This window comes from Choloepus didactylus, chromosome 3 (assembly GCF_015220235.1).
Source record: "Choloepus didactylus isolate mChoDid1 chromosome 3, mChoDid1.pri, whole genome shotgun sequence".
Lineage (NCBI taxonomy): Eukaryota > Metazoa > Chordata > Mammalia > Pilosa > Megalonychidae > Choloepus > Choloepus didactylus.
The window spans coordinates 59,081,822-59,226,000 of NC_051309.1; the positions used below are offsets into that span (position 1 = coordinate 59,081,822).

The 144,179-nt window shown below is 40.9% G+C and overlaps 1 long non-coding RNA gene and 1 pseudogene across 1 annotated transcript; both read left to right on the forward strand.

Annotated features, from left to right (window-relative positions):
* Nucleotides 1-23,976: 23,976 nt before the first annotated feature.
* Nucleotides 23,977-50,931, forward strand: LOC119530181. Its single transcript, XR_005216049.1, has 3 exons — nucleotides 23,977-23,986; nucleotides 24,392-24,449; nucleotides 50,850-50,931. It is a non-coding gene; the product is annotated as an uncharacterized LOC119530181 (long non-coding RNA).
* A 291-nt stretch (nucleotides 50,932-51,222) lies between these two features.
* LOC119530263 lies at nucleotides 51,223-90,665 on the forward strand (annotated as a pseudogene).
* The last annotated feature ends 53,514 nt before the right edge of the window (nucleotides 90,666-144,179 follow it).

The following is a 144,179-nucleotide window of genomic DNA, read 5'->3' on the forward strand; positions in this document are numbered from 1 at the left end:
CTGCCATAAACACCAGTATGTAATGTCCACTTATGTCCCAGCTCTCAGTTCAACCCCATAATTAGCTTCCTGTGGAACTACCACATTGCCCTCCAGCTGGGCTGTGTCATTCTACCTCCCTACCAAAAGGGAATAGAGACATCCCTCTCCCCACATTTTCTCCAGCACTTGTATCCCTCTGTTTATTTTTTTAAACAGTTTTATTCACACACCATACAACCCACCCTAAGTAAACAGTCAATGATTCCCAATATAATCACATAATTATGCATTCACCACCACAATCTATATGATGACATTTCCACTTCTTCCCCAAAGAAAGAGGATAAGGAGGAAAAAAAAATGAATAAAAATACAAAATATAGAAGAAAAATAAAAATAAAATACAATGAAAAGGTCATACACCACCACCACCACCACCAAGAATCCAATATAACTCCCTTATATCCCCCTCTTGTAGACATTCAGCTTTGGTATATTGCTTTTGTTATGATTAGTGGAGGCACCTTATAATGTTACCATTAACTATAGACTCTAGTTTGGATTGATTGTATTTTTCCCCCATATCATCAATTTTCAACACCTTGCAATGTTTTCTCTCTCATTTAAAAGCGTTCTTGTATTTGTACATTTAATCACCTTCACTGACCATTTTTGGTTTCGCTAAGTTGTACAATCCTAGTTTTTATCTTCTATCTTTCCTTCTGGTGTCATACATGCTCGTAGCCTTCCTCTTTCAACCATATTCACACACATCTTTGTTCAGAGTACTTACAATATGGTGTTACCATCACCCAGTATTATGCTACCCATTTCCATTTCTGGATCTATACAACCAATCCTGTTGAAGCTTCTGTATTCCTTCAGCATCAAATGCCCGATCTCTAACCTCTTTCTACACCCTGATAACCTGTGTTCTCAACTCTCAAATCTCACTCATCAATGTTAGTCCATATTGGTGAGACCATACAGTATCCTTACTGATAGTCTTCATTTCTACACTCTTCTCCAAACCTTTCTCTCTTGTCTTTTCCTATCTTCCTATTGTGCTCCCTTTAGTATTTCTTATAGAGCAGGTATCTTGTTCACAAACTCTCTCAGTGTCTGTTTGTCTGAAAATATTTTAAACTCTCCCTCATTTTTGAAGGACAGTTTTGCCAGATATAGAATTTTTGTTTGGCAGTTTTTCTCTTTCAGTATCTTAAGAATATCATACCATTGCTGTCTTGCCTCCATGGTTTCTAATGAGAAATCCACACATAGTCTTATCAAGCTTCCTTTGTATATGATGGATTGCTTTTCTCTTGCTGCTTTCAGAATTCCTTCTTTGTCTTTGACAATTGATTATTAAGTGTCTTGGAGTTGGTCTATTTGGATCTGTTCTCTTTAGGGTATGTTGCAGTTCTTGGATCTATAGTTTTATGTCTTTCATAAGAGATGGGAAATTTTCAGTGACTATTTCCTCCATTATTCTTTCTGCCCATTTTCCCATCTCTTCTCCTTCTGGGACACCCAAGACATGTATATTCATGTGCTTCATGTTGTCATTCGATTCCCTGAGATCCTGCTCTTATTTTTCCATGCTTTTCCTTATCTGTTCTTATGTGTGTAGGATTTCAGATGTCCTGTCTACCAGTTCCTGAATTCTTTCTTCTGCCTCTTCAAATCTGCTATTGTATGTCTCCATTTGTTTTTCATCTCTTCTATTGTGACTTTCATTCCCATAAATTCTGCCAGTTGTTTCTTCAAGTTTTCAAGTTCTTCCTTATGTTTGTCCAATGTCTTTTTTTATATCCTTCATCTCTTTTGCCATATCTTCCCTCAACTCATTGATTTGATTTTTGAATTGATTTAGCATATTGATTTGAAGATCTTTAATTAGTTCTTTCAACTCCTGTATCTTATTTAAAATGTAAGTTTGTTCTTTTGACTGGGCCATATCTTTGTTTTTCCTAGTGTGATTCATAATTTTTTGTTGTTTAGGCAATGGTTTCCTTGATTACCCCAATCAGATTTTCCCAAGACACAGGCCCATGTCTCAGGAGGAGGCTGTATTCAGTATCAGGTTTCCCTGAGGGTGAGACCAAGCAGATTGTCAGATTTTCCTGTGAGGCCTCTAGACTCTGCCTTTCCTATCCTGCCCAGCAGGTGGTGCTTGTCAGTCTGCAGCTCCCCACTGGTGTAAAGAGGTGTGGTGCACTTAATTCTCAGTTGACCCTGTGTTGGCCAGGGACTGAGGGTGTCAGAAGCCAAATTTAAGCTGTTTCTGTTTTATCTGCCACCCCCCCCAGGCCTTGGGGTCTGTGTTCTCTGAGGGAAGGTTGCCACTTGAGCTGGACCCTAAACCCTCCCCCACGATTTTTAGGGAAGATAAGCCCTTTAGGGAATTATCTTCTACACCTGAGTTTTTCCTTTGACTCTCTATCTTAACTCCACCCTTGTCTGGGTCAGTGCTGACAACTGAAAATGCCTGAGGCTGTCTGTAATGAGCTACTTAGAATGAGAGAAAAAAAAAAAAAGGAAAAAAGAAGTCCCATTTTCAGAGCCAGTCCCCAGCCCTGCAGTTCACCAGGCAAGAACCAGAATTTGTACCCAATTCTTTGTGCCTATTTTTTTGGGGCACAGCCCTTTTCCAGTGTTCTGAGCTTGGTGGACTCCAAAAGCCTCTGTTTTAATTTATTTATGTATTTTTTTCCATCAGCCCCACCTCCTCTCTGTGAGGATAAACCTACGGGTTCCTTTCTTGCTCGCTCTGGGTTTATCTGTGCTCGTAGCGTGTCTGCAGTAGTCCAAATTTGTTAATTAAAATCAGAATTGGAGCTTCTTTGAGCCACATTCCCCTGCTCCCAGCAAAGACTGCTTCTTTTTCCCACGGTGAAGTGTTGCAACTCAGCCTGCTGTGCCTGTGGGGGAGGGGGCGCCAGCTCCACAGTTTGGGAGCTTTACTTATAGTTCCATGCTGCGATCTCAGCCATTCCACACATTCCAGACTGGTGTATGATGTGTGTTTGGTCACGGATGTCCCCCATCAGTTGCTCCAGAGTATTTTCTAGTTATTCCTGGTTATTTACTAGTTGCTTAGGGGACTTACTAAATTCTACACCTCCCTATGCTGCCATCTTGCCCCACTTCTGTAAAAACTGACCCTTTGTTTTTAAGTTTAGTTTATTTTTATTTTTTAACACTTTTACTTACACATCATACAATCCATCCAAAGTGTACAGTCAATGGCTTTTGCTATAAACACATAGTTATGCATTCATCATTATAATCAATTTGAGAACATTCTCATTGCTCTGAAAAAAATTCTCATACCCATTATACCCACACTTATAATTGACACTTAGCTTTGGTATAGTACCTTAGTTGCAATTGAAGAAAGAATATTTAATGTTATTGTTAACTATAATCTGGTTTATTTTAAGCCATTTAAACAACTTTTAAGTGTAAAATTCGATGGCATTAATTACATTTACAATGTTGTACTACCATCACCACTAGCACCCCCATCTTCATTATTCAAAACAGAAACTCTGTCCATTAAATGGTAATACCCCATTCCTGCTCCTCTGAGCCCGTGCTAACTTCTAATCTATTTTCTGTCTCTATGAATTACCTGTCCCTATGTATTTTCTGTCTATGAAATATTGTATGCCTCTGCTTTCATATAAATGGAGTTATATAATATTTGTCCTTTTGTGTCTGGCTTTTTTCACGTCACATAATGTTTTCAAGTTTCATCTATGTTGTAGCAGGTATCAGCACTTCATTCCTTTTTATGGCTGAATAATATTTCATTGCATGTATATAACACCTTTTGTTTATACATTCATCTGTAGATGGGCACCTGGGCTGTTTCCACTTTTTGCCTATTGTAAACATTGGTGTTCATAGCAAGGTATTCAAGAATCTATTTGAGTACTTGCTTTCAATTCTTTTGGGTAACTGTTGCTTCCTTAAATTCCTTGGATCCACATTTGAGTCAGGCTGATCATAAAAAGAAACTATATGCAGGTAGGGTTACAAGGAAGGACTTGCTTTACTTTGTAGCCCATATGCCTGTCTGACTAGCTCCTGGAATGAGGCCATGTGGCAGAACCCCTGATGCCTGAGAGACCACCTAAGCCTCCCTGTGGAAGTGCAGTTTCAGTAGAGGGTGAGAAATTTTTGTTCTGGAAGGCCTGCAGATCTTTCTCTTTCCCAGGTGATTGACCTTAGGAATGTTTGCTGCTTCAGGGGCAAACTCCCTTCTACCCACAGCAGTGCGGGCATGCCCCGGGGATGCTTGTTACAAGGCAGAATCTCAGGGCTCCCAGACTTACTGAAGGAGAATCTGCATTTTAAGAAAATCCCCAGGTGATTTGAGGTCCAATAAATCTTAAGAAGCATGGGTACAGTAGAGAGGGAGCCATTTTGCCCACATCATCTCTCTCTTCCAAGCGAAATAACTCCGTATGTAAGCCTGGCTCAGGAAAGAATGTCCAGTGATGTCCCCATCTCTTGGAGCCAAGTTGTCAACATGGGCTCTGTTTGCTTTTACTGAGTTATGGTGGAATGACTAGGGGCTCTTGAATTTCTGAGACTGTTTGAAGGGAGAAGGAATGTTTCAGAGTTTCTGCTCAAAGCAAGGGGACAATGAGACCAGATAATATATTGTACATCATTGCACAAGTTAATTTGCTTATTTTCATAATCCTGGTCAGGACTTCTGACATCATCCTACCAATAGTTGGCAGGCCCCATGCCAGGGAATAGACAGACACATGCTCAGCAGTCATCTCCCAGCCCTTGCTAAACCCCCAAACCCATCCCACCCTAACCTTCTATTGTGTGCAGATGTTTCAGTCCATTTCCATTCCACAGGAAGGGGGAGACATTCCACAGTGTGCTGGTTTGAATGTATTATGTCCCCCAGAAAAAGCCATATTCTTTGATGCAATCTTTTGGGAAGACATATTAGTGGGGATTAAGTTGGAACGTTTAGATTAGGTTGTTTGCATGGAAATGTGCCCCACCCAACTGTAGGTGATAACTCTGATGAGATATTTCCATGGAGGTGTGACCCCACCCATTCAGGGTGGGCCTTGATCAGTGGAGCCATATAAATGAGCTGAGGGGCAGAGGGAACTCAGTGCAGCTGTGAGTGATATTTTGGAGAGGAGCTACAGCCAAGAGGGACACTTTGAAGAAAGCACAGAAGCTGCAGATGAGAGACAGTTTGAAGATGGCCGTTGAAAGCAGACTCTTGCCTTGGAGAAGCTGAGAGAGGACAAATATCCCAAGTGCAACTAAGAGTGACATTTTTGAGGAACTGCAGCCTAGAGAGGAACATCCTGGGAGAAAGCAATTTTGAAACCAGAACTTTGGAGCAGATGCCAGCCATGTGCCTTTCCAGCTAACAGAGGTTTCCTGGACACCACTGGCCATCCTCCAGTGAAGGTACCTGATTGCTGATGTGTTACCTTGGACACTTTATGGCCTTAAGACTGTAACTGTGTAACCAAATAAACCCCCTTTTATAAAAGCCAATCCATCTCTGGTGTTTTGCATTCTGGCAGCCTTAGCAAACTAGAACACACAGCAAGGCCCAACCAGACCTTGAACTGGGAAACCAGGAACAAGCAGCCTCAGATGCTTATCAGGGCAGGAACTCTTGGTGGCTGGCTGACCAGGCTGTATAAATACTCAACTCTCAAACAGCACAGATTTTTCTCTTACGACACCAAGCGGGGTGTGTGGAGCTGGTGTGCAGACCCTGACAAGCAGATGACCTCCTTGGGAGACTGGCCTTGAGGGAATCTCTTCCTCTGTCCTTTTGGACCCTTTGTGGCTGTGTAAGTAATAAAGGGGTCATTTGCTGAATGTTTCTGTTGTGCTTGAGCCTGTGTTCTTATGACATGTAGCAACTCAGCGCTGCACTTCATACCCCTAGGGGAACTGGAGTGAGGTGGCACCCAGGTATCAGTCCCTTAGAGAAAACCAGCTCAAAGCACAGGTAAGGCCTCCCAGACTATGAACAGTAATTCAGAGCAATTACTTCTGTCAAAGGTCCATTCAAGGAAAATCCTAGCAGGTGTATGCTGCTTTGTCATTATAGTCTCCCCACTAGCAAATACTGTCTTAGGCATTGCAGGAGATCAGGTGCTTAGTCACAGAGGCAGCAGAGGTCCCTAAGCCCCCCACTTGCTAGCTCTGTGACCTGAGGTAGTTACTTCACTTCCCCAAGCCTTAGTTTCTCCACTTGAAAAATAATCATCAGAATGGTACCGACATCATGGGTGTGTTGTAAAAAAGTAAGCTTAATATTTGCTCTGTAAATGTTAAGTATTACTCAGACTTAAAGTCATCTTTTCAGGAGATAAAAATTATGTTTCATGAGTGAAAGGAATCTTAAAGTCACCTTATGGAAAGGGGATGAGGATGAAAAAAATTCAAAAATTAAAATAAAAGTCTTCTTTTTTCATTTTTGTCAGAGCCATTGATTCTATTTCTAGGTCTGTCCTTGAGTCACCATATGCCCCAACAAGTGTAATTTCCCAGGGCCTATAAGCAACTCTGCAAAATACCAGGTATGAGCTGAAGGACTATTGGAGGACATTTGGGGGTCACAAAGTTAGTTAATGGACAATGATGGATTAATATAGTAACTGTGCAAAATAATAGAAGAGCGGCAGCTTCAATAGCGTTGGGACATTATATGATGGTTGATTCTCGATTGTCAACATTGCTGGGAAGGGGAAACACACAGCCAAAGATCATGTGGTGGATTTGAAGTGTGGCCAGGGATACACACTCGGATGTGCACATACACATCCTAACCCACAGGCTTGGCTCTACCTCCGCATCCCACACCTGTAGGATTCCAGTGGGCAGGAGGTCCCAAGGGCCTGGCTCCAGCACAGAGAGGATTTTCAAGAGCCACTAATAAGCTTGTAAAGGATATGGACTTCCTAAGGAAGATGCATTCTTGTGTTGTGATTACTTGGGCTTAACTAGCACACTGATTTCCACCGAGACATGATTTTGGAGAGGGAGATTTTGGAACTTGTAAATTCTGCACATATATTTGAATTTTTTATTCTGGAATTAACTGCTGAAAGCAAAATTAAAAAAAAAAAATCTTCTGTTTTATCTCTGTAACAAGATATGGAGAGGGGTTTTAATTTGGCAGTGGTCTGGGTGCCTTCACATGGCCTGCTTTCCTTTTGAGTTGAGCTTACACTTTCCGGCTTGCCATTCCTTTGATCTTGTATTCTCTGTGTTCAGGTATCCCTTTGTGCCTATCTGACTCATGTGTAACAAATCATCTTAATTACTTCAGGCCTGGCTTCCTCCTCCGCTCCTCCAGTTCTCATTTTCTGAAATTCCTGCAACGGTTACCAAATAATCCTGTGTTGGGGCTCCAGCCCTTGGAAACAGCACGGAGGAACCAGAAGCTGCGAGAGGAATTTCAAAGTTAGTTAAAAGGCACAGGAAGAGTGAGGGAATTGAATGAGAACCTCTCCTGGTTTTCAGCCTGGAGATGTAATGCTGACTGTACTCCAATTCCATGCTCTTTGCAGGGCACAGCCCTCCTCACACCTTCCCTTGTAGAAGAGAGAATAATTAATGCTGTGACTCCTTGGCTTGGTACCCCAAGCCCTGCTTTCATCAGCGGTGCTCAAAATGCTGTAGGAACACTTAGAGTATCAGAAAACCCAGGGAGGCAGAGGAGGGGGAAGGATACGGTGTTACTCTCCTACCTGTTGAACTCACCAGCTTAGCCAGTAGGAGACCCCAAGCAAGGCAGTGAGTCCCGGGAAACTGGGCCCCTCCGGGACTTGCCACTAGTTAGAGCCGGCCTTACTTATAAGTGGCTGGGTTTTGAGCAAGTGGGTTGCATGGCTGCATTTTAAGCGGGCCACTCTGAGTGCAGAACCTCTGGCAGAGGTGCTGAGGCAGGCCAGGCTGTGATCCTGCACGCTGGGCAGTCCAATGGGAGGTAATTAGGAGCAACGAGCTGAAACGGCAGAAAAGAAAATGTAAGCCGCACAGCATAAAAACCTTCCTGACAGTGATGTCGATTAGCCGCTGGCACCCACTCCTAAGGGAAGTTGTGAAAGACCCATTACTTGAGGCGTTTAAATGGGCTCTGGCAACATCCGGGGTATAGGCTGCTGGGAATTGCGTCACTCCTTTTCGGGGCCAGGGACCATACAGAGTTGGCTTTGAAGACTAATTGCTCAGATCCCAGGCCCCTTCAGTGCAGTTGGCAGGGCCGCTTAACAAAAGTTCCTTCACTGGGATAATTCCACTGTGCGGAGTGATTTCTGCCTCTGCTAAGGGAAGATGCCATATTTGCAAGTCAATCAATAAATACAGCAGAGCATATCCTGCACACTGTCAGGTGCTGCCAAGGACTGTTGGGTCTTATAGGAGAAAATTTGAGAACACAATTTTCTATTGAGTGATGCTTTGCAAAATACTTCTGAGTGAGTCCAAATTGAGGCGCATAGATTTACTTTTCTAGCTCACTCAAGTTTTAAAACGGGAATGAAACTAGTTTGAGTCCAACAAGTAGAAGGTGTCACTCCTTCACCCCCTCACCCTGATGACTTTGGGGACCACCCAGGTGGCCAGAAGTGGCCTCTCCTGAGGTAATCCTGTAGAAACACTTCTCTCTCTTAGTTGGTTCCTTTCATAAAACATGGCCGGGACTTCTGCACCCTATAGAGACAAAGGTGAATTAGACTTGGTCCCGGATTCCCAGGGCTTTGCAGTTTATTCTCTTGTACTCCTCCTTCCCCTTCTTAGAAGGCCTCTGGTGGCTCCAGGTCAAGAAGTTATTTACAGTGCAAAGCGGGACCAAGTAAACAGCTTAAATGTTCAGCTGCTTTGGGCTCAGTCCGATTCCTGTAGACAAGTTTTCATAATATTGCTCATGTTCACCTTCTCCATCTCACATTAGAAGAGCATGGGCTCATTTCTGGATAATTGCCATTGCATGACCTCCCAATATTTATATTTGTCCCCTCCAACCCATCCTTCCCTCACAGCCAGATCCATCTCTGGAAACCACCTTTTTCATTATGGCTCTCACTTTTGCAAAATCTTGCAATGGCTCCCTAAGTCTTCCAGGGTAGAGTATTTGGCGCCTGATAGTTCCAGAGCTGGAAAGAACAACTTTTTCTACACATTATTTTGGTTTGGTAATGCTGCTGTTATGCAAAATACCAGAAATGGATTGGCTTTTATAAAGGGGATTTATTCTATTACGAATTTAAAGTTCTAAGGCCATAAAAGTGTACAAACTAAGGCATCAATAAGATGATACCTTCACAGTAGAATGCCGATGGTGTCCGGAAACACCTCTGTCAGCTGGAAAGGCACGTGGCCGGCATCTGCTAGTCCTTTGTTCCCTGGTTGTGTTTCAAAATGGCTTTCTCCAAAATGTCTCTGAGATTCTGTCTTTGCTCCTCTCTCTCACCTCCTGTGTGTCCTTGCTTCTTTCTCCCAGCATGTTTCTCTCTAAGCATCTGGGGGTCCTCTCTTAGCTTCTCAGGGGCAAACTCTGGATTATTTCTCTTAGCTTAGCATCTCCAAACGTCCTTCTGCTACATGTCCAAGCATCTCCAAGTGTCGGCAAGCATTTGGGTCTTTGTCTGCTCTTAACTTCTCTCTTAAACACTCCAGTGAACTAATCAAGACCCACCCTGAATGGGTGGGGCCACACCTCCATGGCAATAATCTAATCAAAAGTATCACCCACAGTTGAGTGAGTCACATCTCCATGGAAATATTCAATCAAAAGTTTACACCCTAATCAAAAGACTCATAAATCTGCCCCCATAGGATTGCATTAAAGAACATGGTTTTTTGGGGGACATAATATTTCCAAACCTTCGCACCTATAGAAATAGCTGCTTCTGGAACTATTTTTAGAGCGTTAGGCCTGTTCATTTCAGAAATTGCCTAGGAACTGACACTATTGATGGGCTTTTTCCACTTCAGGAGTTATGATTTAAAAATATATCTAAACTTTGATGTTGATAATCAGGTTACATTCTGACTCCTTTACCTTTTAAAGCTCATATTCTTCTGTAAGATGAAGGCGTTGTAGTAGATCAGGGGTTCTCACACAGGCTGCTCTGCATGCTGGAATCATTTGGGAGCTATTGCAAATTATGGATGCCTGGATCACAATTTTGGAAGTGGGGCGTGGATGTTAGAATGTTTAAAAAGCTCCCCAGGTGATTCAAATGTGCCATCATCATTGAGAATTATACATTACATTACTTCTAAGACACCTGTCATTTCAGATATTTTTTGGTGCTCTAATTCTTGAGCTCCTGTTGGTCAACTGGATATCCTAGACCAGCATGAAGTAGGATCCTTTTTAGTCAGGGTCAATTTATAATCTTAGGTCCAAATTGAACCTCCTCTTATGTGGCCATTATAAACCTGAACAAGATTTTTTTAAACTTTGATTCCAAAATCCCCTCCCCCAGCTCATCCATTCTACAAATATTTATTGAGCACCTACTGTATGCAAGAGATATCATTGTAGGCAGTGGGGAAAGATACAATGGTGGACAGGGCACACAAGGAGTCTGTCCTCATGGAGGTTATATTCTAGAATCAGATCCAGACGAACAAGAATCTTTTCTCTGTCTTGCTTGGATCTCTTTCCTAAGCTTTCAATGGTATTCTTTTTTTTTTTTTTTTTGTTAAACAGATAACTTTTATTGTAATCCAACACCACAATGTTAATACTGTACCTCTCCTCATCCATGTTTTTAAATGTTTTTTTTTTTCAGAAATTCAGTTTTATTGAGATATATTCACGTACCTTACAACCATCCACAGTGGTGTACAATCAGTTGTTCATAGTACCATCATATATATGCTTTCATCACCAAATCAACCTTTGAACATTTTCATTACTCCAAAAAAATAAAAAATAAAAACAAGAATATAAATACAAGCAAAGAATACCCAAACATCCATCCCTTCTATTATCCATTTAATTTTTATTCCTCAATGGTATTCTTTTGACCTCTCATTCCCACTTCATTCCAGGCCATCAACATAAATAAAATCCACTTTTATATTTGGTTACCTTTCATTTATATAAAAACATTAACAATTGTGAATACAGTATCTCAAGGTAGTAGCAGGTAGGATTGACATCCTTTTATAGCTAAAAAGGTTAAGGAATCTATCCATTTGGATGCACATGTACTGCTCTGTGTTTTTAAAAGCAAATCTCACTTTCTGTTTATAGTGGACAGTGGTTTTCACTATCATCATACTCTCCTGAAACATGCTGAGGGAGACATCTTTTTCCACGCCCCTCCATATTTTTGTGTGTAGGACTTCTTTGAGTAATGCCCCAAGGGAGAAAAAGTGAATTATCTAATGGGCAAGTTTGGGTGCAGTGACTGAGCATGTTCAATTTAGTCTCTTTCTCTCTAATTTCTCTTTGGCACTTACCAGTTTACAGAGTATTCTCTGCCTCTCCCTGCCACGAATCTTACAGGGGCAGTTCCCCATGGGAGATGCCATGTTTTTGACAGGGCAAGTCCATCTAATTCAGAATTAGAAAGCTCACTTGGTTAATAAACCTAAAGCCATGTAATAAAAATGACATTTTGCCTCTCCCTGCCTGTTTTTTTTTTTTATTGTCTATATCCTGCTTTTATTATGTTTGAATGCAAGGAATTTTTTCCTCTTAGCCCTATATTATGAACAATTTGTCATGTTAATATTCTTGTATGATGTCTTTTTTTTTAAATATTCATTTTATTGAGATATATTCACATACCACATAGTCATACAAAACAAATCGTACATTCGATTTGTTCACAGTACCATTACATAGTTGTACATTCATCACCCAAATCAATCCCTGACACCCTCATTACCACACACACAAAAATAACCAGAATAATAATTAAAGTGAAAAAGAGCAACTAAAGTAAAAAGAACACTGGGTGCCCTTGTCTGTTTGTTTGTTTGTTTCCTTCCCCCACCTTTCCACTCATCCATCCACAAACTAGACAAACGGGAGTGTGATCCCCATGGACCCCCAATCCCACTGTCCCCCCTCATAAGCCACATTTTTATACAATTGTCTTCAAGATTCATGGGTTCTGGGTTGTAGTTTGATAGTTTCAGGTATCCACCACCAGCTACCCCAATTCTTTAGAACCTAAAAAGGGTTGTCTAAAGTGTGCGTAAGAGTGCCCACCAGAGTGACCTCTCGGCTCCTTTTGGAATCTCTCTGCCACTGAAGCTTATTTCATTTCCTTTCACATCCACTTTTTGGTCAAGAAGATGTTCTCCATCCCACGATGCCGGGTCTACATTCCTCCCCGGGAGTCATATTCCACGTTCCCAGGGAGATTCACTCCCCTGGGTGTCTGATCCCACGTAGGGGGGAGGGCAGTGATTTCACCTTTCAAGTTCCCCTGCCTGGTTTTTAAGTCTTTCTCTCAACTGGTTCCAAACTTGGGTGGGGCATTGGGCCTTCTCAAATCCTAACAGATCCCATATCCCAATCCTGCTCTAGAGAATCATCCTTCTCCAATTCCTAGTTTGTGTGGATAGGTGAAATTGAGTCCACATATGAGGCTCACAATTAGTTCCTCCTGGTTATAATGATTAGTTGAAAGATGAATGTATGATTCAATCAGATCCAATTAGCCAAAATGAAGTTTTCTTCAAGGGAGTAGGGTTAGATCCATTACTTCTATCATTACAATATGAAGCCAAAAAATGGAGAGAAACTGAGTCCAGATGACATCGTTTGAGCTCAGAATTCAGCCCTAACTGAAGCTAATTATGCCTCTGGACTTTTCATCTTAAGCGAGGCAATAAATTCCCTTTTTGCTTAAGCTAGTTTGTGTTCAATTTTCTGTTACTTCGCAAGAGCAAATGAGTCACTCTTCACATAATTTTTACGTTTTTGTTTTAATTGATTTTAGAAGAACACAGATCACCTCTATAACTCACTGTATATCCCAGGAGTAAGAAATGACTTTGGAAAGTCTCCTCACTATGAGGAGGATAGTCATATTAAAATATTGAGATGTTAATTATTTTAGGCACCTGTTTTAGTTTCTTAGCTGTTAAAACAAATACTATACAATAGATTGGCTTAACAAAGGGAATTTATTGGCTCACAATTTCAGAGGTTAGAAGATTTACTTCCTCCTGGGGTTAGTATCTTCTGGTTGATTGGTATTCTTTGGGGTTTCTTGAGTTTTATATCACATGGCAATGCACATGGGGATGTCTTCTCCTTTCTCTTCTGAGTTCCATTGACTTCCAGCTTCTAGCTGCTTCCTATGGCTTCTCTTTCTGTGCCCAATTTTCTCTGTTTTTAAGGCCCACCCTCATTCAGTTTGGACATATCTTAACTAATAACATCTTCAAAGGTCCTATTTACAGATGGGTTTACACCCACAGAACCAGGGGCTGGGACTTGAACATGCCTTTTGTGGGGCACAGGGTTCAATCCCAACAGCTCCTTTCATTGCTTTGATTTCTTTTGTCTATTTGTCATTTTTGGAAACAAATAATCTGAATCCAGTAAGCCTCTGATCAAAACTTTTCAAAATTTGCATAGTTTATTTTTTTCCCTCTGAATAACTGGAGAAGAACAAATCCTGTTAAATTGGGTATTATAAAAATCCTAAACCTGTATTAGGGTTCTGCAGAGAAACAGAACCAATGGGATATGTGTGTGTGAGTGTGTGTATTTATATAAATTTAAATATTATGAGATTTACTGTAGGAATTGGCTCATGTGACTTTGGGGATTAGCAAGTCTGAATTCTGTTGGGCATGCTGCAAGCTTCCCCAAGAGTAGCTGGCTGACTGAAGCAGAGACGGAATTCTTCCTTCAGTTCTCCATTTAGGGCTTTCAACTCATTGGACGAGACTTCTCTCATTGCTGAAGACAATTTTCTCAGTTGGTGGCAGATATAATCAGCCATAGATGCAATCAATTTACTGATGATTTAAATCCAAGAAATATCCTCACAGTACAGGCCATTTGTTGCTTGACCAAACAACTGAACACCGTAATACCAAGTTGACACATGAACTTAACCATCAGACAACCCAAATGCCTACCAGCTAATCAAGGGAAGTGGGCTGAGTACAGGGAAGAAAACAGTTACTAAGCTATAACTGGTTGTCTAGAATGTGGGCCCAGATCTAAATATTTTTAAAGAGAACTGTACATTTTGATTTTTATGTCAAATCCTCTGGTCTGTAAATGCTGACTTACATTAAAAATAAAACCAAAACTTTGTGTGGGCCAAATATGCCTGAGGACTGAATTTGGCCCTTGGGCTGCCAGTTTCACAATTTTTGTCTGGAAGAACCAGGAACCATCCAGCCTGGTTTAATGTCTAGTCTTAGTCATTAGGAGGCAACGTAACTTTTACACAAATGATGAGCCTCAAAGGAGAAAGGAATCAGAGCTGTACAAAGTAGTTGCCAAGGTAACATCTTCCTGATCAGAAAGGGACCACAATCGGATTTATGCAGTCACAATGGGAGAATGAAACATAATTCTTCTCTGTCTTCTTTCTGTTTGAGATCAGTTTGGAAATGGATGTGGATGCAGTGCGGCTGCCTGAGAAGCAATTCTTTTCCCATTTGGAGAGACTCCAGTGAGACCTGATCACCAACTAGCACTTGAGGAAGTCACCACCATTAAATCTTCCAATTTGTTAGCAGCAAATCAATGAACTTTGATAGCTGCTGCCCCAGGCTAGCAGCCAGGGAACTGTGGACAAGCTATCCGATACCTGAATTTTTAGTGTAGGAAAGTTAAAGCTTTTTCTTATAGCAGGGAAGGGGGTGGAGGGGGAAAAAGGCTTGTATTAAACAATGAGAGAAGAGAGTTAAAGTTTTGTGGACAAGAGTAAGGCTGTTTTAATTTTATCTTTATATAATTTATTGTAGAAGTATTAGTAATTAGTGTTTTGGTGTATGTTAATGCCATTACACTAATGAAAAAGGATTTTTTTTTTTTTCATTTAATTGAAGCTTAACTTTATTTTCTATTGTGAAAATAAGACATAGTCCTAGGACTCGCCAAACTGTGGGATTGCCTCTTCTTTCCGGGCAAGATCGTATTTTGGTATGTTTTCAGTACAATGAGATGGACATTTTGGAACACCAAGAGACAGATACTTGTTTGAGGAGTTTCACTCTCCTTTTAATCCCTATAGAATATCCAATATTTCCTTTTACTGCCTTTGTCTGCTTCCCTGAATGGGGCTTCTAATACATGAAGGGCTCTGGGCCCTGGAGGTGGCCTTGCTTGCTTGCTTTGTCATGGGGGCAAATGACAAGGTTTTGACGATGATACAGTCAGCCTCTTATTGCATAACAAACTATCTTATGCAACTTTTCAGAAAGATTTACCTCATTCCTTTTGAGAGCTGTGTAGAACCTTCAACATTTGGAGGTCTCCAAATATCGATTGTCATTTATGGTGTATCCTCGTTTTCCTGTTACAAACAATATTGCAATAAATATCCCAGCAATATATTTTGCTTTCACTGTATTAATATTTTTGTAGGATAAATGCCAACATGTGAAATGGGAGAGTCAAAGGATATATGGATTTAAAATTTTAATAGAAGTTACCAATAGAATAATCCTACAGTGGGATTATAACAGTTTATACTTCCACCAACAGTTTATGAAACTGCTGGTTTTCCCTCAGCTTAAGTGTATATTATAAAATTTCTAGTCTTTACTACTCTGGTATGCAAAAAATAGTGTGTCACTGTTCTAATTTGTGTGTCTTTCATTATGAGAGTATTTGAACACCTTTTCATAAGGTTTTTTTCCTTTAATGCAATTTTGTTGAGATATATTCACACACCATACAATGCATTCAAATTACACAATCGATGGCTCAGAATATCATCACATAGTTGTGTGTTCATCATCACAATCAATTTTCAAACATTTTCATTATTCCAGGAAGCAAAAGAGGCGGGGGACACCAAAATATCCTATATCTCTTATCCACCCCCTTCACTGATCTCTAGAATTCGTGCAGTACACCATATGTTTTAAACCATTCATATTCTTTTTCAATGAAATGTATGTTCATATACTTTGCTTTCTCAAAAATTGTTGACATTTTAAAATTGACTGTAAAAGCTCTTTATGTTTTAAGAAGCTTAGCCTTTTGTATGTAAAGATTGTTCAAAAAATAAATAACAGGATCATGTTCTCAGTATTCATGGTCTCAGTCTAACACACACTGGGAAGGCCTGGCCAATAGCTACACACAGTGATTTACCCAGTGGAAGGTGCATGGCCTGGAAATAACTTCTCTGCATATACAAAGCTATAAAATTGGGCAGAGTCTTAAGACTACACATGAACAATTAATTGAGTGCAATGTCATGGGCACAGGTGATGGTGGTTGGAGGTAGCTGAGTGAATGTGTGGTGGATGGAGAGGTCTGGACTGTATTCAAGGATTAGTATTAGGGATGTGGATTTGGCATCTTAGGGCTAGGGCTCTCATGCTGGGAATAGGACCGAATTTATTTTCATTTATATTCAAGGATAGCCATTTGGTCTCACTGCTTCTTATATGCATGGAGAGTACTTGGTCTCCTTTTGCCACAAATGTCCTTCTGGGTTGGTGCTTTACTTGCACTCAGAGGGATGCTTGTTTTGGACAGTTCCAGACCTTCTTGGGGATAAGAGACAGATTTTCTTTTGAATTCCCTGTGTGGTCTCCACATGCACTGCCTCTAATTTTGGGCCCCATGTTGGCCTAAAGTTCTCTGTTAAGCCTAATGGTAACGCCATCATCAGAGTTAACCCAATTTTTCTCCTGTGGTCTTTATAAAAAAAGCAACAGTTTAAAACTTTGAAATTCACTTAACTAACAACAGAAACCATTGCTCTGTTAATTTCTTCCTGGAGATGATTCTTTCTTCTGAAATGGGCCACTTTTCAGACTGAAAATTACCCCAAATCCTCAAATAGCTTGATGATTTTCATGTGTGCTTCCAGCAAATTGTTGTTTGCACTACTTTTTGGTGGAGACTCACTTAAGAGCTTGATTTGTTACTGTATTTACTGACATTTTAACATTACATTTTGAAGTGCCTAAATAACTGTAATATTTACCAGAAAAAAGAAATCAAAGTAATGAAAGGTAACTGAAATTATTCATATCTCAGCATTACAAGACTGAATTTCCTGCCTGAAGCCTGGTGGATTACTCATTTTTAAAAAGTCATCTCTAGCTACCGGGATTCTGTGGTGATGTATATAGATGGTTTGTGGATTGAGAAAATCAATGAGTATAACAGATTGTCAAAATAGGAGGTGTGATGATCAAATAATGAGATCAAATAGAAAAATGGACCTCAGCATTCAAATTGTAAAAAGAAAATGAGGACTAGTGAGGGCAAGTAACTTGCACAAGGTCTTGTGGGGATCAAACAGTAGAACCAGGATCCAACCTCACATCCTCCTGGTTCTAGAGCATTTGCTTGGTTCTAGAGCTTGCTGGTTCTAGAGCTTGGCTACATATTGTTCCTCTCCATATCCCGTAGGTTTAGCTGGGCCAGAAGACGGCTTTACAGGAGTAGAAGACTGCAAACTGTGCTTTGGCTGATGGACTCTGGTTTTGCCTTGGCCATCTCCCACTGTGGGAGAAGGCCGGTGACAGGTGTTGTTGTTTTTGTTGGCTAAGCATTAAGGTTAGCAACCTATAGACAGAGTGGGCAGACTTTGCTATTTGTATAGAGAGCAAAAGGCTTACTTGATCAAAATATATTTTTTCTCCCTGGTAGAAACTGCCATCTATAGAGTCACTCCTTAAGTGCTGTTCTGGTTTGCAAATGCTGCCAGAATGCAAAACACCAGAAATGGATTGGCTTTTATAAAAGGGGGTTTATTTGGTTAGACAGTTACAGTCTTAAGTCCATAAAGTGTCCAAGGTAATGCATCAACAATCGGGTACCTTCACTGGAGGATAGCCAATGGTGTCCAGAAAACCTCTGTTAGCTGGGAAGGCATGTGGCTGGTGTCTGCTTGCTCCCAGGTTGCATTCCAAAATGGTGTTCTCCAAAATGTCTGCATCAGCTTCCAATGACTGTCTTCAAAATGTCTGTCTCAGCTCCAGCTCCTCTATCAGCTCCCATGCATCCTTCAAATTGTCCCTCTTGGCTGTAGCAAGCTCGCTCTTTCTGTCTGAGCTTTTATAGTGCTCCAGTGAACTAATCAAGGCCCATGCTGAATGGGCAGGGCCATGTCTCCATGGAAATTATCTAATCAGAGTTATCGCCTACATTTGGGTGGGTCACATCTTCATGGAAACAATCAAAGAATAACACTAACAGGTCTGCCCACATGAAATTGCATCAAAGATAGTGGCATTTAGGGTGACATAATACATTCAAACTGGCACAAGTGCTCATCAATAGAAGGATGAATTTATGTCATTATCATTAACAAGTGTTACACTCTTCCTCTCGTTACATCTAGTCACATGAACCAACATGCAATTTTATGCTTCTAAATCTTTGCTTAAATTACTCTTTTGATCTGGAAAGATCTTCTCAAACTGGAGAAATGTCCAAGGCTCAGATCAAATATCACTTATTTCTCCACTTCTCTTGATCTTTCCTCTCAATTAGAAATCGCTCCATATATACACCTGTATAATTCATTTGTAATTAATATAAATTTCCCCATTCTCTAGACATTTTAAGATACCTTACCAGCATACCTACACAAGTATAAAAGAAGATTTGGAGTTAAGGGAGGTTAAGCTACCACCTACGCTCTCACAGTTGCTAGAAGAGGGCTATACATTTGGTTCTAAGTTTCTGGCAGCTAAAGCAAAAATGGAAACCCAACGAATTATGAAATCTTGCTGTATCTGTAAGATAAAAACAAACAAGCCGTTCTGAGAAAGTTCTTCCTGAAACTGAGATCTGAGAGGAATGTCTCCATGCAGTCCTTAGAAAGTGAGCACTGTGGGACATTGAGGATAATACCCTAACATCTCCACATTCGGTCCATATTGAATTTTTTTAAATTCAGTTTTATTGAGATATAGTCACATACCATACAGTCATCCACAGTGTACAATCAGTTGCTCACAGTAGCATCATAAAGTTGTGAATTCATCACCAAAATCAATTTTTGAACATTTTCATTATCCCCTACCCCAAACAAACAAAAAAAAACAAAAAACAAAAGCAAGACTAAAAATACGTAAAGAACAACCAAAGCATCACATCACCCATATCCCTTATTATTCATTTACTTGTTGTTACCATTTTTCTACTTATCTGTCCATACACCAGATAAAAGGAATCTGAGCCACAAGGTTTTCACAATCACACAGTCACACCATGTGAGCTACATAGTTATACAATTGTCTTATAAAATCAAGGCTTCTGAGTTGCAGTTCAACAGTTTCAGTTATTTCCTTCTGGCAGTTCTAATACAATAAAAACTAAAATGGGATGTCTATGAAATGCATAAGAATAAGCTCCATAATGACCTCTTGACTCCATTTGAAATCTCTCAGCCACTGAAACTTTATTTTGTTTCATTTCTCTTCCTCCTTTTGGTCAAGAAGTCTTTCTCAATCCCACTATGCTGGGTCCAGATTCATCCCCAGAAGTCATGTCCCATGTTGCAAGGGAGATTTACACCCCTGGGAGTCATGTCCCACGTAGGTGGGAGGGCAATGGGTTTACCTGTGGAGTTAGTTGGCTTAGAGAGAGAGGCCACATTTCAGCAACAAGAGAGGGTCTCTGGGGGTGACTCTTAGGCACAATTATAAATAGATTTAGCCTCTCCTTTGCGGTAACAAACTTCATAAGGGCAAGCCCAAATTGAGGGCTTGGCCTTCTAAATTGGTAGTCCCCAATGCTTGTGAGAATATCAGGAATTCCCCAGGTGGGAGAGTTCAATATTTTCACATTTCCTTCAGTCTCTCAGAGGGTCTCTGCAAATACATTTTTATTGCCTGCCCAAATTACTTTGGAATGTATTGGGGTTCACACTAACTTGTACAAGCCAACCAGATCTCACTCCCTATTCAAAATTCCATGTATTTATGGTGTTTGAGTAAACTGACCATACAAGTTAAATTACCTGATGTGCTAAAGAAAATATAGATTTTGCACCAAATAAACATATCTTCCTTTGGTCTCAGACAAAATTTGAAGTTTTAAAACACAGTCAATACCGTCCTCTATAGTTTAGTATAACTTGCCTTAGTCCTAACCAGATCCACTTTTTTCGTATCTCTAATTGAAGTCTGAACTCTTTTGCAGCTTTTTAAACAGTTGCTGTATGGGATAATACTGACATTCATAGCTGCCAGACTCTAGCTCTGAGTCTCAGGTATCACACAGAAACTTGAAGTTCTAGGGACAGACCAGGTTATACACAGAGCTCAGCATCTCCAATTTAGAGATAACCAGTACAACTCAGGAATAGATGTGACTGCTGTAAGAGCTTACAATGTAAGGACCTTTGCAATAAGCCTTCTCCTGATAACCTGTGCTCTAAGATTCAATTCTCAGAGTTTACACATTATAGTTAGTCCATATTAGTGGGGCAATATATATTTGTCTTTTCATTTCTGGTGTATTTGACTCAAATGCTGTCCTCAAAATCCAGTCACCTAGTTGCGTGTCTCACAACTTCATTCCTTCTTGCAGCTGCTCAATGTTCTATTGTATGCTTATACCACAGGTCACCATTCCGTTTATCAGTCAATGTACCCTTAGGCCACCTCCATCCGTTACAAATTGTGACTACTGCCACCATAAATACCAGTGTGCAAATACCCTTTTGTATCCCTGCTCTCAGTGTTTTCAAGTATGAACCCAATAATGAGGTTGCAAGATCTTATGGCAATCCCATATTTAGCTTCTTGTGGGACCACCACACTGCCCTCCTCCATATTGAATTTAATTCCGTGGCTTTAAAAATGTTTCATGATATAGGCACATGATGAAACACCAAATAGAGTTGAGTAAATGCAATTCCTTGAAGTGTGAAAACAAAGCTGTGGATCATGTTGTTTTAGCTCTTCATAGAAATTTTTTTAAAAACTGAATTATGCTGCTGTGCACATGAAGAATGAGTTTTAGGATATCAGAAGAAATGGATGGGCTGTTTGTCTTTTAGGGAAGCTTTCATAAATTATTTATTGCAAGTAAATTCGGTAGGGATTGTGCAGCTGAAAGTTCAAGGTTGCATTTTTTTTTCCATCAAGAAGCACGAGTGCAGATAACCTGCAGCCAATTGAGGAGAGATCTGTATGGTTTGTCAATCAATCTGTCAGAATGTACCCATATTGTAGCTCTTATCACTGTATTATAGACATGTGTTTTTGTGTCAAGTGTCCCTGGCTTCACTGTCTACTCTTCAAGGGCAGGAACTCTTTCTTTTTCATCTTTGCATCCCTAGCACCTAGCATAATGTTTGAAACATGGCATCTACATAAAAAACTTTGTTGAATTGAATTAATTTAAAAGCCTCCCATTATTATCCAGTGCTGAGGTGAAAGGGGCAGAGAATGTAGGATAGCTAAGCTTTGGAGGAAGCTAAAGGCAACTAGGCAGAGAAAGGACTGGAACATGGAACACAGTCTGAGAAAACAAATCTGAGTGAGATATTCTAGGGAAGGGGTCTGTTACATGTAGAACAGACAACACTGGAGCATCAGCTTATTAATGTGAGAGGGAACTTAAGGTACCCTAAAAAGAGTCGTTTGTGTGGGGAGGTATGGAAATGACTGGAAACTACCCTTTCTAATTGTGCCAGCTGTTGTCTGTTGTTTGTCCTGCTCCCATCCTTATTTCCTCTCTGAATTGCAAGCTGTTAGAAACCTGGTAAGTGCATTTCTAGACTCCCTTGCTAATGAGACTCCAGTTAGGTGTGCCAGTTGGAGCACTTGTGGAGACTGTAAAGTGATAAGAAGGGAAGAACAGTCTTCTGGCTGTGATAGTGGCAGCAGTGGTGGTACCACGGGTGACTGGGGCTCCAACAGTGTTGGCAGTGGTTTCAGCATCATCAGTAGGAGCTTGGGCTCCTGGGTCCCTGCTCACCAGCTCTGGTGGTTAGCCTCCAAGATGGCTTCCTGGGATTTATGGCTTGTGTATTCCTCTTCCCATGTGAAACTTGCTTCTAGCCAATTGTTTCAGTTTGGTAAAGCTGCCATAGTGCAATATACCAGAAGTGCACTGGCTTTTAACAATGGAAACTTACTAGCTTACAAATTTGCAGTATTAAGGCCATGAATATGTCTCAATTAAGGCATCAAAAGGACAATACCTTCTCTGATAATCAGTTACCAGTGAGCTTGGTTTCCTCTGTCAGACAGCAATACACATGGTGATGTCTGTGGTCCTTCTCTCCTGGGTTTTGTGGCTTCAGCTTCTGACTTCTCTGTCTGTGGCTTTTTATCTACACTTCTCTGGATCTTTTTCTGTGAGCTTCTCTTAATTTCATCTCTCAGCATCTGTTTTATCCTCTTATAAAGGACTCCAGTAAGAAGATTAAGACCCACCTTAAATTAGGTGGGTCACATCTCAGTTGAAATAACCTAACCACAAAGTCCCACCAATAATAGGTCTGCACTCATAGGAATGGATTAAAAGAACATGGCCTTTTCTAGGGTACATAACAGCTTCAAACTACCGCACCTATAGACTATGATAATGTTGAGGAGATGTCATCTGTATGATTAAATTACAAAAGGATTGTAACTTTTGGCCTGCATGCTTTGATGATACAAGCTGTCTTTTTATGTGGCCATGTGGAAAGAAGCTGAGGAACCCAATTCTGCCAATAACCACTTGTGCTTGGAAGCAGATCCTTCCAAATTCAAGCCTTCGACTGATAATAGTCCAGCTGACATGTTGACTGCAGCCTGTGAGAAACCCTGAAGCAGAGGAAGGACACAGCTAAGCCATGCTCAGATGCCTGATCCATTGAAACAGTGAGATAATAGGTGTTAGCTGATTTGAGCCATGTTTTTTAAATTTTTATTTCTTTCAGTAGAAATTGACAGCTTTATTTTGATATGAATTTGTTGTAAAATTTTAAAAAATTAAAAGAATATTTTGTGTCAAGAAAGCATGACATGTCATGCAGATTATGACTTTGTTTTGACTATCAGAAACAATCAACAAAGATAATTAAAAATATATTATATAAATATTAGTTAAAATGCATGCCCATTCTTTAATAGTTAAAGAATGGCCCAGACAAGGAGATCATTTATATTGTCAGTTAGTTAGAAACAAGCTTGTTGGATTTTAATTCAGTGAACTTTGTTTTTTTTAACTGTAATTTTATTGAGATCTATTCACACACCGTATAATCCATCCAAGGTATACAATCAGTAGCTCACAGTAGCATCATATAGTTCTGCATTTATCACAACTATATATATATAGATATGACTGCTGTAAGAGCTTACAATCTAGGAACCTCTACAATAAGCCTTACTGAACATTCTGTACTCCTAAATTTTCAGTTGCCCAATCTTTGCCCCTGTATTTCCCTGGATAACCTATGCTCTCGAATTCAATTCTCAGCTTTTGTTCATTATCGTTAGTGAGGCCTTACATTAATTTTCCTCTCATTTTTGGCTTATTTCACTCAACATAATGTCCTCAAGGTTCATTCACCTAGTTGCACATCTCATGACTTCAGTCCTTCTTTGCAGCCGCTCTGTATTCTGTTATATGTGTACATCACAGTTCACTCCTCTGTTCATCCATCAATGTACCCTTAGGCCACCTGCATCCAGTGCAAATTGTGAATAATGCCACCATAAACATCAGTGTGCAAATGTCTATTTGTGTCCCTGCTTTCAGTTCTTCCAAGTATACACCACATAACGGAGCTGTAGGATCATATGGCAGCCCTACACCCGGCTTCCTGTGGAACCACCACGCTGTCCTCCAGAGGTGAGCCATTATGTTTTGAGGTAATTTGTCACACAGCATAGATAACTGATAAAATGGCAGAGCTTGCAGTTCTGATAGTGATGGCATAGTGTGTGCTCATGGGCTTTGTGTGTGCTCACATCCCTTTGCTCCTCCAGCCATAGGGGCAAAGGTAGCTTCCTGCACTTGTTGGTCTCTAAGTAACTTCCCCTTAGCCAGCCCTTTCAGCACCTTTGTTACTATTGTCTTATATTAAATCCTCCTTTGTCTAGAATATCTGAACATTGATCAATATGCCTACATATCAATTTTTCCTGAGAAGGAGGTAAAGGGGAGCATCACATTATTCTGAAAACGGTTATATTTTTTAAATGTGAAAAAAATGTGATGTAACTTCAAACAAATTTTTTTTTTTTTTTTTTACAGCAAACAGAGGTTTCCTTTTCTGCTGGTCTTGGTTTCTGGGAAGGGTCAGCTTCAAAAGGTAGAGTCATTCACATCTTTTTCCTGGATGTGGTTTGGTGTGTAACCTTCCCCACATGCAGACAGCAAAGGCACCATGTAAAGAACACCGAAGGACACACAGCTGCTGCTTCTCCATTTTCATGTAGGAGTCCATGCAATTGCTACATAATCTCTCTAACTAGAATAAAATATTAGGATGTGTGTAAGAGAGCAAATTCCTAACACAGCAGGTGAACAACGATATCTACTTCATTTCCCCCGGAGAACATGGAACTAGAAAGAAACCCACGCATCAGGCCAGAGGAGCCCTTGATGAGGCTCAAAAGAGAGGTGGCAAATCCACAACTACACAGCAAAAACCGTCAGAGGCAGCAAATGCTATAGCTTGAGAACAAAAAGGAGACTCAAAGAGAGTCAAAGAGGCCATATCTACCCACTTGCAGAAAACCCAGTGAAGAGAATGAGCTACACTTCTCCCACTGGAAGGCTTGGGGTTGGGGGGGTGGTTGGAGACATTCAGGAAAACCACAGGGGCAGAAAATTAGGTGGTTTGTCTGAAAAAGGAAAAATGAACCGAAGTGTGCTTTTGATACATGGTTGAAAGTGAGGACAAAGGCAAAACACTAATGTACCCTTGGCATTGGAAGAATGCCTTTTATCCAAAGATCTCAAAGCAGTTTGAGTCTATAAACTGACTTGTGAGACAGTTAAATTATTACTATTTTATTTTTTGCAGCAATTTATTCTAAAACTTCTAAACATTTTTTAACCCAGGTACATTGATTATTCCCTGAACAACCATTCCTGTTACAATATGTGTAGCAAGTGATCTCCAGAGAGGTTGGGTAACATATAGAGAAGCAGGGGAGTAAAGAAGTTCAGAAATGAATGTATAGGCACTGAATAAGGAATGGAGAACTCTGTGGAGTCTCTTCTATGGCTAGTTCTTCAAAGCACCCATGGTAAGCAGAACAGTGGCCCCTCAAAAGTGTCCAGGTTCTAAACCCTGGAATCTGTGAATATGTTATCTTGCATAGCAGAAAAGGATTTTGCAGATATAATTCAGTGAAGGATCTTGAGATGGGGAGATTATCCTGGATTATCTGGGTGAGCCCAACGTAATCACAAAGGACCATATCAGGGAGAGGGGGAGGCAGGAGAATCAGAAGAGAGGTGAAGATGGAAGCAGAGTTAGGGGTGATGTGGGGCAGTGAGCCAGGAAGTGCGGGCAGCTCCAGAAGCTGGAAAAGGTAAGGAAACGGATTCTGCCCTAGAGCCTCCAACCCATTTTAGACTTCTGACCTCCAGAACAGTAAATTAATCCATTTGTGCTGTTTTAAGCCACTAAATAAAATTTGGATAATTTGTTACAGTAGCCATGGGAAGCTAGTACTACATCTTTGCGGATTAGAGGAGACTGGATGATTCTCTGATGCTACAAACCTCACATTTCATCTCCTTAGTTATTTGGGTATCACAATTAAAGGAATTTTTTTTCTTGTAAGAAATATTTGGGTATTGCTCGTGACAAAAATGAATTTAATGCTTTGAAGGAAAAGAGTAATGACAGCAACAAGAAGAAGAGTAATGGGTACTAGTTACTGAGGGCTTAATATGTATCAAGTGCTGGTTCAGGCTCTTGATGTGCCTTCTCGCTTGCTTCTTTTAACAGCTCTATGAGGTAATAATTATCCTTGTTTTATAGAGGAGGAAACTGAGTGTGAGAAATTCATGCAGTGAGTGGTGGTGCTGGCATTTGCACTTACGCATATCTGACTGCTAATGACTCTTTGAGATGGACTCTCTAGAGACTTCCTAATTCATTGAAAGGAAAGAGAGCAAGTGTGAAGGCAGGGAGGTGAGCAGGTCTTCAGAGGCTGCTCTCTCTAACATTGAGGAGGTGATGACTCTGCCTCAGCCAAGAGGGACTAGAGGGAAAACTTCTCCTTTCCTTCTCTTCCACCCACTCTAGCCAAACATTTACCTGCTATCAGAGGACAACATTTCCCCCTCCTTCTTTTCTGCCAAGAGTGACACTTCTATATGAAAGCAAGCGAGCAACTTCACATTGCATAATACACGTCTTTCCCACCAGAAACAAGCCTAAGGAGCAGAAGGCAGTGGGGCTTCTTTAGCTTACATAAGTGGGTAGGTGTTGAGTGAGAGGATTAGGTGGATTTGAGAAGAGAGGATCAAAATCTTAAGGTGATGCTGCTGGAACCAGCAGAACCAAGTTTGATATCAGTTTGAAATGAAATAATTCAAAATATTATAGGCCATACTGTAAAATAGACATTTATAATAATATCTACTTCATGGAGTGGCTGTGAGAATTAATTGAGTTAATAAATGTAAAGTGCTTAAAATAGAGCTACAAAAGGGTTAGCTTCTACTCCACTGCAACTACCACCGCAATTACTCTGGCTGCTGCCACTGCTGCAAGTACAGCTACTGCCACTACAGAGATGACTACCACCACCCCGGTGCTGTTCCTACCACTATCACTGACTACCTCTGCTCCATCACTACTATTGTTTCAATGAGTACCATTACTACTACTATTACTACCCTGTTACCTGTACCATCCCTACCCCACTGGCAATATCCAGGGATGGCGACTGCTTCCATTACAATAAATATGCATCAAAAGCCTTCTTCCCGTGCCCTCAGAAAGAGGTGGCCACAGAAAATCCTCAAGTCACCCCTGGTTTCTCTGGCAATACTTCCCAGCCTGTGGCTTTTTTTTGGGCTCCTGCCATCCTTTTGCTGCTGCTCGGGCTTGGACAAAGTGGCTGTCATTGCCCCCCGAGATCTCTGAGGTAGGAACTCTGCTTGCTTCACTAATCCTTGTTGGTGACAAATGCTCCTCAAATTCATTCCCCGATGGTCCTTTGAAGTGGACAAACTCCACAGCCATGAAATATCATCGTTTAAATAGAAGGCACTGTGTCAAATGTCACTAGCAGCTCAGCCATGGAGCTACTGTTCTCAGACTAATTCAGATGGTTTGGGGATAATAATACGAACTAATCTTTATCGAGTGCTTATCAGGTACTTACCAGGTGCCGTTCTAAGTGCTTAATACAGATTCGCTTATTTAAACTTCCAAAAAATTCTATGAGGTGGTTACTACTATTAATCACATTTTACAAATAAGAACCTGAGGCACAAGAAGTTAAGACATTTGTTCTAGGTAACACAGTAAGTGAAAGAGCTGGGATTCAAACTCAGGCAGTTTAATCCCAAAGAAGATACTTCTTACTACCATGGACCAACACACTGATTTCGCTCTAGGTAGAGTTTTTGTCAAAAGAGATTAAGGCCTAGCAAAGTCTGTGGCACATAGTAGTTGCTCAATAAATGCAAGATCATTAAATGAATCATTGAATGAATGAGTGAAGAGTAACCTAACGTATCCTTTCTATGAGTCAAGAAATAGTAGACATGATGAGTATTCTAAACTGAAGGGGAAATTGGATTATTGGCAGGTACAAATTGGAAAGGGAGTAAAGGAGTTTGAGAAGAAACTGGTGACAAGGTATGTGTTGTGACCTAGTTTTATGGATATCTAGGGAATTTGTCATCATGTTTTTTTTGGATTTTTAAGAATTTTCTTGGGCTTTTTGAGCTTTCTGGTCCTGATGATGGCTTGGGAAGCAGAAGGCAGTTCATTGGTGGCAGGTAGGAGGCGGGAGGACTTTGACATGGTTTCACCTTTCCTTGGCCTAATGACCTGGTTCCGTCTTCTAAAACACGGCAGCATCCTTCTCTGATGCAGAGGGTAACTTGTTTGCTTCTCTTAGGCATTGCAAATTACATGCCATAGAATTTTACTGCTGGAAAATTCCTCAAGGGTCAATCCTCCCTATTTTACTAGCAAGGAAACTGAGCCTGAAAGGGGTCAAGTGACTTGACAAGGCCATAAAATCAGTGAGGGGCAGATTCCCCTGATTCCCCCAGCCTTAACTCACACCATTAATTATGGTTTATTCATTTGTTCTCCTTGATCTGGCGACAGTCTACTGAGCTGTCTTCAAAGCCTTGGTTTTTCAGATAAATAGTTTGGCTCGAGCCGGAGCTCCCCACACAATTGCCTTTCATAACTGTGGATACAACACAGATCTAATTAGCTAATTAATCTACACTGCATTCCCTTGATACAAGGCCATACAACTTTCATGTTTAGATGGACAAACTAAAGTAACTTGCATTTCCCTTCATTTAATATTTAAAACCTCTTTATAAGGGGAAGCGGCCCCAAAGAATTCTATTTGCACTCATATTAATATCACTTAATTAAGAACATTTTTCAGCATTTTAACAAATAGAAAGACTACCTTAGCTGTAATATATGTTCTTCTAGTAGCAAAATTTTGCCCTGTTTACATAGTTAACAAATGAGAGTATCATTAAGATTATAGTAAATTATTTAGAGGATATTTACTTTTTATTATTATTTTCTCAACAAATTCTAAAATTCAATACCAATGAAACTAAGATGACTTAGTTGCATACAAATGTTTCATGCTGGACTCATTTTGGCTTTCTGGAAGTGACTTCATTACTTTATTAAAAATTTCTTTTGCTTTTAATAGGGAGAAAGGAAGAGACCATTGTGTCATTTAATCACTCATGGTATTCTGCTTAGCATGTTAACTTCTCCATAATTGTACTTTCCCATAGTTCCTCCTGAATAGAAAATATCAAATCTCCTCTCCAAATCTTCACTCTAATTATTTCTCCCTTCTGACATAAAATAGGGATTAAAGTAACTAGTCTCTAGAGCCAATTTGATATATAACAATAAACACTTGTCAAATTCCAATTTGATCTGGGTGATACAACTACACACATTGATTTTCCCTATTCTGATAATATAACAACTTTTTTGTGGGCTTTCTGTAGCTCAAGAAGAAAAAGCATATTGTGTATAAGAGATCATTTGTTACAAGTCACATAGATTGTGCAGTGTTTTACCCAGGTGAGGAATCTAGTCCTAATACCTTTTGATTTGATTTTTTGCTGGCTCAATGGTCTACTCTTCAACCTGATCTCAAGATACTCCTTGTTTCCCTCCCCTCTTATATTTCTCACTCCCATTATCCCCTTATTAATTCTTATGGGATTTATATGAATTAGCACAGAGAATGGAACTCAAATATTTGGTTTTAAGCTCCTTTCTTTCTTTATAGAGCTCAAAGCAGAAGAAAAACATAGCTCCAGGAATCTCTTCCTTTTATTTGTGACCCCGCTGAGGAGCTGCTATTTCTTTTCCCCCCACTTTACAGATGGAGACATTAAGACAAAGCCAGGCTGGGGGACTTGGTCCAAGTCATATAGTGAATTAACATTGTAGTCGAGAGGAACCAAACATGGGAATATGTCAGTTAAACAAATAAATTCCTTGCCCAAACACAGCATAAGCTGAAAAATGCTAGTATAAATGAATCCAAGGGGGTTTTAAGTAAAGTTGTAGATGAATAGCCTCTTAATGGGAACTTAAGGACATATTAGGCGTTGCTTCTAAACTGGTGGGGCCATGATTATGAGGGAATTTGCAACTTTTCCTTGCAAGATGTCTCTGGGTACTGTTATCAGACAGTTGGTCTAAGCCAGTATGGCAATTCTTATTTTGTTATGTTTCCCCAAGCCTCTTTTGGTGTTTTATCTACTGGAGCATTCATTTGAGACAAACGGCTTATGTATTCTTTCTAGTCAAGCAGAAACCAGAATGAATGAGCAAAACACCTAAGAAAATCTGTCCTCCTGATTTCCCACAGGAAACTGGCTGCAGAGTCCCTGTTCCCCCGACAGGAGCCTGGTGCAGGCTCCCCCAATACTTGTCAATCACCTGCAGGCTGCTTTGGTGTCTTCAAAATAAAAACTGCAAATAAGTACATCAAAAAAGTGTGTCCACTCTAGTTTGTATTCCCAGCTGTTTTCCTGGTGGTGTTAGATTAGCAGTGTAAATGGAATCTTTCCTGAACCTCTCTGATGTTCAGACTTGCCTAGTTGGTGGCTTCATGTATTTATTTCTATTTACCAATATTCTTATTTATATATATTTTTTCTTATTTTATGAACATTTACTATATATCAGGCATTGTGAAAAAGTTTTACAGCAATATCTTATTTATCCTCAAAACAGCCCTACAAAGTAGGTATTATTACTCCCAGATGACAACATCAGGTTTAAGTGACTTGCTGAGGGACCCCCTGGCATACTCAGGTCTGACTGAGTCTTAATCAGGATGCTCTGTGCCTGTAAGTGGGGTCTTTATTAAGATGCACCAGCTTGAAGAGAGCCCTTACAGGTTTATACAATTCCTAGAGGTGGGTGGTGAGGACCTAGGTTTTTGTGAGCCTAATTTTCATGCCCCCAGTTTGGCTTGTGAGTATTGATCTGTCCCCAGACAGATTTGTGTGTGTCTATGTGTGTATTCCCTGGCTTGGTGAATGAGCAATCACTGATCATTTCCTTCCTAAAAAGACTTCTTAGTCTTCCTTTATTCAAAGTTCAAGTATTGCAATTCTCCCAGAGATCCTTTTCTCTTAACTCAGCAAAAATAAGTGGGAAATTCTAGAAGAAAACAAAGGGAAAAGAAATTAACACCAGTCTCCAAACACCCATATGAGTGCATACAAAGAAAATGTGCAGCATAGGTGGAGACGTATTTTCAGAGCACGCATTTCTTATCCGAAGCAAAGTAGGCTAATAGTTTCTCGCTGGCACTGCTGGGACTCACTTCTGAGTCTTTGATTCTGGATATGAGCCCCATGATAATACCCTTTGGCCCTGGTTAGGGCATCCTTCAGTTACACAGTTACTCTGGTTCCTGGGAAAGTCATTCCTAAATGAGGAAGGCACTTTCTTCTGCAGTTCCATGATGTCCTCCTGGATTATGGGCTATCTGGTGCTCTGATCTTGCCTTCCCTAATTTCCACACCCTCCATTTGTACTTTTAGTGAGACTTAGCTTTTTCATTCATTAGGCTAGGGCAGTAGCTGGGTTTGCTTTCTCTTAAGGTTCTGGGGCCTCAACAGTTGAAGGCTTCATTCTGGGAGCTTTTTCACCCTAGTTCAGCTTCCTGCCATTATAGGTAGAAGATTGCCTTTCTTCTAGTCTCAAAACTTTACATCCCTTATTGGATTTTTTCCTATGTTCCTCCTTCAGTCTTAAGGGTTGTCTCCTGGGCTCATCTGTAGGGCAGGGATTATTCAAAGAACTCTATCATCTTACCAAGCATTCTACTTCCCTAGTTACTTTACGGTGACTTACCCAACCAATGAACGGCTATAATAAACAATTACTTCACTCATAGAGAGGCAATAATAAACATAAAAGAGAAAGAGTATTAGTTTTCTGTGGACCTTTTTCATATTTTTTTAAGATATAAAATTGGAACTTTGAAGGATCATGAGTCTTTGGGTAGTGTTTTAGTTTCCTGGCTGCTAAAACAAACTCCATACAATGGGCTGGCTTAAACAGAGGGAATTTATTGGTTCATGGTTTTGAGGCAAGGGGAAGTCCAAAATCACAGTATTTACAAGGTGATACTTTCTCCCTGAAGACTTGAGCATTCTGGGACTGGCTGCTGCTGATCTGTGGTCCTTGGCTTTTCTGTTACGTGCAATGCACAGGGTGGTGTCTTCTCCTTTCTCTTCTGGGTTCCAATGCCTTCTAGCTTCTGGCTATTCCTATGGCTTCTCTCTGTGGCTTTCTCTATGAAGTCTCCAGTATTAGGATTATGACCCATCTTGATTCAGTTTGGGCACTTTAACTAAAACATGAAAGTCCTATTTACAAATGGGTTCACACCCACAGGACCAGGGATTGGGACCTGAATATGCCTTTGTGGGAGATGTGATTCAGTCCCTAATAGGGAGCTTATACTTTCTTTCCCCAGGATGGGCCTCAGTCTCACACTAAAGGAAATCTCATAAAAATGGATATCAATTAAAATTTTGGGGGTTGCGAGTAATAGAGATCAAGTCTAACTCTGAAGCAAAGAGAAGCCATATGAAAAGTATAATGGGGACACTAGAGTCAATAAGGGAGAGGGGCCTAGGGAATTATGTTTGGAAAAGAACATGAACTGAAGAGTCAAGAAGCAAGAGAATCCGGCCATGCCACTGTTTGGGTCTTGCTACTGCATGCATACATTTAGCCAGATCTCTGTCTTTGCTTCACTTGCTCAAAATTCAGGTAATGATAGCACCTGGCTGGCTGAGTCTTGGTCATGTGCCAGCATAGACTACCAAGGCATGGAAAGTGGAAGGATGGAGTGTCTTTCATTTCCATCATGGGAGCTTGTAGGAGCACATGGAACCCTGCAGGAGTATGGTCAAAGAGGTAGGTAGTCCTCAAAATTAGGTAGGGGGAACATTGGATGCTAGAGACTGCTACTGGGAAAAAAAAAAAAGACAAAGGACTACAACAGGAACAGCAACAACAAAAATCCTCTGGCCAGTTTTATGTCATTCCTCAGTACTGTTTAAAAAAACAAACAAACAAAACTTAATTAGTATTCTTAAGAATCATCTCAATTTCTATAGTCCTCCTTTTTGTTCTCTTAAATACACACTTTTTAGGTTATCCATCGCCTTACTGCCATTAACATTTTATACAGAGACCATTTAGTCACTGCTCAAGTGTATAGTTAGGATTGGATTCTGAAGATTGATGTGCTGTGCAGGCTGCAGACCATCTGATGACTGGATTTCCTGTGGGCAATGAAGCTGCCTCCTTTTTCTCCTCTTTCGACCGTCAAGCTTGCACCACAGTAATAATATTTAATAAGCGCAGCAGTAAAACTATGTCATTGCTTTTCTGATGGTCAGAGTGGAATGCGGCTCCAAATAAAACAGGAGTGATTGTCATACAGATAATACAGTTGTTTTAGTTCTTTCACCTTGAGAAAGGATGAGGTAGCTTGAATGTTGATTGATGCTTGTCCCTCACAGCCTCCGAGAATAATACATTAGGTGTTTGGATGAAATTGTGAGGAGCACTTGATAATGTATTAAACATTTGTGAGCTATCCGCTGCTGTACATTCTGACTGGATCTTGAAAAACAGCCTTGCTCGTTCAGGATAAAAGAAATAAAGCCTTTGTGCTTTTGGCCATTCCACCGAATCAGGTGACTTTTCTTCTGAGGATATCTGAGCACTTTGCCACATTAATCTGCCTTTTCTCATGCCATCCCAGAATAAGTGAAGATATATAATGCAGGAAAACGTCATCTAAAAGAAGCTTCTACATACAGAAATCTGAATTTATAAAACAAAAATTGTGGAGAGGTTATTTACATTAGGAAAAAAAATTTTTTTCTGGCTTTAAAAAGGACTTCACATTTGGATTTCTTTAAATAGCAAAGTCCCTCACTGGATTAAGAATATGACTGAAACTGTTTTAGAGATAAATCTACTATGTTTAATGTCGCCCAAATGTATAACTCGAAAACTGGGACAGATTCAGAAAGAAGTCACAGAAACTTTGTGTGTATCTAGAAAGAGACTCCAGGATACCTGATTCTTATTTCCTTACTCTCCTAGAAAGAGAATAGCTTCTGTGGAAATAAAAACTGAGACTCGGCATTAAGTCAAGCCATAATCATAAGACCATTTTACTATTTACATAACATTATGTTGTGAATAAGATATCTCATTGATGGTTTGAATTATTTGCTTTGGAAAAGGAGATTATAGAAAGTTTGATTTCTAAAAATAAAATAGATTCCAAGAAAATTCTATCTTTAGTTTCCCTAGTTTGTAATTTAGGGGAAGACATTTTACTTTAACCTTTCTGGGCTCTAGTTTCCTCACCTGCAAAATGAAGCTTTTGCACTAGTTAATCTCTGAGGCCTTTTATAGCTTCCAAATTCACTGCTTAGTTCTTTGTAAGAGTAGCATAAATCCTGAGATCCTGAGGATAAATCCTGTGATTCTATTCTCTTTTCTTTTCTTAATTTAAATCCTACATTAAATCACTAATTGATCTATTTTATGCTTTATAAATTTTATAAATGCACGTATTTAGTGTTTTTAAAGGCTCTGTCCAGATTTGCAGTCAGATAAGGGTCTGAAGAATAGTGCAAAAGAATGTTAGTTGTGCCTGAATACTGTTATTTTATTTTATTTATTTTTTGAGGAGGAACAAAATCTTAGATTGTTACACAGCAGAGGTACAAAAAAGAATGAAAGCGTAAAGGAGGAAAACTCAGTGAGTTGATGAGCAGAGATCTCCCCTGGTAAGGATTTTAAAGCAGTTGAGGTGGAACATCATTATTCTGAGTGGGCCCCGGGTCTGGTGGGTCAAAGTGAGATCCTCTGATTAAGTGGGAGAATGAAACACGGACATGTAAGCAATGGCTCTTGGAGAATTATTGTTCCACAAAAGCCATGTGATGGTCAGTTCTGAATCCTGAAAATGTTTCTTAGCTAAGTAGAGATGAAGGCAGGATTTTCCACATAGCTCTGTTTTTGGCTTTTGTTCTATTCTTATTCTTTGTAAGGAGTGCAACTGACAAGCTTCTAATTCTATCCATCTTTCTCTGGCAGGGACTTCAAGACTGAGTTGAGGTCATTAATTGGTTTAGAGACACTGAGTAACAGAATGGGTAACAGCCTGGGCTTGGGGCTCTGGCTGCTGCGGTTCACCTTACCTCCACCACTTACCAGCTTGATGGTGTTGGGCAAGTTGGTTAACCTCTCTAAGCTTCAATTTCCTTATGGGTAAAATGGCAGCATACCATAATGAAATAAGCTAATGTCTGTAATGTACTTATCATAGTGCCGGGTACATAGGAGAAACTCAGGTTTTGCCTTTATGATTGCTTTTGAATTTTAGAATAGCCATTGACTGTTATCAAGTGTTTATTTTTTATAGGTGCTTAGCCAGTGGTTTTATCAGATTTGTTAAATGAGAATCGTTCACAAAATCCAAATCCACAAAGCAGATAATATCTCTACAAAGCAGAGCTCCCCTAGTTGAAAGGGGTCAGGCTCATCTAGTCAACATTTTATTTCTATGGTGTTAAGGCACATTTGAAGAAGCCAGTTTGAAAGCTGATCTAGACCACTGCCAATCTGCCTCCCCCAGCATTCCCCAAAGCCAGGAGTTGTAGCAGAGTTAACAGAAGCACTTCTGTATGGTGTCAAAGTCAGGGCAAAGTTTGCTAATTTTAGTTTCTCCATGAGCAAAATGGGGATGATACAGCCAACTATGTTGTGACAGTGAATTAGATAATGTCTGTAAACTATTTCAAGCCTTTAGAGATCAGCTTTGGGGACAAAGGCCCTTGCTGTCTTTAATTTCTAGCTTACTTTTAAAATATGGTATTCTAAACACACCACTTAAAAATGGGTCAAGCCCTCACTCTGTGTAAACCTAGGATGAGATGGAAGCTATGATTTAACCATGAAGTAAAAAAAATGTACTCTGATTAATTGAGAAGGGAGATTTAAAAATTAGAGATATTCAGAAAGCCTGTCAAGGGAGCAGGAGGAGAGAGAAAGATGTGTGACAACATCTCCAGAAAACTGTCTGGGAAGCTGTGATATAACCTGGTCTTTCTGATCCTTCCTGTAATTAAATGTCCTTTGCTGAGGTCTGAGACAGACCCCTGCTATGAGCTCCCTGTTTCAGTAGGATGTGTTTCACAGCCAGGCTTACTGGGTCACTCTGCATTGCAGAGCCATAAGGGAGGGGAGAAGGCTTTATCCTAAATAGCATGAACTGGGAAGTTGGACTTGAGTTACTTTGTAATTTACTTGAAGAATGGGAATTTACTTGTAGAATGGAAAGAATACCTACCTCAAAGGATTGCTGGGACGATTTCATGAGATAATACGTGGAAAGCACATAGCACCATGACTGAAACGTAGTAAATGAGCTTCAGATGGCAGCTATCTGACATATCATCAGTGTTTATTATTATTAACTATAACTTTGCTATCATGGATGCTAAATATCTACCCACCTGTGTCTATGATCTTGATCTGATGTTCCAGAATCACCAAGGAGTTATAACTGGAGAGAAAATGTCCTTTCACATTTGGAAAACGTGCAGTTAAGAGAGGTTGTGATTTGCTCAAAGGTATTTTGGGAGTCTGTGTTATCTGAGGCTTCATTATCTGGGCTCTTCCAGTTAGGAGATTTCATGTGAGGAGCAGTGCTTACTATGCTTTCCCCAAACAAAGGTACTACTTAATAATATTAACCCCTACTTCATTATCCCCCTCTGGGTAATATTGGCATCGATCTCTACTCATCTCATCAATATCTTTTTTTTTGGCTAATCTCTTGATGACTGCCCCAAATTGTTAACTTCAGCCAATACAGTACAAAGACAATGAATACTGGTGACAATGAAATTCCATATATTGTAAAGGATGCAGGATTTCATGAACATGACTGGAGTGATATTGGAGAACTGTTAAGTCAGTCATTAATTTAACAAATCCTTATTGGGCACCTACTATGTACCGGGCACTCTTCAGGTGTTAGAGACCTGGTCCAGAATAAAACACACAAAAATCCCAACCTTCATGAACCTGACTTGCCAAATATACTCAGGACCACTGATAAATGGAGCTGGATCAGTTCATAATTAGAAGAGAAAAGTCAACAAGGAAGAAGGCATGTTAGATATTTTTGATGGTTTTAAAATAAGGCTGCAAATCCTTTAACCTTCTTCCTACAAAAGATGGGGTCTGATTTTCTTTTCCTTTGGGCCAGCTTTAGAGATTTGCGTCTAAGAAACAGAATGTGGCAGAAGCGATGCTGTGTTACAAGAAGTGATAGAGTTTCAGCCTTCTCTCTCAGGAACCCTGAGTTGCTATGTAAAAAATCTACCTACCCTAAAGCTGCCACCCAGGAAAGACCATTTGGTAAGACCAGAGAGAGGTAGAGAAAGAAGCCTGAAGAGCCCTTGCTGCTTCAGCCTCAGCTCTTCAAGTTTTCCTAGACTGGGAGCTTTTCCTAAACCAAGTTTTCTTAGACATGTGAGCAAGCCAGTTGACTGGTGATCCCAGCTCCAGCTGACAGGACTGGAACAGAGACAAACTATTCCCACTGTGCCTTGCTCAAATTGCAGATTTGTGAGCAAAATTGATGTTGTTATTTTAGGCCCTTAAGTTTTGGGGTAATTTGTTCCACAGCTTACTAACTGGAACAATGCCTCAAAAAAGAATAATACCATGGATGATAGTTAATAGTACAATTATAAAAATGTGTTTCCATCAATTACAACAAATATACCATACCAATGCAAAGTGTTAATAATAGGGTGGTATATAGGAATCCTGTATTTTATGCATGATTGCTCTGTAAATCCACAACTTCTCTAATAAAAATAAAAGAATGATATGGAGATCAAAGGGTTCATAAAGATCCGTGAGAAAACTGAGGAAACCTTTGAATATTTTTCCCCAAATAACCCTCTTTATGATGATGCTGTGAAAGTCAAACCATGGAAGTGAAGGATATTAAATTGGGGAAAATAAATGGAAAAAAAAAGCCCATATCAAAACTTGATGTTTAAAGATGCTTAGAATCTACACTTTAAAAATAATATAATATACATATTCTCTTAATTTATAATTGCATTTTTCTAAAATCCTAGTTAAACCCTTCCTGCCAACCATGATTTACTCCCCAAATTTTTTCCCTATGTTAAGTCACAGTAAACGGCCTTTTCCCATTTGCTGATTTCTCAGGACTTCTTATACCAGGGACAGGAAGGGGAGTGGGACTGATGAGGAATGTAAAGCAGAGTTCTGTTTATTATGATTCTTATGCAGTGACTTTCCTCTGATGAGCTCAGGAGAATGTATGGAGCAACTTCTATAATCAAGGCAAGGCATAAACAGTGAATCAGTCAGGAGGAGGAAGAAATATCTATCCTAGGGACATGAAAGATTGTTGTTGTATGTGGGTGTCACAGGGAGTTCACAGTCTTATCAGAGGGTGTAACAAGCCCAAGGAGTGCTTCCTGAATGTCCTGAAACAAAGTGCCTTCAACTGGAAGCATTTGCAAAGGCCTGGCCTTACATCAGACTCACAACCCAATCTGTGGTTCATTAGAACAAGCTTTCACTTTGGAAACCAAGATGCATGAGTATCTCAGAGAGGGCACCACACAGAGAATACAGGGTCAGCCATTTAAGTTTAGGAACTGAGCTGCTTAGAGTTTTTATTTTGCAATCCTGATCCCTTAGGATGAACCTGGCATTTTTGTATTGATTGCTTTCTGCGCTAATGTAGTTAGGAAGAAGAGAGAATTTTTGCAGAATGTGGAATTTAGCAGAAGGAGAATGTATTAGATTGGCTGCATTTCCTTGCCTCTGGGCATGGTTTGCTCCTTGAAGGTTAGAGCCAAGGGGATTCTTTATCTTCCAACATTTTCATTTAGGGCAATCGAACACCACAATTTGCAGTCTTCAGCTTTAGGGAGCTCAGACTTCAATAAGAGGATGGTATTTTATTATCTCCTTGGGTTGTTTTCGGAACTTTGAAAAAAATCACAAACACTTCTACTGACTGAACAACTATAACAGGGCAGAACAAACCACTCAAGTCTAGTTTCACTTAGGAAAGCAATTTTCATTGTTGTGGACACATGTAGCATCCTTACTTCGGTTTTGGATTTCTTAGAAACGTCTTCTTTAAGTAACTGGCACTTCTATTTTATTGAGGGCACAGAGAAGGGAAGTGGCAAAACAAAGGAATTGTTCATTGTGGATGAGTGGAGGGCTCCAGAACTTTGTTTTCCAAGACCTTACTGACCAGCACAAAAATGATCTACCCACTATGAGATTTTTCCCTTAAAAACAAATCTGTATTCGAAATCCTTTAGAGGTTATTATAGGAAGAGCTCCCTAACGCCTGAATGTGGAGTCAGAAGATTTCAGTCCCAGACTATTAGATGATCATGCTCAAGCCACTAAACCTGTTGAGTCTGTTTCTACATCCCTAAATTGGGGGTAATAATAATTACCTTGCAGGTTTACATGAGGTGGCTTGCGTGGCAGCCTCAGACAGACCCTGGCAGATGGTAGACCCTCCATGGGTGTTAATTAGCAACCCATGTACTCTTTTGAGTCTTACCTTTCTCATTTGCATCACTGGCGTGCTGTGGGGATCATATGTGTGTGACAGGGAAACTGATGCAAGAGACAAATAACAGGAATGTGACTATTCATTTCTACCTTGGGATTAAGAGGAGTATGAAGAGTTACCAAAGTGGGTGCCCTGGGGAAGTGGTCTTTGAGCGGATCTGTGCAATCACCAAGAGTTAGTAGCTGGAAGGATTATTGGTGATAAGGACCGATCTCTATCATTTTGGGGTCTGCTGCAGGTTGGTAGTCCTCCCCTCACCTGAGCACTGGTTGGAGCTTTTGAGCCTCCCCTCCCTGATTTATCTGGAGCAGTCCAGCATCAAGCCAGCTTCAAGAGGGCCCGTGTGTGTGCTTTGCGCGGGGACTGATGGCAGCAGTGAGGGTGAGGCACTGAGCAGGTGAATGCTCCAGAAGTCCTGGAATGGGAAAATCCTGAGTCACAAACGGTGCTAGGGTCAGGGGCTTGTGCAAACCGGAAGAGGCTTCTTCACTCGGCAATAAGGTTCTTCTAAATAGAGTTCTGCTTCCCCAGCCTGATCCACACTTCAGTGGTTAGTTGATGTGGGTAGAGTTGCATGGTGCAGTAGAGGGACAGCTAAGGAGGAGAAAATTAAATGCCAATCCGCTGGAGGCAGAAAGTGTTTCATTTATTAAAATTAAGTCTGTGTCTAATCTTGGAGGGAATTTGTTTGCTTCATCTAATGGAATATAGCTGAACCTTTGTCTTAGCTTTGGGCTTCTCTCTCTGACTTTGTCTGTGTCTTTAACCCTTTTTCTCTTTGTCTCTTTGATTCTCTTGGTCTCACTTTGCCTGTCTCTTTGCCTATGTTCTATCTCTCGGCTGCCTCTCTCTTTCTTTTGTTTCTCGGTTCCTCTTTGTCTTTGTGTCTTTCTTCTCTGTTTCTCTGTGGGTGTCTCTTTCTCAGAGGAAAGAGGTTTTCTTCCTTGCTCTTTCCTTTAGAGATTAAAAAAAAAAAATGAAGAAAAACAGTCTATCCTGATCACCGAAACAAGAATTGTTGGACCCTGAGAGCACCACCGTCTCACACAGGTGGAGCACTTCCTGATTTTTAAAGCACATGTGCATTGGCCTTAATTAGTCTTCACACCAACTGACCCTGGGAGTATGCGGGGCAGGAAGTATTATCCTTATGTTTTAAATGGGTGAGTCTTAGAGATGCTGGGGACTTGCCCAAGTCAGCCGGCCAGTGGCTGCGGCAGAGTCGAGGCTCACCTCCATAGAGATGTACTCTGGTCAGGATCTTCCAACTGAAGCCTGTGTAGTCTGATCTGGAATGTAAGATCTGAGTCTGGATTTAGGATCAGTACTCTACCATTTAGACAAAGTTAACTAAAAAGAACATCAAGGGAAAAATGAGGGCTGGAGTGAGGGGAGGAGGAAGGAATCACAAAATAGCAAAATGGAACTTGCAGCCTGGGGGAGTGTATGGAAGGGTGTGTTTAATTTCACGGAAGTTAAAATCAAATTGCCTAGTTTCAAATCCCAGCTCAGACCACTAACTAACTGTATGATGCTGGGAAAGTTATTCAACCCCTCTGGAACTTCATTTCCTCATCTTAAGATAAGGATAATTATATTACTTACATAATAGGGTTGTTTGTGAGTATCAAATGAGACAAACCATATAAAAATGTCTAGAACAGTAAGTATTCAATGATTCATGGATGAAAACAAACCCCAGTTTTTTGTTTTATTTTTACTGTTAGCTGGGGCTGGTGCTACCCCGATAGGCTGCCTCCCTGAGCCCTTGCTCAGAATCATCGGATATTCATTGAGGGCTTATATTAGCCAGGGACTGTGCCAAGTTTTTTGGACCAAAAATAAACAAAATCCATTTCCTGATCACAAAGATATCACATATATTTTTGCCATCGTATTTTCTGGCAATTTCAAGACAGTGTGATATGTGTTGAGATGGGGTGAATCCAGGGTGGTATGGGAGCCCAAAATGGGGCTTCTTATCAATGCTCCCCAAATCTGGGACCTGGTGCTGCTCCACTGGTTTGCCAGACCCCAGGCACACTCTACAAAACCAACACCTTGCCAGGTTTAGCAGACAGGAATCACCCAAGAGAACGGAACAATCTCAGAAGTATGGGTCCCCCCTTGGGTCAAAAGTCTTGCCTTGTGGGACAGACAAGGCACCCCTGCAGCACCTGGGCTATAGACCCAGCCCAGCTGGCCTTCCTGGAGTTGAAAACGTTAATAACAGTGGAGACAAATCCTTTCCAGCCATTTTGCTTGATCTTTTGTGACTGCCTCACCACCACACACTGCAGATGGGGATGTTTTAGCAGTGGGGAGAGCAAGCAACACTGACAGCTCAGAAGGGCCTCCCATCAGCGCAGTCAGCAGTGGCAGGCATATTCACATTTTGTGGATAGTTTCAAAAGGCGTTTTCAACAGGCCAGTGTCTCCCAGCTTCATCTCCTTATGTGTTTCTTCTCACAATAGCATTTACAGAAGAGAAACGGCAGGATATAGAAAAAGAAAATAAAATAATGGCCTGCTTTCCAAAGCTGAAATAAAACTGCAGCTCCAGTTCCTTGTGGGCGGCACCAGCAGTCGTGTCGGCTGCTAAACACCCAGTAAGCAGCAGAGGGCTTTGCTGCTGGGGACGGAAATGACAGGTGTTCTGGATGTAACATATCCTCGCCTCTGAATGTCTGAAGCACTGTGCTTCCATTCATATGTTTTCTCTTTGTTGGGAACAAGAACATTTTCTCCCAGATTAGATGGACAGTTTTTAAAAGAGATTATTGGCATTGAACCACAATGATAATGGGAGTATCCCTCTGTGATAACATGAGGCTTTAGAAGGAAATTCATTGCTATCGCTGATCTCTTTTTTTCACAATTATTGATCACACTGTTGTCCAACATAGATTCAAATGTCTGGACCATTGCCTGGACCCAAATCCTCTGCTTCTGCTACTCACGGTGTGACTCTGAGCCAGGTCCCTTGCTGCTTTGCTTCAGTTCCCCATCTGTAAAATGGGGATAATGTACTCCCTGTCTCGAGGGCTGTTGTGAGGATAAGTTAGCCATTTACAAAGCTGAAGACAGTTCCTGGCCCCTAGTGAGCTCTACATAGTGTTTACTACTACTATTATTATTAATACATGACCAAACTTCTCATGCTAAAAATATTTCACATTACAATCAGTCTGTTAGAAACAGCTCTGGAGTCAGTTGCATGGGTTTGAGCCCTGTCTCTAGCACTTACTAGATGTGTGACCTTGGGCCAAATTTTTCACCTCTCTGTGCTTTATTTTCTTATGTATGAAATGGAGTTGAAAAAAAAAAAAAAAGCAGGGTGGTGGGGATTAAATGAGATGATACATGAAAAATAAGTCATTTAACTTCTGTGCCTCAGATCTCTCTAATGTAAAATGGAGATAATAATGGAACCTACCTCATTTAATGTGATGATTAAATGAGGATTAAACATACATAATGTACTGAGAATGCTGCTTTGAACACAGTAAGCACACATGATATGCTTTTGTCACTATTTTTATTAGATGGTTCCCACTCCATCCCCAGCATCAGAGTAATATGACTATTACCATTTATTCAATGTGTGTTGTCTTTAAAATTCTGATATAGTGACCCATATAATCAACTTGTTTTACCCTGTATTTCCCCAGGTACTGGCAGTTTTGCATCACCCCCCTGATTTTGGCCTGTTTATCCACTCTGATTTTTTATTGACTCAATTACTACCTCCCTGGGTACCATCCACACACACCAAGTTAATGGCATGTTATTTGCTGAGTTAGGCTTTTCCCCCCATCTTGCTTTGGTTTGTGAGTGGTAGGTCTCTTGAGTGCCCTCCTGACATAAACAGCTTAGGTGTAATGCTATTAAAGCTCCCAGTGGATTCCTGGTGAGTCTTGGTTTTGAGACTATAACTGTTTTTAAGCAATTTCAGAATGTTATTAGCCTGAGGCCTTTGGTCAGGCAAGAAGAATTAGCATTAATTAATTAATACCCCCCAACTTGGGCAATTTGGAATCTTTATTTGTAGTTTTACCTTCCACAGTAGATGTCAGCACATATAAATGCTCGCTCAATTAGCTCCTCAGCCTCCTCAAATTGTTTTTGTAGAGTAGACAATAAAAAGTGAATAATAATAATAGCTTAAATCTTCCCTGCATCATTCCTTCATTCATTCATTCACTCTTTGAACCATTTATTGAGTGTCTACTATATGCTGGGCTCGCAGGAGGGAAATAGAGGTGTCAATGAGAAGAGAGCCTCCGGGAAGGGAAAGATATCATAGGAATGTCAACTCAGCCCCGTTTCTATAGTAAAAGAAAGAATAGAGAACTCTCTCTTCTCAAAACTCTTCTTGTACTTATTGTCAGGATACTCAGGTTCCTCACCCTTGTAATGTCCTATTTGAAATTTTGAAACCCTGAATATGACAACCATGTCCAGCAGGAGGCATAAAAGTTTTCCTCTGATTGTTCTGCATGTGGACATTCAGTCTGTCTCAAGAGCTAAAAGCTCTGTTTTAGCTTTTCATGAATGACCGTGTCCAATCCCTACAGAAGGACTTGGACAAAGGAGAAGAGAAGCAGTTGTCAACTAGGGGAACTAGGAGAACTAGAAGTTTAATGAAAATTTGACATAGTACCTTGTCTTTCTCTATGACCTTGGGTTTTTTTTTTTTTTTTTTTTTTTTTTTGGCAAATGCTTAGAGTTAAGCAGTGAATGGCTTTAACTTTATCATGGGTTGATGCAATTTACAATACCGTATTTGTTTTGCTTTTTTTTTTTAATGCAATAGAGATCTGCTAATGCAGTTCAGGCCATCATCCTCATTTACAGGTTAATGGCTCCTAATAATTGGGATATTGCAATAAATCAAAGTCTAGCACCCTGAGGAAAAAAAGAATGAATAAAAGAATAAAAACAATAACTAATCTTAATTCAGCTTTTAATATGTGCTATGCATACTTGACATTATTTGATCCTTAGAAAATTTCTATCATTATGTCCATTTTCCAGAAGTGGAAACTGAGGCTTAGGGAGACCAAGAATTTGCCCAAGAGCACATGATTACAAAGGGGGCAGAAACAGGATCTGAATTCAGGCTGGTTTAATTCAGAGCCCATGATCTTACACCCTACAATTTGTTGCCTCTCCAGTGGTCAGCCATGCCATCAGGGCCTCTAAGTCAACGATCTCTGTTCTCTCTAAGGGAAAATGAGATGCCAAGAGGTCATGCTGGTTCCTCTTTCCCCACAGTGGAACAAGTTAGGGCTGCCCCTCCTTTCACCTTCTTGCCAAGTGAGGCTTATATATAAAATATCCCCATCTGCTGCTTCTGCTGCTTGGGACTGATGCTTCCTGGCCCAACTACCCTAAATAAAATATAATGTTAATGATAAGAATAATAACAGCCAATAGTTATGTATCACCACCTATATTGTAGGTTCTTTTCTAAATATGAACTTATTTAATTGTTGCAACAACAAATGTCTTAGTTTGGGTCCCCCCAGGAGCCTCTCCTGAGTCAAGGATTTAGGACAAACAGATTATTTGGGAAGTGAGGAAATGCCTGTAGGGACCCTGGGAAGCAGGACAGGGAAGTGCAGGCAGCCAACTATGGGTGTTTAACTGGAGCTTAATGCAACTGGGGACCGCTGTAACCAGTGTGGACCAGGAGCCTCAGCATGAGGGAGCAAGGGGGCTGGGGGTTAATACACCAAGTCATGACAGCTACTGGTTGAGGGCCTCTTCCGGGAAGTGTCAGTTCTCTGGAACCTCAGGCCTGCCATGCCACAGGCGGAATGGCCCTGGCTGCCAGAGAAAGCCCACGGGCTGTTGAAGGTCTGCATCCTGGTGGCCCCACCCAGGGGGACGTGGGCCATGCACCAACAGCTCTGCTATAGTCCTTTTCTTAGCCCCAGTTTAAGATGAGGCACCTTGCCCCAGGTCACTTGGTTAGTAAATGGCCACGGTCACTTGCTGGTTGTTAAGATTTCCAGCTCCCATCCAAGAGTGCAATGAATTTGGTGCAGGGAGTGGTGGGAGGAAGAAGATGGAGAGCTTGTAGGCACTGCCAAAACATTGTGATGATACTTGTTTCTTCCTTCCTTGTCTCCTCCCACTTCTTCTCCCCCTTCTCTCCACCACCACAGATTTATTGAGAACATTCTATGGTCTAGGCAGTGTTCTCAGCTTTTTACATGCATTACTCCATCCAATCCCTACACAGCCTTAACTGTCAGGTATTATTGGTATCTCTGTTTTACAGATGAGGAGACTGTGGATTCAGAGAGGTTGGGTAACTTGCACAGGGTTGCAGAGTAGCTAAGTGGTGGAGCTAGGATACAGACCTGGCTGTCTGACTCCTGCTACACCACCTCCCCCATTGCAGCAGCCAGACTGACTCCTGTCCTCAGAACAGACACCTGCTTTAGAACCGTTTTAAGGCCCAACCAAATACTGCAGTGGAGACCTGATGTGCATGGATGGAAAGTGCTTCTCAAGGAGAAACACTCTGAGCCATGTAATGTTATACATCATCGGATCACAAAGCCCTCGATATATTATTTGACCATTATCTCCTATTTTGGGTACATAAAGGTATGCTCCTTTTCTATCTCTATAAGGAAATGTGCAGAGAAATAGACCTTTTGCTCCTATCCCAAAGATGTCCTATGAACACGTTTCAGTATTGAGTTAGAGTTACCATGAGGACACAGTTCTGCAGAACTGTACTTGTCCTCAGCCCCCTGCCTGCCACCGTCCCCCACACTGTCAATACTGCAGAGAATTTGGTTCTACTGCTTTGTCAATTTTTTCAGCCAGAAAAACATTCTGCCATGTGTCTTTTGTTCTTTTACTGAGGTGGCTGTGAAGTTATAATTTTTTTTTTATTAAATTCAGTTTTATTGAAATACATTCACACACCATACAATCATCCATGATATACAATCCACTGTCCACAGTATGATAACATAGTTATGCGTTCATCACCACAATCTATCTCTGAACATTTTCCTTACATCAGAAAGTACCAGAACAAGAATAAAAAATAAAAGTGAAAAAAGAACACCCAAATCATCCCCCCATCCCACCCCATTTGTCCTTTAGTTTTTATTCCCATTCCTCCACTCAGCCATACACTAGCTAAAGGGGGTGTGATCCACAAGGTTATGAAGTTATAATTTACTGGCATGCAGAGAAAAGTGGATTTTTCTCACTGCAATTCCATTTTCCTCCCTCCTTTGGGATTCTTGGGAAAACCTGATTAAAATGTCAGCCAGAAGGATGGCTGGTGATTCTTTAAAAGGATGGATTAAACTGGGATGACCCAAAGCACTAACAGGAGAAGAAAACCCTGTTGGGGACATGAGTATGTAACTCTGTACTTATTCAAGTAGAAAATAAGAAGGAAAGAAATAAGAAGCTTCGATAGAGAAGAGGGGTGATACTAAAATTATTATTATTTACCACGATGATAATAAGTACCACCTGAATAATTTCTGCCCCAGGTCCTGTACCAAACACCTTGTTGATACTATCTCTAATATCCATACGTTTCTAGGTAGCTAGTATTTTCCCCATTCTCCACATGCAGGAGGGTGAGTGCACCTGGGCTCCATCCACTAGAGCCTGGAGGTGGCACTCAAGGTGGGTGTGATGGCTTTAACAGGAGGAGCCTCTGTCCACGCCACTCCTAGGATGGGGCCCAGAGATGTGATTCCCTCAGCCTCGAATGCTAACTTCTTCCCTACTCCCCCTGGGTCCCACCTTTTTTGCCCTGAGCCCTTCCCTTCTTCCCAAATTTCTTATGTTTCCTGTTTAAAAATTCTCCCTTTGCAGAAAAGCTGATCACAAATATATACATAGAATCATCCATCTTTTTGGTAGAAAAGGGGGTGTGTAATTCAGTCGCAACATGTTAATTTTGTATTTTCTAAGAGTTGGGTTCTGAGTTTTGAACAACCCAATGTGGGAAAATCAAAGTCAGACCAAAACATTTGGCCCATCCAATTCCCTTGAGGTTATCTGTGGTGCCCACTGCACAGATGGTTACATCATACAGAGGAAGCCAACAGGAAGACAGAAGGGGTTGTCTGATTGACTTTCTTTTTTTTTTTTTTCCAAATTAAAGAAGTTGTGGGTTTACAGAAAAATCATGCATAAGATACAGGACTCCCATACACCATCTCATTATTAATACCTTGCATTGGTGTGGTACAGTTGTTATAATTGATCAAAACACATTTTTATAATAATACTGTTAACTAGAGTCATGATTTAACTTAGGTGTCTGACTGACATGTGGAGCTTATAAAGAGACTACCTTGCTATCTTCTCTTCTGTCATTTGAGGCGCAGTCCAGGTTACCCCACATATAATCTCATCTTCTGTGCTAAATGTGCTCAATGCTTTTATAGCATGCAGCATTGTATTATGTTAATCTTTACTAATTTTAATTTTGTAATGATGGTCTTCACCTCTGCATGGATCCCAATGCTGGGCACGTGGAAGGTGCTCTGAACCTACTGTTGACTGGCTATCGGGAATTTTTCCTTTAGGGTGCTCAATTTCTATAATATGCTCCTTGGAGTGAAGAACTACGTCATTACTGGGGAGGAGGTGGGGATGGGGGGTGAGAAAGAGAAAATGTCAGGAAGAGAAGCAGTGACCCAATAGGTCACTCATCAGCCCAATGTTAGGGAACCCCCTTAAAGGATCCCCTGGGATCTCCCTGCGCCAACAGGGAATGTGATGAGCAAATGGCAATTACTGGCATGGCTGGTCTTAGCTGTACAACTGTGGGCTCCTTTCAGAAACAGGCTACAGATTGGCAACAAGGAGGAGGAGAATGGGTAATACATGAAAAAAAACCCTCAAAAATCCTTCTTTGTTTAGAAGGGATGGATTTCTGTAAAAGTAGCAGGTGAAACCCGACCTCCTCACTGTCTTTAATGAAATAAATGGGGTTATGAGTGGATGTCCCCACGGGTCCCTAATCTCTGTCATAAACTGGGACAGAGTTCCTCCCCTGCTCTGAACAGCTTTGGGGCTGGCATCAGAAGGACCACTCTCTTCTCTGCCCATCACCCAGTTACCTGTAGGACTCCTGGACTGTCATGCAACCAAAAATTCCACCTTCAAGTGCAGAGGGCAGTAGTAGTGCAGGAAACATCTGGATCTTACTGTAGCTCAATTTTTTTTTTTAAATCTTCATTTTATTGAGATATATTCACATACCATGCAGTCATACAAAACAAATCGTACATTCAATTGTTCACAGTACCATTACATAGTTGTACATTCATCACCTAAATCAATCCCTGACACCTTCATTAGCACACACACAAAAATAACAAGAATAATAATTAAAGTGAAAAAGAGCAATTGAAGTAAAAAAGAACATTGGGTACCTTTGTCTGTTTGTTTGTTTGTTTGTTTCCTTCCCCTATTTTTCTACTCATCCATCCATAAACTAGACAAAGGGGAGTGTGGTCCTTATGGCTTTCCCAATCCCATTGTCACCCCTCATAAGCTACATTTTTATACAATTGTCTTCAAGATTCATGGGTTCTCGGTTGTAGTTTGATAGTTTCAGGTGTCTACCGCCAGCTACCCCAATTCTTTAGAACCTAAAAAGGGTTGTCTAAATTGTGCGTAAGAGTGCCCACTAGAGTGACCTCTCGGTTCCTTTTGGAATCTCTCTGCCACTGAAGCTTATTTCATTTCCTTTCACATCTCCCTTTTGGTCAAAAAGATGTTCTCCATCCCACAATGCTGGGTCTACATTCCTCCCCGGGAGTGATATTCCACGTTGCCAGGGAGATTCACTCCCCTGGGTGTCTGATCCCACGTAGGGGGGAGGGCAGTGATTTCACCTTTCAAGTTGGCTTAGCTAGAGAGAGAGGGCCACATCTGAGCAACAAAGAAGCATTCGGGAGGAGGCTCTTAGGCACAATTATAGGGAGGCCTAGCCTCTCCTTTGCAGCAACAGTCTTCCCAAGGGTAAATCCTGTGGTAGAGGGCTCAACCCATCAAACCATCAGTCCCCTATGTCTGTGGGTATGTTAGCAACTCTCGAGGTGGGGTAGGCCAATACCCCTGCATTCTCCACAGGCTCCTCAAGGGGGCTCTATACATTTTTTTCCTTGTTTTTTTTTTTTTAAATCAAAGACTTTGCTGATCTCAGCAGTTCAACGTGTTCATGAGTGTTGTATGAAGTATGCCCAAAGTCAAATTGCTCTGTGGTGTCCAGTCCACGCAGTTCCTGGCTTTCTACCTACTTTCCTGGAGGAGTAACTAAAACATACAGCTCACCAATCCGCCATCTTGCCCCCTCTATATCTCAAATTTAATAGAGTCTAAAGCATGGGTCTCTAATTCTTGGGTCCTGTAATGTTTTCCTAACTGTAAAAAAACATATACTCAAAGTCCCATCTTCTCTAGAGAGGGCTGACATCACTAGTTTGGAGGGTCCTAGAATTTACATTCTCTTCCTTTCAGTCTTTCCACACATGCTTTCAGCCTCCTTGTCACAGGTAAATCAAGAAACCCTACAGAGGAATTCACAACTATTGGTCATTCTCTGCCTCTTTATAATCCTCTTATGCTTTTATTTTTAAATTTACCCCAAAGGGAAAAATTGAAGTAACTTTAAGCAGACTTTTTAATGCAAAAATATACACAAGGGAGCAAAGGGCAAGAATTTAAATTACATGAGGTGATGAATTTTTTTTTTTCAGATAATACAGTTATTTGATAACACTAATGTGTCTTGAAATTTCTCATTTGCAATTAGATGTGTGCTTTTTTTTTTTTTAATTCAGGAGAAAGTATTACCAAATAGACTCATAGGTTTTAAAAGACTTACATTAAAAGTGACAAAAACAAAACAAAACAAAACAAAACTGGTGCTCAATTCACTATGCATAGGGGATTGGAAAATGACCCCAGTTTCTTAAGCATTTGCTTATCTCCCTATGACTAGTATAAGGTGTCTTAGCATCTTGGCCAAGCATTCTTTGTGGTGATTCACAGAACCATGACATTTCAGGATTGCCAGGGCCTTGGATTAATATCTAGGCCAATCAAATACCCAGTGTCTGATTCTCTCTTTAGTATCTCTACCATCTCTCAACACAACCTCTGCTTAAATACCTCCAGTGATGGGGAGCTCACTACCTGTCAATGTAGTGCAATACATCTATGGACAACTCTGTAGGAAGTTCTTTATGTCAAGCAAAAATCAGTTCATTCAAATGCCTACTTTGTTCCAGGTACTGTTTAAGTTATGAGGAAACAGCAGCGAACAAACTGGAAATCTCTATACTGTTGGAGCTTGCGCTCTTCAGGAGGCAGACTGAGAATAAAAGGCAGGTAAGATGAAGAGCATGGCAGGAGATAAGTAAGAATGGAAGATAGAAGGCAGAGAGGGCTGGGGTAAGGGTTTGCAATTTTAACTAGGGTAAGGCCTCATTGTCAAGTGACTTTCGAGAGGTGTCCTGAATGAGCTGTGTGAATATTTGGGGGAAGAACATTCCAGTCAACAGAAACAGCAGGTGCAAATGCACTGAGGCAGGGGTGTGCTCGATGTGTTCATGGAGCAGAAGGGAGGCCAGTGGGGTTGGAGTGGGAAATGCAAAGGGGAGCATGGTGGGATGTGAAGAAGGGAACGGGAGCCTGGTCCCATGGGGCCTTGTGGGCCAGTGTAAGGACATTGGGTTTTACTCTGAAAAAGATGGGGACTATCAGAGGATGCTGAGATGGGGAATAATATGATCTGACAGACAGAAGGGTGCAATCAGGGAAAGCAGTTAGGTAGGCTGTTGTGATAGTTCAGGCTGGAGAGGACGGTGTCTTGGACTAGGGTAGGTGTGTGAAGTAGTTGGGTTCTGGATATATTCTGAACGGTGTTTTTAAATTTCACCTGCTGATCCTAGTAGTATCTTCTGGGGCTTACTCAATACACCTAGTCTTCCTTCATATATTCAGACTCAAGTAAAAACAAGGCAAACACCTTCTTACTTCTTCCCTTTTATCTCCATTCCTCCCTCCTCATAGGCAACCATTCCAATGTATGATGTGCATCATCCTAATTGCATGAGCTCTTGGAAAACATGTATTGTTCTTTGTCATAGATTTTTAGTTTAAATAGATGGCATTGTGCCACAGATCGCATTCTATTTCTTCCTACATTTTAAAGATTTATCTGTGTTGCAGCATGTACAACAGTCTGCTGCTTCTGGCTGAAGCGCCTTCTTCAAATGAGATCACTGAACTGTGAAAAGAATATGCATGCACATGTTTCCCCTGAGGCTTCTCCTCTCCAGTTCAAACCTGCCCACTTCTAACTGTCCCCAGATAAAATGGCTTTGAGCCTTCTCCTGGTTTGGCCACTGTTCTCTGACCCTCCCATGGTCTATCTCTGCTCACAGACCTGGACTTCTGAGAGCAGTGTCTATGCCTGGAAACTCCTTGCCATTTTTCTGTCCTGGAAACGAGGTTCAGCAGCTGAGGAATGGGTGTAGGGACTCTGGGGCTAAGAAGATAAAAATTAGAGAAATTAGAAACCACAGGACAAAGTGAGCCCCTAGACTCCTAATATGCCAGGGCAGACCTTTGCCCCAATTTTCATGGGCAGTATAAAGGAGCCTTTAAGAACTTGGTTTCTTGGATCAAATAAATTTGTTTTTACCTTCTAGTTCTCCTTCTGGTCACATGCCTTTGGATAAATCACAGTCTCTCTGAATTGCATTTTCCCCGTCTATAAAATGATGACAAGATAGTACTTATTTCTTAAGGCTAGTGATATCATTAGATGCAATACTGTTCAGAAACCTTTTGTCATAGAGCTTGACACAGAGTGAGCCCTTGTTTCTGTGTTTTTAAATATAAGTTGCCTGTGATTTTTAATTATTATTTTTAAATGAGTTGGCTGTGATTTTTAAATATAAATTCGTACAAACCAGATCATCCAAAAAAAAAAAAAAAAAAAGGAAATGTGGAGTGTTCATTTGTATTGCAAAAGATATTAAAGGATTCCCTTTAATAGCAATTTCTGTAGTGCACCTAAGATAGCTTTAAATAACCAACAATAATTTTTCATATTTTTTTCAACAGCACAGATTGTATAAAGCTTGGTTTACCTGCATGATGACAGTGAGGAAGATGCACCACGTGATGGTGAGAAACATAATGAAAGCTTCCTGCTTTTATGTGGACACAATGATGTTACTGCACATGTGTGCTCTCTTAGGTGTGTGATTGTAGTTCCAACAATGGGCTATGGTTTTTTTAAAAATGTTGAGGATAACGCTATATTTTCAGAAGTGATGCACCTTACTTTTCAGTTGAAAACCTGTAATAATGAAGATATAGGAGTAGAGGACTTGAAGAAGCAGAAGAGTTTACTTGGAAAGGAACCCAGAGGTCATCAAGTACTCTCATCTCTTTCTGTAGATGAGGACACTGAGGCTTACAGAGGGGAGTGACTTGTCCAAGGTCACTAGCTTGTAAATGGCACAGCAGGGGCCCAAATTTCCTGTCCAGTAATCTTTTTTCTACTCATGGTTCCTAGTGGGAATTGGACTTAAGTTTTTATTTATTTTTTTAATCTGCTTCAGCATCTTGGCAAGACATGCTATAGGAGACACTCTAGATATTTTGTAGAGAATCATCATGGTGCAATGGAAAAAGCAAGAGTCAAACAGAAAAGAGTTCAAATCCATGGTTCTCCGCTTGTTAGTTTGCTAGAGCTGCCATAACAAAGTACCACACACTGGATGGCTTGAAACAACAGACATTTATTGTCTGACATTTCTGCAGGCTGGAAGTCTGAAGTCAAGGTGTTGGCAGGGCCATGCTTCCTCTGAAGTCTGTAGGGAAAGATTTGTTTCATCATCCCTCCTGGTTTTTGTAGGTGGCTTGCTGGCAATCCATGGTATTCTCTGCCTCAGTTGTCACATGGTGTTCTCCACTGTGTCACTCTGTCTGTGTCTGATTTTCCCTCTCTTATAAGGACACCAGTTATATTGGACCAGGGCCCACCCTAATCCAGGTCAGCTCATCTTAACTAATAACATCTTCAAAGACCCCATTTCCAAATAACATCACTTTCACAGAACCAAGGACTTGAATGTGACTTTTTTGGAGGGCACAATTCAACCCAATAACACTGGATGATGTTGGGCAATTTAATTAACTTTTCTGTTCCTTCATTTATAAAAATTGGAAGGACAGAGGCTACCATGAAAGGTTTATTATAAAGATTAAGTGTAGTAACATCCCTAAAACAGAGTTCCAGGCACATGGATGAGTTTTTGGATAAATGAATTGAGTGAATGGAGGTACCTGATTATTTTCCTTGTATTATCTAATTTACTCCTCCCAAAAACTTTGTGAGGTAGGAACTATTATAAGGCCATTTTGAGGATGAGGAAACAGAGGCTTAAAAAACAGAATCTAAGAACAATTTAAATAATTTGCCTAAAGTTGGAGCTGGAGCCAAGATGACACACAGATCAAAAGAACTGCTCTGAAGGAGCACCCACAATTTTCCTGAAGACAGTTTTGTTATATCTGATACTAATCATTTGGATGTGTGGGCAGTGACTTGATAAGGGAACATGAACTGAATCATTAAGCCTCTACTTTATTGTCTGCACTTTCTGGGTGACGAAACTGACTTAGGGTGAGAAAATTCCACCAAAAACTTCGATATGGAAAGAAGAAAAATAAAAAAGGGACAGATTCCTCTAAACAACTCTGCAAAGGTCAATAGTATTAATGTACCCTTTGAACATGGTTATTTTAACTGAAATACAGAAACAACATCGGAGAAACTCCACAGACTACTTGTGTAATAGAAATGTAATGTATTTGCCCTTTTTTTCTTCCTTTGCAGAGAAGGTGTGATTACAGGAACCATGTTGATAGACTAAATGGTTACACCAAGAACTTGTTTTCTGGAAATGGGTTGATTTTTCTCTAAATGTTATTTTGCACTCTCTGATTCATCAAAATCATCACCTCAAGGTGCCTGGAAAAGAATGAGTAGATAATGGGCAGCTAAAATTGATGGATTAGAAGCCTGGAGAAAATGTGTCCTTTTGGAGACATTTGCAATTGCCTCCCAAGTTCTGTGTAATTTAACAAACTACCTCTGACTCACTTTATAGGTCAAACTTAATTTTTAACCTCCTGTGAAATGAAAATTAACCTTGAAGTAAATTCATAGAATTTCCCAAGTAGAAATTAGAGTCCTGGAAGATATTTATGTGTTCCCAGAAAAAGCTTATGTGGTCAAAAACTTTTGAAGCCATTGGGTTCACCATAGTTTCATAGATTTCCCTAGTGCAGGACTTCTCAGAGCCTCTATCATGCTAATGAGGATTATGCATCTCATGGAGGGCAATGCAATATGCAAATAGCATAAAGTTATTTGACCATGTGAAAAACTCCAATGCTTTCATTTTTTTTCCCCTGAATACTTTTTAACATCTTATAGGACTAGTTCTACGGACCACAATTTGAGAAATATTTTTTACTTTCCTCATTTTATACTTTTGGAAACTGAGTTTCTATGTAACTTATATTCAAAATCTTATTTTTGTGTCCACCCAAGAGGTGTGATTGTAAAGTAACATGATTATAATTTATGAACATAGAAATATTGCTTGGAGATGAGTGTTATATTTCAAAATGGAACTCTTGAGCGGGTTTACATTGAGTGTTTTGCTGATGGTAACTTCATTCAAAACTCTTCTAGAGCTTCTCTTTTGGATGTTGCTTCACTCAGGTTACCAGAACTGCCACCCAAGACAATCAGTCTCAGGACTGCAGAAGAACAATTGACTAGTCTGTTGAAGTAGAAAGAGCACTGGATTAGGGCATCAAAGAAACTTTGGTTCTCTTAGTCTTGACTTGACCACTTACAAGGTAATTGACTTTATGTCTTCAACTTTCAGAGCTCCAGTTTCTTCATCTGTATGCTTGGTCAATAGAATAGCTGCCTCTTGGGGATTGCTTCTTTGGACTAAATCAGATAATGCTCACAGACATGATTTATAGGAAAGGAATTAACTGCATTGGCTCTGGAATTTAAGGGCTTGAGTTCAGTTCTCGGTTCTGCTGTTTAGTAGCTTTGTGAACTTAAGAAAATTATTTTACTCAGTTTCATCATTTGTAGAATGGGAATGTGACAGCATCAACCTTCTTGGGTTGTGTGGATTAATAAAATAATATATTAAAAATGCCTAACACAGTGCCTGGCATAGAGTAAGTGTCCTGTAAATGCTGGATGCTATTACTCTAACCTGTAAAGTGTTGGGCGGACGCTAAAATGGCTCCCTTTTAAGGGAATTCTTGATTTTGTTATGGGTGAATAGGTAGGAAAGCAAGGTGAGGAAAGAGAATTAGGAAGACAAGATTTAAGAATGATATCTTGTTTTGGGTAGAAATTATTATATATCATATTACATATTTTGTTGACTAAACCTGGCTCAGAATGACTAAAGGTTGTGTATTAACTAGTTCTGTGTAACAATATTGCTAGAAACTTAGAGGCTTAAAACAACATACATATCTCACAGTTTCTGTGGGTCAGGATTCTGGGCATGGCTTGCTTGGAAGATGTCAGTTGAGACTGGGGTCTCTTCTAAATGCTTTACTGGGGAAGGGTTTGCTTCTAATCTCATGCGGTTGTTGGCAACGTTCAGTTCCATTCAGGCTGTTGGACAGTTTCTTGCTGTCTGTTGGTTGGAGGGAGCCCTCAGCTCCTTGTCGCCCTTCTCAAAATAGCTATTTGGTTCCTTTATGCCAGCAAGGGAGAGGGAGCCAACTAGCAAGACAGGCTACAATTATGTAATATAATCTCACGCATGCAATCACGCATATCCTGTCACCTTTGCCATGTTGAATTGGCTAGAAGCAAATCAAAGGTTCTGCTCACACCTAGGGGAAGGATTACACAAGCACACAAACACCAGGAGGTGGAGGTCCTGGGAGCCACCCTGTTTCCAAAAGTCAAGCGCAACTTAAAAGAATAAAGAATTTAATGGAATGTGCCCCCAAAACCAATTTTAAAAGATGACCTTTTGGATTAAAAGCAGCATGATTAGAATATGTATAGTCTCCCAAGATGACCATTTTGAAGATACAAAATTCCTTTAAACCAGAATTAATGTCTTAGCTTGTTGTTAGAGCCCAGTGGGTTATTCTACGGTCAAATTTTATCTATTCCCAAAGCAAAAGAATGTTCCTTATACTCCCCATTCTTTCAAGGTACCCTCTTGGAGTTCTCTTTGTGTGGAATTTTCCCTAAAGTTCTCTCCAGGCTAATGAATAGATTGAATGAAGGTTGCTTTTATTAGGCAGTAAATCTTAGACATGGCCTCTCATTACCTAAATAGATCTGAAAAGGTAAACCTGCCTTTACCTAAATTTCCTTGATTTTGTATGTCCAGGGTTCTGAATTCACCACATATTAGCTCAAGTATTTGATTTTCTTGGCTATGTAGGCTTGTGGGAGTTTGTGCTAAGTAGCTCCGGTGGCCTTTTATTATAATTAAATATAATCACCAAGCATTTGGCATTGAGCCTCAGAACATGGAGGAAATGTTGTATAGGGCTGTGTCATGCTAGCCTACATCATAATCATCTTGAAGAGCATGACATGCACGGGCATCAAAGAGAAACTGAAGCTTGATAAATACCTCTCCAAAAACAGACTTTGGGTTTAAGGTCATATCAACTTTGGGATCTAAGGAAGGTATAAAATCAACCAATCATAGCCGTGAAAATCCCTTGATTTAGTCTGATGAAGACAGACTTTAGGTTAGGTTCAAATAAGAGAATACAAAGTTACAGCCAATCACATGAAAAATGGAAGTGAGTAGGAAGGGTCTTGTTTAGTTTCTGCTCCATAGAAATAGCAGTAAGGCAATAATAAATGCATTTGGATGCTGTGATAGCTCCCTGGAAGAAAATCTTCTGGGAAGATTTTTCAAAACTCTGATCTATTCCCCAGTCGGGTTATTGACTCATTATTTTCACTTCATTTGAAGCATTATTCATCTATGACTATGTTCGTGGTTGGCTTCTACTGAGAATAAAATCAGCCAAATTTTCCTGCTTGAACTTCAATTTTCTTTGGATGTTCTCTATACAATCAACAGAACCTGGGGCATTTTTGTCATAAAGCAAGTATAAACTTGTGCTGAAATCTGCGATATCCATCATTGAAACTTTGGGTCAGAGTAGAGCATGCTGGCTGTATAAATCAGCTCAAATTTTATTATAAATATTATTGTTTTGGCTGATTAATAGTCTTAGAATTTTACTTAAACAAATATCACATTACTGGAATGGATCAGCTCAAGACCCAAAAAGAGGAAAACTGTAACAACCAATTCTGAACAACAAAATATCTCATCCTAACCTAGATATTAGCCCTAGGCCTGCCATAACTTGATATTGACCTTGAACAGTTTACTTAACCCCAGCTTGGAATATTATTCAAAGGGCTTTTGAGATCTTGAATCTCATAACTCCAAGGGAGGTAGAGGGGTAGAAAACTTTTAAAAAAGAGTGTCAAATTTCTATGCTCTGACTTTCTGGCATTTTCAAGAAATAGCTGAAATCACTTTACACTGCCTTCAGGGAGCAGTGATGAGAGAGGAAATACAGGGATGATAAAAGGATAAATAGCGAGTCCCATACTGCCAAAGGGAAAGTATTATTGATAAACTCAGTCATATTTATTGAACATGTTCAAGTGCAAGGCACAATGCCAGGTACTTCAGAAAGTGCAAGGAAGATTAAGACATAGTCTCTGTTTTAAAAGGGTGTACAAGGTAGAGGAAAAAGAAGAGTCGATAAATAGATAAAATAACCTAAGACAAGGCAGAGTGTGATTATTGCTGTAAAGAAGATTCAGACCAGATGTTATTAGAATGTACATGGAATGATCATGTCTAGTTTGGAGAGTATGGGCCCAGGAAAGTTTTCATTAAAATATGACATTTGAAATGGACCTTAAAGGATGAAGAAATGTTTGATGAAAATGAAGGAAAGGGAGCTATGTTCTATGATCATGAAAGCATTCTGGCTATGCAGCAGGCTGGTTTTCTGAGACAAACTCATTTTCATCTTTATGTCAGTGGAATGTACTTAAAGGATTCAACTGTCATCCCAACAAATATCTTGTCTTTTGCACTGACCCAGTGTAGTCGCACAACCTTTACCTGTGTCATGTAATGCTTTCTAACAGTATCAGGGAAATGTCTAACATTTTCATTATTCAACAACATCAAGCACCATCCAACATTCGTTTTGTCAGAAGCATTACAAAACCTTCAAGACTTCTGTGTGGAGAAAATCACTGTTTGTTTTAGTGCATCCTCTTGAACATGAAAATGGTCTCGTTCTCAGAGTTTCCAAACTTGGCTAAAAAATGTAGGAATAAAATTTTTATCTCCTTGGTGTTTATCACCTTTTCATGGCTCTTGGGCTTAACTCTCCTTTAAATATTTGTCTTGCTTTTCTGGAACAACTTTTAAATTTTTAAAAATTATTATTATTATTTTTTTAATTTTAACTGAATTCCATGCAGCTGCCTGTGTTATCAAAGACCACATAATGACCCGTAAAGAATAAGTTGCTCTTGTGCAATTTGCCTTGTCCTTGTCAATTGCAGGCACAACTGTCATGAATTATTTAAACACCTATCTTTCTGGGGTGAGTCCAACAGTGCTTCAGGTATTCATAAGGAAGTCTCTCCAAGCTCCCCTTAAGGAATCATACACGCAGTGACGATAAATGAAGTGAGGTGGCAGTGGCAGTTGTAGGACCAAAATAAACGTTGGACCAAATTCCTGAGGCTCCTGGGAGATGTGGGCATTTTCATCACCTATGTCCACTGTTATCTAACATCAGTCTTCAAAGTGCTTTTTATACAAGAGGCTGGTCAACGAGGGAGCAAAGCAAAAGTATAAAGATAACACAAGATCACACACTTAAATGGTGGAGCTGAAATATGCAGCAGTCTTCTTCTGAGTGTATTATTTTTAAGTGCATTTCTAAGCATTTTTGTTAGAGCAGAATATTCAACTTTGTCCATACAGCTGGGGATGGCAAATGTCGAGTGAATTTCTGAGGAGAGATGTGTTCCCTGGTGTGGTGGCTGCTGGAGGATCCTGGCCAGATCCCAGTGCAGGCTGGAGACACCCATTATCCCAGCTCCTGGGAGTTTTGGCTGTTGCTGACTCTCAGCTGACCCCTCTGGGCATTGCCCTCAGCAGAAGAGAGCCACAAAGTCACACCCTCTCCTGAGGGCAGGCATGTGGGTCCAAGACTACATTTCTGAGAGCTGCTCTGATCAGAGGCTCTCAGCTGGGAGCGGCTGGCCATAGACATCAAAATCACGAGGGGGGTTGTTGCTTCTGCCTGTCCTTGTCTCCTCAAAATATGTAGAATTAAAAATATGTAATATCTGGCCCTGGAAAGGCATGGGCTGGCAGAAGGATGCTTGTTGGGACAATAGAGAAGTCCCCTGCTCTGCCAACATTAACCATTCAGTTGCTGGACCATGGGAAGACAGAGGAAGGGGCTGAAATGGTAAGGGACACTTCAGAGAGGTTGGGATGCCTGGAGACCTTGCTGTCTCCTTGCCTGGGAAAATGGTGCCACACACACATCTGCCACCCCCAGCAAACTGAGACACACCAGAATTGGTGGGAGAGGGGTATTTTGAAAAAGCTCATCAGATGTTTCTGGCAGGTGTCTTCCTAACCCCAGCAATGAGAACCCCTGTAATAGAGCAATAACACCTTATTTGAAGTGGGGAGGAGCCTTCCCCCACTCTGCAACAGGGTTTTTCTGGCTGTAGAATGTAGATATGATGGGGAATGGGGAGAACCATGGGGATGAGATGTGTGGAGCATCACGATTCTTAAGCCAAACAGGGGTTTTGATAAAAAATTCCCCATTTCCACCTGCCTCCTTGAGCTGTCTGGTAAGGTACCTTGAAAATATGTGTCTCAACCCAGGCCCTACTGACATTTTGGACCAGATTCTTTGTTGTATCTCCTGCATTGTAGGATGTTTAGCAGAATCCCCAGTGTTCCAGTTTGCTAATGCTGCCTTTTTTCAAAATACCAGAAATGGATTGGCTTTTATAAAGGAGGTTTATTTGGTTACAAAGTTGCAGTCTTAAGGCCATAAAGTTGTCCAAGGTAAGGCCTCAACAACAGGGTACCTTCACTGGAGGACGGCCATTGGTGTCTGGAAAACCTCTGTTAGCTGGGAAGGCACATGGCTGGCGTCTGCTTGCTCCTAGGTTGCATTTCAAAATGGTGTTCTCCAAAATGTTGCTCTTGGGGCGTTTTGTCTTCTCTTAGCTGCAGCTCTTCTTTAAAATTTCACTCTCAGTTGCTCTGAGGTCCTTCTGCCTGTGAATTCCTTTATACAACTCCAGTGATCCAGTTACTACCCACCCTGAATGGGTGGGGTAACACCTCCATGGAAATTATCCAAACACTTCACTCACAGTTGATTAAGTCACATCTCTGTAGAAACACTCAGTCAAAGGATTCCAATCTAACCAACACTAATACATCTGACCCCACAAGATTGCATCAAAGAACATGGAGTTTTGGGGGGACATAATACATCCAAACTGGCATACCTGGCCTCTACCAAAAAGATATCAATCGAATCCTACCACTTGTGACAATCAAAAATGTCTCCAGACATTGCCAAACAGTCCCTTGTTGAGGCCACTACTTTAGTTGCTTTTCTATATGCACATCATTTTATTTTATTTTTGTGAAGTTAAAACACGTCTGCTTTCAACATAAGCAATAATGTCGAGAAATTTAATAATGGTCCTATTTATTTTTGAATGTGTGTGTCACTAAATTTCTGGATACAGATTCTTGACATATTTTTACATTTATATATCAAGAAGTCTTAGGTGTTTCCAAGGTAAATGTTAATAGTGTGTGAGCAGCCACCTTCCGGATTTGGCCTAGTAGACAAGCTGCAGCCTGCCCTTGAGTTCCCCCCGCCCATCGAGTGGTGCCAAGATGGCGCCCACATCCTGCTTCCGGCTTCTGATGTATGTAACCACCCGCTGTATTCACCAATCATGCTTGTGTGCGTGGCGTTAGCCCATTGGATACACGCAAGGTTTATAAGAAAGTTCCCGGGCAAAGCTCGGGGAGACAGCCCACAAGGAGCCGTACCTGACGGCCGCATCGAGGTTGTTCTCCCCCGAGGTGTCTCGCCCCGGGTGGAACCTGTAAAGATGATGATTGCCTAGTCCCATTAAAGGTTTATCTGCTTTACCACCGCGAGTCCTGAGTGATCACAAGTGCTCCGGGTAAGACGTTGTCCGCACCCTCTCTCCCCTTATCTCTCTGGTCCCCATCGCCGGCCGACCGAGGACTCGAGGCGGGGCGGAGAAGCGCTGGACAATAGTGGAGTCCACAGTGAGCCATTTGCAGATATTAAATACAGACAATTTCATGTGGGCGTCAATGAAGGCACATTGTCAATTTGGTGTCAGCTTGCCTCACTCTTTGTCCTGTCTTTGGTCAGGTTTCTCTTACCTCTTCTCAAACAATATGTGCTGGGAAATGCAAAACACTTCAAACTAAACAAAACACAATGAAGAAAAGGGAAGAACTGAGAAAATAATAATAATCACACCACACATTCCAAAGCTTTTGGTTTCTCTGGTATTTTCAATAATCCCTGCTTTTTTTTCCAGCAGGGCAATTGAGAGCTGACTGGGGAGGGTGTTTTCTGGCCTTTTGAGAGGCACAGAGTTACTCAGAGAGAACAGAATGCCTTTTGTATCCAAGAAACAAACAGTAGTTAGCTTCTCAGCATTTAATAGCTGCTGCAAGGTGAAGGTTACCAGAAGAAGCTGAGGAAAATATTGTAGGGCTTGCCTGTGAAGCCTCAATTATCAAGGCTGTTTTGCTTACAGAGAAAGGAACTAATTGTTTTCTGAGCAGTATTACTTTTCTTTCTTGCATTGTTCCTTCTTCATTGTCTTTGATTTTTACCCATTTCGTGTTGCTCCTTCCCTCTATTGAACATGGACCTGCATGTGTGCACAGAAATGCACACAAAGCTCAAGTTTTTGCCAGACCTGCCCTTCCTTTTCTGAAAGCTATGAGAATGGGTGGGAGACTAGCTTTTATGTAACTTCTCTCTGCTTGGGATAAGGTCTACCACATCAAATATATTTTTGTCTGCATATTGTTCAATTTTAATATTTCCATTACAAAAGAGCAGAAATTTAAAAATGTATTTCAAAAAATTTTTTAAAAAGGTTTTCTAGAGGATTTGTTTGAGAGTATTACATATTTAATTTGGAAAAATTTGAATTTAAGCAAAACGTAGTGGAAAGGGGAAAAGAAAAAAGGGAGAGAGGAAGAGAATGAAGGAGACAGGGGCCCATGTATATTCTTACTATCCCAAATCAGCTTCTCTGATCAACATTATATAGTATCCAGTACAATGTTTTACAATCGATAGATTATAAACTCTATGTATTCCCAGCACTTAAAGCAGAGCCCAGCACAAAGTAGAACTTCAGAAATCTCTACTGAATGTTAAGTGTTTTTATTTTAATCTTATATGCTGATAAATGAAGAGTTGATTAGCAAAAAGTGGAAATGTGGGATTGTAGAATGCTGCAAACAGTAGTTTTGGCTAATCCCCTCATTTTCCAGAGGTGCTTTAGGAACTTGCCTATGGTCAGATAGTGGTAGATCCAGGAGACAATTAATAGCTCTTTGAATCCCAGTCCTGTATTTTATAATCAGTCCCTTATAATCTGAAATCCTTCTGATTGAGAGGTCTCAGACAAGTCCAACAATGTTAGTTTTTTAAAAATTGGTTTTCTCAGTTTAACCTTTCAGGGAGTTTGACTATGAAGGCAAAATTTATCTTTGAATTTCTCTTTATCATTGTTTTTAGCCCTGACAGTACTAGTCCAGGACCCCATCTGGATTTAGTGAATCACGATGTCCAGACCTGGATATTGATATTTCAAAAACTGCTTTACAGGGGGGATTGAGGGAAGATGGCGGAGTAGGGAGCTACAGGACTCAGTCCTTCCATTAGAACAGCTATTAAACAAGCAGTAACTGCCTGAAAACACTATTTTGAAACTTCAGAGGCCAGAAGTACACTGTATAGTATCCAGGGAAGGGCAGGAGGAGGACATTGATAAATTATAGCAAGGAACAGGAAATTGCTCTCTCTGTGAAGTGGCTTCTGGTGCCCACCCCGACTCTCGTGGCAGGCTGCCTTGGGGTCCAGTCGCTGGCTTGCTCACTGGTGACAGAGGGGACATAAAAATCCTCTTCCCCAAGAACAGGGTTGGGCATGACTGATCACTGATATTTGTTTTTGATTAGTGAGTTCCAGTCACTGGGGGCCTGGCTCTGATGGTAGCCATTGTTTCAACTCACCCTGGAGGGGGGCAGTGGTGGTGGGGAGTGAAAGATGCAGGGCTTCCTCAGGATGGTGGGGGACAGTTAGTTGAAGTGCTGCATTTGCTGGGAAGGCCAGGAAAGCTCAGCTTTGGGCAGCTGTCAGAAAAGCATTCAGTGCCCTTCCTGATCCCCTACCCAGGGCACTTTGGAGTCAGTCTGTGCCCCATTCATGGGTTCCTGGTTCTGTTTTGGCTGGGAAAGACTGACTTTTGAAAGTCCTTTCTGGTGTGCCCTCCACCCAGAACATGGCCTCCAGGCAAAAGCAGCTTAAGACAACAAAAGAGTGTAAAGAACTATAGAGGAAAACAGTCTGGGACAAAGAGCCTGCTGGCCTTAAACATCCATGAAAAAGAGGTCTGTTGTCTGGGGAACAGAAGGGCAACCAAACTCCTATAAACAGGGGAACTCGACACCAACTAACAAGTAAAAGCCCAGGACAAGGGATATTTCCAGGGAAGATGACAGATTAGGGAGCTCCAGGACTCACTCCTCCTCCGAAACAGTGGACAGGTAGGAACTGTCTGAAACAACTGTTCTGGGACTCTGGAGGAAGAGGCTGAGAAACTGCAGTAAGGAACTGTGAAGTAGCTTGTTCTGTAGTGGCTGCTGGTGCCCATTCCCCACTCACCAGGTGGGCTGTCTTGGTGTCTGGTCCCCAGCTGTCTGCTGCAGATGGAGAGGGACATGCAAATCCTCTTCCCCAAGAATGGTGAGAAGGAGGGCATGGCTGAGCACTGTTCATGGCTTTTGACCAGTAAATTTGGATCATTGCATTCTGGCTCTGGGCTGCTGTTTCAGCACGCCCCAGACAGGGATGGCCAGGACCATTGTTGCAACCTCACCCCCAATGGGGAATATGCCATGAAGGTTTAAAGACACAGTGTCTCCCTAGGGCTGTGTGAAATATTTTGTTGAAGGGCACCAGCTGCTGGGCAGGCAAGAAAAATGCAGCTTCAGGGACTCATGGAAAAGGTTTTTGGTGTTTTTCCTGTCCCTCTCCCCGGGGCTATTTGGAGCTGGTCTGCACCTCTTTGTGGGTCCCTTGCCCTGTTTTGGCTGGGAAATACTCACTTAGGAAATTTGTCTCCAGGGTGACCCTCCTCCCAGAATTTGCCCTAGAGGCAAAAGCAGTTAGAGGTACAAAAGGAGTGTAAAAAAACTATAGAGTCAAAACACAGAACAGAACAAGATTCCTGGAGAAGGAACAGAGGAAAGAACATTTTCTCCTGGGGGTGAAACAATTGCATAAATAGTGCAATCTTAAAAATTGTATCGCCCATCCAGGGCATGAACCAGATGAAGAAGAGTTGAAAAAGCAGATCAGTTAAACACAGACAATTCTAAAGGTCTAAAATAAGTTGAACCAAGTGTCAAAGAAGAACCTTAACACAAAGCCAATCAATGATAAAACCCTAGGCAAGAGGGAGAAACTGACATTCAGAGTAAATTCTCCAAGATAATCAAATGCCTAGACATTGACAAAAAATTACAAGTCATCCCAAGAAACAGGAAGATATGGCCCAGTCAAAGGAACAAATTAAAATGTTGGAGGAGACAGAATTGGAACAACTAATCAAAGATGTTCAAACAAATCTCCTAAATCAATTCAAGGAAATGAGGGAAAATATAGCTATAGAGATAAAGAATATTAAGAAGACACTAGGTGAGCATAAAGAAAAATTTGAAATTATAAAAAGAATATAATAGAAATTATGGGAATGACTAAGTTCTAATAGAACTACTTCATGGCACTAATCTGAATGTCAAATGCTTAAGATAAAGAGGGAATCCTGAAAGCAACAAAAGTGATTTGCCGTATATAAGGGACTTTTGGTCTTTTAATAAGACTAAAAGCTGATTTCTCATCTGAAACAATGGAGGCAAGAAAGCAGATGTATGATATATTTAAGGTACTGAAAGAGAGGACCTGTTAACCAAGAATTCTTTATCTGGCAAAGCTGTCATTCAAAAATGAGGGAGAGTTTAAAATATTCAATGATAAAGAGAAACTGAGAGAGTCTGTCAAAAAAAGACCTGCCCTACAAGAAATACTAAAGGGAGTTCTGCAGTCTGAAAGGAAAAAATATTAGAGAGAGCCTGGAGGAGAGTATAAAAATGAAGAATATCAATAAGGGTAGCTAAAAGGGTAAAAAGAGAGGTAAAAATAAGATATGGCATATAAAACAAAAGGATAGAAGGGTTGAAGTACTGCCTTTACAGTCATAACAATGAATGTTAATGGATTAAACTTCTCAATCAAAAGACACAGATTGGCAGAATGGCAAAAAAAAAGTATGATCCACTTATAAACTGTCTACAAGAGACTAATTGCAGACAGAAAGACACAAACAGGTTGAAAATTAAAAGTTGGAAAAAGATATTCCATGCAAACAGTAACCAAAAGAGATCTGGGATAGCTATACTGATATCAGACTAAATAGAATTTAAATGCAAAACTGTTGTGAGACAAAGATGGACCTTATATATTAATGAAAGGGACAATCCACCAAGAAGAAATACCAAACACATATATTTATGCAACTAGCCATGGTGCCCCCAAATAAATAGGCAAACACTGTCAAAATTGAAGAGAGAAATAGATGTCTTTACAATAATAGTTGGAGACTTCAATACACCACTGTCATCAATAGATAGAACATCTAGACAGAGGATCAATAAAGAAACAGAGAACTTGAATAAAATGACAAATGAACTAGACCTAACAGACACATACATAATGTTGCACCCCAAAAGAGCAGGAAATAAATTTTTCTCAAATGCTCATGGATCATTCACCAGGATCGACCACACGTTGGGTCAAAAAACAAGTTTCAATAAGTTTAAAAAGATTGAAATTATACAAAGCACTTTCTCTGATAATAATAAAATGGAGTTTGAAATTGATAGCAGATGGAAGACTGGAAAATTCACAAATTTATGGAGGTTAAACAACACACTTTAAACTATTGGTGGGTAAAAGAAGAAATTGCAAGACAAATCAGTAATTCATCTCAAGATGAATGAAAATGAGAACACAACATATACAAATTTATGGGATGCAGCAAAAACTTATGGTATGAGAAGGAAATTTATAGCCCTAAATGCCTATATTGAAAAGGAAGAAAGAAGTAAAATCAAAGACCTAGCTCTACACTTGGAGGAATTAGGAAAAGAACAGCAACTAATCCCCAAACAAGCAGAAGGAAAGAAAAAGATTAGAACAGAAATAAATGAATTTGAAAATAAAAAACAATAGAATTAACAAAACCAAAAGTTGGTTCTTTGAGAGGATCGATAAAATTGACACACCCTTAGCTAGACTGACAAAGAAAAAAAGAGAGAAGATGAAAACATATAAAATCAGTAATGAGAGGGGGGACATTACTACTGACCCCCCAGAAGATATTATGAAGAACAGTGTTCTAGTTTGCTAATGTTGCCAGAGTGTAAAACACCAGAGATGGATGGGCTTTTATAAAAAGGGGTTTATTTGGTTACACAGTTGCAGTCTTAAGGCCATAAAGTGTCCAAGGTAAACACATCAGCAATCTGGTACCTTCACTGGAAGATGGCCAATGGTGTCTGGAAAACCTCTGTTAACTGGGAAGGCATGTGGCTGGCATCTGCTCCAAAGTTCTGGGTTCAAAATGGCTTTCTCCCAGGATGTTCCTCTCTAGGCTTCAGCTCCTCAAAAATGACATTCTTAGTTGCTCTTGGGCTGTTTGTCCTCTCTTAGCTTCTCCGGAGCAAGAGTCTGCTTTCAACAGCTGTCTTCAAACTGTCTCTCATCTGCAGCTACTCTCTCAGCTTCTGTGCATTCTTCAAAGTGTCCCCCTTGGCTGTAACTCCTCTTCAAAATGTCACTCTCAGCTGCACTGCATTCCTTCTGTTTGTCAGCTCATTGGTATGGCTCCAGTGATTTAATTTAGACCCACCCTGAATGGGTGGGGTAATACCTCCATGGAAATTATCCAATCAGAGTCATCACCCACAGTTGGGTGGGGCGCATCTCCACGGAAACACTCAAAGGATTCCAATCTAATCAGCACTAAAACGTCTGCCCCACAAGATTGCATCAAAGAATATGGCTTTTTCTGGGGGACATAATACATTCAAACCAGCACAAACAGTATGCCAACAAATTAGACAACTGAGATGAAATGAACAAATTCTTAGAAACACATGAACAACTGACACTGACTCTAGAAGAAATAGAAGTCCTTAACAGACCAATTACAAGTAAAGAGATTGAATCAGTCATCAAAAACCTCTCAACAAAGAAAAGCCCAGGACCAGAAATCTTCATGGGTGAATGCTAACAATCATTCCAAGAAGAATTAATACCAATCCTGCACAAACTCTTCCAAAAAATTGAAGAGGAGGGAACACTACCTCACTCATTCTACGAAGTCAACATCACCCTCCCTAATACCAAAGTCAGATAAAGATAGTACAAGAAAAGAAAATTACAGAGCCATTTCTCTAATGAATATAGATGCAAAAACCCTCAAAAATACTTGCAAATCAAACCCAACAGCACATTAAAAGAAATATACAGGAAAAAAGAATTATACACCATGATCAAGTTGGTTTTAGTAGGCAAGGGTGTTTCAACACAAGAAAATCAATTAATCCAATGCACCATATATTAACAAACTGAAGAAGAAAAACCACATGAACATCTAGATTGATACATAAAAGGCATTTGGCAAAATTCAACCTCCTTTCTTGGTAAAGACACTTTGAAAGATAAGAATAAAAGGAGAGACTTCCTCAACACATTAAAAGGCATATATGAAAATCCCACAGCTAACATCATACTCAATGGAGAAAGACTGAAAACTTTCCCTCTAAGATCTGGACAAGATAGGGATGTCCACTGTCACCAGTGTTATTCAACATTGTGCTAGAAGTTCTAACTAGAGCAGTTAGGCAAGAAAAAGAAATAAAATACATCCAAATTGGAAAGGAATAAGTAAAACTTTCAATATTTGCAGATGACATGATCCTATACCTAGAAAGCTACTACAAAGTTACTGGGGCTAACAAACAAGTTCAGCAAAGTGTCAGGATACAAGATCAACATGCAAAAATCAGTAGTGTTTCTATACCACTAGTAACGAGTAATCTGAGGAGGAAATCAAGAAAAAAGTTCCATTTACAATGACAATACAAAGAATAAAATACCTAGGAATAAATTTAACCAAGAATTTAGAGGACTTGTACACAGAAAACTATAAAACATTGCTAAAAGAAATCAAAGGCCTACATAAATGGAAGGACATTCCATGTTCATGGATTAGAAGATTAAATATCATTAAGAAGTCAATTCAACCCAAATTGATTTACAGATTCAATGCAATCCCAATCAAAATTCCAACAGCCTACTTTTCAGAAATGGAAAAGCCAATTATCAAATTTATTTGGGAAGGAAATGGCCTTGAATAGTCAAAAACATTTTGAAAAAGAAGAACAGAATTGGAGGACTTTTAAGCATATTACAAAGCTATGGTGGTTAAAACAGCTTGGTATTGTCATAAAGATAAATATATTAACAAATTTAATTGAACTGAGTGTTTAGAAAAAGACCCTCACATGTATGGCCAATTGATATCTGACAAAGCCGCCAAGTCCTCTCGACTGGGACAGAATAGGTTCTTTAACAAATGGGGCTGGGAGAACTGGTTATCCATATGTAAAAGAATGAAAGAGTTCCCCCATCTCAACTTATACAAAAATTAATTCAAAATGGACCAAAGATCTAAATATAAGAACCAGAACCATAAAACTCTTAAGGAGAAAATGTATGGAAGTATCTTCAAGATCTTCTGATATGCAATGGTTTCTTAGACTCTACACCCAAAGCACAAGCTATGAAAGAAAAAAATAATAAAAAGGGACCTCTTCAAAATTAAAGCCTTTTGTGCTTCAAAAGACTTTGTCAAAAAGTGAAAAGGCAGTCTACTCAATAGGAGAAAATATTTGGAAACCACATATCTGAAAAAGGTTTAATATCCAGAATATATAAAGAAATCTTATAACTCAGTAATAAAAAGACAAACAACCCAATTAAAAAATGGGCAAAATATGTGAATAGATGTTTTTCCAAAGAGGAAATATAAATGGCTAAAAAGCACATGAAAAGATGCTCAGTATCACATGCTAGTCGGAAAATGCAAATCAAAATCACAATGTAGTACCATTTCACACCTACTAGAATGATCACTAGTACAAAGACTGGTAACTACAAGTGTTGGAGAGGATGTGGAGAAATCAGAACACTCATTCACTGCTGGTCGAGTTGTAAAATGGTGCAGCCACTGTGGAAGACAGTTTGGCAGCAACTCAGGAAGCTAAATATAGAATTGCCATATGATCTGGCAATCCTGCTAGTAGGTATATGCCAGAAGAACTGAAAGCAGGCACTTGAACAGACATTTGCACACCAATGTTCATAGCGACATTACTCACAATTGCCAAAAGATGGACACAACCCAAGGGTCCATCAACTGATGGGATTTACAAAATGTGGTATATACATACAATGGAATATTATTCAGCTGTAAAAAGGAATGAAGTCTTGATACATGTGACAACATGGATGATGCTTGAGGACATTATGTTGAGTGAAATAAGCCAGACACAAAAGGACACATATTGTATGATCTCACTGATTTAAAACAATTAAAATAAGCAAACTTATTGAGTCAGAATCTAGAATATAGGTTACCAGGAGACAGGGTGGGGATAGGGAATTTGAAGTTAAGGCTTAAAATGTACAGAGTTCCTATCTGCAATGGATGGGGGTGATGGTAGTAAAACATTGTGAATGCAATTAATAGCACTGAAATATATATCTGAATGTGATTGATACAGGAAATGCTAGATTGTATATATGGTGATAGAATAAAAATTTAAAAAAATCCATGGAACTACATTACACAATGAACCCTAAATGCAGCTGTGGACTTTAATCAATAGTACAATTATAAAAATGTACTATCATCAATTTTAACTGACGTTCCACCTCAGTACAACGTTTTGGTGGTGGGATGGTTTATGGGAATCATGTATTTTATGCATGATTGTTCTGTAAACCCATAACTTCTATAATAATAATAAAAAAGAAAGAATTCAAAAAACACTTTACAGGTGATACTGACATTCTGTGATGTCAGGAACCATTGCTCTGGATGGTATACTTTTCTTCCTTGACAGGATTTCAAGGGTCCACTTCCCAATGAACTGAATTTGAGGTTCTTATGTTTTGTGAAGGTGTCATATCAGTATAAACATTTCCATGATTTTCCACCAGGCTGGTAAATTTTTAGGTATTTCAGTTTATAAATGAGAACTTACATTGCCTTTTTTTTGAAGTAAAAAAACGTTGACTTCCAATATCTATTCTCCTTTCTTTCATCATAATAGAATTTTCTGCTGCTTCATATGGATGCTCAGCAAAAAGCCACGTTTCCCAACCTCCTTTGTTGCTACGTTTGGCCATATGACTTGGTTCTGGCAAGTGGAATGTGAGTGGGAATAATATATGTAAATCTGATTGTGTCTGTGAAAGAAAGGGAGCTTTTCCTACATTTCCTTCCTCCCATTCCTGTGGGAGAGTCATCATGCCAACTCTGATCTAGTCAGTTATACGAGAGAGAAAGTAACTTCTGTCTTGTTAAGTCCCCATAATTTTGTCCTTTGTTATATCAGTTCTGGAGCACACAGCTGGATTGTATTTCCTGGTCTTCTGTGCAGTTACATGTCACCATATAGCTATGTGTTTGATTAATTTCTTTAGATTAGTATGCCTTCAAGTCTCCTAACTCTCCTTCACATTGTTTGCCATTTTAACTTCTATTTCTGTTTTCCATTTCCCTGCTCAGACTAGCTTTTCTTGGAGCCTACCAAAATTTGTGTTCTCAAAGCCTACTTCATGCCTCCTCTGTATTGAGAAACCATTCCCTTGCACTGCTTCCTCTCACCCTATCACAAATTCCAACGTGTCTGACATTCATCTTGCATATTGCATTTAGTGAGAAACTGTTAGCTCATAAAAGTAAGGTCACACTAATGTGCTTGCTTTCTGCTTCAAACTAATTTTTTTTCATTGTTCCTTTCTGCAGTATTGTTTTTATATGCTTATTTCCAGTTTGTCTTGGGCTGCATGCCATATTTTTGGCCTTGGGAAAGTAGGCCTAAAGAGGATAGAAATATCTTTTATAACGTTCTGTTTTTGCTGACAGCATAATACCAGCTGCAATTTTTGTTTGTCTGTTTGTTCCTCAGTTGTCCTTAGAGTAGGTGAATTTGTGTATTTCTAACTTGGGTGTCCTCTTCCATTGTCAGATGCCGATCATACCATGTGTTGGTGGAACCCAAACTAAAACACATAGCAAATCAATGACTGCTCATTAATAGAATGGCAAGTGCAAAATTTGCAGCATGAGCATCATTTCTTAAGGCTCATTTCTTTTCAAAATAAAAGAGCAACTGTTTCCCATGGATCCACATTAATTCCAGAAGTAGAGTTTTGAATGTCAAAAGTGCATAAAGGTGGCCTTCCAAACACACTTTAGCTATATACAGTTTAATTTTGTCAGAGTGTAGATCCATTTGATGCTATCAGAAGAAATCTCAACCCTTTAATTGGCCCACCTCAATCTGGCCACCACTTACGTTTCCAGTTGACTCCCACTCTATTTTCTGCAGGCTTCTCTAGTCACCTTTGCTGAGTATACTACTTGTCTTAGGGTAACGCTTGCCTCTGTAGCCAGTGGACCCCAAACTGCATCAATTCAAACACAGTAAGAGTTTATTTATTTCTCACTCACTTAACAGTCCGAGGTGGATTCTCCTGGTGGACAGGAGAGTGCTCCCCCATACGATCATTCAGAGAACTGAACTGATGATAGAGCTACCATTTTCATCGCAGAGGTTCCAGACTTGCCCTGTCTAGATTCCAGCCAGCTGGAAGGTTCAAAGGGGTTGGAGATACCCATGAGAGAGGTGTCTATGGGACAGGCCCTGTCAGGGGCACTCATCACCCTCCCTCAAATTCTGTTAGCTAGAATTTCCCATGACATGGCTATGCTAACCTAGTCAAGTGGACTTTTGTGAACAGCTGGTAGTTTCTGCAATAAGCCTTTTTGTGATGCTTCCCTTTTGCTCACATAGCTTCTTTAGCCTATCAAAATCTTATTTAGTTTCAAAGATCCAGGTCAAAAGTGACCCCCTTTTTCCAGGGCCTTCATTGCCATGACCTGTTCCTTCTGCTGCCTTCCACTTTGAGCTTCTATCACAGCCCCCATTTACTTCTACCTGTGTTCAAGTTAGTTTTTTGTACATTAACCTCGCTTACCTGATTATAAGCTTCTTTAGCAAACTACCATAGTGTGGTGGGAAATGCATGGACTTGGGGGTCAGAGCAGTTTGCTACTCTGTAGCTGTGAGATCCTTGATCAGGTCACTTTTTCTCTTCTCATTTTCTTCATCTTAAAAACTGTGGTAATACTATGTAATGTTGTAGTAAGAGTTAACTGAGATAAGATACTTGAAATTTCCCAGCAGGACCTTGTATATAATAGATGCTCAATAAACTTTAACATTGCTGCTTTTTGTTTCTTCCACAGTGATTTGCCCTTAGTTGACGTTAAAAAAAAAATGAAGTGCAATTGGACTGTAAGTCCTGTGACTTTGCAGCATTACAGTAGAAGTTCAAGGGAGTGCAAACTCCTGGTATATACAACATGGACAGCAGAGACCAAGATAGAAGGAAGCCACTTGAAATAACATCAATATGTTGGTGATGCCAGTGTTCACTCAGCTCTACAAGTCTCAGTTGCCTGCTTAACGAATTATGTTAACTCCAGCCAAGCTGGCAGCTAGCTTAGATGGCCTCTGAGAATCGCTTCATGCTAAGAAAGGGCTGCTTGATCACAGATAAAGCCAGAGGCAGCAGGTGGGACTCGAGCCAGGACTGCCCCCAGGAGACCTGTTAAGCCACCCCAAGGGCTGTTGGGGGCACTGGAGCGAAAACATAGGGGCCAAGGGGAAATTAGGTATCGACACAATGGCCTAAATTATGCTGCTGATTATTCTAATCAGTATAGATTTATTCTGGTAACTACACCTGTTCAGGGGCTTTGGGAAGTACGAGTTTAGCCTTGGCATTTGCCTGGATAAGTTGGAGAGAAGGAGGCCAAGGGATGTGCAGGTTTTCACTTGACTCTTGCTGTTCTTGCCTCTTCACTCCTCCCCTGGCAGAAGTATTATCACTGATGAATAGAGTGGGGGGGTCATGTAGCACAGTGGTTAAAAACAGGGTCTTGGAGCCTGACTCCCTGGTTTGAAGAGCAACCCAGCATTTGCTTGTGCAACCTCAAGTAGCTAAATCACTCTGTACCTCAGCTTCCTTATGCATAATGTGGGCCCGACTACCTCATAGGCTATTTTAGGATTGCATGAGTTAATATTTATAAAAGACTTAGAAGAGTGCCAATGGTAATTGTGGTGTCAGGGTTTGTTAAATGAATGTTCAGATATAGGTGGAACTGAAAATATCTTTCCCTCTCTTTCTCGCCATGCTCCACAGCAGTGTCTTTTGTACTCACTGAAGATGATGAGCCTCCAAACTCTTCAGCAGTTTTTACGACTGGGTTCAGAAACTTTTGGTAGGTTAGATGTGTTTAGGTGTATGTAAACCAAAGCCAAATTTCAAGAAGGGTTTTGTGGGGATGGGGTAGAAAGTCAAGAGAGAATTTACCACCAGGGAAGCTGGAATCTGGACTGACCAGGAAAATGTATTTCTGAAGTTTGGAGAGAAGGAGATTCCAGGTACAAGATGGTGGCTGTCAGGTGAACTTATCTTGCCTTGCTATTGTGGCAGTGGCTTCTGGCCTTGGGGAGAAAACAAACTGTGTTTGTGAATTGAAGGATATGTTAGGGCCCAAGAAGTCCTACTGTGGTATCCCCTTAATGGTGCTGTTCTGGTTTGCTAAAGCTGCCAGAATGCAGATAGCAGAAAGGGACTGGTTTTTATTAAATGGATTTATTAGGTTACAAATTTACAGTTCTAAGGTCATAAAAGTGTCCAAAATAAGATATCAACAAGGAGATACCTTCATTAAGGAAAGGCCAATGGCATCTGAGGTTCCTCTGTCACTTGGGAAGGCACATGGCTGGAGTTGGCTGGGCCTCTCCTGGGGTTAGCTTCTGGTTTCCATTGCTTTCTCCAAAATGTCTCTGGGCTTCTGTCTTAGCTTCTCTCTTTCAGCTCCTTTGCATCCTTGCTTGTTTCTCCCAGAGTTTTTCTCTCTAAGCATCTGGAAGTCTTCTCTTAGCTTCTCTGGGGCCAGCTTTGGATTTCATCCCTTAACTTCTTTCCTGGTTCTGGTTTTTATGGCTGTCTCCAAAATATCTATGTGTGTTTTCTCTCTACGTGTCTCTCTTAGCTTAGCATCTCCAAATGCCTTTCTGTCCTCGTCTCCAAGCATCTGGATCTGTTGGCTCTGAGCTCTCTCTCTCTTCCTGAGCTCTCTTAAGGACTCCAGTAAACTAACTGAGACCCACCTTGAGTGGGTGGGGTCACATCTCCATGGAAATAATCTAATCAAAATGTCCCACCCACAATGGGTCTGCCTCTACAGGATTAGATTAAAAGAACATGGCATTTTATGGGGTACATAAGAGATCCAAACCAGCACAGAGCATAATACAGAGGAAGGGAGGACTTTCAATATTATAGGGGACTGCAGAGTGGTCTCAGGGCACTGAGCCTGAGGGCCTGGGTTTCCTCCATGACCAGCAGAGTCAGGGTTCTCAGCTGGGGTGGAGGAAGAGGATCACGACAAGCACTTGAGACTCCCTGACTCAGATCAGCTGCTAGTGGCAGCCATGGTGAATGCATGAAATCATTGTGTTCTCTGAAGGCAGATGCTAAGATTGAGTTTGCTCTATAGGATGTTAATTAGGATTCAACACCTGTGGGAAAAAGGGGGCAGATGCAGGATTGGGCAGAAGGAAGTCCAACTGTGATACGGGCTCCCCATAGCCTTGGTCACTGGTGTTGGGAACTCTGGATTGCACATGGCCCATCAGAGTTGTCCCTCGTGGGCTGTAGTGGAGAGGTCCTTACATCCGCGTCTCTCCATCATTGGGTGTGGGCTGCCTGGGAGGGTTTGCTTTGGGTCAGTGCAGTTCTCTGCAGCAGAGGTAGACCCTGAAGTTGCTGACAGCTGGCACAAGTCCTCCCTGCAAGGGGGATCTGGGCAGCTCATCACTTTGTCCTTCACAGTTCATGCAGCCACAGAAGGGGAATCCCAGAGATAACTGAGGAGGATGGGAGCTCTGCAAAGGACAGACGTTTCTATTTTAGCAAGTAGGGCTTTGGATCTGGTGAAATGTGTGCAATTGATGTTAATGGGACCTCGTTTATGCCCATGACTAGGTGAGGTTTGGGGACATTGGAGTTACTTGAGTTGATTGTATAGTTTTACGATAAAATAATAGGGATAAAGAAAAAAAATCACTTATAATTCTGTCACCCTCTCTAATCATATGTTCCTTTTTTGGTCTTTCCCCAGATACATCTGTGACTTTTATAGAGTCTAAGTTTATCTTGTTTTTATGCTAATTCAAGTAGTTAGACCTGAAAGTCTAAACACTGTGTGGAAAAAGTGGTCCTTGTGGTAATGAAGGGGCGTATCAAGGACAGGGTGGGTGGGATGTTCAGCCCAGGCATTAAGCAAAGAATCAGCAGGAGAAAATAAAATACTCTCATAGTGCTGACTACAAGCTTCCCCCAGCCTCACCCTTTTAAGATAAATTACTCTTCATGATTAAATGGTGGTGTTGAAATCATGGGTGTGCCGGTTTGAATGTATTGTGTCCCCCAAATGCCATTATCTTTGTGGTCCTGTGGGGCAGACCGTTTTGGTGCTGGTTGGATTTGCTTGGAATGTGCCCCACCCAGCTGTGGGAGATGATTCTGATGAGATGTTCCCATGGAGGCGTGGCCCCGCCCATTTGGGGTGGGCCTTGATCAGTGGTACTATATAAATGAGCTGATTCAGAGAGAGGGAACTCAGTGAGTGCAGCTGTGAGTGATGTTTTGAGGAGGAGCAAGCTTGCTAGAGAGGAACGTCTTGGGAGAAAGCCGTTTTGAGGCCAGAGCTTTGGAGCAGATGCAAGCTGCCTTCCTAGCTGGCAGAGGTTTTCCGGATGCCATTGGCCATCCTCCGGTGAAGGTACCTGATTGCTGATGTGTTACTTTGGATGCTTTGTGGCCTTAAGACTGTAACTGTGTAGTGAAATAACCCCCCGTTTTATAAAAACCTATCCATCTCTGGTGTTTTGCATTCTGCAGCATTAGCAAACTAGAACAATGGGCAATGTTCTTAATATCTTACACCAACCTGTTTCATCTGAGTCTTCGGTGCAATTTCCCTGAGCTTGTTAAGTTTTTGCATGTTGGCTTCATAACAGTCGTCTGCATTTTGGGTTGATTATTTGCATTTTAAAAAATAGGGTGCTCACACTGCATTAAATTTTTATAGCTACTGTGTTCATTGATTAGATCACTCTGTTTAGGAGTTACTATTCCGGTTACATATTTTAATTACACTTGAACAATCAGCCTTTCTTAGTCCTTGACTAATTTGTTGAGTTTAATTTGTCCCTTTGTCTAATTCCGGCTTAAATTATTTCATTTGTGTTGGCAGTCCTGTATTACAAACCCTTCCTGTCTTTTTTAATCAATTTCTTGGGGCTTTAATTATGTAGAACAGTCAATAAAAAGTTGATGCCAACAAAAGAACTGTCAAGGCAAATGATCACAAAGAATCTATGCCCACGAGATATATTTTATTAATTAACACCCTTAACATTTATGTCAAAACATTAACTAATTAATTCATGCCACACCCCTTGACAATGGTCAGCAATTTTATTCTTCATTTAGTTAATGACAAACTGTGACACAGAGAAACTGCAAATTATTGAAAGAAAGCCACACAGAAAGACAGAGGAAAATGAAGAGGTATTTCTGGATCACAGAAACAAAAATAAGTACTTTATCTGAAGAATAATCATAATATATTTAGACTCTGATCAAAACTTTGCTGATAACCTTTAGTGTTTTTTTTTTCATATTTAAGGAAGCAAGGGGTCTAAACATCTAGTTCAGAGGTTTTAAAATGTCTGGATTGGAGTTTGTTCCTGTTTGCTAAAGCTGCTGGAATGCAAATTCCAGAAATGGATTGGCTATTATAATAGGGGTTTATTAATTCACAAATTTACCATTCTAAGGCCATCAAAATGTCCTAGTTAGGGTATCAATAGGTTGATACCCTCTTTGAAAAAAGGCCGATGGCATCTGAGGTTCCTCTGTCACTTGGGAAGGCATGTGGCCAGAGTCTGCTGGGCCTCTTCCAGGGTTGGCTTCTGGTTTCTGCTACTTTCACCAAAATGTCTCTGGACTTCTGTCTTAGCTTCTCTCTCTCAGCTCCTGTGCATCCTTTCTTGTTTCTCCTAGGGCAGTTCTCTCAAAGCGTCTTGGGGTTCTCTCTTAGTTTCTCTGGGGCAAACTCTGAATTTCATCTCTTAGCTTTTCTCCCAGTTTCAATGGCTTTCTCCAAAAAGTCTCTGGGCATTTTCTCTCTAAGCATCTCTGAGCTCTCTCCAAAATGTCTCTGCCTTTTATCCTCTCATAGAGGATGCTGGTAAAGATGATTAAGACTCACCTTGAATGTCAGGGTCACATCTCCATGTAAACAATCTTATCAAAAGTCCCCACCCATAATAGGTCTGCTCCCATAAGAGTGGAATAAAAGAACATAGTCTTTTATGGGATACATAACAGATTCAAACCAGCACAGAGTGACATTTGACTCAGATCTGTCATCCTGGATCCACATAATTTTATTTTTTAAATGTAAATTTGAATACCATTTAAAGGGACATGAGCTCTCCAGTTCTCCACCTTGGCTTCTTGTCTTATATTTGACCTTCCTACACGTATTTAAGTTACTCCCTGAATTGATGAGGTATTTGAGTTTGTTGTAGCTAATTCTAATTCAATGCCCTCACTTTCTTTTTTTTTTTAATACAGTTTTATTGAGATATAGTCACATACCCTACAATCATCCACAGTGTGCAATCAATTGTACCATCATATAGTTGTGCATTCATCACCGCAATTTTTGAACATTTTTCTTACTCCAAAAAAATAAAAATAAAAGTAAAAAAGAACACTTAAAACATTCCATCCCCTCCATCCCACCCTATTTTTCATTTAATTTTTGTCCCCGTTTTTCTACTCATCTGTCCATACACTGGGAAAAGGGAGTGTGAGTCACAAGGTTTTCACAATCACACAGTCACAGCATGTAAGCTACATAGTTATACAATCGTCTTCATGAATAAAGGCTACTGGGTTGCAGTTCTGCAGTTTCAGGTATTTCTCTCTAGCCATTCCAACACACTAAAACTAAAAAGGGATAGCTATATAGCGCATAAGAATGCTCTCCAGAGAGACCTCTCGACTCTATTTGAAATCTCTTAGCCACTGAAACTTTATTTTGTTTCATTTCTCTTCCCCCTTTGGTCAAGAAGATTTTCTCAATCCCATGATGCTGGGTCCAGGCTCATCCCTGGGAGTCACATCCCGCGTTGCCAGGGAGATTTACACCCCTGGAAGTCATGTCCCACTTAGTGGGGAGGTCAGTGAATTCACCTGCCAAGTGGCAATGCCCTCATTTTCAGCTAGGAAACTGAGATCCAGAGGGCTGAATTCCAAAGGTACCCAGAAAGTTACTTTAGACTCAGCCTAGGACCCTAGTTTAGTGGTTCTATTTAGCAGTATTGTTTCCACCACACCAAAAGGCTTCTATAAATTTCCTTCAGAGAATTAAAGGAAGACAAGTGTTTCATTACATCTCTTTGGATTATGGAAATAAGGCCTTAAAGCTATAATATAGATACATAGAGCACATCCCAGGATTCCTAATGCTTTGGTGTGGCATGGAGAATGTTAGCGCCAAATCAGAAGATGCAGTTCCAGTCTCAGCTGTGCCAATAACTAGAGGCTGTTTGACTCCATGGGCTTCAGTTTTCTGAGGATGAAGTCCTAGGAGAGCTCCTTCCAGCCCTAGGATCCTCTGAGTCTTTAATGAACGCCAATAAAAACTATACAGGAGGCAGAAAAACATAAGCTATTCAATTAAAATGCCACTGTTCCAGGCAACCAATTGTCTTCAGGAAGCACTTTTGAAACTGAGCTCTAACATCCTCACCCACCTTTAAAGTTGGATAGGAAACTCAGAGCTATATTGTCTAGGGAAGTGGTTATAAGCAAATATATACATTAAAACTCTTCTTTGGAAGAAATTAAGTGCATAGTTCAGATGTCTTCTGACTTTCCGATTCCTTTTAAGAGGGTATTACTAAGCCACTGACTGTCATGTCAGCTACACCATAAGCTCCTTAGGGACATGTTTTCTGGATGACTAGTACATTGTCTAGTACATAGTAGGTGCTCAATAATCATTGAATGAGTTTCAGCATTCAGAGGAGAACCATGGAATCTTGGGAGAGATCTCAGAAATCAAATCCAGCCTCTCTACCAATGAATGCAGAGATCCTCTCTCCAAAGCCTAGGAGGTTGTTTACCAGGCTGTACTACTTCACCCAGTCATTCATTCCATGAATATTTATTTATTAGCATGTACCAGGAACTATTCTAGGATACAGTGGTGAATCTGATAGGTATGGTTCCTGTACCTAGAAAGCCTGCCTTTCTGTTTGAACATTACTATATTTGACAGCTCCCCGTTCCGCCAGAGGGGCCAACTCTCAGTTCTAACAATTTCTGTCTGGAAAATGAAACCCCCTCTCAGGTGATGTCAGCATAAGTTATCTCTGAAACTTTCTCCGTGTGCCCTGGCAGATTGTTCCAGTATTTCTGAGCCTACATCGCTATTTATGAGAAGTTTTGCCTCTTTTCTGTCACCCAGCCTTCACCTTTAGTTCTGATTTAGCCATCATTTAACATCTCTTAAACCACCAACATGTGGCAAAGGCCACCCTCCCCTTCAGGGAAACAGGCTCATGCTTGGTTTTGGGAATGGGGACTGGATATGATACTCTTCATACTTTTTCTGGTTTTGTAGAAAAAGCGCAGTGACCTGTCATGATTGGAAAGACTGTCTGTGGTCTGGTCTCCTGGGGAGTTTTCTTGCCCGATCGACTGAGGCAGTTCAATCCTTTCTCCAAAGACTCAGTGTGTCCCTGGTGGAAAACTTATTTTTTGAAAAAGGAATTAAGAAAAATCTGAGTGCACACTGATGAGAAGCAATACTGTGCATTGAAGGGCAGCTGGGCCTGAACACAAAATCATGACACATGATCCATTTCGGGCACACACTGTCCAAAATCTTCCATCTCCACCTGCATCCACCACAATTACTTGTTTAATAAAACCCAAGCTCCTGAGCACGGCATCTCTGGCTGTCAAGGGTTTGCTCATAACCTGACTTTCTAACTTCACCCTCCAGTAGTTGCCTTCAAATTTATTTTTTTTTTTTTTTTTTTTTTTTTTTTTAAAGTATAAACCAACAAGAAGAATTATTTAATAATAGTGACCTTTCAGTGACTATCTACTACATTCAAGACCTTATGCTGGGCACTTTACATACATTACCTCATTTAATTCTCACAATAATTGCATGATTACTGCATCCAAGGTCAAATGATCTGGGAGGACAGCCCAGTCTGGTTCTCAAATCTATGTCCTATTGTCACCAGACCATTTTCATACCAACTAGCAAGTATTTGTCAATTCCTGGAGAAACGCAGTGTTCCACAGGTCCATTTGTCTGTTCCTTCTCCAGTACCACCAAATGGTTTTAATTATAATAATACTATGGTTGAAAGTCCGCTGTTAATAGCCAGTAGGGCTGGTCCCACCTCATTACTCTTTATTTTTAGTATTTTAGTATTTTTAGTATATTTTGTATTTTTCTATCTCTTCTTTCATGTTTACTTTTTCAAATAAACCTTAGTATAGTTTTGGTAAGTTCCCCCAAAATCCTGTTGGCATTTTTTTTTTTTTTTTTTTTTTTAAATCATCATTTTATTGAGATATATTCACATACCACGCAGTCATACAAAACAAATTGTACTTTCGATTGTTTACAGTACCATTACATAGTTGTACATTCATCACCTAAATCAATCCCTGACACCTTCATTAGCACACACACAAAAATAACAAGAACAACAACTAGAGTGAAAAAGAGCAATTGAAGCAAAAAAGAACACTGGGTACCTTTGTCTGTCCGTTTCCCTCCCCTACTTTTCTACACATCCATCCATAAACTAGACAAAGTGGTGTTTGGTCCTTATGGCTTTCCCAATCCCATTGTCACCCCTCATAAGCTACATTTTTATACAACTGTCTTCGAGATTCATGGGTTCTGGGTTGTAGTTTGATAGTTTCAGGTATCCACCACCAGCTACCCCAATTCTTTAGAACCTAAAAAGGGTTGTCTAAAGTGTGCATAAGAGTGCCCACCAGAGTGACCTCTCGGCTCCTTTTGGAATCTCTCTGCCACTGAAGCTTATTTCATTTCCTTTCACATCCCCCTTTTGGTCAAGAAGATGTTCTCCGTCCCACGGTGCCAGGTCTACATTCCTCCCTGGGAGTCATATTCCACGTTGCCAGGGAGATTCACTTCCCTGGGTGTCTGATCCCACGTAGGGGGGAGGGCAGTGATTTCACCTTTCAAGTTGGCTTAGCCAGAGAGAGAGGGCCACATCTGAGCAACAAAGAGGCATTCAGGAGGAGACTCTTAGGCACAAATACAGGGAGGCCTAGCCTCTCCTTTGTAGCAACCGTCTTCCCAAGGGTAAAACTTATGGTAGAGGGCTCAACCCATTAAACCACCAGTCCCCTATGTCTGTGGTCATGTTAGCAACCATGGAGGTGGGGTAGGCGAATACCCCTGCATTCTCCACAGGCTCCTCAAGGGGGCACTACATCTTTTTTTTTTTTTTTTTTTCCTTGTTTTTTTTTTTTTTTTTTTTTTTTTTTTTTTTTTTTTTTTTAACTTTCCCTTCTTTTTTCAAATCACCTGTATGAAAAAAAAAGTTAAAAAGAAAACAAACATACAATAAAAGAGCATTTCAAAGAGACCATAGCAAGGGAGTAAGAAAAAGACAAGTAACCTAAGATAACTGCTTAACTTCCAACATGTTCCTACTTTACCCCAAGAAAGTTACATAATATAGCAACATTTCAGTGAACTTGTTCCTACTACAACCATCAGAAATTAACAGACCATAGTCATTTCTGGGCATCCCCAGAACGTTAAATAGCTTATCTGTTCTTCCTGGATTATTGTTCCCCCTTCCTTAATTGCTCTCTACTGCTAGTTCCCCTACATTCTACATTATAAACCATTTGTTTTACATTTTTCAAAGTTCACATTAGTGGTAGCATATAATATTTCTCTTTTTGTGCCTGGCTTATTTCGCTCAGCATTATGTCTTCAAGGTTCATCCATGTTGTCATATGTTTCACCAGATCGTTCCTTCTTACTGCCGCGTAGTATTCCATCGTGTGTATATACCACATTTTATTTATCCACTCATCTGTTGAAGGACATTTGGGTTGTTTCCATCTCTTGGCAATTGTGAATAATGCTGCTATGAACATTGGCGTGCAGATATCTGTTCGTGTCACTGCTTTCCGATCTTCCGGGTATATACCGAGGAGTGCAATCGCTGGATCGAATGGTAGCTCTATATCTAGTTTTCTAAGGAACTGCCAGACTGACTTCCAGAGTGGCTGAACCATTATACAGTCCCACCAACAATGAATAAGAGTTCCAATTTCTCCACATCCCCTCCAGCATTTGTAGTTTCCTGTTTGTTTAATGGCAGCCATTCTAACCGGTGTTAGATGGTATCTCATTGTGGTCTTAATTTGCATCTCTCTAATAGCTAGTGAAGCTGAACATTTTTTCATGTGTTTCTTGGTCATTTGTATTTCCTCTTCAGAGAACTGTCTTTTCATATCTTTTGCCCATTTTATAATTGGGCTGTCTGTACTATTGTCATTGAGTTGTAGGATTTCTTTGTATATGCAAGATATCAGTCTTTTGTCAGATACATGGTTTCCAAAAATTTTTTCCCATTGAGTTGGCTGCCTCTTTACCTTTTTGAGAAATTCCTTTGAGGTGCAGAAACTTCTAAGCTTGAGGAGTTCCCATTTATCTATTTTCTCTTTTGTTGCTTGTGCTTTGGGTGTAAAGTCTAGGAAGTGGCCTCCTAATACAAGGTCTTGAAGATGTTTTCCTACATTATCTTCTAGGAGTTTTATGGTACTTTCTTTTATATTGAGATATTTGGTCCATTTTGAGTTAATTTTTGTGTAGGGGGTGAGGTAGGGGTCCTCTTTCATTCTTTTGGATATGGATATCCAACTCTCCCAGCCCCATTTGTTGAAAAGACCATTATGGCTCAGTTCGGTGACTTTGGGGGCCTTATCAAAGATCAGTCGGCCATAGATCTGAGGGTCTATCTCTGAATTCTCAATTCGATTCCATTGATCTATATGTCTATCTTTGTGCCAGTACCATGCTGTCTTGGCAACTGTGGCTTTATAATAAGCTTCAAAGTCAGGGAGTGTAAGTCCTCCCACTTCGTTTTTCTTTTTTAGAGTGTCTTTAGCAATTCGAGGCATCTTCCCTTTCCAAATAAATTTGATAACTAGCTTTTCCAAGTCTGCAAAGTAGGTTGTTGGAATTTTGATTGGGATTGCATTGAATCTGTAGATGAGTTTGGGTAGAATTGACATCTTAATGACATTTAGCCTTCCTATCCATGAACATGGAATATTTTTCCATCTTTTAAGGTCCCCTTCTATTTCTTTTAGTAGAGTTATGTAGTTTTCTTTGTATAGGTCTTTTACATCTTTGGTTAAGTTGATTCCTAGGTACTTGATTTTTTTAGTTGCTATTGAAAATGGTATCTTTTTCTTGAGTGTCTCTTCAGTTTGTTCATTTCTAGCATATAGAAACATTACTGACTTATGTGCATTAATCTTGTATCCCGCTACTTTGCTAAATTTGTTTATTAGCTCTAGTAGGTGTATCGTTGATTTCTCAGGGTTTTCTAGATATAAGATCATATCATCTGCAAACAATGACAGTTTTACTTCTTCTTTTCCAATTTGGATGCCTTTTATTTCTTTGTCTTGCCGGATTGCCCTGGCTAGCACTTCCAGCACAATGTTGAATAACAGTGGTGACAGCGGGCATCCTTGTCTTGTTCCTGATCTTAGAGGGAAGGCTTTCAGTCTCTCACCATTGAGTACTATGCTGGCTGTGGGTTTTTCATATATGCTCTTTATCATGTTGAGGAAGTTTCCTTCAATTCCTACCTTTTGAAGTGTTTTTATCAAAAAGGGATGTTGGATTTTGTCAAATGCTTTTTCAGCATCTATTGAGATGATCAATTGATTTTTCCCTTTCGAGTTTTTAATGTGTTGTAATACATTGATTGTTTTTCTGATGTTGAACCATCCTTGCATGCCTGGAATGAACCCCACTTGGTCATGGTGTATGATTTTTTTAATGTGTCTTTGGATTCGATTTGCAAGTATTTTGTTGAGGATTTTTGCATCTATATTCATTAGGGAGATTGGCCGGTAGTTTTCCTTTTTTGTAGCATCTTTGCCTGGTTTTGGTATTAGATTGATGTTAGCTTCATAAAATGAGTTAGGTAGTGTTCCATTTTTTTCAATGTTTTGAAAGAGTTTGAGTAAGATTGGTGTCAGTTCTTTCTGGAAAGTTTGGTAGAATTCCCCTGTGAAGCCATCTGGCCCTGGGCATTTATTTGTGGGAAGATTTTTGATGACTGATTGGATCTCTTTGCTTGTGATGGGTTGGTTGAGGTCTTCTATTTCTTCTCTGGTCAGTCTAGGTTGTTCATATGTTTCCAGGAAATTGTCCATTTCTTCTACATTATCCAATTTGTTGCCATACAGTTGTTCATAATATCCTCTTATAATTTTTTTAATTTCTTCAGGATCTGCAGTTATGTCACCTTTTTCATTCATTATTTTGTTTATATGGGTCTTCTCTCTTTTTGATTTTGTCAGTCTAGCTAGGGGCTTGTCAATCTTGTTGATCTTCTCAAAGAACCAACTTTTGGTGATATTTATCCTTTCTATTGTTTTTTTGTTCTCTATGTCATTTATTTCTGCTTTAATCCTTGTTATTTCTTTTCTTGTACTTGGTTTAGGATTGGTTTGCTGTTCATTTTCTAGCTTCTTCAGTTGATCCATTAGTTCTTTGATTTTGGCTCTTTCTTCCTTTTTAATATATGTGTTTAGTGCTATAAATTTCCCCCTTAGCACTGCTTTTGCTGCATCCCATAGGTTTTGGTATGTTGTGTTCTCATTTTCATTCGTCTCTATATATTTAGCAATTTCTCTTGCTATTTCTTCTTTAACCCACTGATTGTTTAGGAGTGTGTTGTTTAACCTCCAGGTATTTGTGAATTTTCTAAGTCTCTGATGGTTATTGACTTCTAATTGTATTCCATTGTGGTCAGAGAATGTGCTTTGAATGATTTCAATCTTTTTAAATTTATTGAGGCTTGTTTTATGTCCCAGCATATGATCTATTCTGGAGAAAGTTCCGTGAGCACTAGAAAAGTATGTGTATCCTGGTGATTTGGGATGTAATGTCCTGTAGATGTCTGTTAAATCTAATTCATTTATCAGATTGTTTAGGTTTTCAATTTCCTTATTGGTCTTCTGTCTGGTTGATCTATCTATAGGAGAGAGTGATGTGTTGAAGTCTCCCACAATTATTGTGGAAACATCAATTGCTTCCTTTAGTTTTGCCAATGTTTCTCTCATGTATTTTGTGGCACCTTGATTGGGTGCATAGACATTTACGATTGTTATTTCTTCTTGCTGAATTGCCCCTTTTATTAGTATGTAGTGGCCTTCTTTGTCTCTCAAAACATCCCTGCATTTGAAGTCTATTTTATCTGAGATTAATATTGCTACACCTGCTTTCTTTTGGCTGTAGCTTGCATGAAATATTTTTTTCCATCCTTTCACTTTCAGTTTCTTTGTGTCCCTGTGTCTAAGATGAGTCTCTTGTATGCAACATATTGATGGTTCATTTTTTTTGATCCATTCTGCGAATCTATATCTTTTAATTGGGGAGTTTAATCCATTTACATTCAACGTTAAAACCGTGAAGGCATTTCTTGAATCGGCCATCTTATCCTTTGGATTATGTTTGCCATATTTTTCCCTCTCTCTATTAATATCCTTTATTGTACCCATACCGAATCTCTTTAGTACTGAACCTTTCTCCAAGTCTCTCTGTCCTGTCTTTGTTTCTCTGTCTGTAGGGCTCCCTTTAGTATCTCCAGTAGGGCAGGTCTCTTGTTAGCAAATTCTCTCAGCATTTCTTTGTCTGTGAAAAATTTAAGCTCTCCCTCAAATTTGAAGGAGAGCTTTGCTGGATAAAGTATTCTTGGCTGGAAATTCCTCTCTCTCAGAATTTTAAATATATCGTGCCATTGCCTTCTCGCCTCCATGGTGGCTGCTGAGTAGTCACTACTTAGTCTTATGCTGTTTCCTTTGTATGTGGTGAATTGCTTTTCTCTTGCTGCTTTCAGAACTTGCTCCTTCTCTTCTATGTTTGACAGTGTGATCAGTATATGTCTCGGAGTGGGTTTTTTTGGATTTATTCTATTTGGAGTTCGCTGAGCATTTATGATTTGTGTATTTATGTTGTTTAGAAGATTTGGGAAGTTTTCCCCAACAATTTCTTTGAATACTCTTCCTAGACCTTTACCCTTTTCTTCCCCTTCTGGGACACCAATGAGTCTTATATTCGGACGCTTCATATTATCTATCATATCCCTGAGGTCCATTTCGAGTTTTTCAATTTTTTTCCCCATTCTTTCTTTTATGCTTTCATTTTCCATTCTGTCATCTTCCAGGTCACTGATTCGTTGTTCAACTTCCTCTAGTCTTGTACTATGAGTGTCCAGAATCTTTTTAATTTGGTCAACAGTTTCTTTAATTTCCATAAGATCATCCATTTTTTTATTTAGTCTTGCAATGTCTTCTTTATGCTCTTCTAGGGTCTTCTTGATTTCCTTCATGTCCCGTACTAGGGTCTCATTGTTCATCTTTAGTTCTTTGAGTAGCTGCTCTAGGTGTGTCTCTTCTGGTCTTTTGATTTGGGTGCTTGGGCTTGGGTTATCCATATCGTCTGGTTTTTTCATATGCTTTATAATTTTCTGTTGTTTTTGGCCTCGTGGCATTTGCTGTCCTTGATAGGGTTCTTTTAGGGTTTGTAGACCAGTTGAAGTCCTTATCTCTAATTTATCAGATCTACAGCTTCGTGGAGTACACTTTCTCTAACTAACCAGCAGGTGGCGTCCACGAGCCACCTGTTCTCCACAAGCCAGATCTCCCCTGCTTAGCCTTTTTGGTGAGTGGGGGAGTGAGTCTTGTGGGGCCCAATTGGTGTCCCAAGCTTGCGTGTGTAGTTGGTGTTGCCTGCCCTGTATGTGGGGCGTGTTTCTGGGCAGTCGGGGAGGGGGGGTGGCCCTAACAATCAAATCTCCCTGATGATCCTAGAGTTTTAAAGCTACTGCAATAGTCTAATCCTTCAGTTCAGTCCTGCCACAGTTTGTCTCTGCCACTGACCCACAAGTCTTTGGTATTGGCGTATGGCTCCTGAGACTTGCAAGTGGGCCCCTCTTCCAGGCTGTGCACCCCGGGTCCTCTGTTGAGGGATGACTGTGCTATGTCACAGGTGAGTGCCGTCCCCCCAGGGCAGTTCTGGGCTGCTGGGCTGTGTTGGGAGGCTCCCAGTCTGCTCAAATGATGGCTGAATGGGGCTCTGTTAATTCACACTGCTCCCCCTTCCCAGCTCTGGGACATTCAGCTGAGGTTGCAGGGAAGGCTAATGTCCACGCCCAGTTTTGTGGTGTGTGCCTGTTATTTGAAGCACTTCCGTCACACTGGGTTGTGTGGGGCAGCTCTGGGCTATGGGGCTGGCGATGGGCAGGAGTGTTTCCTGTCCACCAGGATGGTGGCTGTGAGTGGACACCCCCCTTTTCTTGGGAAGTTGTGGTGTTTAGTGAATTTTCTCAGCCACTGGATTATTGTCTTTTGTCTCAGAGCTCTCTTAGTTCTGCTCTTGACTTGACGTGTCCAAATTTCAATTCTTTGAGGCTTTCTGTATTGAGCTTCTTAGAGTAATTGTTTTAGAAAAAGCAAAAAGGATTTAAAAAAAAAAAAAAAAAAAAAAAAAAAAAAAAAAAAAAAAAAACGGCCCTCCTCAGAGATCTAATGGGTTATTGAAATGCTAATAGACAAAGCAACCAGGGCCATTAAGGAAAGGTGCCCTGGGCAGAGAGATCAGCCTTGCTTCAGGATTTGCATATGCGCCTCAAGGCCTGATCTCCGCCCTTCCCCTTTCTGTGTTCACCAGAACTCCAAAAATCCTCTGCTTTTACTTTGGAGCTTCTCGTGTTGTTTTCCTTCTATGCCCGTCTCCTCTCTGCTGGGCTGGCTGCTCTCAGAGTCTCTGGTGTCTGGCCTCAGTCTATCTATGGTTGGAGTTTGAATCAGTAGAATGAGTTTCCGATGAGAGCAGCCACTGCAATTCTCCCTTCTCCTTCCTGGAGCTGACAGCCCCTCCTCCCCCGGGACTGAGCCTGGCAGGGAGGGGCGCGGGTCCCCTGGCCGCAAAAACTTACAGATTTCGGTGATCTCAGCAGTTCCACGTTTTCATGAGTGTTGTATGAAGTATGCCCAAAGACAGATTGCTCTGTGGTGTCCAGTCCACGCAGTTCCTGGCTTTTTACCTACTTTCCTGGAGGAGTAACTAAAACATACAGCTCACCAGTCTGCCATCTTGCCCCGCCCCTCCAAAGTTATTTTGATCTGGAGACTGACAAACAATATAGACAGGACGGCTAAAGGTGACCCCAAGAAACCAAAGGGCAAGATGTCTACTTATGTCTTCTTTGTGCAGACGTGCAGAGAGGAACATAAGAAAAACCCTGAGGTCCCTGCCAATTTTGTGCAATTTTCCAAGAAGTGCTCTGCGAGGTGGAAGACAATGTCTGGGAAGGAGAAATCTAAATTTGATGAAATGGCAAAGGTGGACAAAGTATATTATGATCGGGAAATGAAGGATTATGGGCCAGTGAATATTCAGAGGCAAGAAGAAGGATGCTAATGCTCCTAAACAACCACCATCTGGATTATTCCTGTTCTGTTCAGAATCCAGCCTCAAGATCTAATCCACAAACCCTGGCATCTCTTTTGGAGATGTGGCCAAAAAACTGGGTGAGATGTGGGACAACCTGAGTGACAATGAAAAGCTGAAGGAGAAGTATGAGAGGGATGTCGCTGACTACAAGTCTAAAGGGAAGTGTGATGGCACGAAGGGTCCTGCTAAAGTTGCCCGGAAAAAGGTGGAAGAGGAAGATGAAGAGGAGGAGGAGGAAGAAGAGGAGGAGGAGGAGAAATAAAAAACTTGTGCTCTGTCTCCTTGTGAATGCCTTAGAGTAGGCGAGGGCCATATTGGACACATATCTTACTTGAGACGTGTCTTGCCCTCATTAGGTTTAATTACAAAATTGGATCATTGTCATATTGTAGTTCTCTCAAAGTGCTCTAGAAATAGTCAGTGATTTACATAAGTGGCCATGGGTGTCAGGAGCACCTGAAAATGTATCAAAGTTGTACATATTTCCAAACATTTTCAAAATGAAAAGGCACCCTGGTGTTCTCCTCACTCTGAGCACTTTGATGTTGGTGTGACAGGGCACTGAGAGATGTTTCTGGCATTTTTTTGCTCTTTAATTTGCAGGTGGTTGTTAACTATGGTTTTTGGCTAGAAATCCTGTTGTCAACTGTATATATCTATAGTTTGTAAAAATGAATGAAAAGAGGGAAATTCTTGGGTGGTCTGTGCTCAGCATTGAGGCCGTGGTGGGTTTGCCTTCTGGCAGGGCTGCAGCTCAGGGAGTACACTGGGAAGCTGGACCTGTTGGCACCGCCCTGGGCATACATTTAGCTTCAGGTCTTCTTGTTTTTGTATATAGCGACATAGCTTTCTGCTGCCATTCGTAGCTGTGGAAAAGAGGGGGTGGCGCTGGCATGAGAAGTGTTTGGATTTTTTTTAGTCAAGTGCGGTAGTTTTAAAACTGTTTTTAAACAAACTATAGAACTTTTCATTGTCAGCTTAAGTGAAGAGCCACTGCATCAAAGTTCAAGTAAGAAAAACATAATCTGCAGTGTTCTGTTATTTTTTTGTATGTTTAGAATGCTGAAATGCTTTTGATGTTAAACAAACAGTATTACTTTTTTTGAAAAAAGATATTTTGATCTGGTTAAACAGAATCATTCTCCCTCTCTCTCTCTCTTAAGCATCCTCTACATCTCTTCCTCCTAGTCTTTGCTTAGGCTTTTCTTTCATTTGAAATCCCTTACCTCTACTTAGAAGACCCTTCCCTTCCGTCTCTACACACCCAAAGCCCACCCACCAGTTAAGCCTCATCGAGTGTTTTGTAAGTTTTGCTGGTTCTCCCTCTCCCTCAGCTTCTTCCTCAGCTGGAAGCATTCTCTCCTTACTTTGAGCTTCTTTGGATTGATCTGTGTTTCTCTTATGGTGAGTGTCTTCTTCAAAATAAAATATAATTATAATAGCTATTAAATGGTAATTATACTAGGTTAGGCTCCTTGGGAGCGGGGTCCATGTCTGATGTCTTTGAGTGTTTTACAGGCCGGGTTGAGTCTTTTGCACTCAACAAATACTGAATAACTTGAACAAATTACTCTCAGAAGATGCCAAACAGATGTGAATATCTAAACATAACCATACAAAATAGAGTCACCATAGAGGCCAGTCGCAATTCTTTATCACATTGAAAAAAAAGACACCTGTCTAGAAATCTTAAAATATTTGAAAAAAGGAATTTTAATCTTTAATGCAACCTCTCAAAAACAAAAACAAGCAAACAAAAACACTAAAAGGAAAAAGGATTTACATTCACAGAGTATAGCATAACTTCTTAAAATTGACTTTCCCCACCTTCCTCTCTAAAAGTGTCTCAGAGGCCTTCTCAGTCCCTATCCCTAGCACAGACATTCTCCCAACCTCAGTCTTGGCAGACAAGCTCAGCCTAGCTCCTTTTCTCTGTGCTTGCCCATATAAATCCAATTGGTTCCCCTGTGTTTTCCACATCTCCCCTCATCAATACCCATGTTGGGGGTCACAAAACACAAGAGTTGATGGAGCTGGGCGAGATGGGATTTCTCTGGGTGGATGTGCTTAGGGGGACCCTCACTTACGGAAGCTGTTAGGGGGCATTTAAATTCACTGTCAAGACAGCTCAAAATGGACATTTTATCAAGGATTCCTGAGACAGGGAGTTGCCACCACTTCCTAACTGAAAAAGAACACGTGGGCTCTTACTTGGCAGTTAATCCTGACAGCCTCTCTCCGAGTTAGAACTTTGGACCAAACTACCTCAAGTTCATGTGGGTGCAGAGGCAGTCAGGTGAAATCCAGTCTTGCTGCTGGTTGCAGACATCAGTCCCCAAGCTACATGCGGAAAGTGAAAGAGCCCGAGCCCCTTAAAGCCATTTGCTACTGATGATGGCAGGAGGCTTCCCCTCCTTGTGAGAGACGACAGTAAGCATTTTTCAGCTTGTGCTTTCAGAATGTAACTAGTGTAGTATTTTTTATTCCAGTGCTGCTTGGCTTGCTTCATTTGCTTTTATGACAGTGCTTGGGTATGATCAAATGACAAATTAATGTGCATAATAACTCATTTAAAGTTTTAGTGAGGGCTTGAATGAAGGTGATGGGGTATGAGCACATTTTCAAGCAAGCTGTACAGTTTAAACCTAAGCCAGGGGACAACTTAGAAAGATTTCTGATCTTGCAGAGAATGGCTCTGCTTTTCACATTTCTTCCCCTTTTCCTGACTTTTTTTTTTTTTTTTTTTTAAATTGTATTATTTAGTTCCTCATCTCAATTGCACAAGAAGGAACACCAGGGACTCTGGGCTTAATCCCCATCTCATATACTTTCACTTCTTGGGACTCATAAGACATCTTCACATTATCTGTGGTGGCTGAAACTCCTCTTAGCCCGAGGCCCTATGGATCAAGAGCAGTTTTGGGGGTTCTGGAAGTTTAGGACACAAGACAGGGTCTCTGGCTTCTTTTCTGTTCCTACACAAACAAAAGGAGAATATAATTTATCATTTACTTGCCTCACATGTGTCTTCTGGGGATTGTAAGATGATATGTAGTGACTTATTTTGCCCCCAATCAATAAGTAGCTGTTGGAGGAGAGGGGAAGGATGGGAGAGTGAGTTCTCCATACTTTGCAGGAGATTCTGGGCTGAATCCAGGGATTTGGCAGAGCGAAACAGGCACTATGACCACAAAGCCGTTGGTTCATTCCTTGTGGGTTGTGGCCCAGGAGTAGTGAAGGGTAAGTGGAAGACTGACCCATGGGATATTTCTAGATTTAAATGGTTCCCTGCAAATGATAGTGGGTTGCTTTGGATTGCTAAAAGCTGCTGGAATGCAATATACCAGAAATGGGCTTTTACAATGGGGATTTATTAACTTACAATTTATAGTTCTTAGGCCATGAAAATGTCCAACTCACGGCATCAGCAGGATGATTCCTGGACTCTGAAGACAGGTGGCTGGCATCTGGGACAGCTCTGTCACATGGGAAGGCACATGGCCGGTGTCTGCTGACCCTTCTCTACCGGGTTTCATTGCTTTCAGCTTCTGGTTTCAGTGGCTTCCTTTCTGAACTTCTGTGGGTCCTCTCAGCTTCTCTGGGCCTTTTCTCTATGAGCTTCTTTGGGCTTTTTCTGTCTTTTATCCTCACGTAAAGGACCCCCCAAAAAGGATTAAGACCAACCTTGAATAGGGTGGGTCACATCTCAGTTGAAATAACCTAACTAAAAGGTCCCACCCACAGCAGGTCTGAATCCACAGGAATGGATTAAAAGAACATGATCTTTTCTGGGGTACATAACAGCTTCGAGCTGGCCCATGGGCTAAGTGGTTAGTGGGCAGATTTTCCTGAGGGCTTGAGCTTTTGAATCTTAAACTCTTAACAAGCTGATAATAACCAGGTATTGGTTTGGAATTAAAGTTTTTTTTTCTTTACCAAATTTTGAAATGGCAGCACACATAGTAAACTGCTATCTGTTTATAAATAGCTACTGGTAGATCTCCCTGAAGCCAGATCTCAGCTTGCTAAGGACTGGGAGCTGGAAGGGAGAACTGCCTGGTCTTCAGCACAGGTTAATGCAAATCAGAAGAAATTTCAGTCACTGCTTTTCAATCTGGATGTTCTCTAGATTCCAGGAAACCTGAGTTGTCTTCTTCTAGGAGACATTTTAGATTCCTTATCTTCTCTCAGCTGCTTTGTACTGGAGGGGGTCTGAGCTGTACCAGGTTGGCATGGATAGAAGTGAACCAGTTCCTAGAAACATGGCTCATCATAGTATTTTTTTATAAATTTAAATTATTATATATTCAAGTAGTTTTTAAAAATTCTTATGTTAGTTCTGGCTTTGTGGTCATAGTGCCTGGTTTCCTCTGCCAAATCTCTGGATTCAGCCCAGAATCTCCTGCAAAGTATGAAGAACTCACTCTCCCATCCTCCCCCTCTCCTCCACCAGCTACTTATTGATTGGGGGCAAAATAAGTCACTACACATTTGGTGTGTGATTTAATAGAAAAACACTTTTTTTTTATTTTTTAACTTTTATAACTATCTCTTGGTTCCAGACAAATTAATAACTCCAATTTAATTTAATTATTTTAGCTTTGCCAACAGTGTGCCTTACTTCCAATTGGAAAATTCTTGCAAAAGGTGGAGGAAGTCAGGTTTCAGCAGCTCATTTCTTTTTCCTTTGAGAGGTGTCTGACAAGTGTCTCAGCACAGCTGACCTCGAAGGGTGCTGTTCAGAGAACTCCTGAGTGGAGTGTGAGTGAGAAAAGACAATGAGGCTGAGAGTCTCTTTTGGTGAAAACCTTTCCAATTGAACTGGAAACTGGCATCTTAATTCCATATGCTTTTTCTCCCCCTATATGAAGAGGCAGTTAATTTCCACAAAGCACAACCACCACGTTTTGGAATGCCAAGTTTCAAAGTCATTTTGTTTGCATCTCAATAGCCACTTTCAAAATAGGGACAAGGAGGGTGGTTTGAACATTCTGAGAACAACAGGATAGCCAGAGCAACAGTGGGGATGCCACTTTATAGGGCAATCAGAAGGAGAGCTGAAATCACAACCTCTCATTTATCCACTGGTAATAATGCTGAGTGAATTACAGGGTGTTTTTCTGACAGGAGCATTTGTTTCTATAGGACTAGCTTTAAAAATGCATTTTGGGTTAGCAACCCCATTTCTTCTCACTGAGAGATAAGGGGTTTGAATACCACTTTTGTGCACACTGGCTAATTGTGTGTGTGTGTGTGTCTATGTGTGTATGTGTGAGCCTGCTAGGGGGGAAGGATGGAAGAGAGTTATGCAGAAGAAATGTGAAAAATGAGTAGGAATGTAAATGTTCTCCCAGTCCTCTAGCTTTTGTTCCTGTTTCTTTTCTTTGGTGCCACATCCAAGTAACAGGAGCTAGGAAAGGGACATGGGTACATGGCAGTGGAAGAATGATGAAAAAGATGGGTGATGGGCTGGATGCCATCTGTTCTCTGTCTTGATCACCAGTGTCTAATATTCAGGTCTGCAGGCTAAATTTCAATTCTTTAAAATAATATTCAACTTAATTTTAACTCTTATCTTAGATGACTCACCCGAAGGGTGAACATTTAATCTAATCAAGAGTATGCTCAGCACTGCTTTTGGTTCTTGCTGAGAGCTCTGTTGAGTCATTTATTAACTCAGTGACTTCAGTGGAATTCACAGGACAGCCACAAGTCTAAGAGAGAAAGGAGGCTAGTCCCAGGCAAAAGAGGGGAAGAGAGTTGGCTTATTTCATCGCAGGCATAGAATGCCTTGGACAATGTTCCAATGGCCTCTTCAGGGATGTTTATTATGAGAAAGGTAGACAAACAGTTCACGGAGAAGCAGTGGTGTAAAGCCTTGTGTTGGTCAGAGAGCTTGCCACTTTGGGGAATGCATCCCTTTTCACCAATAGAGGCCTTGGAAGAGAAAGTGTCTCCTGACTTGCTCCAGTAGCAATACATTGTCCGCTCACTGATGACTGGCCTAATGTCCAACTGAATCTTTCATACCCACTGAATAGGGAGGTTTATCCTAGGAAACTTATTCCAGTTTGCCTCAGACATAAAAGTAATATAGGGGAGTAAAAAGCACCATTATTGGCATGTGATGAGAAGATCTCTGCTCCATATCAGGATGGTTACTTCGAGTTACATTTTCAGGTCTTATTTTCCTGATAACTCTATTTTTTTATCCTTTTTAATGTAATTTTATTGAGATATATTCACATAACAGATTACCATCCAAAGTTTACAATCAATGGTTCACAGTATCATAATATAGTTGTGCATTCATCACCAGAATCAATTTTCCTGATAACTCTATTCTGAGCCCATTATTGGGGTATGGAGCCAATCTGTGCATCACACTGTCCCTTTTCTACTTCCAGTATCTTCCTTTATTTTTGGCACTCTTCACAGTGCAGGAGGAACAATAGTAAATGATAGGTTTATGGACATATTGCTATATTGTCTATGTGATAGGTCTATGGACATATTGCTATCAACATTCTCCTTCAAGATGCAGCCACAATGGCTTGTCTGAACCACAGGATGAGATGTGATAAACTGGACTTGGTGGTTACCGGATCACCCAATCAAATGCTCTGGTCCATGAACGTATTTGGTTATGGTAGCTAAAATCTCACCATCTCTTTTATGCGCATGTGCCCAGAAACAGGATCTGAGTACTGGATATTTACACATTAGTTTGCAGCAGCAAACACATTTCAGCGTGGATGGATGCCCAGGCTTAAATCAATGCCCTGAATATTATTCCTTAGTTTGATCTGATCAATCCCTCTTTTAGCAAAGTTGTCTGGGAACATTGTTTTCATTTTTGGCATGAAATGTGGAATTCACAAACCAGTCCTTAAGCTCAACAAGGCTCTTAGGTAGGTTTTAGTGAGAAGACTCTGGGTGAAAAGTGGCAGGTGCCATTCTCCTCTGTGCTTGAGGTCAGAGCCACCACAGTACGGCTGGGTGAGGATGATGGGGCCTGGAATCGTGCCTGTGCTTCAAGATGGTGTCAAACATGAGGAAGGGGAGCCCCCCCCCCTTTTTTAATTTGCAAAAAGACGTTTACTGTCTGTCAAACTCTACACCCCCAGAAGGGTGACTTTTTCATTTATGCACAAAGATCCGATACTTAAGACACCATTCCTTCCTGCATCCAGTGTGCCATGAGTGTCCTGTTGTACAGCCAGCACAAGGTCTAAAGGAAAATTTAATGAGAATCCATTTGGTCAAGTGATTACATTAATACCAAAGCATTGGGCACATTCAGATTATGAAGGAACTTGGTGGAAGCAGGACAATTGGAGACAGGAGGAAGGACTTCCTGTTATCCCCTCCCCCACCCTTTCTTTTGTATGCAGCTCTCACTTTTGTCCAGTAAAGGGAGGGAAGCAAAGAAAAGCAGAGTAAATTTTGGAGAATTGATAGACTCTTACAAAAAGAAATGCAATGTAATGTGTTCCACAAATGTAAATGCAAAGCGTAGAGTTTGTCTTTGGGCTGCAAGAAACGTGCTTAAATCCAATTGGCTATGGCTACGAGAGACTCTCCTGATCAGCAGGACTTCTGTTCCACAGGGGCTAAAGCTGTTTTGTTTTCAAAGGGGAAAACGTATCTGTGTTTGCCCTCCTTTGCTATGTAAAATTGAATTGCACAGAACTCATGAATAATAGAAAGAACACTAAGCACTGTGAAATTAACACTGGCACAAAACAGAATTTCTAAAAGGGGAAACTCTCCTAGAGGAAGGCTCACTTCAATCTCTCCTGGAATAGGGGTTTGGAAACTGGGGCATCTTAAGCATCGAGGGTGGAATAAATTCTTAAGAGGTCCATTTCAGTTTCTGCTTTCAGGAGGGTAGATGTTACTTGTTTCATGAAGATCTTCAAGGTTGGAAACTATAGTGGTTTATGTCTCCATTGATCAGCCTAGGTCAAATTGTAACAATTATCCATGGAAGCCATCACCTAACTCTTTTTTTTTTTTTAAATCTTCATTTTATTGAGATATATTCACATACCACGCAGTCATACAAAACAAATCGTACATTCGATTGCTCACAGTACCATTACATAGTTGTACATTCATCACCTAAATCAATCCCTGACACCTTCATTAGCACACACACAAAAATAACAAGAATAATAATTAAAGTGAAAAAGAGCAATTGAAGTAAAAAAGAACACTGGGTACCTTTGTCTGTTTGTTTGTTTCCTTCCCCTATTTTTCTACTCATCCATCCATAAACTAGACAAAGTGGAGTGTGGTCCTTATGGCTTTCCCAATCCCATTGTCACCCCTCATAAGCTACATTTTTATACACTTGTCTTCAAGATTCATGGGTTCTGGGTTGTAGTTTGATAGTTTCAGGTATCCACCACCAGCTACCCCAATTCTTTAGAACCTAAAAAGGGTTGTCTAAAGTGTGCGTAAGAGTGCCCACCAGAGTGACCGCTCGGCTCCTTTTGGAATCTCTCTGCCACTGAAGCTTATTTCATTTCCTTTCACATCCCCCTTTTGGTCAAGAAGACGTTCTCTGTCCCACGATGCCAGGTCTACATTCCTCCCTGGAAGTCATATTCCACGTTGCCAGGGAGATTCACTCCCCTGGGTGTCTGATCCCACGTAGGGGGGAGGGCAGTGATTTCACCTTTCAAGTTGGCTTAGGTAGAGAGAGAGGGCCACATCTGAGCAACAAAGAAGCATTCAGGAGGAGGCTCTTAGGCACAATTATAGGGAGGTCTAGCCTCTCCTTTGCAGCAACTGTCTTCCCAAGGGTAAAACCTATGGTACAGGGCTCAACCCATCAAACCACCAGTCCCCTATGTCTGTGGTCATGTTAGCAACCATGGAGGTGGGGTAGGCGAATACCCCTGCATTCTCCACAGGCTCCTCAAGGGGGCACTACATCTTTTTTTTTTCCTTGTTTTTTTTAAATTTTTTTTTCTTTTTTAAATGAACTGTATGGAAAAAAAAATTAGAAAAAAAAAAAAAACATACAATAAAAGAACATTTCAAAGAGACCATAACAAGGGAGTAAGAAAAAGACAACTAACCTAAGATAACTGCTTTACTTCCAACCTGTTCCTACTTTACTCCAAGAAAGTTACCTAATATAGCAACATTTCTGTGAACTTGTTCCTACTATATCCATCAGAAATTAACAGACTATAGTCATTTCTGGGCATCCCCAGAACGTTAAAAAGCTTATCTGTTCTTCTTGGATTATTGTTCCCCCTTCCTTAATTGCTCTCTATTGCTAGTTCCCCTACATTCTACATTATAAACCATTTGTTTTACATTTTTCAAAGTTCACATTATTGGTAGCATATAATATTTCTCTTTTTGTGCCTGGCTTATTTCACTCAGCATTATGTCTTCAAGGTTCATCCATGTTGTCATATGTTTCACGAGATCGTTCCTTCTTACTGCTGCGTAGTATTCCACCGTGTGTATATACTACATTTTATTTATCCACTCATATGTTGAAGGACATTTGGGTTGTTTCCATCTCTTGGCAATTGTGAATAATGCTGCTATGAACATTGGCGTGCAGATATCTGTTCGTGTCACTGCTTTCCGATCTTCTGGGTATATACTGAGAAGTGCAATCGCTGGATTGAATGGTAACTCTATATCTAGTTTTCTAAGGAACTGCCAGACTGACTTCCAGAGTGGCTGAACCATTATACAGTCCCACCAACAATGAATAAGAGTTCCAATTTCTCCACATCCCCTCCAGCATTTGTAGTTTCCTGTTTGTTTAATGGCAGCCATTCTAACCGGTGTTAGATGGTATCTCATTGTGGTCTTAATTTGCATCTCTCTAATAGCTAGTGAAGCTGAACATTTTTTCATGTTTCTTGGCCATTTGTATTTCCTCTTCAGAGAACTGTCTTTTCATATCTTTTGCCCATTTTAAAATTGGGCTGTCTGTACTATTGTCATTGAGTTGTAGGATTTCTTTATATATGCAGGATATCAGTCTTTTGTCAGATACATGGTTTCCAAAAATTTTTTCCCATTGAGTTGGCTGCCTCTTTACCTTTTTGAGAAATTCCTTTGAGGTGCAGAAACTTCTAAGCTTGAGGAGTCATCACCTAACTCTTTAACAACGAAGTCAGCTAGCTTTTACTGAACACTCGCTGCATGCCAGGCACTGTGCTTTACCCTCATTTTCTCATATAGTCTCATCATTAACTAGTGAGGTAGGTACAATTATTACCCCATTTTACACATGAAGAAACTGAAATTTAGAAAGGTTAGATTACATATCTAGTAAGAGATGGGATCTAGTAAGAGACTTGAACCCAAGCCCGAATGACTCCAGAGTCCACCATTCTAACCACCACGGAATCCCTTCATTTTTAGGTGTCCTCTTAGTCCTCTGTCTGCAAAGCCCCAAATGATGGCCTAGTGACCCTTCCCCTTCTTTCTTCTCTCCCTACAGGGGAACACCCTGCAATGTGCATTCCTGATCTTCCAGATTCTTTCCAGCTTATCTTGGGTCTTGGAGAAAAAGCTAGGGGAAGAGGAGGCATTTTATAACTGAGTACTTCATCAGGACAAATACTGCTATGGCCAGTTTCTACCTGGAGTCTGACAGCATACGAGAAACTGCTCAAAAAAACTACAAGGCACTATGTAAGTGCACATGGAATCAGATCTGAGTTTTATCCACTCATTCATTCATTTGTTCACTCATTTGTGGATTGTTTATTGAACACCTACTATTATGTACTGATTGCACTAAATGGTGAGTTTGAATTCCAGATTCATGACTTATAGCTATGGATCTTGGGAGATTTAATAAAGCTCTTTAATAAGAATAATAATAGCTTCCTCTTTGTTGTTCTAAAATTAGGAGCTGGCACATAGTAAGAGCTCAGTAAATGGTATTATTAATAAAAGGATAAAACATCCTGTTGTTGGACCAATGCTCACTTATATTACTTTCTCTCAGGGCCCTGTTGTCAAAGTTCCAGCTAACTAGTTTCTATCACCAGGGACTGGGAAGCTAATGTGACAAACTAAGCCGTCAACCTTTGTAAAGGCATTTTAGAGAGATAATGCCTTAGTTCAAAGAAAACCTTATTCTTGGTAAAATGATGACTCAAATGGGGGTCATTTCAGCCAGAGACATGTGCATCAAACCATCAAATATTTGCCTGTTTTTAAATCTCTAGTAACAGCCTTCTCCTGACAGATAGGAAGTTTTTCTCTGCCCCCACCCTGATCAAGATGGCAGAGTAAGACACTTCAGGCTCTGTCCCCTTGTAGAAGCTTTGAACAACCAGCAAGAACTGGCAGAAATATCTTTCTCGAAGCTCCAGAAAACAGGTAAAGGCTTGCAATAACAGGATGTCACAGCCCAAGGAGGCTGTGCCAGTCAAAAGACCAAGGAAGATGCTGTGCATTTTCTGAAAACATGAACTTTATTTGGGGCTTACTCACAGGGAGGCAGAAATCAATCGCCTTTTTCTTGCTGGGTTGGGTACCGCTTTCACAGGGAAGTTGGCTGTGCGATTGAAAGAGGACAGCAAGCCAGTTTTAAGGGCTTAAGACAAAGACATTCCTAAGGGTGGGAGAGCATCCTGTGACACGGAGGTGGATGCAGGAAGGAAAGAATTATAGGACGGGGCTTTGTAAATAACCACAAGAGTGATAACACTTGGGGGCCAGGAAGCAGGTAGACTAGATTCTCACCTCCTGTTTACTTCCTGTTTAAAGCTACAATTTACCCTTTTCTTTTTACTAGCTTACAAAGATGATAGGTTAAACATTAGCTGCCTAGGTCACACAGACTGCTGTGTGCCAAGGTCTGTAGGCCTGTTGTGTTCAGGCAAGGGGCTGCCACACAGGTCAAGCAATAACAGAAAAAGGCCAATTAAAAGCCGTAAGGTCTTGTGGTGCCCTGGCTAGCCTCTTCTTTATCCCATGACTGGCTCATCATGGAGTCAGCCCACACTCCTAGTGTGGATCCCTGGTCCTGGTTCTGGAGGGAGCACAGTAACCATCGTGCATATGCTGGGAGCATGTATGTCTGGTTCAGTTTGTCTGATGATGGCCTCAGGGACTTGCTGTCCTAGAACTTGCCCTGCATGTAAAAGGTGGTTCACAGAGTTCTCTTACAGAATGCTGTGGAGGAGAAGTCAAGTCGTTCTCTCTGGGGGAACAGATTGCTGGCTGTGGGACATAGAAGGCATGAGGAAACTCTTCCCTAGGCAAAAGAGGACATCCAGAACTGTTAAAAGGGAGAATTCCTAGGGCCACATGTGCATTTCCAACACAAGAGACATGTGCAAAAAGACCAGGGAGGACCTTATATTTTGAACTGGAGTTATTCTCCAAAATCATTATGTGGCTAAACCCTGAAGGAGAGCTCTTACATAGGTTAATCTTCAAAGACTGAGAAAAGTGTTTACCTTTTCCATTTATTTATTTATTTATGTTAGCTTTCGGCATTCAAGGAAACCTCTGTCATCTAGCTGAATACAAGTTTAAGGAGCAGAAGCTTCAGGGTCTAAATTCCAGCAACAACACACTAAAATATCAGGATGTCCAGTTTTCAATAAAAGATTACAAAACATACAAAGAAATAGGGAGTGATGGCCCAGGCAAAGAAGAAGATTAACACATTATAAACCAACAGTGAGGAGGATAAGACCTGGGACATTCTAGACAAAGACTTTAAAAAATGGTCTTAAATATGCTCAAAGAGCTTAGGGAAAACATGAACAAAGAATCAAAGGAAATGAGGAAAATGATAGGTGAACACAAAGAGAATATCAATAGAAGGATGAAAATTATGAAAAGGAACCAAACAGAGCTAAAGACCACAGTGATAGAAATTAAAAACTCCCTAGCGGGGCTTAATAACTAATTGGAACAGACAGAAGAAAGAATCAACTAACTTGAAGCTAAGACAATTGAAATCATCAAGTCTGAGGAGAGAAAGAGGAAAGAGTGAAGAAAAGTGGACAGAGCCCAGGGAACCCGTGGGACGCTATCAAGCATACCAATATATGCATTGTGAGAAACCCAAAAGGAGAAGAAAGAGAGATGGGGGCAGAGAGAATATTCAAAGAAATAATGACTGAAAACTTCCAAAATTTAATGAAAGACAAGAATATACTCATACAAGACATTCCACAAAACCCAAACAGGATAAACCCAAGTAGATCCACATGGTATGAGGTCAAATTGCGAAATGTCATAGATAAAAGAGAGAATTCTGAAAGCTATAAGAGAGAGGGAATGTATCACATACAAGGGATTCTCAGAAAGATTAGTTGCCTATTTCTTGTCAGGAACCATGGAGGCAAGAAGGCAGTGGCAAGGCATATTTAAGGCAATGAAAGCAAAAAATTGCCACCCAAGAATTCTGTATTCAGCAAAACTATCTTTCAAAAAGTGAGGGAGGCAGGGGTGTAAATCTCCCTGGCAATGCAGGATATGACTTCCCAGGGATGACTCTGGACCGAGCATCGTGGGACTGAGAATATCTTCTTGACCAAAAGGGGGATGAAAAATTGAGATGAAATAGTTTCAGTGGCTGAGAGATTATAAATGGAGTTGAGAGGTCACTCTGGTGGACATTCTTATGCGCTATATAGATAACACCTCATAGGTTTTAATGTATTGTAATAGCTAGAAGTAAATACCTGAAACTACCAAACCCCAACCCAATAGTCTGGACTCCTGAAGATGATTATATAATAATGTAGATTACAAGGGGTGACAGTGTGATTGTGAAAACCTTGTGGATCACACCCCCTTTATCTAGTGTATGCATGGATGAGTAGAAAAATGGGGATAAAAACTAAATGACAAATAGGGTGGGATGGGGGCATGGTTTGGGGGTTCTTTTTTCACTTTTATTTTTTATTCTTATTCTGAGTCTTTCTGGTGTAAGGAAAATGTTCAGAAATAGATTGTGGTGATGAATGCATAACTATATGATCGTACTGTGAACAGCTGATTGTACACCATGGATGATTGTATGGTATGTGAATATATTTCAATGAAAATGAATTAAAAAAAAAAAAGTGAGGGAGGTATTAAGACAATCCCAGATAAACACAAGCTGAGGAACTTTGTCCCCACTAGACTGGCCCTGCCAGAAATGCTAAAGGGAGTTCTGCAGGTTGAAAGGAAAGAATGCTAGGCAATTTACTGAAGCCACATGAAGAAATAAAGACCTCTGGTAAAGACAATGACATGGGTAAATGCAAATACCAGTACTATTGTATTTTTTATTTGTGACTACAATTTTTAATTCTTACAGGCTCTCAAAGGCAACTTCATAAAATGTAATGATAAATCAATGGTTTTAGACTCATAATTTATAAATTGATGTCATTTGTGACAAGAACTACATAAAGGTGGGGGATGGAGGGGTAGAGGAACATAGTTTATATATGCTACAGAAGTTGTTAAATTGGTTTCAAAGCAAATGAAATTGTTATAGATTTAAGAAGTTAAATTTAAGGCCTATGGTAGCCACAAAGAAAATATTCAAGAATATGTAAATTCATAGAGGCAAAAAGTAAAGTATAGGTTACCAGGGTTGGGAGCAGGGGCAATGGGGAGTCAATGCAAAATGAGTGTAGGATTTCTGTTTGGATTGAAGGAAATGTTATAGTAATGGATGGTGGTGAGGGAACTGCAACATTGTGAATGTGATTAATTTCACTGAGTGGTGTGCTTGGGATGTATTGGGATTGTAAGACTGATGTTGTATATATGTTTCTGAAATTGAAAAAAAAGAAAAAAGAAATTAAAGAGGTAATGAGAATTTAATGCAATACATGATACTGGGTGGAATCCAAGAATGGAGGAGAAAAGGCTCAAAAGGACATTATTGAGATATAAGAAAACATTGGAATATAGAATATAAATTTTATTAAATGTATTGTGCCTGATAACTGCAGGTGATTACAGAAGTGAATATCTTGTTTGTAGGAAATGTACATGGAAGTATTATGTGTTCAAGGAGTATGATGTATGCAACCTGCTCTCAAATGTTCAGAAAATGATAGCTAGTTAGCTAGAACGATATGGTAAAAGTGTCAGAATGTTAAAATTGGGGGATATGGGTATCTGGGGGGCTGGGGATATGTTGGAGTTCTCTGCATGGGGTTTGCATTATTTTTGCTACTGTCCTATACATTTGAAATTATTTCAAATTAAAAAGGTAAAAAAGAGAAGGTTTGCAAGTGTATTTTCAAAGGAATAGGTGGTTGGTTAGGAAATACGGATAAATTTATTCTAAATAATGAGAAGATTTCCATTTGTCCTTCTAGTGTTAGTATCTCACCTTTATTTAATGTATAGTCCTCTGACGTTAGCACTTGAGGTTTTTCGGATGCCCTCAATAACACTACTTGGCTAATCTAATGAGATTCAGCTAATGGGTTTTCTATCGGCGTTTATGGACCATCTCATCCATTCCCTCTTCTGCCAAAGAGAAGTATGTATATGCAGTAGGCTTGAGATACCCTCTTTTCCAAAGCAGCTAAATCTGTCTGAAGATTAATGGGTGGAATTTGGGCTTCCATGCTGTGTTCTCTGAAACAGAATGGAAGGCAATTTTCCTCTTTTCTAAAAATTCATAAAAGAGTAAAGAATGAATATTGAAACAGTCCTGTTTTAGGGTTAGACTTTTTTTTAATCCACAAAGCCTTAAGGTTATTGACAATAACTATCTGAGGATGATTTACATTATTAGTAGGAAATAAAGAAGGATCAGAATAGTTGCATTAAGCTTAGACTTGATTCAAGAGTTCCATTTTTAATCTTTTATTTTGAAATAATTATAGACTCACAAGAAGTTGAAAAATAGTGTAGAGAGGGTCCCTGTACTCATGACCCAACTTCTCCCAATGGTGACATCTTACATTAATTATAGCAGTGTGCCATTTTAAAGACTCGGATGAATATTCTATAAGGCCTGCTGCTTCGAGGGGTCAGGCTGGAGGTGGGTGGGTTTCTTATCAGCCACCATTTGGGTTAATTTAGACACCTCCTTAGAGGTTCTAGTTTCCTGGGCTGCTCAAGCAAATGCCATGCAATGGTTCAGCTTAAACAATGGGAAATTATTTGCTCACAATTTTGAAGCTAAGAGAATGTCCAAATCAAGGCATCATCAAGGTGATGCTTTCTCCCTGAGGCTGTGCCAATCTGGGGCTGGCTGTTAGTGACTCTTGGTCCTTAGTTTGTCATACAGTGATGAGGCAAGGCACATGGTGGTGTCTCCTGGCTTCTCCCTTTTCTTCCAGATTCCACTGATGTTCAGTTCTGGCTGCTCCCTCTTGCTTTCTTTCTCTCTGCCTGAATTTCATTCTACTTATAAAGGAATCCAGTAATAGGACTTCAACCCATCCTGATTGAGATGGGCCCCACCTTAACTGAAGTAACCTCATCAAGAGGTCATGCTTTCAATGGGCTCATACCCACAAGAATGGATTAAGTTTAAGGTTATGACTTTCTGGGGCACTTACAGCTTCAAACTACCAATTTACTCAATTCTCAGAACAGTTGTCAGAGTGTTCCCTCACTCCTCTGCTCAGCAGCCTCCAGGGGCTTCCATCTCACTCTGAGTTCCAGCCAGCCAGAGCCCTGACAATAGTTGCAAGGCCCAATCCTATCTGGCCCCTTGTTCTCTCTGATTCCATTTCTTACCAGCCTCCCCTCACTCACTTTGGTCCAGCCACACTGGCAGAGGGTCACTTCCTTCAGGTCTCTGCTTACATTTTACGGTGTAAGGCCTGAAATTAAGACTTGATATTAGGTGCTGCCTCAATATCTGGTAAAATCAAGAGACGCTCAAATGCTTAACCTCAAATTCCCCTCCCCATTGTGCTCCTGTGGTTAAGAGCACCTAGCCAGACAGCACTCATTATCAAACAGACCAAATGTGGTTTCTGCTTATCCCTGACTAGTGGCTTTCAGTTCCCTGCCAGCCCATGAAATTTTTTAAACAAGTCAATCATATCTTCCTGTGAGAACCAGCAAGCACCTCATCCAATTGTAAATTCAAAGCCTGCCTCCCACATGGATCCCTGGTTGTTCACTTTTTCCCCAGGTGTAACCCCTGTGTGGTCCTGCATGGCATGAAGTCTCCTCCTCACCCAAACTGAGTATATGTGACTAATAAACTGTTCAGGTCTCATCTGCCCAGTATTGGGTGCTGCATGTTCAGCCATTCCAAGAACCCTAGGAAGGGAGTAGGTGGTTATAGCACCCATCTTCTATCAGTGATGCCTCCCCTACTTTCCTACTCTATCTGCTCCTTTTGGCATTCCTTAACTCCTTTTCCTGCTTTTTATTTCTTTGTAGCTCTCATATCCATTTCACATGCCACCTAATTTCAATGTAAGCTCCTTAAATACAGGAATTTTTCTTTGTCTTGTTCACTGCTGATCCCCAGGATCTAGTTAAGTACCTGGCACATGGTAGGTACTCAACAGATACATATTGTATTCAAGTTTGATTATGGGCAGATTATTTACTTTTAAGTTTGTTAACTTCCACTCTTGCTAACTCCCTCAGCTTTTGTTTATCTGGAAATGTCTTCATCTCACTCTCATTTTTGAAAGAAAGTCTCACTGGATACAAAATTCTTGGTTGGCAATTGCTTTCTTTTAGCACCTTAAGTATTTCAACCCATTACATTCTTGTGTCCATGGTTTCTGATGATAAATTGGCACTTCATCTAATTGGGGCTCTCCTGTACATAAAATTATTCTTTTCTATTGCAGCTTTTAGAACTCTCCTAGTCCTTTGCATTTGACAGCTTGATCAGTATGTGATGGAGCACATTTTTCTTCACCTTCATCCTGTTTGGTGTTTTCTGGGCCTTGTGGATGTGCATATGTACATCTTTTGCTAAGTTTGGGAAATTTTCTGTCATTATTTCTTTGGATATTCCTTCTTCCTCTTTCTTTCTTTCTTTTCATTTTTTTGGCCCCCATAATGCATATATTGGTATGCTTGATGGTGTTCCAGAGGTCTCTTAGGCTATTTTCACTTTTATCTTTCTATTTGCTTTCTGCTCCTCAGCCTGATACATTTCATTTGTTTTGCTTTCATGTTTACTAATTCTTTTTTCTGCCAGCTCCAATCTGCTGTTGAAACCCATCTGGGAACTTTCATCTCGTTTATTGTAGTCTTTAACTCCAGTAGCTCTTTTCGGTTCCTCTTAAAAATTTCTATCTCTTTGCTGATACTCTCATATTGTTCATTTACTGTTTCCCTGATATACTTTACTTCTTTCTCGGTTTTTCTTTCATCTCCTTGGCATACTGAAGATTATTTTTTAATAGTCTTTACAAAGTATGTCCACAGTTTGGTCTTCTTCATTGACGTTCTCAAGATTTTTATCCTCTTCCTTTGGCTGGGCTATTTCCTGTTTCTTTGTCTTGTAATCCACTGTACATTTTAATATTTTAAAATATTAATTCTGGCATTTGTTCACAGAGATGTCTGTTTCTTCAGTCTGTAATCTGCTAGCAATATGACAGATATTTTCTTGAATATCAGCTCTCCTGGCAGGTGTGCCCCAAGCAAATGCAAAATGCAGGGCCCTCCTTGTTTTCTCTGGGCCTGTGTCTTGTCCTTGGCTCGTGTTTGCTAGGTATTGGGGGTTTGGCTGTTACAGGAGTTTGAAGCCCCTTCTACCTCCCAGGAGATAGACCGTTACCCTCTTCCAGGTGTTCCACTGTGGGACTTAAAGCAGGTAAGCATTTGCCACAGCCTCCCCCACTGTCCGCAATCATTTCTTATGCTGCTTTTGCTGTCTCAAACTGCTTTTGCCTAGAGGGCAAATTCTGAAGGTGGGGGGAACACCAAAGAGGAATTTCCCCAAGTCAGTCTTTCCCATGGAACCAGGCCAGGGAATCACAAACGGAGCAACAGCCAGCTCCAAAGTGCCCTCTGGAGGGGAAGATGGAGGGGCCAGGAAGGGTTCCAGGAACTTCGATGGCTCCCCAGAGCTGTGCTTTCTTTACTTGCCCAGCAAATGCTGCCCTTCAGCTGTCCTCCACAGCTCCGAGGGAGTGGACCTCCCCACCTTTGTCTGGGGTAAGTTGGGACAGTGGCTGCCCCCAGAGCCATCTGAAGCTGTGACCAGCGATCAGCCTGTGCCTGCCCCTGATCTCAGGGAAGTGGGTCTTCATGTCCCTTTTTGGCACCAGCTAGTTATGCCTGGGTCTGGTTCCCACTGCTGCTTGCTGCGAGAGTGGGGATTGGATGACAGTAGCTGCCATGTGGGAGAGCAATTTACAGGCATTTACTGTAATTTACAGCCTCTTCCTCCCACTGTTCCCTGGATGCTGTGCAGTATCCTACTGGACTCTAGAGTTTAGAAATACTTGATTTGGACAGTTCCTTCCTGTTTAAGAGTTGTTCTAGAGGAGGGACTGATTCCAGGAGCTTCTTACTCCATCTTCTGAACACATCAGCTCTTTTGGAACTGTTGTTATTGTTGATACTAATGCAGTAAAGTTGAGCCCTTTTATGGGATCCCCTATAGCCATTGCTTTCTTTTGGTAAATATTCATGGATCTGCTACCATTGAAATTAAATAGAAGGCCTCAAAATTACTTTTGGGGCACAAGGAAGGCCCTGAAGCATAAACTGGGAGGATGCATTTCATTTTCAGACTTGGAATGAAGAAAGTGTTCTTTTTGTCAATGGATAAAATGCTCTGCCCTGGAGAAGAGTTCCAAGGCACCGAGCTGATCGTTTTCAGACATCATTTGCACATTTGGGGAGAGCAGGTTCTTTCCGCATCAGAGAAGGGTACCTCAGAGGGGGCTGGTGGCAAACTCTTAGGAGTTCTAATCACTTAAAAGGCAATTTTGGCACTGACTGCATTTTGGATTACAAGTTCTTAAAACTTCTTCATGCCTTCTCACCCCACTTGGGGGGTCTGAGTATTTCTTCAGGCCAGTACTCATTTGCTGAATGCCTCCCGAGGCATGCCACAGGTGTAACCATCACAAGGAAGGCCGGGCCCCATCTATAAAGAGCTGAGAAATGAGACTGCCCCTGGAGTCAAACTGTGAGGGCCCATTTAACTATAGTGTTGAATCATTGCATTTCCCAACCCCCTCCCTTCTCCCTTCATTATCTCCATGTGGTCAAATGTAGGCTCTGGTGTCAAGGGCAGAATGATTCAGTGACTCTGTTGAATTGTCGAGGGTGGTGTATTTAATCAGAGGCTGTATCCAGAGAGAGACTTCTGTTCTTTGGAATCATTTAAGGAGAACTATAATCTAGGAAATTAAAAGCATCAGCAATATTTGCAGTTGTGGAATGTGAAGGTCAGGAGGAAAAAAAAAAAAAAGCCTGAGATGGTACTCTTGTCACTGATTTCAGAGGAGCTAATTCTTAGGGTTATTAGCTGCCTCAATTTACAACGCTATATACTCTTGAACAGCAAATGCTCATTATCAAAAATTAAAGAAGCATGGAGCTGAGATTTGAATTATATTTTAGATAATAGATTTTGGAACATGCTTCATATTGTTAAGATTGACCTGACCTTACAACTAATAAAGGTTCTAGTGGCCATGGAATCTCAGCCATAATATCTTGTTTTCATGAGTATGATGAAAACCAGGAAAAGCTCCTTTGTTTTTATTTCTATACTGGTGACTGGTAGCAGGCAAAATTGTTAGATAGGTAAATCTTGGCTTTGGAGTCTGTAGCCTCCACTCTCCTTGTGCTGTCTGTGTCCTCAAAGTCTTAATGATCCACAGTATTTTATTCTTCCCTTAGGAAGAAAGCATAGGCATTTTCAGTTTTAAAGTTGGGCAATAGCTTAGTGGGTTAACAGGAAGTCAGGGAAAAATGTTCTGGCATATTTTCAGGCTCTGACTATCTCTATAGGGGTGGAGGTGGGTAGTGACCATGCTGTAGAAGGTGGCCACTTACGGAGCTTAAGGTAAGGCTGGCTGGTTCCAGGGACTCTCTAATGGTCTCCCTGTCCCTGCTCTTTTCTTATTCCAAGCCAACCTACCCATAGGTGCTAGAAAATGTCTTCATTAAATATGGTTTTTGTCACAATTCTCTAATCAAGAGCGACTGTGCATTATATATCATCCATCACAGACACATCATTCTGGCTTCCATAGGCCATCACTGACTCTTGAATTCTCTTTCTCTGTTAACAACCTTCCTTGTCCATTTATAATTCTAACAAACATGTTTCTTATGACTCCCTGGACTTTCTTCTTCAGCCAAACAAATTGTTGTCATGTCTTGGTTGTTTATCATGACTTCTGTGTCTGGGTCTTTGACATTTCACCTCCAAATTGCTTTTTGTGCCCCTTCCCAACAGGCCAGATATCTTTGCTCAACAAAACTTTTCTAAAATATCACTTCTCAGTCTAGCACATTCTAATTATGTCTCTGGAGAAAGACACTCACAGATCATTCTTAATAATTCTTTTATGTTATTTCTGATCAGGAATTTTTCTTTATGTGTAAACTGAAGACTTTATGTTTCAAATCCATTTGCTTTTTTTCTTCTTTTATCTTCTGAGGATATGAGAAAAAAACCTCTTCCATTTAAGAGTTCTTCCTAAATTTAAAGTCTGTTATAAAATTGTCTTTTAACCTGTTCTCCCAGCTAAGTACCCTTGGTTTTTTATTCTTTTTATATTGTATGTATTTTCTAAACTCTTAATTAGTATCTGTAATTTTCTCTGTATATCAAATCCAGACTGAAATATCATATTTCATTAACTCTAAGATGCACATTTTTCTCACTTTTTAGCATCTTACATTATAACATTTAATAGGATTCATCTTACAACTGATGATATCTTACAATTATAAATGGCAATGCTAATTTTTTTCTTAGTGATAACGAAAATGAAGGGTATCTTCAATGACTAAAGAAAGGCCGGGAGAAGTATTCCAGATTAAAGGAGAAATAAATGAAAATATAAGTATGGGTTCTTATAATTGAGGGTATTTTAGATTTGATTGATAGTTTGTAAGTCTTGTTAAAAAAGTTTTGTAAGATGTGCTGATGATCTTGTATTTGCTTGATTTGGTTACCAGACTCATGAGCAAGACAATCATCGAGGGTCTACCAAATCCAGATATTATATCTGGAATAAGTTTGTGTCCTTGAGCAAATAGCTACATGTTCTGTAATAAAGTGGGGGCAATAATAGTACAAACTTCATAGACTTATTGTGAAAATGCAATGAGAAAATGTAAGTCAAGTATTTTGGAGAGAGCTCTGTCCGGCGCTGCCCCGCTCGGTCCCCGGTTCCCGGCCGGCGAGGGGAAACAGGGAAGGAGAGAGAGAGATGCAGACTGCGCGAACTAACCTGGTCATGAATCACGACTCGAACCACACGGCAGTTGTGAAAGCAAGCCCTTTACTACAGCTAGATGAACATTCTGTGTTACTGGTTCCCACACGGGGCACGGCGCCTCGTGGGAGAGCAGCCTCGATGTGGCCGTCAGGCACGGCTCCTTGTGGGCTGTCTCTCCCTACCCCGTCCGGGTAAGACCTTTTATACACAATTAACAACCAATAAGCTTCTAGGCTAGTATCGCGTATACAGGATTTCGATTGGTAGGAGCGGGTGGCGGATACATGCGTCACTATGCGGAAACAGGATGCAGGCGCCATCTTGGCTCACTCGATGGGCGGGGGTAACTCTAGAGCAGGCTGCAGCGCATACGCTAGGCCCGATTCGGGAGGCGGCTTTCCACATCTCCCCCTTTCTTATTTATTTTTGACCCAGTGTCTCCAGTGATGAGCGTGCTCCCGTGAACCCAAATGGTTCACAACCTCTTTGGTGCTTTGGGGAGTCTGGACTAGGCCTCAGCCATCCAGCGGCGGAGCCTCTAGCACCAACCAGAATGCTCACGTCATATGGAGACCGGAGAGTCCGTAAGCTGGAAGCAACGTGACTCTCCCTGCAGTGCTTTGCCTGGCAACTGGGGAACAACGACGGGGGCAGGAACAGCAGTAACCAGAGTCGGGGGTGTCACTAGGTGTCTCTGTGCAATGGCTAGGGTCCAGTCTGGCCACAACTAGGACTCTGCCCTAGAGACCCACCTGAGACAAAATTATGACTACTGGTGTCGCCTTTTACACCCGAGAAACAGCCATGCGATTCGCTACAAATTTTGCTCCAAAGCGCCCCACCTGAGGCGACCAGGAAGGGGTATGGTTAATAAATCGGTCACTATCGGGGGTAACAGAGGTGGGAGTCATAGCCATCATAGTGGTAACACGCAATTGCTGCTGCGCTTGAAACAGGCGTTCTAGCAAACATTTAACAACGACTAATCCCACCAATAATCCCACTGCAATGAGGATCCAATTAGTTAAATTGGGCCAAGAGAACCAGGAAGAAACACTGTGCAATAGTTTCTGTAGAACCTCGCCTAACCCGGAGAGATCGACTTTAACGGGTTTTAACTTGATCCCCCCAATTGTGTCTAAACTAGATTCCACCTGTTGGGAGAGATTAACAAATTCAGGAAAATATGACCTTTTCAGCCAATCAGAGACTCTGGAAATGCTTCCGGTCACGTTGGCCCTGACAGGAGTGACACAGAGTTTAACCGTAAGCCACCGGGTGTCACATGTTTGCTGAAGCACTCTCCAGAGTCCATCTATTTCCAGTCCAAGTTCATCTATCTCCGCTTGGAGTTTCTGAATGGCCTGGAAATTTAAGTTCAGCATCTGATTGTGGCGGCGTAGCACGTCTCGGGTAAGGTTGACCAAGCCATTTACCGTTTCCATCGTTATGGCGAGCTGCCGATCTGTCCATGCTTGTAGCACAGCCTGCCCGATCGTTGGGACAAACAAAGAGGAAGCTACACTGGCAGCATTCGATAGCCATTCTTTTATGCCTCTTGGACGCCTAGACTTAGAGAAGGGGATATTGTTAAGTGAAACAACTTGAGAAACAGGGCCAACCCAGTCGGTTGCCTTGACGGGGAGCCAGACATAACTTGGGCGATACACTAGGATAGCGGGGCGGCGAGGCATCCGGGTCTTTGGAACGGTTGCAGACTGTAGGAGCAAGCCCTGGAAGGAAAAGGCACCTTTGAGTCTCCTTTTTACTCAAGATCCCTTCACAAGACTGGCGGCTCTTCCCTGTAACGTTAAGAAATTCAAGCAAGACTCCCTTACTTAACTCGCCATTACCAGTTTCACAAGTAGCATTCGCCGCAACTGTGGTGTTGACAACCTTGACAGAGAGGTTAGCAAAAGAGAGGATCAGTGTGTCATTGGTGAGGGGGAAGGACTCGTTGAAGCCACTAAAAAGAAAAAGGCAGATTAGAAGGATTGCTATAGGAGAGCAAAGAACAGAGTTACCGATCCTCTTTTTGGGCAACCGCGGGGTGGTCAGTCCTACTATTATCGTCTTGTCGGTCGTCGCCATCATCAGCAGGGTCGGAGGCTTGGTCTAATGGTTCAGGTTGTATATTCGTTGGCGTTTCTGACAGCTGTTCCTTGGCTTCTTCAGGTGATGTCACGGTTCTCACCAGTCTTTCCGGAACCCACACTGGTTGACGTCCTGGTTCCTGGGGAAAAACACAAACAGAGCCTCTGGCCCAGCTGAGCACCGGGTCAGGGCCTTTCCACTGCCCCGACAGGACATCCTTCCAACGGACTAGACCTCTATGCGGAGGACTCGGGGTGGTGTGTTGCAGGGCAGGTGTCATTCCTTGTGAATTTTCGTTTTAAAAAATTATATGTGAGCAAGGCTACAGACAGTCGAGCTTTTGGGGACAGGCCGTGGCCTATACCCTCTTTCTGTTTTTTAAGCAAGTCTTTGAGAGATCTGTGCGCTCTTTCAATGATTCCTTGCCCCTGAGGGTTATAGGGGATGCCATGTTTTAATTGGACATCCATGTTGTCACAAAATTTTTGGAAGGATTTACTAGTGTAGGCAGGCCCGTTATCCGTCTTTAACGTCTTTGGCTTACCCCAAGCTGCCCATGCAGCAAGGCAGTGTGCAATGACGTGGGAGACTCTTTCTCCTGGTTCAGCAGAGGCAAATAAAACTTGGGAGCATGTGTCCACCGACACATGTAAGTACTTGATCTTACCATACTCTGAATGATGAGTGACATCCATCTGCCAAGTATCCCCTGGGGTGAGACCCCTAGGGTTGACCCCAACCGAGGGGACTGCTCTCTGCTCTGCACAATTGTTGCAGGCTCGGACAATATCTCGAGCAGCTGCACGTGGTATGCTGAACCGCTTAGCTAGGGTACCTGCATTGATGTGAAACTTGGCATGGAATTCTCGGGCTTGTTGATACGGTACCAGCGTCGGAAAGATGTGCAGCTGTCGAGTGGCTACATCTGCGCTATGGTTCCCCTGGGCCATAGGGCCAGGCAAACCTGTGTGGGCTCTAATATGGGTTATGTAAAAAGGGTGTTGCCTGGTCCATATAACCTCCTGTAGTTTGGCAAAGAACGTCCTTACTGTAGAGGAATGTTTAACAATGCCCACCGTTTCTAAAATTTGTACAGAGTTCACAACATAAGCAGAATCCGAGACGACATTTAAGGGCTCGGAAAGGCTTTCCAGGACTGCAATGATAACCTGCAGTTCTACCCATTGAGGCTTTTGTGGTTGGAAGAGCACTGTTTTAGGAGTGTCCCCCTCCACACAATACGCCCCTGTTCCAGAGCTGGAGCCGTCCGTGTATACGGTGGGGGCGCCTGCTAGTGGCCTAGGAGAGGTTACTTTGGGAAAAATCACTGGGTGCCGGGTGACAAACTGCAAGAGAGGAGCCTTAGGGAACTGATTGTTAATGGGACCAAGAAGTGTACACCGGAGAATGGCCCATTGATCTATGCATCCGGTGAGTATCTCAAGCTGCTGGGAAGAATAAGGCACCCTGAGATTTTTGGGCTGCTGACCGAAATGCTGCACAGCCCTTTTAATGCATTCTAGGGCCAAGTCTGCAACCGCTGTAGGATAGTGCTCTAGGACTTTTTTGGGGGAAACTCCAGGGTGGACCCAGAGCAGCGGCCCCCGCTGCCACAGTACCGCAGTGGGCTGTAATTCTGTCGGCAGCACGCAGGCTTCAAAAGGCTCATCAGGGTCTATTCTCTTCAATGCAGCGCCACTGAGCGCCTGTTCCACCTGGCATAGTGCTCGCCTTGCCTCTGGAGTGAAGCTTCGAGGTGAGTTTATATTAGAATCCCCCTTCAACAGGTCGAACAAAGGTGTTAGTTTGACATTGGGTATTTTTAGGTATGGACGGATCCAATTGATATCCCCCATGAGTTTTTGTAGATCATTGAGAGTGTGTATATTGTCTAGCCTGAGAGACACCTTTTGGGGGGAAACATGAGTGGGTGCGACTTTCGCCCCCAGGAAAGTGGTAATGTCAGTCATTTGGATTTTTTCAGGGGCAATCTCTAGGTTAGCTTCTCTAAGACTAAGGACTAAATGTGACAAAACTGTTTTAAGAAGATCTGTGTCTCTATGGGCTAAGAGAATGTCATCCATATAATGGATGATTTTCACTTGAGGGAACTGCTGCCGAGTGCTAGCTAGCTTCGCAGCGACATACAGCTGGCACATGGTAGGACTATTAGCCATGCCTTGGGGCAGGACTGTCCATTCAAAGCGTTGACAGGGCTCCTCTTGATTACTAGAGGGCACAGTAAAGGCAAACTTAGGGGTGTCTTCAGGGTGGAGCGGAATAGAAAAGAAGCAATCTTTCAGATCTATGATGAAAATCGACCAGTGCTCCGGTAATGCCGAGAGGAGGGGCAGTCCCATCTGAACGGGCCCTAAAGGCTCCATGCAATCGTTAATAGCTCTTAGATCATGTAGCAGTCTCCATTTACCAGATTTCTTTTTTATTACGAATATAGGGGTGTTCCACGGTGACGTGGAAGGGGCGATATGGCCCTTTTCTAGTTGTTCTGATACTAGGGCGTGCAACGCTGCAAGTTTTTCCTGTGGCAAGGGCCACTGAGGCACCCACACCGGAGCCTCGGTTTTCCATTTTAGTTTTATAGGTGTGGGTGGGAATCTCTCCTCAGTGGCCCCTATGAAAAACCCAAGCCTCGTCTGTCAGACTTGGGGGCAGCTTGTATAGGCTCCGCACGTCCGTGCAGTGAAGCTCCTAAACCCTTGCCGGGGGTATACCCCATTTCTTTTAGCAGTCGCTTAGAGGTTGGGGAGTAGCCGCTAATTAAAGTAACGTCCATTTGGGTCAGAATGTCTCTTCCCCACAAAGACACAGGCAGGGCTAATACATAAGGCTGGAAACTGCCTTGGTGTCCTTCTTCATCGGCCCAATGAAGGGCAGCTGCACTGAGCATGGGCGCTGAAATTTGGCCTATTCCTCTAATGGGCTCTTCCGCCCTGCTCGTTGGCCAGGTGGGGGGCCATTCTTGTTGTCTTATGATAGACCGATCGGCCCCTGTATCGAGCAGGCCCAAGAAAGATCTGCCTTGCACCTTAATGGTTAGCATAGGTCGAGACTCCAGGGACATATGGAGTCCCTCAAAAATCGCTCCACTGGATCCGAACCCTTTTTCCCCTCTCTGTCTGATTCTGCTTGGAAAGACTGCATGTAAGCTGGGTAAGAGCAGGAGCTGCGCCAGCTTATCACCTTCTGCAATGACTAAGGTGCCCCGCTGAGATTGAACCATAACTTGGGCACGGCCTGTGAAATCTGAATCTACAAGTCCTGGTATAACTGTTAATCCTTTCAGGGCCGTGGATGCTCTTCCCAATATGAGCCCTACAGTACCAGCCGGTAAGGGCCCCTTGAAGGAGGTCCCTACTAACTGGACACCCATGGAGGGGGTTAGTACGAGTCTGGAGGTGGCACAGAGGTCCAGTCCTGCTGAGCCGGGGGACGCACGAATTTGATCGGATCCTGTGTTGTCGAATGGCATGCAAGGGGGTCCGTCGAAAGGGCGGACCCCCTCTTCCCGTTTTTTGGAATCTGCTCGGGGCGGCCAGAGAGGCGTCTACCCTGCGCATCGAAAACCGATTTACAGTCTTCTGCGCGGTGGGGGCCTTTGTGGCAACGGCCACACGGCCTGGTTGCTGCACCTGGTTCGCCAAACCGTTGAGTGGCAGGGGGTTGACGTCTATTGGGACAATCTCTCTTAAAGTGCCCTGATTGGCCACAGCCATAGCACCCGTTAGACTTTGCCCCTAAGGTTCTCGGGCTTTTTGTAGCCACCTGTAGGGAGCTGGCTAGCATGGCAGCTAGACCTGCATTAGTTAAAGGGCTGCCAGCATCTCTACAGAGCCTGACCCACTCTGTCAAATTTTTTGCTCTGTTTTGTGCCAGGATAACTTTGCACTCCTTGTTGCACTGCTCAAAAATCATTTGCTTAACCACAGTCTCTGCTACTCCTGGATCTGAGAAGATTCTCTCAGCTGCGGTTTGCATCCTGGCTACAAAATCCGCAAATGGTTCTGTGGGGCCTTGGTGTATATTGCTGAGTGAGGCCTGAGCCTCTCCCTCACCTGTTAGCTTTTTCCAGGCACCCACAAAACAGCGGAAGATCTGGGCATAGACCTCTTGTGGGAAACCCGTTTGGTTCTGGGCATGGGCGCCTCTCCCCAACAGCATGTCAGCATTCCACCCGCCACGTCTCCCCGCCGCATTCCTTGCAGCCTGCTCTTCAGCTAACTCCTCAAACCATGCTTTCCAATCTATGAATCGGCCTGACGGCAAGCAAGCACGGGCTAGCTGAAAAATATCTGCGGGTGTATGATTTAGAGCAGAGAGGTTCTCGATCATGTTCAAGGTATAAGGGGCATTGGGGCCATACTGATGGACGGCCTGCCTCAATTCCCTCAATAGTTTGTAATCATATGATTCGTGCCGATTGCCACCTTGGGGATTGATAATAACCGGGTACATTTCTGAGACTGGCTGCGGCTCAAGTGGCTGGTAGCCACCCAGCATGCCAAAAGGTCTAAATGTTGTGAAAGGGTTCCATCTCCAGAAATGTCTCCCACCACTACCTAATGGCAAAGGGTCCTGAGGGCCTGTATACTCGGGCGGGGGGTACGGCAAAGGTTGCCCCTCCCCTGACCGACCCATCGGGGTTTCCGGGTCTGGCAGCAAAGGATAATTACATTTACTGGGCATGGCCACTAGAGGGAGCTCTCGGCAAGGTCCTTTGGTGGGACCGCCCAAGGCGTCAGTTGGGAGCTGGGGTGTCCCTGGGGGTGCAGCGGTAGACATTGGCGGGGCGGAAGGCCGCACGGGTGTGGCGGGAGGCTCCTCCCACTCAATTAGCGGGGATGCTTCCGCCTTCTCGTCAGTATCGCTATCTGACTCTGAGTCAGAGTCACTGGACTCCGGCGGTTTGCCCTTACAGGAGCCGTCCGCTGACGAAACTGACTGGGTTTCTTGGAGCGCGCACCGTGCTTCTTGCAAGACAGAGGACGGGCTTAGGCCGGTAGCCGATTCTAGTTCAAGGACCGCACGGACGGTCTCCCATATGGGTACTAGAATCGGGTCCATACACACGCCCGTCTGGCGCGCTCGGTCTATGTCGCGACCGAGCTTCATCCAAGAGGGTAGGCTAAGGCTGCCGGTGCAGGCAAACCAAGGGGCAAAAGTATCAACATCATCAAGAAAACGCTGAAGGGAGCTTTTCCTGACCGAGATACCCCGTTGTTTCAAAAGGTTCTTTAAGGGAGCTAAGAGAGGTGAACTTCCGGACTGCCCCATGATTGCAGTCGGCACTATACTTCAGTCACTCGGAGAGCTCTTCCGAGTCCCCCGGGGTCACCTGAAAACCCACGGGCCCTAACTATCATGTAATAAGACGCACTCACCTTCTCGCGTTGATCAGGCGCGGGAAGTCCGCCGTAAGCTCGACGCGCAGCGCTGCTCTCCTCACAGAGGGACCGTCGAGAGCGAGGCAGGAGGAGGAGCTTCCCCGTACGGGCCACCACTTGTCCGGCGCTGCCCCGCTCGGTCCCCGGTTCCCGGCCGGCGAGGGGAAACAGGGAAGGAGAGAGAGAGATGCAGACTGCGCGAACTAACCTGGTCATGAATCACGACTCGAACCACACGGCAGTTGTGAAAGCAAGCCCTTTACTACAGCTAGATGAACATTCTGTGTTACTGGTTCCCACACGGGGCACGGCGCCTCGTGGGAGAGCAGCCTCGATGTGGCCGTCAGGCACGGCTCCTTGTGGGCTGTCTCTCCCTACCCCGTCCGGGTAAGACCTTTTATACACAATTAACAACCAATAAGCTTCTAGGCTAGTATCGCGTATACAGGATTTCGATTGGTAGGAGCGGGTGGCGGATACATGCGTCACTATGCGGAAACAGGATGCAGGCGCCATCTTGGCTCACTCGATGGGCGGGGGTAACTCTAGAGCAGGCTGCAGCGCATACGCTAGGCCCGATTCGGGAGGCGGCTTTCCACAGAGCTCAGAACATAGTATGCCTTTAATAAACATTATCGACATTTTCCTCACCATCACTCTCATTCTAGTCTTAGAACTTCGTGTGAAAGGATGGAAATCCACCTTTACACATGTAAATAAAAAGACTTATTATAAGGATATAGGAGAGTTCAGGAAACCCAAGGACAGTGTGCGTATAGTCAGGTCTCAGCCAGCAGAAATCAAGGCATCCATCTCCTGAGTTTTGCTCTCTGTCTCTTGAGGCTGCAGGGTCTCTTATCTTGGCTTCTCTCCTTACATCTCCTTCATTTATTTCTGCTCACAGACTAATTTTTCTACAGCCACATGTATAGGTTGGAGCATAGAGACTCTATGTTCATGAATCTTCATGTCCTCAGTTCACAGGATAAACTAAGGCTGTCTAGTGATTTTAGATAGTCACTTAGGGTCCTGTGTTTGAAGTTCTTGGATCAGGTGTCTATTCCTGATTTAATCAGTAGCCCGGATGGGGATGCAAATGTCCGTGGCATGAGTCGGCTCCACCAGTTCTTGAGGACTGGGGAATGATATGATCTGAATAGACATTCCCTATGGTGTCTCTTATGGGACTTCAGGAAGGTAGCAGAGAATGAAGAAAATTACTCTTTGGAAGGATAACAAATATCTTTAACACACCTCTTGAATCTGTTGTGTATTTTACCAAGGTACCAAAGGAGTACTCCCCTTAATCTGCTCTGTAGGTTATTTCTCCTTGCTTTATGATCCCCTGTTCTCAATCCACCAAACCTCCCAATAGTGCAGCACTCTGTTCCTGGAGAATTTGCTTTATAAAAGACCACAAAGGTGGGCTGGGGGTGGGCTGGGGTGGTGGACAGGGGAGTAACCTGAAGGAAACTATTACCAATGGTGAACTCTTAGTTGTCAGTGGGAAAGAGATTTGTTGGTTGGGGTTGGAAATGGCGAGTTGGCAGGGGAAATGAAAGGATCCGTTACGTAAGTTTAAAATCTTGCTTAATGGACAACCTTGTATTTTAACTATAATCAGTGCTAAGTCCGCCTCTTTCCAACAAACTATAACCAATTCCTGGAGCATGGAATCAGCTTTCATTAAAATTCATTTTAAATAGCTGATTTTTCTCCTTCCTATTTTGACGAGCTCTTGGCCACTTTCTGTAACTGTTTTTCTTTTTCCTTGACGAATTCTCTCATTAGAACATTTTCTAAGCTCATCCCTTTGGGAAACATCAGAGATAGGAAAGCCTCACTCTATATATTTGGATATTTTTGTATTGGCCTACTTTCTTCTCTGGTTTCTCACTTCATGGGGCCGATTCAAGAATAGAGCTCCCACTAACTTCAAAGAGCTCTGGGGTAAAGTGAGAAACAGAAATTTCCCCAAAATATCTTGGATTTACAAACAAACAAAAAAAGAATTAGTAATATTTTTAAAAGAAATGAATATTGGTCCTGGAAAATGAATGGATATAATGAGTACCAGCCACAAAAAGTCAAGAAAACTTTTTTCTCTGATAGTAGAAAAAAGCTCTTGTAAATTCATAGTTCTTAGTAAATGCATTTATCCTTCTGGAGAAAAATTTTTGGGTTCTGTTGTGATTTCAAAAGCATAAAGATGGGATCCTTAAATCAAATCCCTAATTTATAGATGTCAAATATCTGCCATATTATCTTCATAACATGAATGTAAAAGCTATAAATTAATTTGAGAAACATATATGGTACATACGAGTTAAAGTAGATATTGTCTGGATTTTTGCAAACTTTCCAACTTTCTCAATAACAGCCATTTTAAATTTCAGACAGGATCCAGACAGTGACTAGCTGTGAGTTTGTAAGATGTTTCACAGATTGTAGGATGTCACACATCTGTATTAGGTTCTTGGTGGCCACATAGAGACTCACTCAGACATCTTCAGCAGAAAGTGAGCTTATTGTAAAGGCACAGGGTGAATGTGGATTGCCACTGTAAATACCAGAGGCAGTGAGGCTGTTTGCAGTATCTTTGTTATTGACTTCCAAAGCTTCTTTTGTGATGCTTTTGACAAGCTTCCTCCAGTGTACTTTCCCTCCCAACTGGCCTGTCAGAAACACCATGCCAATGTGTCTAGTTCTTTTTCTTTTTTCTTGTTTTCCAGAATTTTCCATTTCCTCCACAGGAGCAGCATGTCTGGCAGGGCAGGACTGAAACGGTGGGTGCCCTGGATGCTCCTCTTAACGCAGAGACAAATCACAATAGATGAGTGTGCTGGTTTGAATATATTATGTCCCCCAAAATGCCATTATCTTTGATGTAATCTTGTGTGGGCAGACTTATTAGTGTTGATTAGATTGTAATTCTTTGAGTGTTTCCATGGAGATGCGACCCGCCCAACTGTGGGTGATGACTCTGATTGGATAGTTTCCATGGAGGTGTGGCCCTGCCTATTCAGCATGGGCCTTAATTAGTTTACTGGAGCACTATATAAACTCAGACAGAAGGAGCAAGCTTGCTACAGCCAAGAGGGACACTTTGAAGAACCCACAGGAGCTGAGAGAGGAGCTCCAGATGAGAGACAGTTTGAAGTCTGCTGTTCAAAGTAGACTATGGCTCTGGAGAAGCTAAGAAAGGACAAATGCCCCAAGAGCAACTGAGAGTGACATTTTGAACAGGAGCTGCAACCTAGAGAGGAGCGCCCTGGGAGAGAGCCATTTTGAAACCAGAGCTTGAGCAGACACCAGCCATGTGCCTTCACAGCTAATAGAGGTTTTCTGAACGCCATTGGCTATCCTCTAGCGAAGGTACCCTATAGCTGATGTGTTACCTTGGACTAAAATGTCCATAAAATTGGCCTTAAGACTGTAACTGTGTAACCAAATAAACCCCTTTTTTATAAAAGTCTATCCATTTCTGCTGTTTTTGCATGATGGCAGCAGGCAAAACATGAGATTGAAAGTAGAAAAGAGAAGAAAAGCCCAGGATTCCAGCCTGTGGAAAGAATGCTGTGAGAAGAAAATAGCTTGCTTGGTTTATATAATAAAGAAACATCACAGTATTCAAAGAAACGTGGTTCTCTGGTTAGGAAGTGGACAGATGTCTCCCTTTGGTCAAAGAAGGCTATCATTTCTGTCCTGCTGCAAGTTTGGCATTCTTTTCATTGGTCATATGATTGATCACACTGAATGACCACCACTACCAGCACCTGATCATGAGGGAAAAGGGACATGATGACTTTATGGTAAACTAATCATTAGTGCCTTTCATTTACATGAGCCCATGGCTTGAGGCCTCATTGACAAAGTAAATGCCTGACCTTGAGCTCCTGAATTAGCACCTAGGTATTGAGCATTCTCACTGCCAGGTATGTAATTTCACTGGCATGTTAAGAAACACTATTTCATGAGGAAGATATGGCAACTTTTAAAGGAACGAATATATAACATCTTCCAGAAGTTTAAGGGAGAGCATGATCTTCATGCTCTGTGTCAGTCTCTTCACTAACTCTCCTTCTTATCAGATATAATATATTCCTGTTGGCAGCTTGATTTAATTGGGTTTGTGGTAACTGATTCAATTGAGCACTTTAATTAGGTAACTATTTTGTTATAAGAGCTGCTTTCCAGCTTGCCAGAGAGAGAGAATTTTTCATTTTTCTCAAGCTAAAAATGGAACCCGGATTCTTTTGTTTTATAACAGAGTGGAGTAAAACTGATCAGATATAGAGTTAGGCGGAGATTGAGCCATAGAATGAAGAAAAATAACCTTGACTTATGTATTGATAAGAAACAAGTGTGTTTTTGAGAATAAAGGCAGAATTGGAACTTCTGAAAGTGTGAGTACCACAACCAGGTGTATCTATGCTTCTGGGTGCTGTTCATCCTCTGCCTCAGTTTCTCTACGTAAGAGTAGAATCCTTTCTCAGACACTACGTGTTCCAGTTTCCTAAAGCTGCCAGAAATGCAATATTCCAGAAATGGATTGGCTTTTACAATGGGGGGTTATTGGTTCACAAATTTACAGTTTTAAGGCCAGGAAAATGTCCAAATTAAGTCATCAAGAGGTAGATAACTTCTCTGAGGAAAATGCCAATGGCATCTGCAACACCTCTGTCAGCCGGAAAGGCACGTGGCTGGTGTCTGCTGGTGCTTTGCTCCTGGGTTGCATTGCTTTCAGCTTTTGATGCCAGTGGCTTTCTCCTTAAGCATCTGTGGGTTCTCACTTAGCTTTTCCAGGGCAAAATCTCAGCTTCATCTCTTGGCTTAGCATCTCCAAATGTCTGGTTTCAATGACTGTCTCCAAAATGTCTCTGGGCATTTTTCTCTCTAAGCGTCTCTTTCTGTGTCAGCTCTTGTGGGTCCTCCTAGCTTCTCCCAGGGGGCAAACTCTGGATTACATATCTTAACTTCTTTCCAAAATATCTCTCTCAGTTTCTCTGAGTTTCTCTCTCTGTAAGGACAGAAGGAATACAGTAAACTGGTTAAGACCCACCTTGAATGGGTGGGGTCACGCCTCCATGGAAATAATCTAATCAAAAGGTCCTGCCCACAGTTGGGTGTGTCATGTCTCCATGGAAACAACCTAATCAAAAGATCCCACCCACAATAGGTCTGACCCCACAAGATTTCATTAAAGAAAATGGCTTTTCTGGGGTATGTAATAGATTCAAACTGGAACGCCATATAAGAAAATAGTTGTTGGGGAAAAAAATAGGATGTAAGGAAAAAGACTTAACCCTTGGTTCTGAACAAATAACTTTGAATCTAAGGAAGGTTTTTTTTTTTTTTTTTTTTAAACTTCCAAGCAAATTTAATTAATTATTGCTCTTTTTGGAAATTTATTATGACAGTTAGTCATTTATTAACTCCAGCAAGAGATTTTGTCCTGAAGGAAATGCTCAGTCTCTGAGAATATTGCCTTAGATCGAGCATCTGGGATAAAAGCTATATCATTTAATTCCCCCATACTTGTAAGATTCAACCTTATTATCTTTTGTTGGGTGACAGGAATGATTGTAATAATCTAAGGATACCTCAGATCAAAGAAACAAATAATTAGCATTGACACTAGAAAAGCCAACAAGACCCTAACTAATTGATTTGCTAATAGCTATTATCCATTTACAGACATTAGCCCAAATTGGGTTTTAAGTGGTGACAGGGGCCACAAAATAAACATTTTCTTTTTCTAAACTCCTGATTACCTACTAGCCTCTAAGTCTCACCATTAACTAGTCTTTGGAAGTTTTTGTCTTCTAAAGGGTTGAGAGTAATTCTAAATAGCTTCCATCTGAAACATATTTATATACAAGCTCTTTATGGAATGGTCAGTCAACACAGTAATTATGTTTTGCTTTGGAATTTTTTTTTTTAGCTTTCCTTTTTCAGCAAGGATGAGAGAACAAAAGGAAATATTTCTTGATGAAATCGGCATGTAAGCAAATTTTGTTTCAAGGGAAGCCTTCCCTAGGGGTTGATAAGAATAATGACAGTTCTATTCCAGAAACCCAGTGATCAGAGAAGAGTCCAGTTTCAGTCATCACTGTGCAGCAAACCACCCCAAAACCTAATGGCTCAAAGCCACAAGCTTGGCTGGGCTCAGCTATTCTGTTATGTTCCAGGAGATGTCATATGGGCTGCAGTCATCCAGAGATGTGGCTGGACTGGAGTGTCCGAGTTGGTGCACTTTCATGGCTGGCAGCAAATACTGACCAACTGCTGGGAGCGCAGCAGTTGACAGGACCACCTTTGCTTTCTCCACGTGACATGGGCTTCTTAAAGCATGGTGACTGGATTGCAAGAGGAAATATTCCAAGAGGAGAAAGATGAAGGTGAAGATCTCTCAGGGCCCAGCCTTGGAAGTCACACAACATCATTTTTACCACACTATATCCATTAGAGTGACTCACTGATTCACAGTCAGCCCAGATTCAATGTTTTTATACCAGGAGATACTGCAAGGGATGGTTCACTGTGACCATCTTTGGAAACTACCTACCACAAGCATCTAGAGTGGAAGAAAAGGAGGCATTTCATTAACATCTTGAAAAAGCTCTATCTGGCCCATCTCTGTCACCTTCTTCATTGGTTATTAACTAGAGGACAACTTCAATTGTGATCAAGAGTGGGTATCCAGGGCTCTCCTTTTAGGAGGAATGGATCTGAGGTCTAAAAGTTTTCCAAGAAGAAGCAATGTTACCCCTCTCCTTCATTTTCTTATCTGTTAAAAGAAGCCAACTTGTGACAGCCTGCACCCTCTTTGTCTAAGTAGGTTTTACACAATATTTCTCCTTTGTCCTAGCTGTTCTGGTTGTGGAAGTTGAGTACAGGCACTGGAGTGAGGTTGTTCCTTTAACTGCTACTGGGCATGAGATTGGTACATGCAAGCCTCAGTTTCCTCATCTTTTTAATGGGATATTCATTCTGTATAGCGTGAGAATTGAGATAATGCATGTAAAATATTTAGCACAGTGCCTGGCATACAGTGAGTATTCAAGAAATTGTAGCTACTGCTATTATGTAATGATGGTGTATAGGAGAATCTAAGCACCAAGGAGCTGAGCAGAAAGTCATGGAATGCTGAGAAGTCTCAATAAGAAAGGAGGAGCTCTCCTGGGTGAAATGTCTTCAAGTTAATAGCAAATGTTACTGTACCAAATGGATCTTCTGTTTCTTCTTCTGATGCTTAAGCCACATTTACATACCCTTTTACCTCAGCTTCAGGAGGCAAGGATTGTTTTGGTATGGAAAGGAGGTTGAAACTGAGGAAGACTGGGCAGCAGTGAATGAAAACAGACCAGGGACATGAATGTCTGGGTTTTCATGGTGTGGCAAATTGAATGATGCTCCCCATAAAGACAAGTTCAAGTCCTAATCCCCTTTGAAGATCCTCTTAAGGTGAGGCCAAACAGAATCAGGGTGGGACTTAATCTGGTATGATTTGAGTCCTTATAAGCAAAGGAAATGTGGACATGGAAGTATGAGCCAAGAAGGAGAGAGAAAGAGACAGAATACCATGCGAAAGAGTCAGAGACTCAAAGATTGCCAGCAAGTCACCACCAGAATGCTACAGATTTCAGAGAAAGCAGAGCCTGTTGATACCTTGATGACAGACTTTTAGCTTCCAAACTGAGCCAATAAATTTCTGTTGTTTAAACTGACCAGCATATGGTATTTTTCATAGCAGCACTGGCACACTGAAACATGTGGTGGCAACCTGGACATTATATGAGCCAGTGGTCTTTGTATTCTTTTAAATTATTCCATAGTTCTTGCAAAGGGGAGATTGGAAATTAGCTACCAGGTGCTTCTCAGAATTAAAGGGTGATTTGCAAGAGTTACACAACCTGGAAAAGCAAATATGTATATTTCATTTGTTCCCCTCTCTCATATTTGTTTGATACATACTGCTGTGTCCCAATAGTTGGAAAAGGGACCATGGTTTTCCTGTCACAGGGGTTTCTCCTTTCCGCTGGCTTCATTATTTCCAGGTGAAGGGAATTAAAGTAATTCTCGCCTCTTGTCCCACCCATTACTCCTTGTGAGTTACCTGAATTACCTGACGAGTATCCATTAGTCTCTGATTCTCAAGGGGAGAAAATGGTACCCAACTCTGCAGATTTGTTCTCTTACTTTTTCCACTACCCTAGATAAGACAAAGAAACACTTGTATAAGTGTATTTGTCTTGCAGAGACAAACCTTCCTGTGGATGGGCTTTCCTAAGGTCAAGCATGGGGATGGACAGGGAAGAGTCATACATTTTTGGGTTGTAGATTGGAAAGCCCATCTTTCCATGCTACTGTCAGTTATGATGCTGTAATTATCAGTGAATCAACATTGTTTATCCACTGGCTTTGAACTAAGAGAAAGAAATAAAGGATATTATTTATTTACTCCCTAAAACTGTAACAGTAACATTTTTCCAAACTTCATTTAGCTGGGGTTGTCTGAATGACTGAGACATCCATTTTAACTGAAGGCATATACCTTTTTCTTGAAAGAAATGTATATTTCTTTAGGGCTATGTATATAAGCGGTGCAAAACTTTTTGGGAAGACATTTATAGAACTCATAGAAAGCATTATTTCTTGCATATTCACAGTTATCTCAGTCAGTGAGAAAGGTGTTCTTCTCGTTACTTATTCAATAAATATTTATTTAGCACCTTCTAGATACTGAGCACAATCTTAGGTGTTGGAGCTATTGCTGGGATGCAAAAACAGATGGGGCCCATACACTTGTTGATATGGAGACAGGCATGAATCTAAAAAAATTCAAACAAGTTATCATGTATACAAGAACAAACTGAGAAACTGAGATCAGTGCTATGAAGAAATAGTACATAATTCTGGGAGTGTTTATCAGATACCCTGACTTAGAATGTGAGTGGGATTAGAGAGTTTGGAAAATTATCCCAAAGGAAATGATGTGTGAGCAGAATACTGAGGAATGAACACAAATAAATAAGTGATTTGACATTAACTAGGTCAATACGTATATCCATAGTAAAACAATGAGCTGGTCCTCTAACATACTCTTGCCACTCACTCACTATTCATCCAACCATCTACCCATCCACTCATCCATCTGTCCATCCATCCATCCACCCTTCCATCCATCCATCCATCCATCCATCCGTCCATCTGTCCATCCATCCATCCAAACACAGATTTATCAAGTAAGTCTCTGTATGTGCCCAATACTATGCTAGGGAATGGGCTATAGAAAGGCATCAGAATGAAATTATCATTAATTGTCATTAATCATATCTTTCCCTGGACTCCTACAGTAATGTTTCTCAGTTCTTGCAGGTATTGTGTTTACTAATTTTCATATCTGCCTCCTTCATGAGACTCAGCTCCTCAAAATCAGGCACCATGTCTTATTCATTTTTGGGTCCACACTGCCTAATATAGTACCTGATACATAGTTGGTATTTAAGAAATGTTTGTTATATGAATGAATTTAAAGCATAACCATTATTGAAGGGCATAAAATTAAATATCACATAAGTGACCACTATTTTATGCTGGCTAAATTTTGGATGTTTGTTTGATGTTCTGGTGCAAATTAATAATGCCACATCTTAAAGGAAAGCAGACAGCTTCTGGTGAGACCTCCACAGGCATGGCCAGGAGTCATTAGTACTGGACCCTCTGCCATTGTCCTGAGTGTACCCCTCAGTCAGACACTTTGCCTCTTTGTGTCTCAAGTCTTTGACTCTCCCAGGGCGCAAAAGTAGTAACTACACTGCTTTGCTCCTTGGTTAGTTAATGAAAAGAGTGATCCTGCTACTTGGGCTCAAGTGCGGCATAAACCAAGGTTTTCATTATTAGGGCAACCAATGAATTGGCATATTTTAATCACACTGCACCACATTATGTCTCTAGATTTTCAAAGAGCGTAATGAAATAGTCAAAAGCAAAGGGAATCCAAACTTTTTTTTTGTTAGCTTCAGAAAAGAGTTTCTATAAATTTCACAGTCGAGTTCTCTTTAGTTAATGCTGTTTTAGAAGAGTGAATGAGGTACCTCACACGGATAGCTTAATTCTCAAAATAGACCTGTGAGATTCAGATGGAAAAAGGGGCCATGATTTCTTCTCTCAAGGTGCAGTACAAATCAAATGATCTTCATTTTTTTTTTGTCACTTTAGTCAACCACTATCTTTGTGTTTCCCTCCTTTTTGCCTCCCCAATTCCTCCTAAGATTTTCCACAGTTCTCAAAAGCTGTGAAGTAAACTTATAAATTACCTGACAGTAAAGTCAGGGGATAAGTAAATCACCATCCAGTCTGATCACAAAATCAAAATGTTTGTGGTATGTCAAACCTGTAACAAGTCAATTGCTTCTTCTGAAAAATGTGTCTGTTCTCCTTCAGGCTGAGAACAACCAAGTCGTCCCATGAATTTTTCTCTGATATAAGGCTAAAGTCACAATGCCTTCAGACAACAAATTATGTCAAACCTCTAAAAAAATGGCTAAATGTCTTTTTTGTTTTAAGAATCTTATTTCATAGCTTAATTCCCTGTAGAACAGAGTCAGGCTCTGTGTCTTTGATAGCTCAAGTAGATAACTTAAAATTTGTCCTGAAGTTGTAGGAATAAAAATTTAGTCTACAACCTCTGAGTCACTTACCAAGCCACAACCTACCAAGAAACTTCCCTATAACATCAACAGATATTTTGCTTCTAAGTGCTCCTCAGGATTTTGTTCTATTTTAGTATATGTTCATCAATAGTAATTAACATATATCAGTAATCATTAACAAACTGGGGTCTGGTGAATAATGCTTAGAGTGAAGGAAGTCTCTTCCCTTGAAGAGTTGTTCAATAGTTGTTCCTGCTTGATTTCAATTAATCTTGCCCACAGATGGCAAGCTGGGGACCTTTAGAAGACATCTGTTAAACCCAAGCTCTTTTGCAAAGTTAGAAGTAAAGGCTTTGTTTAAAAGATTTTTGAAGAAGCATTTGGACATTAGGGTTGAGTGGGCATTTGAAAATCTTCTGAGTCAGCGCTAGTGGTACTCACTGCAAACAATGGACACATACAGCCTTGGGGAGCTCAAGCAAGGCTGCCAACTTCCAGGTAAACAATTTCCAACTAGAAGGATATGTTGCCTTATTAAATATGGAAACCCATTCTGAGAGTGGTCAAAATTTGGAGCTTTAGAAAAAGGCAATTTCTCACAGGCAGTTTAAATAACGGTTAAAGAAAACATTCCTGAGCCTAAGGAAAACATTGCCAGGTAGTGTAACTGGAAATCCAAGATGTAACATGAATAATCTTTGCTGAATATGAAAATAGAAAAAGCAGGAAACATTTTCTTTCTCTCTCTCTCTTATGCACATACACAAATATACACTTGGAGTTACATGTGTACACATGGAGTCCATATAATGCTTTTCTAAACTGCGGTATGAATTTCTGTGGATCAAAGTTTCAGAACAAAAATATTCTATTCAGGCATGGAAAGAAACAGAAGATATTCTATTCTCGAACTCTTCATCTTCTCTTATCTTGCTTTCTATCTCAAACAACTCTTCCCCAACTTATAAACAAACCCATGTACAACATCAGTATTTTTGAGTTGTTCAACCAACAAACAGTTTTCTTGTTCCTAAGTACTGCTAGACTAGGTTAGCTAATCCTGTCAAAGACATCTGCCTTGACATCTTTATTTAAACTCTAATGCAAGATGAAGGGCTGTGCCGGTTTGGATGTATTATGTGCCCCAAAATACCATGCTTTTTGATGCAATCTTGTAGGGGCAGATGTATTAGTGTTGATTAGGTTGGAAACCTTTGATTGAGTGTTTCCATGGAGATGTGACTCAGTCAACTGTGGGTGAGAACTTTGATTGGATAATTTCCATGGAGGTGTTATCTCGCCAATGCAGGGTGGGTCTCAACTGAATCACTGGAGTCCTATAAAAGTATTAAGACAGAAGGAGGTGCTACAGCCAAGAGGGACACTTTGAAGAATGCACAGGAGCTGAGAGAGGAGCTGAAACACAACCTGGGATCAGCAGATGCCAGCCACGTGCCTTCCCAGCTAACAGACGTTTTCTGGATGCCATTGGTCTACCTTCAGTGAAGGTATACTTGTTGACAGCATAGCTTGGACATTTTTATGGCCTTAAGTTATAACTTTGTAATGAAATAAACCCCCTTTATGAAAGCCTATTCATTTCTGGTGTTTTGCATTAGGCAGCATTAGCAAACTGGAACAAGGGCCAACAAGACTTTGGTGAGGGTAGCTAGGAGACAGTCTTGCAATGTCCTCCATTTGTAGCCCCCATTATCATTTTTCTCATAGAATGAATCAGATCACTCTGGATCTCATTAGCCAGCCCTCCCAATGGCTTGGTCTGCTTCAAATGAACTACTAGCTGCAGATCATGCATGCTCAAATATCTCATCAATTCCACATAATTCCCATAACTGAGAAACTTGTACTTTCATTGCATCCTCAAAAAGCAATTTCCTAATGACTTATTAAAATAATGCCATTTGCCAGCCTTTTAAAAATTCCCACTTTTGCATGGTGTCATGCTATAATTAGTAATACAGCATCAGTTATTAAGCTGAATACCAATTTGAGGCACTTGCACAGCCTTAACGGAGTTCAGTCACTAATGGGGTATGGCACTTTGATTTTTCCTTTATACCCGAATGCTGCAGCAATATCTGGCTCTTCAGATTGCCTTGAAATGTTGATTTCAGACTCTTGAAACCATGGCAACAGTTGGTTCAAATGAAACCCAGAGCTTTAAAAACCAAGATTTCGTTGTTGAATTTCTTTGCTGTTTTTTTTTTTCATTTTAACTCCTTGGCTCATAAAACTTATAGGAAAATACTTAGAGCCAGATTTGTATAAATGCCAAATTTCTGTAGAAAAGGGCAGAAAACAAGCATGCTTGTCTTCCCATCTAAAAGAGAAGGGAAACCTGATGCATGGGCTCCATAACTGGTGCTCTAATGTTACATGGTAATATGGTAGCAAGTTGATAAAGAAATTAGTATCTACCCATTGTCTAAGCTCAGAAATCACCCCCTATTTCCACTTGGTTACCAAGAATCTCAAATTCTACCGACAAAACATTTTTTGTATTTCTATTCTCTTCCTCATTTCCATTACCACTTCCCTATTGTAGGCAATAGTCCTTTAAACCAACTCCTTAACTCTCACTTGGTACTTTTCAATCTATCCTCATGTCTAATTGATGCCTAAGTGATCTTGCTACTTGAAAACCTGTTTTAAAATTAAACCTAAATTTTCAACATGTTTTCAAGGATCTCTACAAACTGGCTCAGCCTAACTTTGTAAGATTATCTCTATTTACTTTTCCCATGCACCCCACATACTAGACATACCAGATATGATGGTTAATTTCATGTGTCAATTTGGCTAAGACATGGTGTCCAGAAGTTTGATCTAGCAAGCACTGTCCTGATTATTACTGTGAGGGTATTTCATAATTAGATTTGTGTCTACCATAAATTGATTGCATTTATGACTGATTGCATCAACAATAATGAAGGTGATTGCCCTCAGCAATGAGGGAAGTCTCCTCATCCAAACATTTGGAGGTCTTAACGCCAGAATTGAGGATTTCAGAAGTCAGAAAGAAGAATTTTTGTCTCTACTTCAGCCCACCTGCTCTTTCTAGGGAATTCAACTTTACCCTTGACAGAGTTTCCAACTTGTGGCCTGCCCTACAGAATTTGGACTTGCTAATACCCCATGGTCAAGTGAGATAATTCCTATAATAATCTCATAATATTACATATAAATCTCACATATATATGAGATTTAATATAAATCATATATACATATCTTCCATTGGTTCTGTTTCTTGGGAGAACTCTGACTAATACAAATTAGTATTGTATAGGAATATTGAACAGCATGATCATAAGGATTAGATTTCTGAATTGGTTCTGGGGTTTTTGGAATTGGTTCTCTAATCTGATTAGATTTAAAGACACTAAGGACTCTATTTCCAGTGATCAAGGGGGTACTGATGGTCCATGATATGAACTGGCAATAGAAATATGTAAAAAACCACTGTAGGATACTCTTACTCAAATGCTTATAAGAGGTAAGGCAATGGATGACAATATAGTTGATATGTTAGCAGATTTTTGTGACGTTAAAAAGAATAATGATGTTGGATGGTTATTCCTAAGTATCCTGGATAAAGTTGTTAAAGAAAGGGGTAAGCTCCAGGCTTCAAATTCCCAGATCAAGTGCCACATGAAGGACCTGAAATTTTCTATGTGTTCCCTGAAAGAAACTCTTACAGCTTATAGCCACAGAGTTGAGATTTCTAAAACACAAACATGGAGTCTCATTGTGTGAGTAGCTGAATTACAATGCAAATTTAATTCCTAACCTTGCAGGATCTCTACTATTAAAGTGAAGGCATTGATTGGGAAGGAATGAGACCCTGAAAATTGGAGTGGGGACATATAGTCTGATCATGATGACGGTGGGGACATTAAACTCCTAAATTCTGATGATTCTTCTTTGTCAGGAAACCTGTAACAGTCTGCCCTGAGAAATTAGCCATCTCACCTTTTTGTGAAGAAATTAACCCTCCTGTGCTTGAAAAATATATAATTGCCTCCCCTGAGTAAACAGTCTTCACACCTCAAGGAAGTTAACCCTGTTTTAACAGATGAAATATGCAGGCAGAAATTTCTACGGACTGAAATCAGGGGCATATCTGTGGGAATGGATATTAAGGATGTGTGATAATGATGCAAGGAACATAAAGTTGGATCAGGCTGAATTTATTGATATGGGCCCACTAAGCAGAGATTCTGGATTCAATGTTGTAGCTTGAGGGTATAGAAAGGACTCTCACAGTTTGTCAGTGTGGTTGGCTGAAACATGGACCAACAGGTGGCCTACATTTCCTGAAGCTGTACTGCCAGAAATTCATTTAGATGAGGGATTCCAAAGGCTTAGAGGGATTGGAATGTTAGAGTGGATTTTTTAGGGCTTGCCAATCCGCATAGTCATGTGAGCAAATTACTATAATGAATCTCAATATTTACATACATACATGTGGAGGATTTTATATATATATATCTTGCTATCTGTGGTGATTTGAAGCTGTATGTAGCCCAGAAAAACATGCTTTTAATTTTAATCCACTCCTGTTGGTATGAATCCATTGTAAGTAGGACCTTTTGATGAGATTACTTCAGTTAAGGTGTGTTCCCTCTCAATTAGGATGGGTCTTAATCCTGTTACTGCTGCCCTTTATAACAGTATGAAGTTCAGACAAAGAGAGGGAGTGCCACAAAAAGTAATAAGCTGAAACCAACAGAAACTGGCAGAGAAGGGAGAGACCAGGAGTTACCACCATGTGCCTTGCCATGTGACAGAGGAGCCAAGGATCTCTGGGAGGCAGCCCTAGAGTGCCAGTCTTCGGGAAGAAAGCATTGCCTTGATGACACCTTGATTTAGACTTTCTTTTAGTCTCAAAACCGTAAGCTAATAAATTCCCAATGTTAAAGTTGACCCATTGTATGATATTTGCATGAGCAGCCTGGGAAACTAAAACAGTGTCTTATTGGTTCTGTTTCTCTGGAGAACCCTGAAACCAGATTACTTGATATTCCCTGAACAGAGCCTGACATTTCTTTTCTTTCTGACTTTGTTTTTATTGTTCTCTCTGCCTAAGGTACCCTTTCTCATCTGATCTGTCTGATGTCTATCAAGATGCTCTTCAAGTCTCAAGTCAAATGTCCCCTTCTCTCTAAGTTTCTCTGACATCCTTGCTCTTTCTCCTATGCCCAGCAAACTGAAAGCCATATTAATATTACAGCCAAATTATATTTTAATTAATTGAACATTTTTATTTTTGTGCTGCATTATGAACTTTTTGAAGGTCAGGAACATGCCACATTTACCTCTTTATTCCCAACATTTAGCACAGTGCTCATCACATGTAAGTATTTGATTAGATGACTTGAATTGCCACTAAAACAGAACCTATAGCCATTGCTCTTTGAAATAGGTAAAAAAGACAAAAAGCCTTCTCCATGCCTTTTAGATCTAACACTTCTTATAAGTCTAGTTTCAACATTGTTCTCATAGTTTTGATCAGCATGTAGAAAATTCTACACTGCTGGATTTCCTTCAGGGCAACCTCCACAGTTTTATACACTCTGAGAAAATGCAATGGGAGGGGAGGTCAGCTGAGAGGTTAGGAAAGCATGAAAAGGGCAAGTCTAGGTTGGCATTTTGGTGATAAGATTGAACTGAACACCCTCAAAGTACTTGCTCTATCAGCTCTTTCCTCCCTCTTCCTAATGTCCTCAAAACCCACAAAATTTCATTTATTTACAGACTGATACACTCAACAACTCTTTCAGATCCTGTGGAGTTTCCTTTTGTTTCTCTCTTTTGGAAAAGTCTCTCTCTTTTTTTTTTTTTTCTTTTAATCTGGGTTCTGATGCCTCATGGCAAATAAGTAAGCCAATATGACAACTTGGAAAACAGTAGGTGGTCATAGTCTATTGCTAGTTATCTGATCTCCAACAACATCTGGAAAAAGAACAGATTAAACTCCAGGGCTACAGCTTTTCCCTTGGAAAGCTGCCTGTGTATACTTATTCGAGAGCCTCCATCATTTCACCCTGCAATATCCAGTGCTCTATTGTACTGTCCTCAGGGTCAGAAAATTGTCCAGCAGCAGCAAAAACTTCATCTCAGACTCTTTTCTGTTTATGATTTTATTTTTTGACCAAAGTTAACCAGAGAACAATAGGCAAAGAGAATTCTGTTTCTGATTGGGGAAGGGAAAGAAGTAGTAGAGATAGCCCCTAGAAATGTACATAATTACTTCACATAGTTTGAGTTTTTCTGTGGTCTTTCTTGTTGCTAAGCTTCTTTAATTCTTAAAGCCATCTTTTTTTTATCCCTAGTTTTAGCATTCCTGCTCATGGGGTCTGTCTACATTTATTTAAATATTTCTCAGTTAATTTTTTAGTTCATTCATTCATTCGATCATTCATTTCAACAGAATTTAACTGAATACCTACAGTATTAGTCAAAGTAAGTAATTCTAACTATTGCAACAATCAACAGTCTCAGTGGCTTAGCACAACAAAGGTTTATTTCTTGCTCCCCTAAGTCCAATATGAATGCTCCCATTGAGGCTACTCACCTCCCATGGGTGATCCAGGGATTCTATCTTCTTCCATCTTGTGGCACCACCATATTTAGGGATATAGGAATTCTTTGCTTTCAGCCGCATTACAGAAAATGAACATTGTGAAAGTTTACTTGGGATGTTTTACGGCCAGGTCTGGTAGTGATGTATAGTGCATGCACTCACATTCCCTCAGATAGAACCCAGTCACATGAACACATGTTCCAGGCTAGGAGTGGGGAGATGCAGGAGGGGACTGTGAAATGTATTTTAATTGTATATCCAGGAAGGAAAGGAGAGCTGGTGGGTAAAATGCCAGACACTTTGCTAAGTATTGGGAATTAAAGATGCATAAAAACCATGTTTGAGCTCACAAAATCAGAATCCAGGGGTCTAGGGACACATAAGCAGAAAATCAAACATAATATAGGATTAACAATTGTTGAGTGTTTACTCTTCTCCACGCACTATTTTAAGCCCTTACGTTAATTTACTCCTCACAACAGCCTCATGAGGTAAGTACTTTTATTATCCCTATTTCATAGATAAGGAAACTGAGGCACAACAGTTCAAGGAACTTGCCCATGATCGTGCTGCTAATAAGTGGCAAAGTCAGGATTCAAACCCACGTAGTCTATCTCCAAAGTTTGAACACTTAATTGTTGTGTTATACTGCAATGATGAAGACATGTACATGGTGTTATGGGACTGCAGAGGAGATGCCAGGCGTTTCATGGAAAGCATTTTATGCAGTGCTAAGGAGGTCAGAATTTATCCTAAGTGAAGGGAACCTTTGAAAAATTTCAATTAGGGGACTAGAATAATCAAATTGACTTTTACCTACTGTACCGGTTTGTATATATTATGTCCCCCAGAAAAAGCCATGTTCTTTGATGCAATTTTGTGGGGGCAGACATAATGTTGATTAAGTTGGAAAATTTGGATTAGGTTGTTTCCATGGAGATGTGCCCCACCCAACTGTGGGTGATAACCCTGATTGGGTAATTTCCATGGAGGTGTGGCCCTGCCCATTCAGTATGGGCCTTGATTAGTTCACTAGAGCACTATATAAGCCCAGACAGAAGGAGCAAGCTTGCTACAGCCAAGAGAGACACTTTGAGGAATGCACAGGAGATGAGAGATGAGCTTCAGCTTACAGAGACATTTTGGAGATGGCTTTTGAAAGCAGACTTTTGCTCCAGAGAATCTAAGAGAAGACAAATGCCCCAAGAGCAACTAAGAGTGACATTTTTGAGGAGCTGAAGCCTAGGGAGGAATATCCCGGGAGAAAGCCATTTTGAAACCTGAACTCCAGAGCAGATGCCAGCCACATGCCTTCCCAGCTAACAGAGGTTTTCCGGACACCACTGGCCATCCTCCAGTGAAGGTACCCAATTGCTCATGTGTTACCTTGGACACTTTATGGCCTTAAGACTGTAACTGTGTAACCAAATAAACCCCCTTTTATAAAAGCCATCCATATCTGGTGTTTTTTTTTTTTTTTAATCTTCATTTTATTGAGATATATTCACATACCACACAGTCATGCAAAACAAATCGTACATTCGATTGTTAACAGTACCATTACATAGTTGTACATTCATCACCTAAATCAATCCCTGACATCTTCATTAGCACACACACAAAAATAACAAGAATAATAATTAAAGTGAAAAAGAGCAATTGAAGTAAAAAAGAACACTGGGTACCTTTGTCTGTTTGTTTGTTTCCTTCCCCTATTTTTCTACTCATCCATCCATAAACTAGACAAAGTGGAGTGTGGTCCTTATGGCTTTCCCAATCCCATTGTCACCCCTCATAAGCTACATTTTTATACAATTGTCTTTGAGATTCATGGGTTCTGGGTTGTAGTTTGATAGTTTCAGGTATCCACCACCAGCTACCATAATTCTTTAGAACCTAAAAAAGGTTGTCTAAATTGTGTGTAAGAGTGCCCACCAGAGTGACCTCTCGGCTCCTTTTGGAATCTTTCTGCCACCGAAGCTTATTTCATTTCCTTTCACATCCCCCTTTTGGTCAAGAAGATGTTCTCCATCCCACGATGCCAGGTCTACATTCCTCCCCGGGAGTCATATTCCATGTTGCCAGGGAGATTCACTCCCCTGGGTGTCTGATCCCACATAGTGGGAAGGGCAGTGATTTCACCTTTCAAGTTGGCTTAGGTAGAGAGAGAGGGCCACATCTGAGCAACAAAGAGGCATTCGGGAGGAGGCCCTTAGGCACAATTATAGGGAGGCCTAGCCTCTCCTTTGCAGCAACTGTCTTCCCAAGGGTAAAACCTATGGTAGAGGGCTCAACCCATCAAACCACCAGTCCCCTTTGTCTGTGGTCATGTTAGCAACCATTGAGGTGGGGTAGGCGAATACCCCTGCATTCTCCACAGGCTCCTCAAGGGAGCACTACATATTTTTTTCCTTGTTTTTTTTAAATTTTTTTTTCTTTTTTAAATCAACTGTATGGAAAAAAAAATTAAAAAAAAAAAAAAAAGCATGCAATAAAAGAACATTGCAAAGAGACCATAACAAGGGAGTAAGAAAAAGACAACTAACCTAAGATAACTGCTTTACTTCCAACCTGTTCCTACTTTACCCCAAGAAAGTTACCTAATATAGCAACATTTCTGTGAACTTGTTCCTACTATGTCCATCAGAAATTAACAGACCATAGTCATTCCTGGGCATCCCCAGAACTTTAATAGCTTATCTGTTCTTCTTGGATTATTGTTCCCCCTTCCTTCACTGTTCTCTGCTGCTAGTTCCCCTACATTCTACATTATAAACCATTTGTTTTACATTTTTCAAAGTTCACATTAGTGGTAGCATATAATATTTCTCTTTTTGTGCCTGGCTTATTTCGCTCAGCATTATGTCTTCAAGGTTCATCCATGTTGTCATATGTTTCACGAGATTGTTCCTTCTTACTGCTGCGTAGTATTCCATCGTGTGTATATACCACATTTTATTTATCCACTCATCTGTTGAAGGACATTTGGGTTGTTTCCATCTCTTGGCAATTGTGAATAATGCTGCTATGAACATTGGCCTGCAGATATCTGTTCGTGTCACTGCTTTCCGATCTTCCGGGTATATACCGAGAAGTGCAATCGCTGGATCGAATGGTAGCTCTATATCTAGTTTTCTAAGGAAATGCCAGACTGACTTCCAGAGTGGCTGAACCATTATACAGTCCCACCAACAGTGAATAAGAGTTCCAATTTCTCCACATCCCCTCCAGCATTTGTAGTTTCCTGTTTGTTTAATGGCAGCCACTCTAACCGGTTTTAGATGGTATCTCATTGTGGTCTTAATTTGCATCTCTCTAATAGCTAGTGAAGCTGAACATTTTTTCATGTGTTTCTTGGCCATTTGTATTTCCTCTTCAGAGAGCTGTCTTTTCATATCTTTTGCCCATTTTAAAATTGGGCTGTCTGTACTATTGTCATTGAATTGTAGGATTTCTTTATATATGCAAGATATCAGTCTTTTGTCAGATACATGGTTTCCAAAAATTTTTTCCCATTGAGTTGGCTGCCTCTTTACCTTTTTGAGAAATTCCTTTGAGGTGCAGAAAGTTCTAAGCTTGAGGAGTTCTCATTTATCTATTTTTTCTTTTGTTGCTTGTGCTTTGGGTGTAAAGTCTAGGAAGTGGCCACCTAATATAAGGTCTTGAAGATGTTTTCCTACATTATCTTCTAGGAGTTTTATGGTACTTTCTTTTATATTGAGATCTTTGGTCCATTTTGAGTTAATTTTTGTGTAGGATGTGAGGTAGGGGTCCTCTTTCATTCTTTTGGATATGGATATCCAACTCTCCCAGCCCCATTTGTTGAAAAGACCATTATGACTCAGTTCAGTGACTTTGGGGGCCTTATCAAAGATCAGTCGGCCATAGATCTGAGGGTCTATCTCTGCATTCTCAATTCGATTCCATTGATCTATATGTCTATCTTTGTGCCAGTACCATGCTGTTTTGACAACTGTGGCTTATAATAAGCTTCAAAGTCAGGGAGTGTAAGTCCTCCCACTTTGTTTTTCTTTTTTAGAGTGTCTTTAGCAATTCGAGGCATCTTCCCTTTCCAAATAAATTTGATAACTAGCTTTTCCAAGTCTGCAAAGTAGGTTGTTGGAATTTTGATTGGGATTGCATTGAATCTGTAGATGAGTTTGGGTAGAATTGACATCTTAATGACATTTAGCCTTCCTATCCATGAACATGGAATATTTTTCCATCTTTTAAGGTCCCCTTTTATTTCTTTTAATAGAGTTATGTAGTTTTCTTTGTATAGGTCTTTTACATCTTTGGTTAAGTTTATTCCTAGGTACTTGATTTTTTTAGTTGCTATTGAAAATGGTATCTTTTTCTTGAGTGTCTCTTCAGTTTGTTCATTTCTAGCATATAGAAACATTACTGACTTATGTGCATTAATCTTGTATCCCGCTACTTTGCTAAATTTATTAGCTCTAGTAGCTGTATCGTCGATTTCTCAGGGTTTTCCAGATATAAGATCATATCATCTGCAAACAATGACAGTTTTACTTCTTCTTTTCCAATTTGGATGCCTTTTATTTCTTTGTCTTGCCGGATTGCCCTGGCTAGCACATCCAGCACAATGTTGAATAACAGTGGTGACAGCGGGCATCCTTGTCTTGTTCCTGATCTTAGAGGGAAGGCTTTCAGTCTCTCACCATTGAGTACTATGCTGACTATGGGTTTTTCATATATGCTCTTTATCATGTTGAGGAAGTTTCCTTCAATTCCTACCTTTTGAAGTGTTTTTATCAGAAACGGATGTTGGATTTTGTCAAATGCTTTTTCAGCATCTATTGAGATGATCATTTGATTTTTCCTTTTCAAATTTTTAATGTGTTGTAATACATTGATTGATTTTCTTATGTTGAACCATCCTTGCATGCCTGGAATGAACCCCACTTGGTCATGGTGTATGATTTTTTTAATGTGTCTTTGGATTTGATTTGCAAGTATTTTGTTGAGAATTTTTGCATCTATATTCATTAGGGAGATTGGCCAGTAGTTTTCGTTTTTTGTAGCATCTTTGCCTGGTTTTGGTATTAGATTGTTGTTAGCTTCATAAAATGAGTTAGGTAGTGTTCCATTTTTTTCAATGTTTTGAAAGAGTTTGAGTAAGATTGGTGTCAGTTCTTTCTGGAAGGTTTGGTAGAATTCCCCTGTGAAGCCATCTGGCCCTGGGCATTTATTTGTGGGAAGATTTTTGATGACTGATTGGATCTCTTTGCTTGTGATGGGTTGGTTGAGGTCTTCTATTTGTTCTCTGGTCAGTCTAGGTTGTTCATATGTTTCCAGGAAATTGTCCATTTCTTCTACATTATCCAGTTTGTTGCCATACAGTTGTTCATAATATCCTCTTATAATTTTTTTAATTTCTTCAGGATCTGCAGTTATGTCACCTTTTTCATTCATTATTTTGTTTATATGGGTCTTCTGTCTTTTTGATTTTGTCAGTCTAGCTAGGGGCTTGTCAATCTTGTTGATCTTCTCAAAGAACCAACTTTTGGTGATATTTATCCTCTCTATTGTTTTTTTGTTCTCTATGTCATTTATTTCTGTTTTAATCCTTGTTATTTCTTTTCTTCTACTTGGTTTAGGATTGGTTTGCTGTTCATTTTCTAGTTTCTTCAGTTGATCCATTAGTTCTTTGATTTTGGCTCTTTCTTCCTTTTTAATATATGCATTTATTGCTATAAATTTCCCCCTCAGCACTGCTTTTGCTGCATCCCATAGGTTTTTGTATGTTGTGTTCTCATTTTCATTCGTCTCTATATATTTAGCAATTTCTCTTGCTATTTCTTCTTTAACCCACTGATTGTTTAGGAGTGTGTTGTTTAACTTCCAGGTATTTGTGAATTTTCTAAGTCTCTGATGGTTATTGACTTCTAATTGTATTCCATTATGGTCAGAGAATGTGCTTTGAATAATTTCAATCTTTTTAAATTTATTGAGGCTTGTTCTATGTCCCAGGATATGATCTATTCTGGAGTAAGTTCCATGAGCACTAGAAAAGTATGTGTATCCTGGTGATTTGGGATGTAATGCTCTGTATATGTCTGTTAAATCTAATTCATTTATCAGATTGTTTAGGTTTTCAATTTCCTTATTGGTTTTCTCTCTGGTTGATCTATCTATAGGAGAGAGTGATGTGTTGAAGTCTCCCACAATTATTGTGGAAACATCAGTTGCTTCCTTAAGTTTTGCCAGTGTTTCTCTCATGTACTTTGTGGCACCTTGATTGGGTGCATAGACATTTATGATTGTTATTTCTTCTTGTTGAATTGCCCCTTTTATTAGCATGTAGCGGCCTTCTTTGTCTCTCAAAACATCCCTGCATTTAAAGTCTATTTTATCTGAGATTAATATTGCTACACCTGCTTTCTTTTGGCTGTAGCTTGCATGAAATATTTTTTTCCATCCTTTCACTTTCAATTTCTTTGTGTCTCTGTGTCTAAGATGAGTCTCTTGTATGCAACATATTGATGGTTCATTTTTTTTGATCCATTCTGCGAATCTATATCTTTTAATTGAGGAGTTTAATCCATTTACATTCAACATTATAACCGTGAAGGCATTTCTTGAATCAGCCATCTTATCCTTTGGTTTATGTTTGTCATATATATT